General features: G+C 55.8%; 3 protein-coding genes across 11 annotated transcripts; all 3 read left to right on the top strand.

The window, feature by feature from the left end:
* The first annotated feature begins 1,633 nt into the window (after nt 1-1,633).
* On the top strand, nt 1,634-27,801 carry LOC140913642 (transforming growth factor beta-1-induced transcript 1 protein-like). 9 transcript variants are annotated; one of them, XM_073350374.1, is made up of 14 exons: nt 1,634-1,954; nt 2,839-2,946; nt 3,422-4,259; nt 4,500-5,941; nt 16,627-16,781; nt 17,068-17,135; nt 17,629-17,771; nt 18,162-18,258; nt 18,528-18,633; nt 21,727-21,966; nt 22,516-22,689; nt 24,802-24,883; nt 25,112-25,260; nt 26,651-27,801. In XM_073350374.1, exons 1-14 carry the CDS (start codon nt 1,648-1,650, stop codon nt 26,915-26,917), a joined length of 4,176 nt encoding a protein of 1,391 aa, XP_073206475.1. In that variant the 5' UTR covers nt 1,634-1,647; the 3' UTR covers nt 26,918-27,801. The 9 variants fall into 9 exon arrangements, 8 of the variants coding, with proteins under 8 accessions (XP_073206475.1, XP_073206478.1, XP_073206480.1 ...); XM_073350375.1 differs by having other exon boundaries at nt 1,905-1,990; XM_073350376.1 differs by lacking the exon at nt 1,634-1,954 and adding an exon at nt 2,423-2,516.
* Nucleotides 27,802-44,908: 17,107 nt separating this feature from the next.
* Nucleotides 44,909-67,247, top strand: LOC140912966 (uncharacterized). The gene is made up of 13 exons (XM_073348459.1): nt 44,909-45,035; nt 45,729-45,845; nt 46,319-46,468; nt 47,445-47,555; nt 47,851-47,970; nt 48,635-49,518; nt 54,119-54,202; nt 54,942-55,488; nt 56,276-56,393; nt 58,361-59,365; nt 62,486-62,753; nt 64,739-64,866; nt 65,228-67,247. The coding sequence occupies exons 2-13, from the start codon at nt 45,756-45,758 to the stop codon at nt 66,730-66,732; spliced, it is 5,010 nt and encodes a 1,669-aa protein (XP_073204560.1). The 5' UTR covers nt 44,909-45,035; nt 45,729-45,755; the 3' UTR covers nt 66,733-67,247.
* Nucleotides 67,248-68,606: 1,359 nt separating this feature from the next.
* Nucleotides 68,607-93,673, top strand: LOC140912962 (uncharacterized). Its single transcript, XM_073348442.1, has 14 exons — nt 68,607-68,878; nt 69,281-69,351; nt 69,533-69,659; nt 70,229-70,342; nt 71,375-71,980; nt 78,719-78,850; nt 81,821-81,934; nt 82,329-83,991; nt 84,081-84,144; nt 86,729-86,897; nt 87,122-87,204; nt 87,597-87,723; nt 88,091-88,207; nt 88,935-93,673. The coding sequence occupies exons 1-14, from the start codon at nt 68,749-68,751 to the stop codon at nt 90,344-90,346; spliced, it is 4,929 nt and encodes a 1,642-aa protein (XP_073204543.1). The 5' UTR covers nt 68,607-68,748; the 3' UTR covers nt 90,347-93,673.
* The last annotated feature ends 17,086 nt before the right edge of the window (nt 93,674-110,759 follow it).

Genomic DNA, 110,759 nt, shown 5'->3' with positions numbered 1-110,759 from the left:
CACCCCTGCCCCGACTGGTTCTCTAGCCTGGAGATGTGGAGTCGCTGGGACTCTCTGAAAACAGGGCAGGAGGATGAGGCCAGATAATTTTGGTGACATACCACGGCCCATACAAGGGTTTTAAATTCATGAGGTTGGCTGCTTCCCCACTGTGACCTGTACTGACCATGACAGTCATTAATGGGGGGCAGGGTCTAGTGGGTTAGTGTAGTGAGTGGGATGGGGGAGGGCTGGGAGTCAGAACTCCTGGGTTCTCCTCAGAGCTCTGGGAGGGGAGTGGGGTCCAATGAGTTAAACAAGGGGGGTCTGGACTCAGGACCAGTTTGGGGTTAGGGGGCTCAGATCACAAAGGCATGTGGGGACAGGGGACAGAGGACTCTCTCTTTGTCGGTAGCATCTACAAGTGTGACTGGGAACCAGTCTGGATAACTGGGCCAGCTTGTGGGAACTGGTCTGTGTTGTACCCAGAGGGAAGTGTCTTCCTCTCCTCGCTGGGAGCCTGTAAACAGGCAGCTGCTGACAGTGTAAACTCTGCTGTGCTTCACCCCAACAACTGATCTCCCCTCAGGCCTGGGGGTTGTGCAGACAGAGGTCATGTCATCCTTGCTTATAACCTCTGTCTCTCTCCAGAGGCCCAGCGCCCCTGAGGGGTTAGTGCTCTGCACAGCTAAAGCGCAGAGAAGAGATGGTAGGGATGGAGTCTATTGTTTTGGAGGGGGCATGGGAGCCAGGACTCCTGGGTTCTATCCCAGTTCTGGCAGGGGAGTGGGGTCTATTGGGCACCTGCAGGGGGTTAGGCCAGATGACTCCTGCAGTCCCTTCTAACCCTATGAATCTATGATCAGACCCTGGGGCGGTGGGTTCCCATCTTCTCTGCAGTTCCTCCGAACTCCCTGATGCAACGCTAGGTGAACTGGTACCAAACAGGAGCCTAGGGTGCAGCTGCCCCCTGCCAACCTGTGGGCCCCCCACCCAGTGCGTGTGTGCTGATGCCTGGCTGGGCTTTCAGCCCTGCCTATGGTAAGTTTGCGCCCCACTGCAGTCGGACATGTTCTCCTGGCCTGGCATGTGGGGAAAGTGAGGCACCAGCTGGGGAAGGGAGTCAGTGAGGCAGCCAATGACAGAACCCGAGTCCTGGCTCCCGCGCCCCCTCGAACCCACTCCCCTGCCAGAGCCGGGGACAGGACCCGGGAGCGGGCGCTAGGGTGGGTGACAGCAGCTGTCCAACAGTCTGACCCCGCCCACTGGTTCTCTGTGGCTCCTCCCCCTCCGTGTAGACCGCTCCCCGCTCGTCAGCGCCAGGGAGGTGGCAGACCCCCGGGCAGTGTGACAGCCCCCGCAGCCACGCCCCCAGCGGAGGTGAGAACCGCAGCCCCCGGCAGGCATTGCTCCCCGCCCGAGCAGAGCTCCCCGCGCTACGCCTTCTGGGAGCTGTAGTCCTTTCCCCGTCAGCTCCGGTAGGGAGAACTACAGCCCCCACAATGCATCGCGCTCTCCCCGCGTCTCATGGGAGGTGTAGTTCCACCGGCCGCCTTTAGCGTGGACCCTGTCCGGGCCCGAACTACAACTCCCACAAACCCCCGGGGCCGGACCCCTTTCAAGGGCCCCCCCTTCCCCCGTTGCTCTTGCCCTTGGGCCAGTCCCGCGATGGCCGCCGCAGCCGGGGGGAGCTGCCCCGCCGAGTCGCTGGGCTACTGCCTGGCCCAGCTGCGGGGCGGGGCCGAGCCCGGGCTGGGCCGGGCCCTGTTGGCCCTGCGGACCCGGCACATCAAGCAGCCCGGCGGGATCGAGCGGTTCCGGGCCCGCGGGGGGCTGGGGCCCCTGCTGGGGCTCCTGGCTGGGGCCCTCCGGCCCCGCCGCACCCTCGACCTGGCCCTCAGCATCCTGGGCAACTGCTGCACCGAGGGGGGGAGCCGGGCCCAGGTGCGGGAGCTGGGGGGGATCCCCTCGCTGGGTGAGTGACGCGGCGGGGAATCCCCGACGCGAAATGGTACGGTCCGGGGCCACCTGCCAGGCCTGGGGGTGCAGCCTGGGTGTCGTTCCCCCCCCCCCGAGCCAGAGTGGTACAGTCCAGGGTTACCCTATTCCTGCCAGGCCTGGGGGTGGAGCCTGGGTACTCCCCCCTCCCCGAGCCAGGGTGGCACAGTCTGGGGTTACCCTGCTCTGGGTCGCCCCCCCCCGAGCCAAAATGGTACTGTCTGTGGTCCCCTTGAGATGTAGTGGTATGATCTGGGGTTACCCTGCAATGGCCAGGCCAAATTGGTACAGTCTGCGGTCTCCTTGCACCTGTTAGCCTGGAGGTGCAGCTTAAATCCCACCAAGCTGAAATGGTACTGTCCAGGGCGCCCCGCAGCCGAAGTGGCATGTTTCTGGATTCTCACGGTCCAGGGTTGCCCTGCGCCTGCCTGCCCGCCCTGGGAGGTTGCATCTGGGGCCCCTGTGCTCTCACATTGTGGAACTTGGGCTCCCCCATTGGTGCCGCAATAGTGCTGTGCCTTGATTTCTCTTTTCCCTGGGTACGGCGTGGCTTGGCATTCGCCCCGTGCATGCATGGTACAATTTGGGGTCCCCACTGGTGGTACATGCCTGTGCCCCCTCCATCTCTCCTTGGGTCTCATGTCCACCTCAGAGGCGGCTACATCTCCGCACTGGACAAGGGATCGCTGTATAAACAGCCCCCGTGCCCCACCCCGGAGGTGGCTGCACCTCAGCGCTGGACGAGAAATCCCTGAATAAACAGCCCCTTTGACCCCCCCAGAGATGGCTGCATCTCAGCTCTGTGCGAGGGATAATGCACTCACCATGGTTCATAGATGATTTCTTTCTCTCTCCCCCCAGTGATGATCCTGAAATCGCTTGGAGTCGAAAGTATCCACAACCGGACAGCACGGGCCCTGGGCAACCTGGCCATTGACGTAGAGAACCTGCAGGCTATCCATGATGCTGGTGAGTGGGGTCATGCACCCCCCCTTGCCAACCTGCGAATGGAGGATGGGGGAAGACTAGGAACTGGGATTCTTGCCCCATATTGGGGAGCCCCTCGGATCCTGCTAGCTGAAGTGTAGTACTGAGGCTCACCCCGTACTGAGCATCCCCTGCTGACCTGGGCTGGGGTAATGGGAATTGTTCCATACAGGGAGCCCCTCTCTGCTTGCTTGCATGGGAGTAATAGGGGGGCTCACCCCCATACCGGGAGCGTCCTGCTGACCTGGGGGATAATGGGGTTCACGCTTATATTGGGGAGCACACTCTCTGATCCCTTGTGGGGGTAATATTGGCGTTCACCCCGTACCAGAGAGGAGCCATGTTGGGGTTCACCTGCATACTGAGGAGTCCCCTGCTGACCTGGGAGGGGGTAATTGGGGTTCATTCTCTGGATCTGGGGCTCACTAACCCCCTTTCTCTCTCCGCCCCCTCCCAGGCGCGGTGCCACCCCTGGTTCAAGTCCTTGCCAGCTCCCAGGACAGCGAGTGCCTACAGAGCATCATTCGGGCCCTGCGCAACCTGGCCGCCACCCCAGCATACCGCCTGGCGCTGGCCCAGCAGGGCGCAGTGCGGGCCATCGCCGAGCGCCTGGCTGCCAGCCCCGACGACCCCGCCCTGGCTGCCGCAGCTGCCCGGGCCCTGCTAGAGCTCACCAAGGGCTGCAGCCGGGACTGCGCCGAGCAGCTGAGCCTGGGGGGCGGGGTGGCCCCCCTGGTGGCATTAGCCGGCCACAGCAAGCGGGCAGTGCGGGAGGCGGCCGTCTCGGCGCTGTCCAATCTCTGCCTGCAAGGGATGCTGCGGCCGGCCGTGGGCAACGCTGGAGGCGTGGCGGTGCTGGTGGGGGAGATCCGGCGCCGACGAGGGGCAGGAGCCGCCGGCGCCGTCCTGCAGCCCCTGGTCAGGGCGCTCTGCCTGCTGTGCCGGGAGGCCATGAACCGCAGCCGGGTACGGGAGGCCGGCGGGCTGGAGCTGCTGCTGGCGCTGCTGCAGGATGGGCGCCAGCGAGGCTCCCACGCCCGGGTGGTCGTGGCCTTCGTGGCCTTCTTCTACGACCAGGAGGCGCTGGAGGTTCTGCAGGCCGGCGGGCTGGTGGCCCTGCTGGTGGGGCGGCTGGTGGCCCAGGGCCAGTGGGCTGCGCGCTGCGAGGAGGAGGACAAGGAGGAGGAGGGAGAAAGCGAGGACGAGCGGGACGCTGCCTCCTTTGACTTCCCCCCCGAGGGGCGACGGGAGAGCGGGGCACCGGAAGGGGAGTCACCCAGCTTCCAGAGACTCAGGTGAGCGTCTCTCCTGGTGTGCTTGAGGCTCGCTTGAGGGGTTCTCCTCCCCACTCCCTAGTGCTCCCTTCCCCCCCCGGCCCTCCTGGTTTCCCCACCCCCTGCTTGCTCCAGTGCTCCTGACTCACTAGCTCGTCTTCCTGCTCGCTTGCTCTGGGCTCCCTTGGTTCCCCCTTCCTCTCTGCACTTGGGGCTTCCTTGACCCCCACCCCAGCTCTCACTCCTTCCCTCTTGCCACAGGTCCTGGCTGCTCTCTGAGGGTTACATTGCCAGTCCCGGCGACCTCTCCCCACAGTGGTCCCCTGACGGCTCCTTCAGCCCCACCCTCGAGCTGCAGGACGACACGCCGGGGCCTGGCCGGCTGCCTGTGGGGCTGGGCTCGCCCACCTGCTTAGCTCCTCCGTCGCTGGAGCTGGCTGCCAGGGTGCAGTGCTTGGCACCCGGGGCAGAGCTGGACTCAACTGTGGCTGATGGGAGCCATGTGGCAGAGACGCCAGGTGCTGAGGCACCGGTCCTGGCACGTTCGGCTACAGCCGGAGCTGCCAGGCACCATCCAGCAGAGTTACTGCCAGCTGCGGCACCGGATTTAGCTGCCAGGCACCATACAGCATTGCCTAATCCAGCCAGGACAGGGGAGCACAGCGCAGCCCCCATGGTGCTGCTGGCTACACCAAAGTCCCCTGGGACCAAAAGAGAGAATCTGGCACAGATTGCCCCGGATGCTGCCGGCACCGCCCAGAACCTGCAGGCTCAGTTGCCACGGTCGGCGACCCCGAATGAGGAGCTCTCGCCAAACTGCGCTCGGACTGACTTGCAAAATCCAGCATGGTTTCCGGCTGCAGCAGCCACCAAAGAGTTGTGTCCAGGCACCCTGATGTCAGCCGGGCCTGGCTGGCACGTCACGGCACCATCAGACGAGCCAGGTCCAGCGCTGATGTCGCCAATTCCCACCGGGGCCAGCCGGTCCGATCGGGCACCAAGCCCTGTTCCCGAGCGCCTGCGTCCGGCGTCGCCAATTCCCACCGCGGCCAGCCGGTCCGATCGGGCACCAAGCCCTGTTCCCGAGCGTCTGCGTCCGGCATCACCAATTCCCGCTGGGGCCAGCCGGTCCGATCCAGCACCGAGCCCAATTCCCAAGGATATACGTCTGATTTCTCCGATTCCTACTGGGACTGAGCAGCGCCTCCTTGCCGATGACTTCCTGGAGCCCCAGCCCGCTGCTTTCTCCTCGCGGCGCCGTGGCAAATCACGTCCCCATCCAGACGTGGCCCCTTCCACGCCGGCTCTCTTCCATCCCCCAGGCGAGGCCCTGGCCCCACAGTTCTTGCTGTGGGGTGGGGAGGAGGAGCTATCGGCCCCCGAGGCACCTGCCCTGCTGCTGCTGTCCCGGTTCTCCCAGGCTGAGGACCCCAGCCGCAGCCTGGTGACGGGCCCGGTGCTGCGGGGGCTGCTGACCTATGTCACCGGAGCCCCCGTCCCGTTACCCCGCTGCCTGCGGCTGCTGCATCGGCTCACGTGCAACCCCATCTGCCTGGAGGCCTTTGTGCGCTGCTACGCCCCCTCCATGTTGCGGGCCTGGCTGGTGCTGGGCGTTCCCCCAGAGGAGGCTGCCGCTGTGGGACATGAGACCCCCAGAAGCCCAGGCTGTAGGCACCAGGCTGGCAGGAGGTTCAAGGAGTTGGGTGAGTCCTCTCCCCTGCTGAGCCCCGGTCCCAGGGTATGGGGATCCCCCGCTGTGCCCCAGGGGTAGGTGAGCGCCCCAGTCCTGGGCAATGGGGGTCACCTTGCTGCATTATGGGGCTCCCAGCATCCCAGTGTGAGAGCACTCTGTCCCCGAAGAACTTGAGTCCTCTCTCCGGTAGCCCCCCACTGAGGGAACTGGGGTTTGCTCTAGGTTAATGGGGGTCTCCTGCTCCCCAGCTCAGGGTGAGCCTCCTACTTCCGCTGTCAGGTTCACAGTGCCCCGGCGTGGTACTAGGGGGAGCTGTGTGGCAGGGCGCGGGGCTGGGCAGGGAATTCTGTGCGGTGGGGGCTGGGCACCCTGCTGGGGCGGGGGGGGGGGGTTTGGAGGGATGCTGTGTCACTGGAGCTGTGGTGCCGTGGGGCGTTGGGGGCGGGGGGCTCATGCTGCAGGGGCAGGGCAGGGGGATGGGAGATCTGCGCCGTTGGGGGAGGGGCTCTGACATGCTGCTCCCCTCCCCAGGCGAGACCCTGCTGTGCAATCTGTGCGTTCAGGCTGAGTCGGCCTTCGGGGCGGGCGTCCTCACCCACATGCTGCTCTCAGGCGCCGAGGCCGACCAAGTGGCCTGTGCCGTGGCCCTGCCCCTCATCTGCAGGTGGGTGGCACCGGGGGGGGGGTGCATGGGTGGGCAGGGGGCTGGTCATTGAGGGGCCTGGGCCCAGCTGGTGGAAGGAGGCCGTTCCGGGGGAGGTGGTGGGAATGGAGGCTGCGGGGGAGGTTGTGGGGCTGATCCAGGGAGATTCTGGGGCCATCTGGTGGGGGGGGAGGGGGAGGCTGGGGGCCGATCCGGGGACTGATCTATACCCCCCCCCGCCCCGCAGGAAGAAGTCCCTCTGCCGGAGGCTGCTCCTGGAGCACTCGGGCCTGCGCCTCCTGCTGGCTGCATTGACAAGTGGCGCCGACCCGCCCTTCACCTTCTATGCCGTGGACTCGCTCTCCCTGCTGCTGGGGGCCGCCGCCCCCCTCCCCGCCCCGCCCGCCCCCAAGCGCTCCCGGCTGGCAGCCTCCCCGCCGTGCCCCTACGAGCGGCTGGTGAGGGCGGGCGGGGCGGACCTGCAGTTCCGGCTGGACTCAGGCGCCCTGGTGCCGGCCTCGCGCCCGGCCGCGTGCGCCGGCTCCGACGTCCTGCGGGCCATGCTGGCGGGCGGGTTTGCTGAGGCCCGCCAGGCCCTGGTGCCCATCCGTGGGGCGGCACCCGCCCCCTTCCTGGTGCTGACCCACTTCCTGCATGGCTGCCGGGGCGAGCCGTGCCCGGCCCTCGGGGGCCTGTTCCCGCCCGGCGAGGGGGAGCTGGCCGAGCAGACGCTGGCGGTGGCCGAGCAGTTCCTGCTGCCCGAGCTGCAGGAGCTGGTGGAGGACGCGTTGTGCCGGGAGCACCTGCGCCCTGGCGCCGGCCCGGACCAGCTGTACCGGCTTGCGGAGCGGCTGGGCCGCGGTCAGCTGCTGCGCCGCTGTGCCCGCTACGTCCTGCTGGGGGCGGCGGAGGAGCCCGCCGGCCGGGCGGCCGCCCTGGGGCGGATCCTCCGAGTCACCGGAGACCCCCAGGGCCTGGCCCAGGAGCTGCTGGAGGTTGCCATGGAGACGCCATGGGGAATGGGCACTGATGGGACCTAGGCGAGGGGGCTGGCTGAGAGCACCGCCCATGCCCCTCTGGGTGGGGGGGAGGGGCTGGGCTTAGGGCACTCTCTGTACCCCTCGGGGGGAGGGGCTTGGGGAACAGAGGAGGTTGGGGGGTCAGGAAGCTGTGGGGAGGTTGATAGTGGGGGGGAACTGAGGGGGAGAAATGGGGTAATGGCAAGGTGAGGAATGGGTATAGGGGACCCATGCAGCAAGAGGTATCAGGGCAGTGGGGATGAGCCGCTGACCCCCAGGAAAATTTGGGATCCCTTCCCTCGGTCTATGGCACAGGGTGGGAGCCTGCCTGCAACCTTCCCTGAGGAAGGGATTGTGGTGTATTTGGGGGGGGTCCCTACTTTTGCAGCACAGGGCACCTCAATTCCCCACTTGAGGCCACAGCGAGCAGCGGGGGGGGGGGGGGGAGGCTTGACTGGAGGCTGGCGCAGGGCAGTGTGTGGGCTTTGTGTGCACAGAGATCTGCCCCCCCCCCTTGTTTCCTATGTTCCAGGTAGGGTAGGCCCGGGGGATGCTGCAGGGAATGGTGAGGGGCAGCCGGGGTTGCTGCTCTGTGCTGGCGAGGGGGTGGGTGTGTACAACGGGAGTGTATTGAATAAGCTACTGTACGTGGAGAAATACAGGGTGGGCTTCGCTACGCACATGTGTCTGTCTCCCTTCATTCTGCTGCGTCCCCCCCACCCCCGAACTGGGGAGAGAACCCAGGCTCCCAGCATCATCATCTCCCCCCCCCCCTCGAATGGGGGAGAGAACCCAGGAGTCCTGGCTCCCAGCATCATCATCTCCCCTCCACCCCCCTCGAATGGGGGAGAGAACCCAGGAGTCCTGGCTCCTACTCCCCAGCCTGCTAGACCTGATCCTGGACCCCCAGAGCTGGGGAGAGAACCCAGGAGTCCTGGCTCCTTGCCCCTGCTACTGTCTGTCCCCGTCCTCCCCAGCTGAGGCTAATCTCCCATCTCTGCACCTGGCTGGGGTGTGGCGGGGACAGTGGCAGTGTGGGATCTGCCCCCAGCCGGGGGGGGGGGGTGCCTGAGCCTGGAAGGGGCTGGGGCAGCACCTTTCCGAGCGGGCTGGGGACAAGGATGGGGGTGGTGGATCAGGGGTGGGGGGGAACCAGGCTGTGGACTCCCTGCTTGGCGCTGGCTGCTCTTCCAGCTGCCCCCCCCCTCCCCTCCCTGTGTCACAGGAAAGGCCTCCTGCTCAACTGCTTCCAGATGGGCTGGGGGGGGAAGGGAGGGCTGCTTCCTGAGTGTGGGGCCTGGGATGTGTCATTCCCCCCCCCCAGCCTCTCCTCTGTCCCCTGCCACTGGGAGCCCCCCCAGCCTCTCCTCTGTCCCCTGCCACTGGGAGCTGTCCCAGCCTCTTTCTCCCCCCCCCCCCAGCCTGTCCTCTTCCACTGGGAGCCCCCTCAGCCTGCCCTCCATCCCCTGCCACTGGGAGCCCCCCCAGCCTCTCTTCCTCACCCCCAGCTTCTCCTCTTCTCCCCCCCCAGTCTCTCCTCTACCACTGGGAGCCCCCCCAGCCTTTCCTCCATCCCCTGCCCCTGGGAGCCCTCCCCCAGCCTGCCCTGCCCCCACTATCACTGCCAGGGGTCCCTCCTGGCTCCCTCACCCACCTCCCTCGCTCCTGGGATCTGCCCTTCGCTCCCCCCTCTGGCTCTCCTGGCTGGGGGACCTCTCTTCTCCCTTTCTTGGCTCCGACCCCGGCTCCTCTCCCCACATCCTGTGAACAGTCAGCCAATTCTCTCATTTGGTGACAGTTTTTTTCCCAACGTCCCAGCCAGAAAAGCCCGAGCCGGAGCCCCCCCTGGCCCTGCGGCCTCCCCACTTCCCTTAGCGTCAGCAGCAAGAGGGGAATGGCACAAGAGAGAACCCAGGAGTCCGGGCTCCCAGCCCCTGCTCTAACCCACAAGCTGCACTCCCCTCCCAGGGCAGCGCTGGCCCACTGGGGGCCCTCAGCAGGAGTAGTTTTGCCCCCCCCCAAAGGAAGAGGGGACCCTAGGCAATGGCTTAGCCTGTTCATGCCTAGCTTGGGTGGCTGGGGGGGGGGGAGGGAGGGAAAGAGAAGAGGGGTCCAGGCTCCCAGCCCCACCAGTTGCTGGTCCCAGCTCCCCAACCCATGGGGATGGAACCCAGGAGTCCGGGCTCCCCATCCAGCCACCACCCACTCGTCCCCACTCCCCTCCCTTGAGGGATGGAACCCAGGAGTCCGGGCTCCCCATCCAGCCACCACCCACTCGTCCCCACTCCCCTCCCTTGGGGGATGGAACCCAGGAGTCCGGGCTCCCCATCCAGCCACCACCCACTCGTCCCCACTCCCCTCCCTTGAGGGATGGAACCCAGGAGTCCGGGCTCCCCATCCAGCCACCACCCACTCGTCCCCACTCCCCTCCCTTAGGGGATGGAACCCAGGAGTCCGGGCTCCCCATATAGCCATCACCCACTCGTCTCCACTCCCCTCCCTTGGGGGATGGAACCCAGGAGTCCGGGCTCCCCATCCAGCCACCACCCACTCGTCTCCACTCCCCTCCCTTGGGGGATGGAACCCAGGAGTCCGAGCTCCCCCGTCCCTGTCCTGACCCGCTGGCCCCTGGCCCCTCCCTCGGGGCTGGAACCCAGGAGTCCGGGCTCCCAGCCCCGCGCGCCGAGCGATGCCCCGTTGCCATACATGGTCAGCGCGCAGGGGCCGGAGCCGGGCTCCCTGGCTCTCCGGGAAGACGCGTCACGGGGCGGGAGGGGATCGGGGGGGGCTCTGCCTCCATCCGCCGCTGGGGCCGGGCCGCCATGGACGACCTGGGTAAGGGACCCGCTGCCAGGCTGGGACCCGCCGCGCCCAGCCCGGCCCCAGCCCCAGCCCCTCGCCCTACGCCCGCTGCCCCGCTCCCTGTTCCCCCTCCTTCCCTCCCTTCCTTCTCTCTCTCTCTTTTTCTCTCCCTTTTCCTCCCTCCTTCTTTCTTTTTTTCTTTCACTCCCTTCTTTCCCTCTCTCCCTCTTTTCTCTCTCCCCCTTTTCCTCATTCGCTCCCTTCTTTTTCTCTCCCCTTCTCTCTTTTTCTCTCCCTTTACCTCTCTTTCTCTCTCTTCTTTCTCTCTCTCCCTCTTTTCCCTCTCTCATTCACTTCCTTCTTTTTCTCTCTCCTCCTCTTTTCTCTCTCTCATTCGCTACCTTTTCCTCTCTCTCTCTCCCTCTTTTCTCTCTCCCATTCACTCCCTTCTTTCCCTCTCTTTCTCTCTCTTCTCTCCTTTTCACTCCTGTCTTTCTCTCTTTCTCTTCCCCTCAACTTTTCCTCTCTTGCAGGCTGCTTTTTGCTCCCATCCATCCTTCTCTCCCCCCCCCCCCCCGCCGTTCCCCAGAGCGGGCAGGGCATGGGGAAGGAGGATTTTTTTGAGGGGGGGTGCGTCCCCCCTCCCCAGCCTGTCTCCATCTGGAGGAGAAGGAATTTCTCACCACATTCCTGTGGCTTCGTGGGGCCTGGGGTGGGGCCCAAACTGCAGGGGGCGCTAATAACCAGGGACCTCCCCCCCCCAGCACCCTCCCTGCTGCCCCCCTCAGAAAGTTATACCCATGTGCTGCAGGGTTCCTTCTCTTTCACCCTTAACACGTGTGTGGGGGGGGGGGCTGTGCCTTAGGGGGCGGGGGCAGTGCTGAGGTGGGAAGAAATGGGGGGCTGTGTCCCGGGAATGTGTCCCAGGAATAGGGGTGGGGGTGGGCTGTGTTATTGGGCGATGGGTGGGTGTTTCACGCTGCGGGGAGGCTGTGTCCTAGGAAGAGTGTTTGGGGGCTGCACCCCAGGAAGGAGCCTGGGGGGGCAGGGCTGTGGGAGGGGGGTCCCAGGATATAGGATCTGGGTTGGGGGGGTCTGAGTCCTAAGAGCAGGGGCTGGATCCCAGGGGAGGGAGCTAAACTGGGGGGATGGGGTGCTGAGCTGTGGGGTGCTGAGGTTGTCCATCCCCAATCCAGGTAAGAGCCCCAGTGAGTCCTGCAGTGAAGACATGTCTGTGCCGGGGTACGGGTGTGGGGGGTCACTGAGCCCCCCACCCCAGGATTCCCCCCCTTGCCAGATTTCCCCAGCACCCCCTCCCAGCAGGAGTGTTGCTGCCCTCTCTTCCTGGCCCCAAACCAGCAGGGTGGGGCGGGCAGCCCACAGCAGGTGTGACCAGGACTGGGGGAACCACTGGGTGAGGAGGGGTTCTGGCTGCGGGGGGAGCCATGGAGGCTGGATGGTCAACCCTCACCCTGGGCTCACTAAACCTGAATCTCACTTTCCCCCTCTGTCCCCTGGTCTGGTTTGTTATTGTAGGGTCTCCTGTGACTGACAGAGGGACTGTATTCATTGTGGTTTGTTGTTGTAGGGTCTCCTGTGAGGGCTGTGACCACAAGCAGTGGTTTGCTAGTGTAGGGTCACTTGGGAGGGCTACCCATGCTGGGTTATTATTGTAGGGTCTCTTCCGGACCTCCAGGGCTTCTGACACTCCTTTGTTATTGTAGGGTTGTCCACAAGGACTCCTTTATTTTTATATGGTTGCTTGTGGGCCTTGAGGCTGAACACCTCTAATTGTTTGCTGCAGGGACATTTACGAGATTGCTTTGTTATCGTAGGGTCTCTTGTGAGCACAAGGCTCTATACACTGGTTTGTTATTGTAGGGTGGCTCGTGAGCAGCAGGAGCTGTTTGGTTGGGTGGGGCCTCGTGTGAGATATGGGTGGCATGTGCTGGTTTGTTATTATAGGGTCTCGTATTTACACACGGTTTGTCATTGTAGGGACTTAGATTTACGCATGATAGTTTGTTGTAGGGAGGTGAATTTACACACAATGGTTTGTTGTTGAAGAGTGCATGGAAGCACTGGGGTTACAAGCTCTGGTTTATTTTTATAGGGTCTCCCATAAGCAGTTGCTGAGAATACTGCTTTGTTGTTGTAGGGTGCCCATTATTGTAGGGCCTCCTGTGCATGCTGTGCAGGTTTGTTATGGTAGGGGGACAATGGGCACTCTGTGTTATCGTAGGGTCTCCTGTGAGCAGAGCAATGGGTTGTTATGGTAGGGGGGCAGTGGACACTCTGTGTTATCGTAGGGTCTCCTGTGAGCAGAGCAATGGGTTGTTATGGTAGGGGGACAGTGGACACTCTGTGTTATTGTAGGGTCTCCTGTGAGCAGAGCAATGGGTTGTTATGGTAGGGGGGCAGTGGACACTCTGTGTTATTGTAGGGTCTCCTGTGAGCACAGCAATGGGTTGTTATGGTCGGAGGGACAGTGGACACTCTGTGTTATCGTAGGGTCTCCTGTGAGCAGAGCAATGGGTTGTTATGGTAGGGGGACAGTGGACACTCTGTGTTATCGTAGGGTCTCCTGTGAGCACAGCAGTGGGTTGTTATGGTCGGAGGGACAGTGGACACTCTGTGTTATCGTAGGGTCTCCTGTGAGCAGAGCAATGGGTTGTTATGGTCGGAGGGACAGTGGACACACTGTGTTATCGTAGGGTCTCCTGTGAGCAGAGCAATGGGTTGTTATGGTAGGGGGACAGTGGACACTCTGTGTTATCGTAGGGTCTCCTGTGAGCAGAGCAATGGGTTGTTATGGTCAGGGGGACAGTGGACACTGTGTTATTGTAGGGTCTCCTGTGAGCACAGCAATGGGTTGTTATGGTCGGGGGGACAGTGGACACTCTGTGTTATCGTAGGGTCTCCTGTGAGCACAGCAGTGGGTTATTATGGTCGGAGGGACAGTGGACACTCTGTGTTATCGTAGGGTCTCCTGTGAGCAGAGCAATGGGTTGTTATGGTCGGGGGGACAGTGGACACTCTGTGTTATTGTAGGGTCTCCTGTGAGCAGAGCAATGGGTTGTTATGGTAGGGGGGCAGTGGACACTCTGTGTTATTGTAGGGTCTCCTGTGAGCACAGCAATGGGTTGTTATGGTCGGAGGGACAGTGGACACTCTGTGTTATCGTAGGGTCTCCTGTGAGCAGAGCAATGGGTTGTTATGGTAGGGGGACAGTGGACACTCTGTGTTATCGTAGGGTCTCCTGTGAGCACAGCAGTGGGTTGTTATGGTCGGAGGGACAGTGGACACTCTGTGTTATCGTAGGGTCTCCTGTGAGCAGAGCAATGGGTTGTTATGGTCAGGGGGACAGTGGACACTGTGTTATTGTAGGGTCTCCTGTGAGCACAGCAATGGGTTGTTATGGTCGGGGGGACAGTGGACACTCTGTGTTATCGTAGGGTCTCCTGTGAGCAGAGCAATGGGTTGTTATGGTCGGGGGGACAGTGGACACTCTGTGTTATCGTAGGGTCTCCTGTGAGCAGAGCAATGGGTTGTTATGGTAGGGGGACAGTGGACACTCTGTGTTGTCGTAGGGTCTCCTGTGAGCAGAGCAATGGGTTGTTATGGTCGGAGGGACAGTGGACACTCTGTGTTATTGTAGGGTCTCCTGTGAGCACAGCAGTGGGTTGTTATGGTCGGGGGGACAGTGGACACTCTGTGTTATCGTAGGGTCTCCTTTGAGCACAGCAATGGGTTGTTATGGTCGGGGGGACAGTGGACACTCTGTGTTATCGTAGGGTCTCCTGTGAGCACAGCAATGGGTTGTTATGGTAGGGGGACAGTGGACACTCTGTGTTATCGTAGGGTCTCCTGTGAGCACAGCAATGGGTTGTTCTGGTCGGGGGGTAGTGGGCACTCTGTGTTATCGTAGGGTCTCCTGTGAGCAGAGCAATGGGTTGTTATGGTCGGAGGGACAGTGGACACTCTGTGTTATTGTAGGGTCTCCTGTGAGCAGAGCAGTGGGTTGTTACGGTCGGAGGGACAGTGGACACTCTGTGTTATTGTAGGGTCTCCTGTGAGCAGAGCAGTGGGTTGTTATGGTCGGGGGGGACAGTGGACACTCTGTGTTATCGTAGGGTCTCCTGTGAGCAGAGCAATGGGTTATTATGGTCGGAGGGACAGTGGACACACTGTGTTATCGTAGGGTCTCCTGTGAGCAGAGCAATGGGTTGTTATGGTAGGGGGACAGTGGACACTCTGTGTTATCGTAGGGTCTCCTGTGAGCAGAGCAATGGGTTGTTATGGTCAGGGGGACAGTGGACACTGTGTTATTGTAGGGTCTCCTGTGAGCACAGCAATGGGTTGTTATGGTCGGGGGGACAGTGGACACTCTGTGTTATCGTAGGGTCTCCTGTGAGCAGAGCAATGGGTTGTTATGGTAGGGGGACAGTGGACACTCTGTGTTGTCGTAGGGTCTCCTGTGAGCAGAGCAATGGGTTGTTATGGTCGGAGGGACAGTGGACACTCTGTGTTATTGTAGGGTCTCCTGTGAGCACAGCAGTGGGTTGTTATGGTCGGGGGGACAGTGGACACTCTATGTTATCGTAGGGTCTCCTTTGAGCACAGCAATGGGTTGTTATGGTCGGGGGGACAGTGGACACTCTGTGTTATCGTAGGGTCTCCTGTGAGCACAGCAATGGGTTGTTATGGTAGGGGGACAGTGGACACTCTGTGTTATTGTAGGGTCTCCTGTGAGCAGAGCAGTGGGTTGTTATGGTCGGGGGGGACAGTGGACACTCTGTGTTATCGTAGGGTCTCCTGTGAGCAGAGCAATGGGTTGTTATGGTCGGAGGGACAGTGGACACTCTGTGTTATCGTAGGGTCTCCTGTGAGCACAGCAGTGGGTTATTATGGTCGGAGGGACAGTGGACACTCTGTGTTATCGTAGGGTCTCCTGTGAGCAGAGCAATGGGTTGTTATGGTCGGGGGGACAGTGGACACTCTGTGTTATCGTAGGGTCTCCTGTGAGCAGAGCAATGGGTTGTTATGGTCGGAGGGACAGTGGACACTCTGTGTTATCGTAGGGTCTCCTGTGAGCAGAGCAATGGGTTGTTATGGTCGGGGGGACAGTGGACACTCTGTGTTATCGTAGGGTCTCCTGTGAGCAGAGCAATGGGTTGTTATGGTAGGGGGACAGTGGACACTGTGTTATCATAGGGTCTCCTTTGACTGCGGTGCTGGGTTGCTTGCCCAGGGTTCTGGTGAGGGCTGAGTCGGGCTGGTGTGTGATCTGTGGTCTTGCCCCTCCCTGGCTTGGCTGCTCCTGGCTGCTGGGGAATGAAAAGGCCTCTGTGGGGCTCAGTCTGTGGTGGAGAATGTTCCCACAAAGGAGTGATTGTATGAGGGGGGGAGTTGGCTGGGGTGGGAGAGGGGCAGGGGCGCTCTCCCCGCATAGTCAGTGGTGGCCCCCCTGTGGTGCTAGGAGGTGCAGGGAGTGGATGGGGGGCTCAGCAGGGGTTGCCGTGCTGCAGGGAGTGGATGGGGGGGCTCAACGGGGGGCGCTGTGCTGCAGGGAGTGTGGCGGGGAACTGTCCCTTCACGGAATGTGCTAATTCCAGTGCCCCTCTGTCCCTCCTCCCCATCTGCCCCCCCATCTCCTTCTGTCCCGTCTCCTTTTCCAGGGGGCTCTGGCTCCCCTTCTTTCCTGCTTCGCCCCCGTATAGTGGTGTTTGGTACGTACTGTATGAGCTCCCCATGTTCACAGCACACGTGGCTACTCCTGGGGCACTGCCTCGGGGAATCATTTGTATTGCTAAAGGTTGAATCTGTTCTTGGGAGAGGAGTGGGGTCTAGTGGTCAGAGCATGGGGCTGGGAGTCAGGACTCCTGGGTTCTATCCCAGCTCTGAGAGGGCAGTGGAGTATTTTGGTAAGGGGAGGGGGGGGCTGGGAATCAGCAATCCTGGGTTCTATCCCAGCTCCGGGAGGGTAGTGGGGTCTAGTGGGGGATAGAGGATCAGGACTCCAGGGGCCTTCCCCCAGCTTTGGGAAACTACAGATCTTGATGCTAATTCCACAGCCCCGGGCCTGGGCATCCTCTCTTCCTTTTCTTGTCCCTTGTCTCTGCTTCCCCAAGCCCCTGCTCCCTCTCTGTGCCCCCTCCCCCCCCCAGCAGTCCACCCCAGATCCATCCTAGCCTCTCCCCAACCCCCCACCTCTCTCTGCTCCCCCGACAGATGCCCTGCTGGCTGATCTGGAGACCACCACCTCTCACATTTCCAAGCGCCCAGTACTGCTCACGGACTCTGGGGCAGCCCACGCTAACGGGCTGGGGCAGGATGGGACGCCTGAGGCCAGGCCCCCTCCTCCACCCTACAACCCTCAGCAGCAGGTAACACTAGGGGGGTACTGCAGGGAGTGGGGCGAGGGCTTAGTAGGGGGCGCTCTCCTCTGTCAGTGCTGGCCTGGCCCCAATCTGCCAGCGCAGTGCTAGGGGGCACTGAGCTGCAGGGAGCTGGGACGATCAATCCCTGTGCAGCTGTTCATCAGGCTCTGCACCCCACCCCAGAGGTGGCTGCATCTCCCTAGTTAGTCTGAGACCCAGCAATCTCATGTCACTGGTGAATAGAGGCCCATTCAGTGTCTCCTTGCACCCCCTCATGTCTCTCTCTTTGCAGGCCATGTCCATGGACCCTCTGCCTGTCTCTGCCCCGCCCAGCGGGGGCGATAAAGAGCATCTCTACAGGTGGGTCCCAAGCACGGCAGGGTTAGGTCTACAGGGGCGGTACTGGGAGGGAGTGAAGGGTATGAGTGTGGGTAAGGAGCTGGGGGGGAGCTCATTGGGGGAAGGGAGGGAGAGACTGGCAGGGGTGGGGTGTGTAGGGCGGGGGAGAAGTAGGTGGGAGTGGAGGGGTGGGGGCAGGGGAGAAGAAGCGGGCGGGGGTGGGGTTTCTGGAGCAGGGGAGGAGAAGTGTGCGGTGGGGAGTGTGGGGTGGGGAAGGAGAAGCGGGTGGGGATGGGGCAGGGGTGGCAGCAGGCAGGCCTCCCCTTGGCTTTGGCCCAGTCCCTGCTGGCCATGGTCCAGCTGCTCCATTAAGAGGCTCCCTATAAATAGCGTCTCCATCCCGCCCTGCCTCCCCACTGCTCCCTGGGCTGGGTGGGAGCTGGCTCCTCCCTGCGAGGTGGCTGGGGGAGGGGGGCTGCTCCCCGCACTCTACTCACCCTCTGCTCCCCCCCAGCACTGTCTGCAAGCCCCGCTCGCCCCGGCCCAAGGAGCCAGCCGCGCCACCCTTCTCCTCGTCCAGCGGGGTGCTGGGTGCCGGCCTCTGTGAGCTGGACCGGCTGCTGCAGGAGCTCAACGCCACACAGTTCAACATTACAGGTAGGGCGCTGCCAACCTCTCCCCGGGCACTGCTGCTTTGGCGCACCGCCGCCCCCCTGCTGGGCTGGGATCCGGGCTCCCCTCCGGGGCACCGCCACCCTCTGGGCCGGGATCCAGGCTCCCCTCCGGGGCACCGCCGTGCCCTGCTGGTCCGGGATCCGGGCTCCCCTCCGGGGCACTGCCTCCCCCTGCTGGTCCGGGATCCGGGCTCCCCTCCGGGGCACTGGCATGCTCTATTGGCCTGGGATTGGGGCCACTCTAGGCCTTAGCATCTCTCCCTATGGTTGTGAAATATTTTCCCCTGGTGGATATGCTTGGTCACTGCAGGCAACTAATGGAAACACTGTGTATGTATGTGTGCGTTTGTCTGTCTGTCTGTCTTTTCCCCAGACGAAATCATGTCCCAGTTCCCATCCAACAAGGGCCCTGATGGGGAGAAGCGGAAGGAGAAACCAGAGGATGCCGGGGAAGGGGGGTCCCCAAGCCAGTGAGTGACCCTCCCATTTCTGGCCGTTGGTCCTTGGGGTTAAATATCCCACTGGTTGGGAGTCCAGACTCAGTACTGAATGGGCAACACCCCAGAGGTGGCTGCATCTCAGTGCCAGGTGAAGAATCCCTGTATAATCAGCCCCTGCACGCCCCCCCCCCGAAGAATATGCATTTCAGGCGCGGTGAGGGATTCCTGTATAAACAGCACTGGGAGCCTTTGGTGGGAAGTTGTGGGGCCCAATGACCATGCTGTCGTTTCCCTCCTAGCTCGGCTGGCTCCACCCCCCCTCCTGTGAAGCCATCAGCCACATCTGCTACCCTGGAGCTGGACAAACTCATGGCCTCATTGTCGGACTTCAGAGTCCAGAGCAACGTGAGTCTGGTACAGAGGCACTACAGGGGACAAGGCTCAGTCTGGGGGTGGGGGCTAATGGGATTCGGACTCTTCCTGTCCCGCAATGGGATCCAGTAAGTGTGGGAGTAAAAGAAGCAATGGGGGGAGGGGGCACGTGTGTGCAAGAGGAGGGACTTGTGTGTGTGTGTGTGTGTGTGAGAGAGCAAGAGCGAGCAAAGGCTGGTATGTGGACAAGGGAGAATGTGTAGAAAAGCATGTGTGAGAAGTGGTGTTTGCAAATGTATGCACAAATGAGGGTTCAATGGCGTGTCTGAGTGAGCCTCTAAATGATCATGGAAGAGCAAGTGTGCTAATGAGCAAATGCACATGAGTGTGCAAGATGCAGTGCATGCAAATGAGCATGGGAGAGTGTGTGCACAAGGGGCAGTGTGTGCAAATGAGTGAGCAAGGGGCAGTCTGTGCACATAAGTGTGCACAATAATTAGTGTGAGAGTCAGTGTGCAAGGGACCCTGGGTCTGTGTGGATGTGGAAATGAACGTGCAAGAAAGAACATGTGGGAATAAGTTCATGAGCCCACAGGCGTGCACTCAGTATATGTGTGCAAGCAAGTGCAAAGGTTGGTTTGTGTGTGTGTAAATGGGGGTGCAAGAAAGAGCGACCCAGCAGGTGGGCAAGGGAGTGTGGAAGTGGCTGTGGCAAGTATCTGGGCGTGGGTGAGAAGCCACAGGTGTTGGTGCCAACATGGGTGATGGGGGCTGTGATTGTGAGTATGAAAAAGGACAAGGTGGTGCACAAGCGCGTGCCCTCTCACAGGGGAGCCAGGAGGGGTGAGTCTGGGGGACAGCTGGCAGCTGCCTGGGATCAGACGTGGCCTGGTGAGATCACCCGTGTGGCGGGCAGCTGACTCTGACTGTCCCCTGCCTACAGCCGCCCTGCGGGAGCCCAGGCACCGGGCACATTCCTGCCCTGGCACCAGCCTTCTGGCAGCCCACACTCTGGTATGTGGCTCAGCCTGGCCTGCTGCTGTGTGCCGTGTGGTGCTGTTTGGCACTGGACAGTGCTGAGGACAGTGCTGAGTGCTGTCCGTGGGACAGGGCAGGGTGGCATTCTTCTGGGTGTGGTGATGCACAGGGCAGCATCAGGCTCTGTAGCTTGCTGGGATGGTGCTGCATGGCATTGGGTATTGTATAGCATGGCATGGTGCAGCCCAGTGCTGCCGGTTTGGCCTGGTGAACAGGTGAACACAGCGAGTGCCTGGTGTGGGATTCTCTGTCTAACCGGAATGGGTGTGGCACCGAATGCCAAGGTAGGTAACAGATGACTTGGCGTCGTGCCCCATATCCCAGCAGCAGGGTACAGCGTAGTGCAGAAACCTGTATTAGTCTGGCATGGCACTGTGACGTTCCCCTGGTGTTATCTGGACTGGTGATCTGCTAGGTCACTCCAATCCTCAACTCTGGGAGCCAGCCTTACCCTGCTCTGCTGTGAGAACCCCCACTCCTGGGCTGTTCATGCACAGCCACTGGCATGTAAGATGCTCCCTGCTACGTGAGTGAGCACTTTTGGCCAGCTGCTGCTTGGATTGTGCAACCGAGTGACACTAGCCAATAGCTCCGGTCCCAGGTACAACCCTAGGAACCTCCGTCTGGCAGTGTCCAGTTATGCCCACTAGACTCTGCAAGCTCATATGAGTTTGTCAATTTAACAAAGCAATTGCTATGTACCAGGCTTGTTATCCCAAGGGGAGACTCTGACACACTGCAAACCAAACGCACTGCTTCAGGTAGAATAAACAAAAAGATTTATTAACTACAAAATATAGATTTTAAGTTATTGTAAGTCAAAGCACAAGTCAGATTTGGTCAAATGAAATAAAAGCAAAACGCATTCTAAGCTGATCTTAACACTTTCAGTGTCCTTACAAACATAAATGCTTCTCACCATAGGCTGGCTGGTTGCCCTTCAACCAGGCTCTCCCCTTTGATCAGCGCTTCAGTCACTTGGTGGTGGTGGTGTCTGTAGATGGAGGTGGAAGAGAGAGAGCATGGCAAAATGTCTCTCCCTTTTATCATGTCCTTTCCTCCCTCTTGGCTTTGCCCCTCACACCCCTTCAGAGTCAGGTGAGCATTACCTCATCGTAGTCCCTGACTGACCAAGGGAAGGGGGATGACTCACTCGAGAGCCCAGCAGATCCTTTGTTGCTGCCTAGGCCAGTGTCCTTTGTTCCTGTGAGGCTGGGCTGGGTTTGTCCCATACATGCCCTGATGAGGTGTGAACTGCCCCTCTGCTCCTGGAGAGATTTTGCCTGGGCTTGTTTTAAGCCGTGAGGACACATTTTCAGCCTCATAACTACATACATGAAATCACACACCTATTACAACATGTTTACAACATCACTATAACAACAATTTCTATAACATCACTACAACAACAATGCTCAGTTCCATCATGAGCCTTCTGAAGACACCCGACATGACAAACTTTGCAATGGCTACCACGCAATCATGATAAGGATGAACATGGGGATGCAGGGTGTTCCCCCGAGGTACAGAGCATCACCTGGCGTGGAATGGTGGCTGGCATGGCCTGTGGCATGGAATGGATTGGGGTGGCATGCTCTGATCTGCCCTGGCATGGGTAAGGGGGTGCTGTGGTACAGACTGGCCAGCACACACCATGGCTGGGTGGCAGAGGCTGTGGCCAGGTTTGGGGTGGCTGGTTGGCGTAACGCCTGGCACAGTGAGTTGGGGGCAGGGAGTTAGGGTGCTGTTTGTGGCCATGGGGCACGGGGCGTTGTGGTGCTTCAGAGGCTGTGTGGCAGGGATGGGCACAATTTGGTGTCCTGTGTCATTCCTTGGAGGGGTGGGGGGGAAGATGGGGGCAATGAATGGGATGCGATCGGTGCTTTGTGGAACAGTTTGGTGTCATTTGTGGTTACGGCTCCTGCAGGGCCATATTCAGCCCTGCCTCGTGCCAATATGGGCAGCTTGGTTTGGCACCGTGTGGTGTGCCCTGCATTGCTCTCCGTTGGGACACAGCGTGGTGCTGTATCACCCGGGCGCCTTTTGGTTCATGTCTCAGCACTCATATCACAGCCGGTTCCCTTCCAGCTCCCAGGGGTCTCGGCCGCGCCGCCCCCGGCCCCCGCCCGAGTCTCCCTGGCGCAGCAGCCGGTGATGTCATCCGTCTGCCCCAGCCCCTCTGGGCCGCCTCCCCCAGGAGCGCCGGCCCCGCAGGGTGGCAACTTGGACAGCATGCTGGTGATGCTGCAGTCAGACCTGAGCCGCCAGGGGATCTCCACCAGCACCAAGGGGCTGTGTGCCTCCTGCCAGAAACCCATCGCTGGACAGGTGAGGACAGGACTGGGGGCACCTGGGGGGGAAGGGGGAGGGGAAATCAGGGAGGTGGGTACAGGACTCAGGGGCTGGGGGCGCGCAGAGGAGCAGGGCACTTGGGAGCAATCAGGGGTAGGACTGGGAAGTGGATTAGGGGAGGACAGATTGGGGAGGGGGCGGGGTCAGTTTTGGAAGGGGAGGGACAGATTGGAAGAGCGGGTGGGAGATGCGGAGGATGTGGTAGGGCACTGAGTGGACGGCGGATGGGACCATGCAGCACTGGGGAGGGGGAGGGTGGGGGAAAAGGAGGAGCACCAGGTGGGGTGTGAGGGGGAGGGGAGGCAGGTCAGGGGAGGGGCTATCTGGCGGACGAGGAGGGGTTGGGGGAAATGGGGGGAGGGAGGAAGGGGCCTGTGGAGGTGGGAGTCCAGGACTAGCGAGGGGAAAGGGAGGGGCCAGTGTGGGAAGTTGGAGAAGGGAGGAGCTGAGTCTTTTGTCCTCTTGGTAGTGGGTGTGCATCCGTCTATCTATCTATCTGTCTGCCCTCCCACCCGCCCTTGCCAGGTGGTGACGGCGCTGGGCAACACCTGGCACCCCGAGCACTTCGTCTGCACCCACTGCCAGAAGGAGATGGGGGGCAGCAACTTCTTCGAGAAGGATGGCGCCCCCTACTGTGAGAGGGACTACTTCCAGCTTTTCTCGCCCCGCTGCGGCCTCTGCAATGAGCCCATCCTGGATGTGAGTTGGCCACGCAGCACCCTGCTGGTGCCATTCCCTCAGAGCACAGTGCAGTGCAGGAGAATGCAGTGCTGCACAGTGCTGTGTGAGAGCGCACAGTGCCGTGCAGTGTTATGAAGTGTGAGAGCACAGTGCCAATGAATGCAGTGCAGTGTGAGAGCGCACAGTGCCATGCAGTGTTATGAAGTGTGAGAGCACAGTGCCAGACAATGCAGTGCAGTGTGAGCGTGCTGTGCAGTACCTTGTAGTGTGACAGCGTTAGAGCATGCAGTGACATTCGGTGTGAGAGCACAGTTCAACACAATTCAGCGCAGTGTTAGTGTAGTGCCACACAAGGCAGCACATTGCAAAAGTGTGAGACAGACACCGTGTAGTGCATGCAGTGATACACAGTGTGACAGAGCAGTGTGCCACATGGTGCAGTGAAGCACTGTAGAATGCAGTGCTATATACTGTGGTATAGTGCTATAGAGTGTAGTGCGAGCAATGCAGTGACTGAGTGCAGTTAAACACAATGCAATGCAGTACTGTATGTAGTGACTGCATGCAGTGAGACCCAACAGCATGTGTGGTGAGGCTATAGAATGCAGTGCACTGACTGCACTGTTATGACATGGAATGTAGGGCTGCAGATTGCAGTGTGATAGGATACAGTGCACTGACATAGAACAGACCAGTACAGATTGCCAGTGCAGTGCTAGAGAAGGCAGGGTAATGCCTCAGAAAGCAGTGAGAATCTATGGGATGCAGTGTGCCATGATGCAGGGTGACACAACAGTACACGGAACACTGCAGGGCAATGCAGTGTAACATAAGGCAGTGGGTGTGGATGGGGAATTGGCCATGCAGCGCCAGAGTGTAGTGTGGTGCAGTGGACTCTAGGGTGGTAGCTTCCCCTTCAGGCAAGTGGGGTCATCTCACCCTGTGTGATGAGACACCCCCCGGGGAACAACCTGAAACTGAGACCACTGTGCCTCCTTAACTCTCCAGCCTGGGCTGTCTCTCACAAAGCTATGCCAGTGACAAGCAGCAAACCCCTCCAGGTGCTGTGATCACTCAGCCATCAGCATGGGGAGCCCCACACCCAGCAAAATTGCATGAAGGCTCTCTCAGCCAGGCATGAAATATAAAGAGAGAGGCACCAGCCAATCACCCCAGTCCCCAGCCTTGCACCCCAGAAATATACCGTCTTACACTGCTCAAGACTCTCTTGGACAGTGAAAGCTCATTAATTAGTTTGCCACGCCAACAAAGGGTAGTGGACATGCGATGCCCCTTGTTAACCTGAGCTGAGATTCCCCAAGCACTTCAACCAAAACTGCACTGTTTTAGGCGAAATTTAAACAGATTTATTAACTACAGAAAGATCGATTTTAAGTGATTATAAGTAGCTGGCATAGAGCTCAAAGTTGGTTACAGAAGAAATAAGAATAAATTTGCACTCTAAAGTCTACAGACTAAGCAAGATTTGAGTCAAGCAGTTTCTCACCCTAATAGATGGTACCGGCAGCTCACAGTTCTCAATACACAGGCTGGATTCCCTTCCCAGCCTGGGACCAATCTCCCTAGTTCAAAGTCTTTGTCTTCCAGATGCTCTTGCAGGTGTTGAGATGGGGGAGAAGAGAGGCCAAGTGATGATGTCACTCTCCCTCTTTTATACTTTCCTCCAGCTGCCAGAATGATCCTTGCTGTGATGTGGGTTAGGCGGCTTTCACTGGGTACGTGCCCTCTCTGAGGGGTCTCTGGGATGGCCACTGGAAGAGTCAATTCCCCTTAATGGGCCATCAACACATGTCTGGTTGGTCCTGATGTAAATCTGTCTTACTAGGCGCTCCTTTGTTGCCTCTCAAAGGCTCGCTGTGGGCGATTCCCAACCTCACCACCTATTTCAGTAACACACACATAGCAAAATTTCATAACATCAGATACAATGATCACATGTCCAATCCAACGGGATAGCAATGTTCAATGGCTCAAGACTTCTGAAATGATACCTCACAAGCCATACGTTGTACGAAACACTTCATAATCATACTGCAGTGGTGAATGTGGGGGGGCCCAGGGTGCTATTTTGAGGCACAGAGTGTCACACCCTGACTCTGTCCCTTCCAGAAAATGGTGACAGCTCTGGACAAGAACTGGCACCCGGAGCATTTCTGCTGTGTGAAGTGCGGGAGGCCCTTCGGGGAGGAAGGTGAGTGAGCACCCCTGCCCCACTGTATCCCACATCTCAGGGGACCTAGGCTGCGCCCCAGTAACCCCTCCAAGAGGCAGACCAGTCCCCCAACTAGCATTGCCCTCCACTGCAACCTCTCTGTGGGAGCACCCAGACCCCTCACTTGCAGTGACCCTCCCCAGCCTGCTGCAGTGCGGCCAGTCACTGAGGAGCGCACTGCACCCTGCTCTCTGTCTCCCCCCACAGGCTTCCATGAGAAGGACGGCCAGCAGTACTGCCGCCAGGACTTCTACGAGCTCTTCTCCACGCGCTGCCAGGGCTGTGGCCAGGCCATCCTGGAGAACTACATCTCGGCCCTCAGCGCTCTCTGGCACCCTGAGTGCTTTGTCTGCAGGGTGAGCCCCCCCGTCCCCGCCCGGGCACAGCGCTGTGGGGCTGGAGGGGAGGGGGCAGTGGGGGAGGAGGTGGGGGAAGAGGGCAGTGCAATGTTGGGGTAGGAGGGACCATGGAGGGAATAGGGGAGGGGCACTCTGGGGGATGGGGGAGTGCTGGGAGTATGGGGAATGTGCAGTGCTGGGGGGGGAGGAGATGGGGAAGCACAGGGGAAGTGGGGGGATGGGGCAGTGGAGAGGGAAGGTGCAATGCAGGGGGAGGTGGGGGGATGGGGAGAGGGCAGTGTGGGAGGAGGCCAGGGAGGGAATGCAGGGGATGGGGAATGGGAGGGGAAGATGCAGTGCGAGCAGTGGTGGGGGAGGGGGCAATGTGGGGGATGAGGGGACGGGGCAGTGCAGGGGGCTGTGGGAGTGTGGGGAAGTGGGGGAGGGGCTGTGGGGGATGGGGCAGTGCAGAGGGAAGGTGAAATGTGGGGGGAGGTGGGGGAGGGAGTGCAGGGGGATGGGGAGTGGGAGGGGAAGATGCAGTGTGAGCAGCGGCGGGGGAGGGGGCAATGTGGGGGATGAGGGGACGGGGCAGTGCAGGGGGCTGTGGGAGTCTGGGGAAGGTGGGGGAGGGGCCGTGGGGGATGGGGCAGTGCAGAGGGAGGTGAAATGTGGGGGGAGGCAGGGGGAATGGGGAGAGGGCAGTGTGGGGGGAGGTGGGGGAGGGAGTGCAGGGGGATGGGGAGTGGGAGGGGAAGATGCAGTGCGAGCAGTGGTGGGGGAGGGGGCAATGTGGGGGATGAGGGGACGGGGCAGTGCAGGGGGCTGTGGGAGTGTGGGGAAGTGGGGGAGGGGCTGTGGGGGATGGGGCAGTGCAGAGGGAAGGTGAAATGTGGGGGGAGGTGGGGGAGGGAGTGCAGGGGGATGGGGAGTGGGAGGGGAAGATGCAGTGTGAGCAGCGGCGGGGGAGGGGGCAATGTGGGGGATGAGGGGACGGGGCAGTGCAGGGGGCTGTGGGAGTCTGGGGAAGGTGGGGGAGGGGCCGTGGGGGATGGGGCAGTGCAGAGGGAGGTGAAATGTGGGGGGAGGCAGGGGGAATGGGGAGAGGGCAGTGTGGGGGGAGGTGGGGGAGGGAGTGCAGGGGGATGGGGAGTGGGAGGGGAAGATGCAGTGCGAGCAGTGGCGGGGGAGGGGGCAATGTGGGGGATGAGGGGACGGGGCAGTGCAGGGGGCTGTGGGAGTCTGGGGAAGGTGGCGGAGGGGCCGTGGGGGATGGGGCAGTGCAGGGGGTGGAGGCGGGGGGACGCGGAGGGGCCCAGGCAGGGAGAGGCGAGGGGAGGGAAGCCGGGGCAGCGTGTGGGAGGGGCGGGGCGTGCACTCACCCCTCCTGCCCCTTCCCCCCCCCCAGGAGTGCTACGCGCCATTCCTGCAGGGCAGTTTTTTCGAGCATGACGGGCGGCCCTTCTGCGAGACACACTACCACAAGCAGCGGGGCTCGCTGTGCTGGGGCTGCGAGAAGCCCATCGCCGGGCGCTGCATCACCGCCATGGCCCGCAAGTTCCACCCCGAGCACTTCGTCTGCGCCTTCTGCCTCAAGCAGCTCAACAAGGGCACCTTCAAGGAGCAGAACGACAAGCCCTACTGCCACCCCTGCTTCCTCAAGCTCTTCGGCTGAGCCCCGCCCTTCTCCAGGCAGGCCCCGCCCCTGGGCCCAGCCACACCCCAGCAGGCCCCTCCCCCTGTCCTAGCCACACCCCCAACCGGCCCCGGCCCCTGGCCCAGCCACACCCCATCATACCCCGCCTCCTGGCCCAGCCACACCCCAGCAGGCCCCTCCCCCTGTCCTAGCCACACCCCCAACCGGCCCCGGCCCCTGGCCCAGCCACACCCCATCATACCCCGCCTCCTGGCCCAGCCACACCCCAGCAGGCCCCGCCCCTGGCCCAGCCATGTTGGGCAAGCCACGCCCCACCCCACAGCCATGCTTCAGCAGGCCATGCCCTGGGCACATTCACGCCCCGGCAGGGGGCACCTCACAGCAAGGCCACGCCCTGGCAGGCCCCTGAGCTGGCATAGCCACGCCCACCGTCTCTGAGTGGGGGAAGGAAAGGCCATGGTCCCCAGCACAGGCATGTCAATCATTGCCAAAGGCTGGGTAAGCCACGCCTCCCAAGACACCCTGGGAAGCACCGCCTCTTTCAGAGCCACACCACAACCGGCCGGGGCCAGCACATCTGCCATTCCTCCCATGCTGCTGATAGGTCTTGCCCCCCACAAGCCACCTGGAGGCCCCGCCCCCGTGCTAAGCAGAATTCGAACCCCAGGCCCACAGGGGATGGGCACTGGCCATGGATCACCTTGTCCAACAAGAAGGCATGGTCATTGGGGGCAGAGAGGAAGGGCCACCAGCCTAAGGCCTGCCTTCAATGGGGTGTGCTGTCTGGGCTAAGCCCCAGCCCCTGGGCACAGCAAAGTAGGGGGAACGTGGCTTATTTTTTCCAAAACTCACGTTGAAATGTCATAGGATCACAAAGTGTCTTCAGCTCTGGGCTGGGGGGGTGTGGGTGGGGAATGTGGGGGGGGGGGGGCGTAAAATGGGGTAGGTGGGAGATAATTCAGGGGAAGGGGAGAAAGGGGTTTATTACAAGCACAAATAAGGGAGGTATTTTATACTCATGCTGATGTGTTGCTGTTCAAACACAGTGGGGGTCTCTCCAGACCGGCACCAACAATCCTCACCCCCAACGCTATGTGGCTGTTAAACAGCCGCTGCGCCCTTCCCCAGAGGTGGCTGCATCTCAGTGCAGGGTGAGGGATTCCTGTATAAACAGCCCCTGTGCCCCACCTTAGAGGTGGCTGCTTTGCAGTGCCGGGTGAGGGCTCCCTGTATAAACAGCCCCTGTATGCCACCACAGAGACAATGGGGTGGGGAATAGGATTGGAGGCCTTTCCCCTCTAGGGGGTGCTGGTGTGTGGAGGGGTGATTGCCTGCGTATGGGGATCCTACTGTGTTCCACAATGTGTCTTGTCTTTTATTTTGCTTTTTATACACTCAGTTACGCTGACGCTTTAAATATTTATTGTAATTTTGTGGCTCTTTTAAGGAGCGTTCATGACAGCACTCTGGGCTCTGTTCCAGCTTGGAGACAGGATCGGGAAGAGCCAGAGAGCCTGGGGGCCGAGCGTAATGCGTCCTGTGGGGGGAGCGGGATTGTAGGCAGAGAGCGTTCTGATCTGAAAGAGGGCAGCGGGAATGCTGACGAGACAGAAGAGATCAGGGAATGAGACACGGGGCCTTTTCCCTCTAAGGGGCACCAGCTCTGATCCATCCCAAGCACTGGCTGGCTCAAACTGTGGGCAATAGGCCAGGGGCCTTTCCCTTCTAGGGGGCGCTGGTCCCAGGTTACTTGCTGGGGGAGTAGGCAGGATTGTATCAGGGTCACATTTCTTCTTTTCTTTTACTGTATAAGCCCAAAATGCTTCTTCACTCTCACTGCTGTCAGGTGCCCAGTGGGCGTCGGCACGCATGGGTCATTTCTACCCGGCGTGCACTCACTGCTGTATCCATGGGTATTACAGAATAAAAGCCACGTTTGAATAAAACGCTGTGTGTGTGTGTGTGTAAGCGAGAGAGCACAGTGCTGCCCCCTGCTGGAGGGTATCAGGGCCCCCTGCGTGTGTATCCTGGGCGTAGGATCATCATGCGCGTGTATCAGTGTTCGGGGGGGGGGGAGTGTCAGAGATTCTGGCTCTGGGAGAGAGCTGGGGGTTGGGGTGTGGGCTCCCGCCGGACGGCACTTACCTCGGGCAGCTCCCGGTCGGCGGTGCAGCGGGGCTAAGGCAGGCTCCCTGCCTGCCCCGGCCCCATGCAGTTCCCTGAAGGGGCCAACAAGCCCCTGTGGCCCCAAGTGTGTGAGTGCAATAACGAGCCTGATCTTAACGGCCTTACCGGTCACGTTCCCCTTATTACTTGGTTCAGCTCCTTCGTCTTCCATGGAGCCACGCAGGACAATGCTCCCCACCAGGGCAATAAATGGGGTTAGATGCAGAGTCAGTAGCCAGAAGAGACTCTGACTGCCTGTACAGAGCAGGCCAGAATTGCCCCCAAATAATTCCTAGAGCAGAGCTTTCAGAATGGGGCTGCCTTGATAGACAGAGGGCTATCTGTGGGGAATGCACAGATAAGGGGCTATGGGGCTAGACAGGGGGGTCTGTATGGCACTGTGTGGATAGAGGGAGAAGGACAGAACTCCAAGCTCACGCCGCTCATCATTGGCTTGTAACTGGGGTTCCCAAGGCCACGAGGCCGAGGAAAGGGAAACCAGCAGTCACAAGGGGACTAGAGGAGATAGACTCTGACCAGCCCTAGGTCTGGATCTGAGCCAGCACCCTCCAGAGGGGACAGACTCCATACTCCATTCCCCACCCCTCAAGGCAGCCAGTCCCCTACTCCAGGGCCCGATTGGAGCCAGCCCCGCCTAGAGGGGAAAGGCCCCATTCCCCTGACCCAGCCAGTTCCCCACTGTGGTGTTAGGTGGACAGAGAAGTTTCTTTCACTTCCTCCCCTTAACTGTTGGGCAGTGTTGCCCTGTGTCTCCCATGTCCCACCCCAGAGGTGGCTGCATTTCAGCACTGGGTGAGGGATCTCTGTGAACTGAAATGCACATATTGGGGGGGAAAGCTCCCAAAGTGACTAAGTGATCCTGGCCCCTAAGGGCCTAAATCCCTGAACATGGGGCTCAGGGCATTTCTACACACCAAAGTTATTTCGGATTAACCAGAGTTTTGGGGGCTAAACTGCCCTGAGTTCCCACGGACGTTTTTTTCCTAGCGAGCTGGCACAAGCCACCAGATTGAACTCAAATTCCCAGACTGCGCTGGCCAGGCCCATTAAAGTCACTGAACATCCTCTAGGTGGGATAGTGGTTGTCCTAGAAACATACACCCCTGCTCCAGCCATTGGAAAGTGCAGTCAGGGCAGCCAACATACAATTCTGCTCCTCGCAGCGCCCCTTGCTGGGGGAAGCTGCAGCGTGGGGAATAGAAAGAGAGACAGGACGTCTTATCACTCGATCTTGGTTTTTTATGAGGTAGGACGATTTGGTTTTCTAGTGCCAGTTTGGGGATTAAAGTGCACAAAATGTGGGGGGGGGTCAGCCCCCCCCCAGCCCCCTTGTGGTGGTTCTGCCTCTGTTTCCCTCTTAGTCCCAAGAATAGGGACAGGCCTAACTTCCCTCAGGGCAGTGATGGCAAGTCACCATCTCTAGTCCAAAGAGCTCTGCCACCCCCCGGGCTACCCTTCCTCCACTCCCTCACAGTGCGCTGGCCGCCGGGGCTATCTCCATGGGGGCAGAATTGTTGCTTCCATCATGGGACTCAATGGGCCGGGCGGGGTGGGGGGGGAGATTCTGGCAATGTCGGGAATATCTGGCAAAGAACCAGGCCAATGAATAAAGAAGAAATGATCTCTGGTGGGACAGACAATGAATAAAGAAGAAATGATCTCTGGTGGGACAGACGTTTGTCGGAGGCCATTGATAACCCCAGGGCAGGTAGACGAGATTGGGTGGGGGAGGGGGAGTTGCACACTGCATGCCACTAATACCAAGGCTCAGATCCCACCTCGCTCTTCTCTCCCAGGGAGCCCGAAGGCACTTTACAAAGGACGGCAAGTGTCCTTGTAGCCCCTTTCACCATACGGGGAAAGTGAGGTACAAAAATGTGACCGTCCCAGACCTTTAAAGGTATTTAGGAGCCTAACTTCCACGGAGAGAGGTGCCTAACTGGGCAGAGCTGGGAATAGAACCCAGGAATCCAGACTCTTATGTAAGGGGCTGATGGCCCATTTGTGAAACTCAGTGATTGGCCCCCTTCCGACCCTGGAGAAAGGGGAAGGGCCAAAGAGGAGTCAGGATCCTGAGACTGACAGTCCCCAGGGCAAATGGGGAGCAGCTAACTTCCAAGTCAGCCGGATTGACAGGGCAGGCAGGCCAATGAAGGAGTCAACAGCATAGTTTAGGAAAAAAAACCCTCTCACTCCTGCCCGGGGCATGGGCTGCTGGAAGTTCGCCTTGTTGTGCGTTCTCTGTGGCCTCTAGCCTAGTGGCTGTGCTAACCAGGAGGCGTGGCTCTTGTCTAGAGAGCAGATATTCAAAAGGCCTTGACAAATCGGAAAATTGGTCTGAAATCAACAAGATGAAATTCAGTCAAGAGAACTGGAAAGGACCATACCTGGGAAGGAAAAAACCCCAGCGCACGGCTACACATGGGGGAATAACTGGCTAGGCGGCAGTACTGCTGAAAAGAATCGGAGGGTTATAGTGGATTGGAAATTGAATACGAGCCATCAGTGTGATGCAGCTGCACAAAAGGCTAATATCATTCTGGGGTGCATTAACAGGAGTGTCGCATGCAAGACACGGGGAGTAATTAGTCCTGCTGCGCTCAGCACTGGCGAGGCCCGAGCTGGAGAACTGTGTCCAGTTCTGGGCACCACAGAAAGAGGTGACTAAACTGGAGAGAGGCCAGAGAAGAGCAACAAAAATGATACAAGGTTTAGAATGTTAAAGAAACTGGCATGTTTAGTCCTGAGAGAAGAAGTCTGGGGGCGGGGGGCTGATAACGATCTTCCAAAATGTTAGGGGCTGTTATAACGAAGATGAAGATCAGTTGTTCTTCATGTTCACAGAAGGCCGGACAAGAAGCAACGGGCTTAATCTGCAGCAAGGGAGCTTTAGGTTAGATATTAGGGAAAACTTTCTAACTCTAAGATTGGTTAAGCTCAGGTTACTGAGGGAGGTTGTGGAACCCCCCAGGACTAGAGCGGTAGATATGCCCAATGGCCTGGGATGGGATGTTAGATGGGGTGGGATCCGAGTTCCTACAGAGAATTCTTCCAGGGTGTCTGGCTGGTGAGTCTTGCCCACATGCTCAGGGTTTAGCTGATCGCCGTATTTGGGGCTGGGAAGAAATTTTCCTCAAGGGCAGATTGGCAGAGGCCATGGGGGTTTTTCGCCTTCCTCTGCAGCGTGGGGCACGGGTCACTTGCTGAAGGATTCTCTGCACCTTGAAGTCTTTAAACCACGATTAGAGGACTTCAACAGCTCAAACATAAGTTAGGGGTTTGTTACAGGAGCTGGTGGGTGAGATTCTGTGGCCTGCGTTGTGCAGGAGGTCAGACTAGACGATCATAATGGTCCCTTCTGACCTTAAAATCTATGATTCTAGAGTTTTTTAAGAACAGGTTGGACAAACACCTGTGAGGGAGGGTCTAGGTTTCCTTGGTCCTGCCTCAGTGCAGAGGGGGTGGACTATGACCACTCAAGGTCCCTACAGGTCCATGATTCTATAATAATTAACATGATGTTAAACACAACTTTGCAGCATGATAATAATTCCAGGCTCTTACCATCTGGAGATCTCAAAGTGCTTCACAAAGGAGGTCAGTAGCATTATCCCCACTTTACAGGTGGGGAAACGGAGGCACAGACAGGTGATGTGACTAGTCCAGCAAAGCTGGGAACAGAACCCAGGAGTCCTGTATCCTAGGTCAGTGCTCTGCTCACTTTACCATGCTGCACCCTCCCAGTGTAGCTGTAAGGGCCAAAATCTCCAAAAGCTAAGTGTTCCAACAAACATAATGCTTCAAAGCCCATGGGAAGGAATCCAGCCTCTATTTTATTGTGGGAGAGGAGTGCTGACATGAATAGACTAAAATCTTCTCCAGAGCCAAACTCACCCACGAGTGCCTCTGCTGGGCTTTTCCTTCAGTTGATTTTAATCGCAAGCCTCTGAGGGCTAAATGGTCTGTACTGGTTTGAAGATGTGCAGATGCTCTGGTTGTCTGTCAAGAAAGGAGCGTGCCGTTCTCTCCCCGGGGGGTGCCTTCCCTGCCACACAGATCTTTGACTTCCAAGTTTTCTGCAAAGCATTCAGTCTGCTGGGACCGTTTGAACATCGGCGTGTTGCCTTGCCATGGTATTGAGTTCGGCCCTGCACTCCCACGGTGGGAGAGGTGAATGCCTAAAACTCAAATGCTGGCAGACTTGTGAAGGTGGCAGGTACAGTCAGACACACACAACGGTAACTGTGCCCCAGGCTCTGTGACTGGAGTGTTGAGCAAGGTAACACAGGGAGTGTATGGTGGGGAAAGGGAGAGAACCCAGGAGTCCCAGCCCCCTGCTGTAACCACTATATCCTAATCCTTTCTGAGCTGGGGAGAGACCCCAGGATTCCTAGCGGGGAGGCCAGCTCCCCCTCAATCCAGCAACATTAATTTTGTAGCTTTCCTAGGCTTTTTGTGTGGAGGGCTACATCTCCCATAAGGTTCCCCCCCCAGCACCGGGGAAAACCCTCTTTTCCACATGCCCTTGCAAGGGGGATGTGCAGAGCCAGAGAGCTGAGGTGGAAGCAGGGATGGGTACTGCTGCCCTATCTGTGCCTGTCTCTCCCACGAGAGCTGGCTGCTACAGCCCCTGTGCCCCACATGGGCTTCTCCATGCGGCTCCACCATCTCCCCCCATGCAGCTGTCTACCTGCTGCTTCCTCTCTGCATTGAGGCAGGCAGCCCCCCCAGGTAGGTGCTGGAGTGGGGGCTCCTCCATAGGATCCCCGAGGGGGTTTGCTAGAGATAACCCTCTCCCCTCCCAGAGCTGGGGATAGAACCCAGGAGTCCTGACTCCCAGCCACCCCTGCTCTAACCCTCTAGACCCCACTCTCCTCTGGGAGTGGGAGTCCCTATAGTCCCCACCCAGGGAGGTGGAGGGAACCCCAGAGGGAAAGGAGCTGGTGGCTTTTCCCAGGATTCCAAGGAGACCTGGGGGGATGCACCCCTAAAGTGTCTGTGGAGGTGGGGAGCCCGGGCTGGGTATTGGTGCCCCTGGATGGGCCGGGGCCAAAGCCCTGGAATGAATTATTCTTTACAGGGGTGGGGGTGGTTTGAGAAGGGGGCTGGCTGTGACACAGGGGAGTTAATCATGGATCTGTCAGTGGGCAGCAGGGATCACCCCCTGGCTGAGATCCGTGTCGGGAGCAGGCTGGAGGGTTTAGCTGGATGATCCCCTATGGGTCCCCTATGGAGATTCCCAGCTAGGGTGGCTGTGCTTGGATGTGGGGGAGGAGGAAGCTGGACTTCAGCTCTCACTGAGGGCAGGGAGCTTGGACGTCTGCAGGCAGATCAGGCTGGGACAGGCTCTGGCCAGCAGCTCAGGGGATTGGGGAAGGGATGGGGCCGCTGGAGGGAGGTCTACCTTGCATTTTCGCATCTACAGACCCACCCATCTCCCTAGGCTTCAGAGGCCGAGCCGCAACATCTACACGGCAGCTTTTAAGCACTGGAACACAAGCCCAAGTCTGGAGACACCAATTCTTGGACTCATGGCGTTGGGTTTTAAAACACAGGGTAGACATACCCTGAGTGACTCTGAGCCGGGTCATGGTGGGTTGTGAGTAGGGCTTGGCCGAATTTGAGTTTTGTTTTTCAGGATATTGAGGGATCAGATCAATGCTCCTGTTTTGTTTTAAAAAAATTTGCGTGGATTTACATTTTCACAGTTGCAGCCAGTGTGGGGAGGGTCAGGCTAATTATCTAATGGCAGCAAACACCGAGATGCACCGAGTTATGGCTTTATACCCGTTGAAACACCAACTGTCGCCATCGCGTGTCAAAATATGCAAAGGCAATCGCCTTAACTCAGGCTCTGTCGAAACAGGTCTCAGGCTGCATTTTTCTTCTGTTGCCTGTAAATTCTCATTATTGTGGGTGGAAACATGTTTTCGTCAGTTTGCGAGTGCGCGTGGTGCGATCGACATTTACTGACGCTTACTGAGAAAAATCTATGGCTCCCAAACCTAGCTTTGTGACTTTCTCTGCTCGGGTGGAGCCGCTGCAGATCCCTTACCCTGCTGGCTAAAGCATTGGACTGGGAGCTAGGACTCCTGGGTTCTATCCCCAGCTCTGGGAGGGGAAAGGGGTCTATTGGGTTGGAGCAGGAGCCATCCCCTCCCTCAGCCTTTCTCTGGGGGCTCAGCTGGGCCGATAGGGCAGACCCAACCCCTCGTCCCCCCACTGGGGAAGGGTTTGGGGGATTTGCTTCCTGACCAGCAGGTTTTCTGCTCCCTTTGCCCCTGCCTCTCCCTGGTGCAGGGAACGAGACCAGGCTGACTTCTCTCTCCCGGCAGGTGCCTGGATGGAGAAAGAGAATCTCCAGTGGGAAGGGCCTGTGGGAGCAGAGCCACATGGGACATCCTGGAGCAGGGAGATGCTGGTGGGGGGCAGGGTGGAGACCCCTCAGGGAAAAGACCCACTGGAGAGGAGGTAGATTTAATGTTTGCCTCTGGGCAACAGAGACCCAGCAAAGGGGAGAGAACTCACTGCTGCCCAGCGTGTGGGAAGAGCCATGGCTGGAGCACACACCTTGTCCGGCACCGGAGATCCCACACTGGGGAGCGGCCCTACAAATGCCCCATCTGTGAGAAACGCTTTGCCCAGAGCTCCAGCACCAACCAGCAAGAGCAGATCCATGGTTGCAGAGAGGTCCCAAATTCCCCAACAGTGCAGGAGGCTTCAGCCACAGCTTGGACCTTCCTGACCACCAGAGATCCCACACAGCATGAAATCTGGGCTGCTACCCCACCCCCAAGTATGTGGGACCCCTCCCCACTAAGTCACAATATCTGGGGTCAGAGGAAGGAGAGTGCCAGGGCTGTGGGTTTGGAAGGCTCTGGAGGTGGTGGAATAAGGGTTTGTCTGCACTGGGGAAAGCCAACTAGCATAGCTGTCCCGGTGTAACTACCCCACTCTAGCTATTCCCATGTAACTATCCCACTCTAACTGTCCTGGTGTAACTACCCCACTCTGGCTAGTCCTGATGTAGCATAGCTATTCCCACATAACTACCCTGCTTTAGCTGTTACACTGGAACAGCTACAGGACAGTGGAATTACCCCGCTCTAACTTTTTTTGCGTACCTATCCTGCTCGAGCCGTTCTGGTGTGCTGTAGCTGTTCCAATGTAACTAACCCACTCTACCTCGCCTGGTGTAATGTCAGCTATTCCGGTATAACCCTCCCACTCTAGCTATAATGTAGGTGTAGCTATGCCCCAGTAGTAATTCCCCTCTACCTATTCCCGTGTGTAACATGCCTATTGCATCTGACCATCACAGCTATTGCAGTACACTTTCCCCCTGCATGAGCTAAGCCCTTGGCTACACCTGGGGATGCGGGTGGCACATGGGCCAAGTGGAGTCCAGAATGCTGGAGGGCCAAGGGGCAGGTGTGGGAGGGGAGGGCTGGCATCGGCGCAGTATTCTCGGGGAGGGATTAGTTATGGGTGGTGAGGGGGCAGAGATGTGGCATCAGTGGGGAGTCCATTGGTGCTTGATTATTAAAAAGAGAAGAGGTTGTGGTGACCCAGATTCTGCTGGTTGGTTCTGTAGCAGGAATCCCCTGTCCCCCCATGCTGGAGCTGTGGGGCAAAGTGTGCCACATCAGGACCATCTCCCTGTTTGGGATAAATCACTAACCCTCCCAAAGCCCATCCCATCATCTCCCTTGATCTCTGTGCCCATCCTGAAAATGGGATCTGGCTACTACCAGCCTAACTGGTTATAACCATCACTAGTGGGTTTCTTTAACTGCTTACAAACAGGTACAAAACCTACATATTATACAGGGATCCTTTGCCCTTGCAGCTGCCTCTGGGGTGGGTACAGGGGCTGTTTAATTGGCTCACAGCAATGCCACATGCTGAAGACACAGAGGGAAGAAAACAAAGCACAGAGGTGCTAGTTTAAGGAAGGAGAATCAAATGGCCCAAGATTGTTACTCCCCAAATCACATTCTAGCACCTCACCATGGCCCGCCTAGATCAGTAACTCACTTGTCAATTTGTAGGTGAAAGGGGGTGGCCTGCCCTAGGGGAATTGCCAGGGTTTTCCCTCTGACCTTTGGAAAACTCCACAGGACAGACTAACTCTGTTGACCCTTGGGGAGAGGGGGCATGGATACAGCCTTCTGATTGAAAGATTTGACATTCAGGAAGTAAGTCTTGAAAAACAAAACAATCTTTCTTCAATATTTTCTGGTACAATAAACTTTAAAAGCATATATCAAGAAACAAAACCCAAATCCCTTTAACACAAGTATGCATATCAAAGTCCCCAATACTTCAATACCAGAAATATAAAGGAAATAACCTTTAAGTGGTTACACTCTGCATTGGGTGATCAATCACATGTTGAACGCTAACAGCAAGTTCTTACTAAAACATTAAAACTGTATACATAGTTAAAAACACACATACACAGACATCCAACTTTATTATCCCAGGCCTACACATTCATACATTCTAATTATTCCTTATGTGAGGGTCATCATGCTTACTTCTTCAGTTCCTCTGATTTAGGTCCATCTGCTATCCTTCAAACTGCTTTGCCTTCCTTTTCTTTCTTCAATGATTTCAGTTCTTATTTTTCACCTTCAGACAGTTCTCCTGATGTTCACTCATTCCAGTGTCTTCCACTCAGGCTAGTTAAAGCTTCCTCAGCTCTCTGCCTTATATACAGATTCTAGTTCTTTCTGATTGGTGGGAATGCATGGGATTGTAAAAAAATAACCAATCAGGTTTAAGCCCTTTATCTGTCAATCAAAGTGCACCTGGTTGAAGACCTGAGAGGTAGATGCTGGACCTGATTGAAGTCCTGTGTTATACTTAACTGACCCCTTCCTTCAAGTTTTTGGAGTGACCTTTATTTCATCTCAGCCTGCTGATTGGCTATTGGCCAAATCTCTCCTCCATTTTGGATTTCTCTGACTGTGACTGTTTGTGACCACTGTCTTGTTATCCTGTAACCACCTAAAATTATCTTTATTAATTATCAAAACTCTATAACGATGAACTATCCATATCTAAGCATACCCTAACACTACCGTTCACTGTCACCACTCTATTTTTATTATTTTAAACAAGTTTAATTTGGATCTCTCCCTGCTTCAGCTAGTGGCCAATGCTGGGTGCTTCAGAGGGAATGAACAGAATAGGGTTATTATTGAGTAATCCACTCCCTATCACCGAGTCCCATCTTCTGGCAGTTGTAGGTTTAGGGACACCCAGAGCATGGGATTGCATCTCTGACCATCTTGGCTAATGGCAATTGATGGACCTATCCTTCGTGAGCTGAACTAATTCTTTTTTAACCTGGTTATACTTTTAGCCTTCACAACATCTCCTGGCAATGAGTTCCACAGGTTGACGGTGTGCTGTATGCAGTACTTCCTTATGTTTGTTTTAAACCTGCTGCCTATTAATTTCATCGGGTGGCCACTGATTCTTGCATTATGTGAAGGGGTAAATAACACTTCCCTATTCACTTTCTCCACACCCGTCATGATTTTATAGCATTCTGTCATATCCCACTTTAGTCATTTCATTTCCAAGCTGAAAATGTCCCAGTCTTATTAATCTCTCCTCATATGGAAGCTGTTCCATCCCCCTCATCATTTTTGCCCTGTTCTGTACTTTTTCTAATTCTAATATATCGTTTTTTAGATGGGCAGACCAGAACTGGGCGCACTATTTAAGGTGTGGGCGTACCCTGCATTTATGTGGTAGCATAATATTTTTCTGCCTTATTATCGATCCCTTTCCTAATTGTTCCTAACAGTCTGTTCATTTTTTTTTTTTTTGACTGCTGCTGCACATGGAGTGAATGTTTTCAGGGAACTATCCACGATGACTCCAAGGTCTCTTTTCTGAGTGGGAACAGCTCATTTAGACCCCGCCATTTTGGGTATATGTAGAGTTGGGATTATGTTTTCCAATGTGCGTTACTTTGCACTTATCAACACTGAATTTCATCTGCCATTTTGTTGCCCAGTCACCCAGTTTTGGGAGAAACTATGTAACTTATTCACAGTCTGCTTTGGACTTAACTATCTTAAGTAATTTTGTATCATCTGCAGATTGTGCCACCTCACTGTTCACCCCCTTTTCCCAGATCATTTGTAATATGTTGAACAGCACTGGTCTCAGTACGGGTCCTTGTGGGACCCCACTATTTACCTCTCTCCACTGTGCAAACTGACCATTTATTCATGTCCTTTGTTTCCTGTCTTTTAACCAGTTACTGATCCATGAGAAGACCTTCTCTCTTATCCCATGACAGTTACTTTTCTTAGGAGCCTTTGGTGAAAGACCTTGTCAAAGGTTTTCTGAAAGTCCAAGTACACTAGATCCACTGGATCACCCTTGTCCACATGCTCATTGAACCCCTTCAAAGAATTCTAATAGACTGATGAGGTATGATTGCCCTTTACGAAAACCGTGTTTACTCTTTTCCAACTCATCTTGTTCATCTCTGCCTGATAATTCTGTTCTTTACTATAGTTTCAACCAGTTTGCCTGATACTGAAGTTAGGCTTACCAGCCTGCAATTGCCGGGGTCACCTCTAGAGCCTTTTTTAAAAATCAGCGTAACATTAGCTATCCTCCTGTCATCTGGTACAAGGGCTGATTTAAGGAACATAAGAACGGCCATACTGGGTCAGACCAAGGTCTATCTAGCCCAGTATCCTGTCTTCCGACAGTGGCCAATGCCAGGTGCCCCAGGGGGAATGAACAGAACAGGTAATCAACAAGTGATCCATCCCGTCACCCATTCTCAGCTTCTGGCAAACAGAGGCTAGGAACACCATCCCTGCCCATCCTGGCTAATAGCCATTGATGGACCTATCCTCCATGAATTTATCTAGTTATTTTTTGAATCCTGTTATAGTCTTGGCCTTCACAACATCCTCTGGCAAGGAGTTCCACAGATTGACTGTGCTTGTGTGAAAAAATACATCCTTTTGTTTGTTTTAAACCTGTTGCCTACTAAGTTCATTTGGTGACCCCAGTTCTTGTGTTATGAGAAGGAGTAAATAACACTTCCTTATGTACTGTCTCCACACCCGTCATGATTTTATAGACCTCTATCAAACCCCCGCTTAGTCATCTCTTTTCCAAGCTGAAAAGTCCCAGTCTTATTAATCTCTCTTCATATGGCAGACGCTCCATGCCCCTCATCATTTTTGTTGCACTTTTCTGAACCTTTTCCAATTCCAATATATCTTTTTTGAGATGAGGCGACCACATCTGCATGGAGTATTCAAGATGTGGGTGTACTATGGATATATATGTGGGCGTACCAAGGCATATGTTACATACCACAGTTAACAGTTAATATTTGAATTTCTTCAGAAATCTTGAGTGAATACCATCTGATCCTGGTGACTTATTACTGTTTAATTTATTGACTTCTTCCAAAACCTCCTCTATTGACTCCTCAATCTGGGACAGTTCCTCAGATTTGTCACCTATCTTCTTTGAGTGCTCCTTTAGCCAATATCTCACTCCTGAGGTTAAGCAAGGGTGCAAGGTGTATCTCTTGCACGTATGCAGCTTCAGACCTGGTCCCTGTGCTGCTCTCCTCTCTGCCACTTTGGTCCCTGCACAAGTGATTGCTGATTGGCACGGGAAAGTTTCCTACAATGGGGGAATGAACAAAGCAGCACTGCCAAGGAATCTTCAGTGGAGGATTGGCGAGTACCTCCAGGAAAGTTTCCTAGTGATCTCTCTGAAGAATTACCATGAAATCTCTCCTACACAGGGCCGTCCTTACCGATATGCAAAGTATGCAGCTGCGTGCTGCGCCAGCCCTGCTCCGTCTCTTCCCCATGGCCCCTGCCCCGCCCCAGTGCCGCCCCCACTCCACCCCTTCCCCAAAGCTCCCGCCCCTGCTCCACCCCACCTCTTCCTGCCCCTGCTCTGCCCCAGCCCCACCCCCACTCCATCCCTCCCCCTGAGGACTGTAGCAGGGGTCGGACCTGCCCTGCATTCACCGGGCCGGCAGTAAGTGGAGCGACCCGGCCCCAGCCCCAGCCCGCTCCGCACTGCCGGCTCCCAGCCGTGCCACTGGTGAATGCTGGGAGGCGGTTCCCTCCTTCTGCCCAGTCTCAAGGCTGGGAGCCAGGGGAGCAGAGCAGAGTGGGCTGTGGCCAGGTCACCCCACTTCCCACCGCCCCATGAGTGCAGGGTCAGGCCTGCCCTGCACTTACTGGGCGGCAGGAAGTGGAGTGACCCAGGCCCAACCCGCTCCGCTCCACTCCACTGGCTCATGCTGGGGGGCAGTTTTCCTCCTGCCCCCCAAGCCTGCACCTGCTCCCCTGCAGAGCCCGGGGGCTGCCCCTCCCCACGGGGGGGCTGCGTAGGGCACCAAAATGGCTAGGGACGGCCCTGCTCTTACATCATTTATTTGGGGGAAAACATTGGGTCTGTTTTTTTTGTTTTAAAAGCCCCAAAGATTCTATTTCCCTCCTTCTCTCTCTGATCTCGGCCTACACTGGGGATATTTGATGTTTTCACTTTTAGCGCCAGCTACTGGAGTCAGGTGATGAGTTAAGAATCACAGCGTTCATTAGAAACTCAAATTTTTTTTAACTCTTTGCTTGTGGAGAAAAGTTTAAAGATCTAGAGTTAAAAAAAAAAGTACCACACAATTTTTTTAACAAGAAGTCTTGTGCTTTTTTGAAGCTAATCTTGTGATTTTGCGGGGATCTGAGTGGTGATTTTTCAAGACTTGGATTTGGAGACAGGTTTCACTGTTTTGGGATGCTTTACTGGGATGAAATAAATCTAAACAAATAATCCCCACCAGGAGTTACCAGGGCTGGTTGCAGGAAGTGGGTGAGACTTTCTGGCCTGGTCTTGCCTGGCAGAATTTGATTTTTATTTTTTATAATTTCAACAGATAATATTGATGTTTCTTAAGTATTTTTTTAAATTCTTTTCAAATGTAAATGTTCACAGTTCCAGGAAATTAGGGGGCAAGGCTAGACAATAGTTATTTAATGACAGTAGACACTGAGATTCAGAAAGTTAAAGTTTTATAATGGTTAAAACACAAACTGTCACCAGCACTCATCAAAACTATGGAAAGTAGAATACCCTTAAATCCATGTGTAACAAGCCTCATTCAGAAGTCGAAATCACTGCATAATGAGTTCTCAAGCAGGATTTTTCTACTTTTCCTGTCTGTAAATTGCAATGAGTATCGATGGAAATATTTTTTCACTGGTTAGTGTGGGGATGGTGAAAGTAACGTTTACCGATAAAAATCAAACCCTTCCAAGCCTAGTTATGCTGGAGGCCAGACAGGATGGGCACAAGGGGCCCCTTCTGGCCTTGAAATCTGTATATATCCCCTCCCACTGCACCCAGGGGCCTTGTGACCATGCAGACTTCCAGAGATCCCCCATAACTATGCCTCAGTGCAGAAGAGTCAATATTATGTGCTTTGCAGCAACAATACCCCAGCTGAGATCGTGGGGCCCTAACTGTGCCGGGTGCTGCCCAGATCCATTGCCCTTACCCCAAAGATCTCAGCCTGTACATTCAAAAACAAACCCAGGGGTGGGAGTTAGGCTTATTAAGCTACTGGAAACTCCCCCGGTGTCCAAAGTGAAGCAGTGCAATGTAATCAGTGGTCCCCCAGAGTTCTTTAGTGGCTTACAGACAGTAAATTAACATCCTTTCCCCTAGGGGGAGCCACTGTGTCACTAGCTGGCTGTAGACTAGTTATTCTGCAATTCACAAATTCAGGGCTCTCCATCCTGGCGCTTAAGCATCCAAGCCACAGTGATGCTTCCATCCAACCTCTCGTTACACCCATGCCCCCCTGCTGGAGCAGGGATGTTCAGCCTTCTGCTAAAATACACTTGGGGAAAAGGAAAGGGACATTTGTCAAGTTAAACAAAAAAATGCAACCAATGGGCCCATCTAGCCCGATATCCCCACTCCCTGCGGTTCCAGATCAGACCCCTGCATCCATCTGCCAAGATCAGAACCATGGGCCCATCTAGCCTGGTATCCTGTTTCCAGCAGCGGCTTCAGAGGAGCCTGTAAGGAGGCCCCTAGTGGACAGTTCCAGAACAGCCTGCCTGCTGGGAAAGCTTCCTCCAAACAACTGTTACTTCCTCACTCTTGTCCTTTCAGCTCCTTCTGATGACAAAAATGGAAAACATTCGAGGCTGAGCTTTTCCCAGCTCCCCGCTGGGTTTGGATCCCCACCACAAAGGCAGCTGCAAAAGCCCCATTCTTTAAAATAAAAATTTCCCTGACTCACTGATTTTTGCCAAGTGTTTTGACCTTCTCCCAGCTAGGACAATGGAGATCGGATGGCTCAGGCATTACAATCCTAACTTAGGATGTGGGGGACGTGAATTCATTCCCCATTCCACCACAGACTCTCTGGGGGGCCTTGAGTAAAGCACATATGTGCTCATCACACATGCAGCTCTACATTATGACAATAAATAAAATCTAATCTCATGCTTCAGAGCTTCATCCCTGCAGCTGTCAGGAAGGCCTTTTCCCCCTGATGCACAGTTGGCCAGGTTCATTCTGAGAGGTTTATTTCCTCCCTTCCTCTGAAACACAGAGCTTAGCAGCTGGAGGCAGGACACTGGACAGGGTGAGCCAGTGCTTTGAGCTGGTCCAGAGAATACTTTCTCTGTGCCTGACTGATGGGTCTTGTTCACGTGGTTAGGGTTGCCAGATTTGGGGTCAGGAAGCAATTTCCCCCCAGGTCAGATTATCTGAGGCTTTGTTGTTGTTTTGCCTTCCTCTGCAGTGTAGGGCGTCGGTCACCTGACAGCATCATCTGGGCATATCTCATCTAATCAATTCCTTGAGGAGCTGAGCCAGAAGCTCTTCCCGCATGCAGTGCATTTGTAGGGTCGATCCACCATGTGGGCATCAGTGGTGGGCTGGGTTGGGATCTTCTCCTCCCTACTCAGGGTGGCCCTGCATGGCTCTGCTCCTGCAGGCCCTTCCTGGTGGGGAGTCACTTCCGCCCCAGGAGAGAGGGTTTGTCTACACTGCCCACTAAATCTAGGGCTGTGGGCTCCATGTGTGTGAGCATCCACACTGCATTGTGAACAGACTCTCATGGGGCACAAAGGGGCTATTGTGTCTCTACTTCTCTCTCTGTGGACAGGTTTACACACAGCCCCTTTATTCAGTTTCTCTCTGCTGTAACCCAGGCTCTCGGACATTCAATTCCCAGAACAACCTCGGGGTTATAAATTTGCTCAGCAAACACAGTTACTATGTGAGCAGAGGGTAAATTAGGAGGCAGGGTCTATTTCGGCTGAACTCACACATAGGGCTCAAGGCCACCTGGGTTCTAATGGTTAAAGCACCAGTGGCTGGGAGCCAGGACTCCTGGGATCCATTCCCAGCTGGGGCTAGGGAGTGGCCTCTAAGGCAGCAGTGGCTAGTGGCCAGGACTCCTGGGTTCTATTCTTGGCTGCGGCGGCGGCGGGGAGTGAGGTCTAGTGGGTTAAAAGCAGCAGTTGGGGGCGGGGAGTGAGGTCTAGCGGATTAGAGCAGCATGTGGGGGCGGGGAGCCAGGACTCCTGGGTTCCCCTCCCAGGTGGGGGAGAGCAGTGCGGTGAGGCGCTGGAGGGGTCTCTCTCCACTCCCAATCCACTCGGTCTGCGGCTGCTCTCCCGGCCAATGGTAGCCGGGCTGAAGTGGGGGGGTGGCCTGTCCCAGCCAATCACTATGGAGATTCTCCCGGGTTCCCCCCCCCATCCTCTCCACCCCCGCTCCCTCCGCCCCATAACGTTGTCTCCGCTCCCGAGTCCCTCCCCTGGTCCCCTCCCCGGCGGGGACCGCAGCGCTGGGCGAGCTGGAGCCGGGGGCGCACCCGAGGGCGGGGAGCCCAGCTGGGCAGCCCGCTCCTGCCCCCGCGGTGAGTGGGAGGCGGTGGCTGGGGAGGGGGGGCACAGGAAGCAGTCAGCACCGGCCCCAACTTCCTCCGGAGTCCCTGGGAGGGGGAGTCCCCCAGAGCCAGCGGGGTAACGTGGCGGGGGGGGCTGGCAGCAGCATGTGTGGGGGGATCGGCGGGGGAACAGCTGATGGCTGGGGGCAGGGTTCCGGAGGGTGGGGAGGGGACGATCCTGGCCAGGGTGGGGATGGGCCCGGATGGGGCGGCCCCAGCGCTGCTGGGGGACAGAGGTGGGAACTGTCCGGGGCTCAGTGAGCAAGGCGTGTCCCTGCCCTGGGGAAGAGGGGCTTAGATGTCAGGACACCTTGGCTCTCTTGGAGGGGTGGGGGGGTCAGGACTCCTGGGTTCTATCCCTGGCTCTGGGAGTGGAGTCTAGTGGGTTGGGGCTGGGGGTCAGGTTCTACCCCTGGCTCTGGGAGGGGGTCTAGTGGGTGGGGCTGGGGGTCAGGACTCCTGGGTTCTACCCCTGGCTCTGGGAGGGGGTCTAGTGGGTGGGGCTGGGGGTCAGGACTCCTGGCTCTGGGAGGCAAATGGGGTCTAGTGGGTTGTGGAGGGGCTGGGGGTCAGGACTCTTGGGTTCTACCCCAGGCCCTGGGAGTGGGGTCTGGACCTTGGTGCATGCTGCCGTTTTTGACTGTGTATTTTCCTCTCCCACAGCTGCACTTGGCCCCGTCTCCAGACCCGATGGAGGAGGAGGAAGAGGAGATGGAGGAGCGGGAGGGGAGCTCTCAGTCTGAGGGACACAGGCTGGTGATCTCCATGGATGGGGATTCAGTGAGTGACTGGTGGGCAGGGACTGTGTCCTTGGGGATTCCCCTTCTGCTCTCTGCGGAAGTGTCTAGGCTGACTTGCCTCCAGCGGGCCCCATGTGGGAAGATGAGGCAGCAGCACTGGGCTGTGGGGCTGATCTGGGGGAGGAATGGTGGCTGGCTGACTGGCCCCAAGGGCTAGTCCAGGGTGAGAAATGGGGGTGGCTCATTGGGTCCAGGGAGGAGATGTGGGCTGTGTGTGGCCAGGTCTAGGGGGAAGGGAGCTGGCTGGCTGGGCCGAGACCTGTCCTAACCTTGTTCCCATCCCTTGTACATATGCAGCCAGGTCTGGGGTGCAGCCTGCCGCCCTACCGGCAGTGCTGGTTGAATACGTGCAATGGATCCTGGGCCCTGCCACATCCGGAAGGGATTTGGTGTGGGTCTAGAGTGGGAGCTTGTCTTGCTGAGTCCCCCTTCCCCTCTGACGCTCCCCTTTAGTCGCAGTCCCCTTCTCAGCCAAAGTGGGGCTCTCCCATGCCTCCGGACGGGCAGCCCGAGCTGCAGCAGGAGGAAGAGGAACCAGAGGATGAGGAGGAGGACCAGGAGTTCCAGGTGCGGACGTTGAGGATCCCAGCGGATGGGGACTTGGTGAGTAACTAACATGCTGATAAATGCCCCTCTCCATGTGATGCTAGGGGGTGCTGTGCTGCAGGGCGGTGAGCCTCTCACAGTGCTGACCCCTGTGCATTGCTAAAGGGTGCTGTGCAGCAGGCAGGGGAGCTCAGTAGGGGGCGCTCTCCCCTCTCAGTCAGTGCTGACCCCAGTGCCCCCATGTGTGCTCAGGGGTGCTGTGCTGCGTGGAGCAGGGTGGGGAGGCCCAGTGGGTGGTACTCTTACCTTCGCCCTAGAGACAAGGTCTTACATAGGTGCGTGGAACAGTCCACACCCACTGTGCTTCATACATCCTCCTGTGGTTTCAGCTAGATTTCACTTCCCGTCTTAAACTGCTTTGTGACTGATAACCAGCCTCTGTGTCGTAACCCGCAGGTGGCTGCATCACAGCACCCGGTGAGGGACCCCTATATAAACAGCCCCTCTGTGCCGCCCCAGAGCAAGTAAAGCTTTTGGGCCTGTGAAAAGATTGGGGTGCATGTTAACCCGGCAATAGCTGAGTGGTTTCTGTACTGTGGGGGAAAATGCCCCAAGAGCAGGGGAAATTACTGCTGAGTATTAAAGAGGAGCTAGCAGAGCTCAGATGGCTTACCCCATGGGGTAAAGGTTCAAGACTCCTGGGTTCTATCCCTGGTTCTGGGAGGGCAGTGGGGTCTAGTGGGTTAGAGCCGGGGGGACTGGAAGTCAGGACTCCTGGGTTCTGTCCCCAGAACTGGAACCTTAAGTAATTCATTCTCCCTATCTTGTGCCTCAGTTTCCCCCTTAGGGCTAAACACTTATCTGCCTGTCAGTGAGAGGAGTCTCAGCCTCTCCCCCAGTCCAGCCCTGTCTGAGACCAGGAAGCGGGGGGTTTAAACTGTGCCTAGGGGCTGGATCCAGTTTGTGCTGAGGGACCAGGCTGGGGTGACCCTCCCATGCTGTTTAACAATCTGCCCCCTTGCCTTTCCCTTAGCTGGACTCTGCAGCTTTCCCGGAGGAGCTGTCTGAGGAGGGAGATGAGGAGGAAGAGGAGCTAGTAATCAGAAGGGTGAAGGCAGAGGAGGAAGAGGACCAAGAGTTTGAGGTACAGAAGCTGAGGGTTTCCATGGATGGAAATTCAGGGATTGGGGCGGACGGGGGAGGTGGCTGGGTCGATGCAGAGGGGAGGTTTGCTGGGCTGAATTGGGGGGCAGGATGTCTATAGGCCGAGGGGTCACGGGGCCAACCCAGGGGCGTGAGAGAGGTGGGGGGTTGGGCTGGCTGGGCTGATCTAGGTGGAGAATGGCTGGCCCAGGGGCCAATCTGAGGGGAGGCAGGGGGCTAGGCTGGCTGGGCCAATGTGGGGCAGCAGTTCCTTTGCTCTGACCCTGTCCCACCAGCTGGAGTCGGTGGCACGCCGGGGCTCGCGGCCTGTGAAGGAGCCAGTGGTGGATTCGGAAGTGCACGTGGAGCCCAAAGTCGAGGGGCAGAAGCTGAGGATCCCAGTGGAGGGGAATTCTGTGAGTAACCAATGGAGAGTGGTGGTGGGGAACAGCTCCTTCCTCACCACCTGAGCCCCCGTGAGGGACCATGGCGAGGGGACTGGATGTGGGTGGGGGCTGGTGCCTTAGAGAGTGTTTGCTCAGCTGTTGGGGAGTGAGGGGTTAAACTGAGGCTCCCGGGGACAGGGCAGGGCTGGACGGGGAGGGGGGAATCCTGTGGTTACAGGGATGGGGGAATTCTGGGGATTCCCTTATCAAGATAACCCCCCTTAGTGGCACTAGCTTACCCCCAACCCGCCACCGTAAATGAGGGGCGGAATGTTGGGGGGGACCGAGGGTTCCGAGGGCGGAATGTTGGGGGGGACCGAGGGTTCCGGGGGCGGAATGTTGGGATTGCGGTTAGTGAGGGAGAAAAGGAGAACTAGTAGAATGGGGGAGGCCCGGGGTGGGGCAGCAGTGCCGGGAGAGGGTTCATGGTCTCTGACTCTCTCCTGAGGGGTGCTATCCCTGAATCTGGAAAGGCAATAGGGGTTAGTGAGTTCAAGTGGGGTCGGAGTTGGGGGCTGGGAGTCAGGATGCCTGGGTCCCATCCCCAGCTCTGGGGTGGGGGTAGGAGACGGGGGCTCTATTCTTAGCTCCGTGGAATTGAATTAATGCCTTGGTGCCTCTTTCCCGCCCCCAGCCTGTCCTGCAACTGATGGCATCCCCAGGGGGTGGGGGCAGGACGAGGGCACCGATGCCGGAGCGCTCCAACACCTGTGTGGAGTGCGGCAAGAGCTTCAGCCGTCGCTCCAATCTGGTGAAGCACCAGATCATCCACACCGGCGAGAAGCCCTTCTCGTGTGGGGAGTGTGGACGCAGCTTCACCCAGAGCTCGGCCCTTACCAAGCACCAGCGCACCCACACCGGGGAGCGCCCCTACGTCTGCGGGGAGTGCGGCAAGGCCTTCACCGCCAGCTCCAACCTGCTGCAGCACCAGCGTTTCCACACCGGGGAGCGCCCCTACGTCTGCGGCGAGTGCGGCAAGGCCTTCAGCCAGAGCTCCAACTACAACCTGCACCGGCGTACCCACACCGGAGTCACCCCCTACCAGTGTGGCGTCTGCGGCAAGCGCTTCACGGGCAGCTCCTGCCTGGCTCGCCACCGGCGCACCCACACCGGCGAAAAGCCCTACCAGTGCTCCGAGTGCGGCAAGCGCTTCTCCGGCAGCTCCACCCTGGTCAACCACCGGCGCACCCACACCGGCGAAAAGCCCTACGGCTGTGCGGAGTGTGGCAAGGCTTTCACCCACCATTCCAACCTGGTGGACCACTGGCGCGTCCACACTGGCGAGAAGCCCTACATCTGTGCTGAGTGCGGCAAGAGCTTCCGGCTCAGCTCCCACATCATCCGGCACCGGCGCACCCACGCCAACACCGGCGCTGCCAACGCCAACGGGGCTGACCGCCTGTACATCTGCAGCCAGTGTGGCAAGGGCTTCCAGGTCGGACCCAGCCACCTGCAGCAGCAAGCCCACCGGGAAGAGGGACCCTATAGCTGTACCGAGTGTGGCAATAGTTGCTGGACGTAGAGGGGCGGAGCCTGTTGCAGGGGCGGGGCTTGTCAGTCCTGTCCCCCGCCCCTCCACTCCAGGCACTTTGTACACCCACAGATGGTGGGATCGGTTCCTTGGCGGGGGGGGAATTGGATCCTGCCAGGGGCAGGGCTTGGAGCGCAGCTAGCTGCCATGCCCCCAGTTCCAGGGTCCACCTGTGGGATCAGTTCCCCCAGGAGTGGGGCCTGGTTCCCTCAGGGGGTGGAGCTCTGCCAGCAGCAGTAGAAGGACCTTCAGAGCGTTATGTGGCAGTGTTGGCCGGATGCAGAGAGGGAGCAGGGTCCTTCCGAGTAGGAGGAACGTGGATCCTGAGGGGGGCAGAGCCCAGCCCCTCTCCCCCATGGCAGTGAGTCCCCAGGCTCCCTCGCTTTCTGTGGTATTGCTCCTGCTAGGGTGAGGGAACACAGCCATGGAGAGAATTTGGTGGGGGTGGGGTGAGTGGCAGAGTCTCCCCCTACCCCCCCACAGAGGGCTGAGTTGTAAGGTGGGGTCCCCTGTGGTCCATCTTCCCATCTCTACTGGAAGAAGTAAACTTGGAGGGCGGGAAGCTGCATTATGAGGGTGAGGAGTGGGTTGGGGCTAGTGGAGGGTGCCTCGAAGTGTGGGGGGGGACAGATCCCCCGCCCTTCTGAACCCGACCCCCACTCCGGTGGGGCTATGCCACGTTGGTGGAGAATCAGTGGAAGGGGCTGACTCGGAGGCAGGGACCTTGGATCTGCTGGTGAGCAGGTGCTGTGGACTTCAACCCTGTTTCCCTGCCCTCGTGCTGTGGGCTGAGTGCAGAGGGGCTGCTATTTTAGGGGAATCCATAGACTGGGGCACAGTTTGGATCTCCAGGGGGTGACCCACCAGGGATCTGATTCCCCTGCGCTGGGGGTCACAAGGGAGCCCAGAAATTGATGCCCGGTGGATTTCGCAGCAGGACAATTCCCACAAGGCTGGGTCTGTGGCTGGAGAGCAGCGCGGGGAATGGAGGGATGATGTTGCCCATACGGCCGTGTGGGTATGAAGCTGCCCCCTGGCTGGCCTGTTGGGGGATCACGGTGCTGTGCGGAGAACAGGCTGTACTTCTCTTGTTTTGAGTGGGCAAAAAAATCATAGCCAGACCCTGCTTTGTCTGAGTTGTCTCTGCAGCGCTGAGCCCGGGAATGCGCTCTGTGCTGGAGCGGGAGCAAACTGTCCTGGGATCCGCCGTCTCCCCCTCCACCCAGCAGCCATCATTAACCCCTGCAGGCCCCACCCCAGGTGTCAGCCCGTCCCTTTGTTCGCCTGGGAGGTTGCTGGTTCTGGACCTCGCTTTCTGCTCCTGGGAGCCGGGTGGGGGTGTGTGAGGCTGCTGTGAACTGGAGGGGCTGCTTCTCAACAGCTTGCAAAGACATGCTTTCACACAGGGAGGGGCCACCTGGCTCCACCACCAGGCTCCTGTCTCTGTGGCACACACAGCTGCTGGCTCGGGAGCCCGGTGCCAGCCAGGGAATGTCCCCTCCTGGGCCCGGAGCAGCCAGTGAAGATTCCTGGAGCCCAGTTAGTCCTGCCCCATTCCCAGCTGGCACCTGGCCATGCTCTAGTTCTGGGCTGCATGATCAGTGTCATCCCCTATAGGATAAACCCTCTTCTCCTTCCCTGACCACTCTGCACTTGCCCAACTCCATCCCCAGAGCCTTCACTGCAGTGAGCAATAACAGCCCCATCTGGCCTGTGTCCAAAGGATTTGAGGTAATAGCAGAGAGTTAGGGTTATTATTATTGTTAGGTATATTACAGTGGCAGCTGAAGGTCTGCCTCTGTGCTGGGAGTTGTACAGTATGCATGCCAGGTGCTGGGCAGGTCCAGGGTGAGGGACAGCCCCTGTCCCAGAGAGCTCCTAGTCTAGACAAAGGGTGGGTGGGGAAACTGAGGCACAAAGAGGGACGTGACTTACCCAAGGTCACACAGCAGGTGAGTGGTAGAGCTGAGGATAGAGGAATCCTGAGTCCCAGCTTCCCTGCCTCCACAACCCATTGGGCCAAATTCAGCTCTTTCTGAGGTGGCAGAAGATTGAGGAGCGGGGAGGAGAGGAAGCCCTTGTGTGGTAGAAGGGGATAACAGAGAAGTGGGAGCTAAGCTTGGTACCATCTCGTGAAACTCAGATCACCTGGGCTCTTTCTGCCAGTAGAGGGCTTCCTGGGTCAGGGTCTTCCTGTGTTGGTTGCCTGTACAGCTCCTGGCACGCTGTGGTCCCAGTACTTGATCCAGGCTAGCAGGAACTGCCTCAGTACAGATAATCAATAGTAATTAGTGAGATGGTTGGGGCATGAGTCATGACAGATTATACTGGCCTCATAAACAATTTCTGTTGCACGCGCAGAGCCGCACACACAGATGGGGAGTAAGGAAGCTGCCTGTTCCCGGCAGTTCCAAACTCTCGGAAAAAACTGGTTTTGGGTTGAACCAAACCCCCAATGTTTTGATGTTTTCAGCAAATCAAAAAGTTAGGAGGGTGGAAAAAACATTTTGGATCAAATAAAATGGTTTGTTTTAATTTTAAGCATTTTAAAGCATTCTTGATTTTATTTTAAAAGTAGAATTAAAGGAAACTTTGAAACAAAAAGCCATTTTGAACCCACACCTTGAAACATTTAAAATTTTTTCCTAACAGTTTAATTTTTTTCTACCCAACCAATTGAGTGAAACTGGTGTGAAATGTTTCTGAGTTGCTGCATTGGCATATTTCTCTTGGAAGAAAAGTAGTGCCTTTGAAAAACTTCTAGCTCTGCACACACACAGTATGACACATTCATACTGAATCCTGGGGCAATCACCGGTTGCAGATGTTCCCTGTCTGTTTCTGGATTTTCAGGCACCCCATATTGCAATATCTATGGCCCCTGTTGCCTACAGTCAGAATTGCCCCAGGACCCTGCACTGGTTGGTGCGGGATAGGAACTTGTGAGGGAATTAGTCTGTTTCCAGCGCTGGGAAGGGCCTAGTGAACCTTTTGGGGGGCTGATGCCTGGGTTCTGGGACAGGCTCTGTCACAGTCTTATTTGTACTCTACTGCAGGTGCTGGGGATTAAAAGGGAAACAGCCTATTTTGCTCCTTTCATGCACATGACCCTGGTGCAGTGTGTGGCATGAATGAACGCCTCTGATCTCACCCAGGGTCTGTCCAGCACAAGGGCCCTGATTCCAGCTAAAGGATTTGCGTTATCGGGTAGAACCAATCCCTAGTCCAGATGCAACTCCAAAGATACAGCAAAAGAAGGAAGAGCAGTGAAAGCATTTGAAATGGAAGGTGTGAAGTCAGGCTTTCATTTTAACAATACTCCTATCCCTTTGACTGGCAATGGTCAGTACAAAGGAAAAAGCCCTTGTCTGACAGTCGCTGAGCTGGTGTCAAACCATCCACAGGAGGGGAAAGAGAAGTTAGTGGCGATGGGCTGGAGCTGGTGTTGAAGTCCAAGCCTGTGTCCTAAGAAAACAGAACAAACCCCAGAGGGAAGAGAAGAAAAGAGCAAAGAGAAAATGCAGCATCTGTCTCTAGTGTTGATTCTCACGTGCAACCTCCCTGCTAGAGAAACACGGACCCAGCCCAGGGTCTGAGCAGTCGCTTTGAGACCTGGCAAACTCATGCCAGTGTTGGGCTGTTGAGGGATTATGTTAGCTTCCTTTCCGGTCACAGGCCTTGGCTATAGCCTGCTAGACCCCACTCCTCCCGTAGAGCCAGGGATAGAATCATAGAAGATTAGGGTTGGAAGAGACCAAAGGAGGTCATCCCTGCTCAAAGCAGGACCAACCCCAACTAAATCATCCCAGCCAGGGCTTTGTGAAGCCGGGCCTTAAAAACCTCTAAGGAGGGAGATTCCACCACCTTCCTAGGTAACCCCTTCCAGTGCTTCACCACCCTCCTTGTGAAATCATGTTTCCTAATATCCAACCTAGACCTCCCCCACTGCAATTTGAGACCATTGCTCCTTGTTCTGTCATCTGCCACCACTGAGAACAGCTGAGCTCCATCCTCTTTGGAACCCCCCTTCAGGTAGTTGAAGGCTGCTAACAAATCCCCCCTCACTCTTCTCTTCTGCAGACTAAATGACCTCAGTTCCCTCAGCCTCTCCTCATAAGTCGTGTGCCCCAGCCCCCTAATCATTTCCGTTGCCCTCCTCGGGACTCGCTCCAATTTGTCCACATCCCCTCTCTTGGGGGGGGGGGGGGACGGACCGAAACTGGACACAATAGAAGGGACTCCCAGCCCCCGCCCCTCCTTTAACTCACTGGAGTTAGGACTCTATCCCCACTTTGGGGAGGGGAATCTAGTGGGTTGGGGGAGGGGGCTGACTGCAGGACTCCTGGGTTCTATCCCTGACTCTGGAGGGCGTGGGGGCTATGGGTTAGTTGGGCTCTCAGGAGTGGGGGCTCCAGTGGGACTAGGGTGAGGCTGGCATCACCCCCCCCCCTCCAATTTGGAGCTCAAGAAGAGTGGCCTGGCTCCCGGGCCAGCGCCAATGAGCGCGGGTCGGGGGCCGGGCGCAGCCGGGCTGTGCCTTTGATGGACATGCAGCTGCGCCAATGGCAGCAGCCCCGCCCCGCCCTGAGTGGCAGGCGGCTGGGCCACTCCCGGACCCTCTGGCCCTGCTGCGCCGGAGCCAGGCGCTCCCTGGCTCGGCCCCCCGGGGAGGTGAGCGAGGGAGCGAGCCGCGCTGCCGGACGGGGGGGGTGCCCGGACCCCGGCTGAGCCGTGACACCCTCTGGGTGGGGCACCCATTGTCCAAAGAGCCAGGACTCCTGGGTTCCCTCTCTGGAACTGGGAGCCAGGACTCCTGGGTTCTATCCTCTAACGCTGGGAGGGGAGTGGGGGCTGGGAGCCAGGACTCCTGGGTTCTATCCTCTAGCACTGGGAGGGGAGTGGGGGCTGGAGGGTTAGAGCAGGGGGGGCTGGGAGCCAGGACTCCTGGGTTCTATCCTCTAACGCTGGGAGGGGAGTGGGGGCTGGGAGCCAGGACTCCTGGGTTCTATCCTCTAGCACTGGGAGGGGAGTGGGGGCTGGAGGGTTAGAGCAGGGGGGGCTGGGAGCCAGGACTCCTGGGTTCTATCCTCTAGCACTGGGAGGGGAGTGGGGGCTGGAGGGTTAGAGCAGGGGGGGGCTGGGAGCCAGGACTCCTGGGATCTATCCCCAGCGCTGGGAAGGGAGTGGGGTCTGGGAGGTTAGAGTGGGGAGGGATGCGGTGGGGGTTGGATCTGTGAGTCAGGAGTCCTGGATTCATTAAGTGGGTAGAAATTCCTAGAAGTTCTAAGAGACACCAACCTTGGGGTCACCCGCGCTGGGTCTGCCTCTCTCCCCACAACACTGGGGCTGGGAGGGGTGGTTCCTGTGTGTCTCATTCCTTCTGTGGCTCTAATTTCTCTTCACTCTCCAGAGAGGTGGTCATCCTCTGGGCTGATCTCACCCCCCGCTTGGACGTGCCCCACCTGTACAGAGGGTGCTGCAGAGGGTCCATTGCTGATGCCAGGTGCTCCCCAGGGAGATACGGCTGTGCCCTGGCTCAGAGACGGGCCATGGCTGCCCAGGTGGCTCCCCCAGCTGCTCTCAGGCTCCAGTTCCAGCCCCCACCGGGATGTGGCCTGGTTCCCAAAGAAGAAGTGGAGGAGCCGGATGCCCACGGACCCATCGACATGGAGATGCATCGTCTGCGCTTCAGGGGTTTCCGCTACCAGGAGGCTGAGGGGCCCCGGGAGGCGTACGGCCACCTCTGCCTCCTCTCCCGGGCGTGGCTGAGGCCGGAGCAGTGCTCCAAGGAGCAGATGCTGGAGCTGCTGGTGCTGGAGCAGTTCCTGAGTATCCTGCCCCAGGAGATCCAGAGCTGGGTGGGGGGGTGTCACCCCCAGACCGGGGAGCAGGCTGTGGCCTTGGCGGAGGGTTTCCAGTTAGCCAAGCAAGAGCCCGGAATATGGCCACAGCAGGAGGTAATTTACGGATGTAAAATCATTAGAGAGTGGGACATGGGGCCTTTCCCCTCTAGGGGCTGCCAGCTCTGATCCAGTTCCAGTGGGGTACTGGCTGGCTCACGGGGAGGGGAATGGGTACACGGGACCTTTCCTCTCTGTTAGTAGAGCTACTGGGAAAAAATATTTTGTGGAGATGATTTTTCTCATGAAAAATGCCCGTTTTGCCCAACCAAAATTGTCCCTGGGGAAAAATTTCAGTTTCGTGGGAAAATTTTTTTTTTTTTTTTTTCTGTTGGGAAAAATCTCAATGTAGGCTTCTCGCCCCCCTGCCTGCAAGTCTCTCCTCACAGTCACTTTCTGCTGGTGAAATTGACAAAAAACTTTCTGGGAGGGCTGCCTGGGTGAAAGCCGCCTCTCCCCACACGCCTCACCTGGGACCGGAGAGGAAGAGAACCCAGGTGATCAATCCTCTGCTTCCTGGAGCGAAGGGGGAGGCGGAGAGTCATGGCTCTCGTCTTCTCCAGCCCCGGAGCTGTGGGCAGAGGCTGTGAGGTGGTCTGTCTGGTGGCTGGGAAGCTGAAAAACTTCCTCTGAGTTCTCCCCGAATAGACTTTTCTGTTAAAAACCCTTCCCCAGAAAAAAGCTGCTTTAAAAAACCCCCAACCCCAATTGGGGGTAAAAACGTTAAAAAACAGTAACATTTTTGACAGGCAGGGATTTCCCTTGTCTGGCCAGCTCTGTTTGCTGATGGGGAGTGAGGGGTATGTTGCTGCCAGCGCTGATGCGGGCGCCTTCGTTGTTCCAGGAGCTGGTGACATGGGAGAAGGAGGCTGCGTGTTCCTCTGGGGCAGGGCTGGCCCCAGAACATGGCCAGGTCTGCAGGGAGATTAAGGAGGAGGAGGAGGAGACTCTGATCTCGCCAGGTGAGGAGCTGCTTCCCCTCAGGGATCAGGAGCTGGGGGGCTCTAATGCACCTGGGGCTTTCGGTCAGGGCTCTTTCTGGGGGATCAGCCCCTGGAGCCCTCAGACCCTGCAGCACAGAGATTGTCACCCGTACAATACAGCTCCCACTGGGAAGCATGGGTGCTTCCGATCTTGCACCAGCCACACAACTCCAACCCCTTTTCTTTCTCCAGCAGAATTTCCATTTCCCAGTTTGACATGACACCCCTGATGGGAAACCGTGACATTGGCTGTGACGGTTCCTGGGGCACCCAGAGCTGGGAGTCGCTCTGCTACCCCCTGCTTCCAATGCGAGGGATTCTTGCCCGTGGTGACTGGGGGTTAACTCCTGTCAGCCATTCAAGTGTTCCCCTCCAGGCTATGCCAGCCCTGTATCTGCCTTGCAGGTTAACAAGAGGTGCACCCCAGTCCCTTTGGGTTGTTCTCCCATGATATCCAACCCCTGACACTGGCTACTGACAGAAATCCCAGACCCTCTGCCCCAAAGGAGCAGGGTACCCTATGTTACTAGTTTTACCTTATATCGCTGCTCCTCTAAAGTCACCCAGTACTTGTGAGTGCTTCTAATAAAACAAAAATAGGATTATTTAAGAAAGGGTAAAGATTGAACTAGAAATGAGAGAGTGGGATGGAAACAGGTGGATACAACACACAACAAAATCAGAAAATGTGACCCTGGGTGCACACTTGAGGGTGCCCCCCTCCCCCTGTTAAGTCTGTTGCAGAGCTGGCTTGTTTCACAAGAACCAGGATCCAAATGTTCATGAAAATACGCCAGCTGCACAAGGGGTTTCCTCAGTAAATGGATCCAGGGGACCTCTCCCTCCTCTGTGTTAGGCTGAAACAGTCTTTTGTTTCTGTTCGTAGGCAGGGCGAACCCCTGTCATGTTGTAATGTTCCTTTGTTTACCTCCAGGGGCTTTTGATTGTTTACAGTTGCTTCTGATGGTTTTCCATGGATGGTCTTAGGCCTGGTCTACACTAGAAGATTAGGTTAGCTTAAGTATGTCAGAGATGGATGTGAAAAATCCACACCCCTGAACGACATAGTTCAGCCGACCTAAATCCCTGTGTAGCCTGCGCTAGGTTGACAAAAGAATTCTTCCATTGACCCAGCTACCACCCGGAGAACCTCTCCCACCAGCGTAGGGAGTGTCTACACTGAAGCGCAGCTATGCCGCTGCAGCATTTGAAGTGTAGACAAGACCTCAGTGTTGCACAAGAGTAAACAATTGAGCCTTGAACTGTATCACTGGCTAGACAGGGCAGGGTGGCAACACCCTCTCGCCTGAACGGGCCATCCCCGAGACTTATCCCCTGGTGACTAATTTCTATTCAAAGTCCTATAGTGTCCTGTCAGTAGAAATGTATTATTGCTTAAATATTACCTGCATGTACATCTCATAATGATTATGACTCGTGACACGTTACAAGCTTTCTGTAGATACCTTACATATTACCCCTTGTGGACGATTACCACGCCAGGCAATGCCTTTGGTACTGTGAGTTTGACAGGTCTCAGGTGAGATTTGTTCGCAAAGAACCCTTTGCCAAGGGGTCAGTGTGTCACACTGGCTCAGAGACTGTCCAGGAGTGAAGGAACAGCTGGGATCTCAGCAAAGCCGTTGGGAGCCCCCCAGTTCTGTCTTGTCTCACTCAGTGTCATCCCCAGCAGGTGCCCTGTCCTCATGGCAGGTGTCATTCCTGGCTCCCACTGCGGCAGGAGCCCTCCCCTCCCCCAGCCTTTCTCTGCGGGCTCAGCTGGGCTGTTGGGGCAGCTCCGGTCCCTCCTCTCCCCTCAGGGAAGGGTTTGAGGGGATTCATTTCCTGCCCATCGGGTTTTCTGCTCAGCAACAAACCCCTTTGCTGCCCCTTCCCTCCCCAGCGCAGGGAATGAGCCCCACCTGGATTCTCTCTCTCTCTCCCAGCAGATTTCAGGGCAGAGGAGGGGAATCCCCAGCAGGAGGGGTCTGTGGGATCGAAGACACGTGGGACATCACTGAGCCCCAAGCAGGGAGACCCCCTGGGTAATGGACTGAACTCATCCGCCAAGCATGAAATGAGTTCCTCTGGCCTCGAGACCCCAACGGAGGGGAGAGTCAATCGGTCCGACTGTGGAGGTGAGAACCAGGGCGGGGCGTGCAGGCCGCGGGGGGAGCCCCTGGCTAAGAGCCCCAAGGCCAGGAGCCCCAACGCCTGCGCTGTGTGCGGCAAGACCTTCAGCAACAGCTCCAACCTGAAGAAGCACCAGACCACCCACACCGGGGAGAAGCCCCACGGGTGCCCCCAGTGCGGCAAGCGCTTCAGCCACAGCTCCAACCTGCGCAAGCATGAGCGCACCCACACCGGCGAGCGCCCCTTCCGCTGCCCCGAGTGCGGCAAGAGCTTCCGCGAGAGCTCCAAGCTGCTCCGCCACCAGAACACCCACGGCCGCGAGCGCCCCTTCCGCTGCGCCGAGTGCGGCAAGGCCTTTGGCGACGTGGCCCGCTGTCTGCGGCACCAGGCCCGGCACACGGCGCGGGCCTACGCCTGCGGGGAGTGCGGCAAGAGCTTCCGCCAGAGCTCCACCCTGCTGCTGCACCAGCGGGTCCACACCGGCGAGAAGCCCTTCACCTGCCCCGACTGCGGCAAGAGCTTCAGCGTCAACGCCAACCTGGCGCAGCACCGGCGTACCCACACCGGCGAGCGCCCCTTCCCCTGCGCCCAGTGCGGGAAGCGCTTCACCCAGAAAGCCACCCTGGTCAAGCATCACCGCACCCACCGGCGCGGCGAGGGGGCTGGCGACGCCGCAGGGCCCAGGCTGGTGCAGCACCTGCGGTTCTTCCCGGAGCAGGGCCCTTCGCCTGGCCAGATGTGGGAGATGCTGCGGCTGCAGCTGGGCGCCCGCTCGCCTGCCCCGGGGCCGCAGTGGAGGGCTGGGGACGTGCCTATGGGCTGAGAAAGGAGGGGGACCTTGGCATGGGGCGGGAACAGAGACCCCCCTCCCCCGCCAGGAGAGAGCCTTACAGGACTTCCGGGGGGGCTACCGTCCCTGAGAAATGTCAAGACCTCAGGGGGAGGCCATGTGTGGGAGAGCGACGTTGATCTTTGCCAGGAAGACGCTCGCCTGAGAGAGAAACTGGGGAGAGTCTGCAGGCTCTGTTTCTCTCTGACTGGTATTATTTGTACTACGGTGGCACTTAGAGACTCAAGGCTGGAGCATGGGCTGCCTCAGGGGGCAGGGCTTTTCCCTTCTAGGGGGCGCCAGCTCTGAGCCAGCCACAGGATGGAGGGACTGGCTGGCTCAGAGGCTGGAGAATGGGACATGGGGCCTGGCCACTTAAAATGTCCTTGGTCGTCTTCACAAACATTAGAGAGACCTTCCATGCCTGCCTAACCCCACCCCAGGGACTGGTTCCTTAATAGCCTTTATGGCCAGACAGATAGACGCTTCCAGGCAGGGGGGAGAGCCCATCTCCTTCTCCCCAGCGGTGTCTCCAGCACCCGGCTCCTCTCTCCACGAAGCATGGAGCTCAGTGGCAGCCGGGGGTGGCCCATCCTGGCTCCCAAGCAGCCGGAGAAGCTCCCAGGCTTCGGGCCAGCCCATCCCTAGGCTCTCGGCTCCAGTCTTGGCTCTCTGCTTTCTCACTGGGTGATCAGGGTCTATTGTTCCTATGCAATAAAGAAACTGTCCTAACTCTCTGTGTCCTTTGTGTTGCCCCCCTGGGCTTTGCCCCTTCACCCCCCTCACTGTTCTGTGCTCACCCAACCTCGTTCCTTGAGAACAACCTGGCCTTGGGGTGCAGGGTTCCCAGGTGTTGCACAGATAAAACTACACAGGATCGTTTGAGGGGACAAGACCAGATGTCATGTTTATTATAAAAACACAATTTGATTTAAGACTAATAACTAATATCACACACACACACACGTGCGTGTGTTCTGTAGCTGCTTCATAGTTACCAGGCCTGAACGTACCTTGGGTTTGTAGTTTGTGGCAGCTAACTGGCCAGGAAAGCCGGGCACAAGGAAGAGCTAGGTCTCTGTTGGGCATGCACCCATACCCTTCCATGTTGGCAGCAGAATGTTACCCTCCAAAGCCTTCTGTCTTCTCCATGCTTTTTGTAGGCTTGAGTTTGAATCCAGAGTCTATAGGTCTTGCTGTGTCATGCTGCTTCTGGGTTCGGTGTGATTGATCACCGTCGATTGCAGACATGAATTTCAGCCTGGGACCTGGCTTTGATGTTCCTTCAATTGTACTTCTGTTCTTTTTAGGGTGGACTCTTCTTGCTTGGTCAGGGCTGTCTTCAGCCATTGGTGTTTACACTTTATTTCATCAGGATGGGCTGGGGCTGGAGGTTGAGTCCATCATCCATCCATACCTCATTCACACATCTAAACTAATAAGAATACAGCAGGGTTTAGCAAAAATGACGTGAGCATTTAAAAATGGAGTTTGGGAGAAGTTAAAATGGAGTTTGGGTTACAACATGGACAAGTGTAAGGAATGGCAGACAGTGAACAGAAGTTACAATATAGACAAGTATAATGAATGGCAAACAGTGAGCAGAAGTTACAATGTGGAAGCAGTGCAAGTTTCAGTGATTTAAGCAGCAATTGGATTGAAAGGGAAACTCAATTAGCCAGTTATTGGGGTACCTGGTTTTATGAATGAATGTAGTTTCATTCATAAAACTTTACTTATGTTTATATTAATAAAGTGAACAATTAAAAACAATTGCATTGATCTGTTCTACACAGGGGTGTCACTCATTGGGAACTGGGGTGCGGAATCCACCTGTCTACCTGCAGCTGGGGGTGATTCTGGGTTTCCCCATCTGGTTGCCCCAGATCCCCCACTGGCCCGAGTGCTGCTCCTCATTTTCCCATGTAAACAAAGTGCCCCTAACCCTGGATCTCCCTGTACCCCAGACTAGCCCCCTGGGGCTTTCTGCCCCGCTCTAGGGCCTGGGCCCTGCAGGAGTCTGCTGCTGTCTCTGCCCTCATTGCCCGCCTTTAGCTCAGGTACTAGAGCAGTGGTTCTCAACCCACAGCCCAGTCAGCACACAGCTGCGGCCCGTGTGACATTCTCAGGGCCATACGGGTAGTATATAGATTGTGTGGATGTGACCACGTGACCTCTAGAGAGCTGCATACGGTAAATAGGTTGAGAACCAGTGAGCGAGAGGCCGGTGTCGTAAGACCCAACTCCAGTCTGATCCTCACATGACACTCATCCAGGGACTTGCGCTCTTTCTGTCTCTTTCCACACAAACCTTTATCTCCCTTGAGTTTTTAACACACCCCACCCCCTGCCCCATCCTGGCCTGGGAAGGAGCTGGATGGGATGGGAAGGCAATGGCTTCCCTCTGCAATGAGTTTGTTGGGTCTCAGCCCTACTGGGCCCCACAAATTTGCTCATGTGCGCTGACCAGCCTGTGCCCTGGCAGCTCGGACAGGGAGGACAAGGACTGGACAGGCCAAGGGAGAGGTCTCCAGCATCCCCCTCTCATATGAAGGGGAAAGACTCAGTACTCCACCCCCCAGGCTAGCCAGGCCCCTGCCCTGGGGGCTGTAGGACAGTGATTCTCAACCAGGGGTACGCAGAGGTTTGCAGGGGGTACAGCAACTCATCTAGTTATTTTCCTAGTTTTACAGCAAGCTACAGGCTTCCCTTGGGGGAAGGGATAGCTCAGTGGTTTGAGCATTGGCCTGCTACACCCAGGGTTGTGAGTTCAAACCTTGAGGGGGCCATTTAGGGGCAAAAATTGGGGACTGGTCCTGTTTTGAGCAGGGGTTGGTCTAGATGACCTCCTGAGGTCCCTTCTAACCCTGATATTCTAGGATTATACATAAAAAGCACGAGCAAAGTCCATACAAACAAAACCTGTGACCTCGGGATCAAACGGCGTGAGGGTCAGGTGTAGCCGTTGCCAACCCTTCCGGATTGGCCTGGAGTCTCCAGCATGTAAAATCTTGAGTTAAAGATGATGCCATGTGAGGCAAGCTCCGGGAATACATGCCGCCCCGCCTGGCCCACTCCTGCGCCCAAGCTCCCCGCGTGACCTCATCAGCCGCTGGGGGGCGCCACCGAGCCACGCTGGGGGCACAAGTCCAAGTCACCCCTGGAGTTTCCCCAAAGACCCCTCACCCCGAAAGGGACCCTTCGCTCCCCGCTGCCTTCTGGAGGCGGGCGCGAGACAACGGGGGACCGGCGGCCGCTCCGCCCGTGGAAGGGCGCGGCAGTGCCCAGCCGGCGCTGACCCGTGCAGCCGCCTCTGGGGCGCGGCGCAGCGGCTGTTCATCGGGGGGTCCCTCCAGGCCCCCGGGGGAAGCGCTGGGGTCGGATCTAGCGGGTTAAAACCATAGAGCTGCCAGCCGGGCCGGGGGAGGGGATGGGGAGGAGGCAGCGAAGGGAGCCACTTCCTGCTGCAAAAGCCAGCGGCTGCGGATCCGCTCGGCAGCGGCGGGGCTGAGCGCCCCGGGCAGGCACGTGGGTCCCCGGGCGCCGGATCCGGGTCTGTGAAGAGCCCGCCCCGGCCGGGCAGCCCCGATCCGGCCCCCCGCGGCCCGGTCCAGGCGCAGGGGAGACGCAGAGTCCCAGCGAGACGCGGCCCCGGGATTGAGAGAAACAGAGGCAGCAAATCGCTGCTTGGAGCAAGCGGCCACGGCAAGGAGGCTGGGCTGGCGGGGGCTGCGGGTCGGGATTGAGGGGCGCCGGCAGGGCTGTGTGGGGGGAGCCCAGGGCTGGGCTAGCAGGGGCTGTGGGTCGGGATTGAGGGGCGCCGGCAGGGCTGTGTGGGGGGAGCCCAGGGCTGGGCTAGCAGGGGCTGTGGGTCGGGATTGAGGGGCGCCGGCAGGGCGGTGTGTGGGGGGAGCCCAGGGCTGGGCTAGCAGGGGCTGTGGGTCGGGATTGAGGGGCGCCGGCAGGGCTGTGTGGGGGGAGCCCAGGGCTGGGCTGGCGGGGGCTGCGGGTCGGGATTGAGGGGCGCCGGCAGGGCTGTGTGGGGGGAGCCCAGGGCTGGGCTAGCAGGGGCTGTGGGTCGGGATTGAGGGGCGCCGGCAGGGCTGTGTGGGGGGAGCCCAGGGCTGGGCTAGCAGGGGCTGTGGGTCGGGATTGAGGGGCGCCGGCAGGGCGGTGTGTGGGGGGAGCCCAGGGCTGGGCTAGCAGGGGCTGTGGGTCGGGATTGAGGGGCGCCGGCAGGGCGGTGTGTGGGGGGAGCCCAGGGCTGGGCTAGCAGGGGCTGTGGGTCGGGATTGAGGGGCGCCGGCAGGGCTGTGTGGGGGGAGCCCAGGGCTGGGCTAGCAGGGGCTGTGGGTCGGGATTGAGGGGCGCCGGCAGGGCTGTGTGGGGGGAGCCCAGGGCTGGGCTAGCAGGGGCTGTGGGTCGGGATTGAGGGGCGCCGGCAGGGCGGTGTGTGGGGGGAGCCCAGGGCTGGGCTAGCAGGGGCTGTGGGTCGGGATTGAGGGGCGCCGGCAGGGCTGTGTGGGGGGAGCCCAGGGCTGGGCTGGCGGGGGCTGCGGGTCGGGATTGAGGGGCGCCGGCAGGGCTGTGTGGGGGGAGCCCAGGGCTGGGCTAGCAGGGGCTGTGGGTCGGGATTGAGGGGCGCCGGCAGGGCTGTGTGGGGGGAGCCCAGGGCTGGGCTAGCAGGGGCTGTGGGTCGGGATTGAGGGGCGCCGGCAGGGCGGTGTGTGGGGGGAGCCCAGGGCTGGGCTAGCAGGGGCTGTGGGTCGGGATTGAGGGGCGCCGGCAGGGCTGTGTGGGGGGAGCCCAGGGCTGGGCTAGCAGGGGCTGTGGGTCGGGATTGAGGGGCGCCGGCAGGGCTGTGTGGGGGGAGCCCAGGGCTGGGCTAGCAGGGGCTGTGGGTCGGGATTGAGGGGCGCCGGCAGGGCTGTGTGGGGGGAGCCCAGGGCTGGGCTAGCAGGGGCTGTGGGTCGGGATTGAGGGGCGCCGGCAGGGCGGTGTGTGGGGGGAGCCCAGGGCTGGGCTAGCAGGGGCTGTGGGTCGGGATTGAGGGGCGCCGGCAGGGCGGTGTGTGTGGGGGGAGCCCAGGGCTGGCATAGCAGGGGCTGCGGGTTGCGATTGAGGGGCGCTGGCAGGGCTGTACTGGGGGGCAGTGTGCAGCCAGCCTGCTGTATTCACTTCTAACCCCAGTCTGCTGGCTCCTGAGAGCCGGGTCCTTCCAGCCAGCCGGGTCTCCCTGGTGGGCAGGGGGCTGAATATTTCTTCATGGTGCTTGGTTATTTGTGCCTCTCCACGAAGACTCCTCTCCCCAGTTCCTCTCGGTCCTGGCTCTGTGGTGACTGGTGTCTTTGGGTGTTTCCAGGGCCCGAGATTCGATGGCGCAGCCGGGCAGCCTGTCCCAGGAGGAGATGGAGCAAAATACACCCCTGGCAGCAGAGAACCAACTGCTTGCTGAGCATCCAGAGGATCCCGAAGCACAGCAGGGAACGGGTAACCAGTGGGGGCTGGGCAGTGCATGCACCAGATTGCGGGACCATGACGCCAGAGCTCGGGTCACCCACGGGGGCTGAGCGGTAGCTCTCACTCGTAGAGCCTGAGCTAAGGGAGAAGCTTCGCGGGCTGGCAGGTGGCCGCCCGTTCCTTTCTGTGGTGGAAGGATGCAGTGAGCTGCTCGGGGTTATGCTGGGCTATTGAGGCAGACCTGGCTCCTCCTCTCCCCTCTGGGGTAGGATTTGGTGGGGTGGTGGTGTGTGTTTGCTTCCTGTCCAGCAGGTTTTCCACTCCCTTTGCTGCCCGTTCTCTCTCCGGCGCAGGGAATGAGCCCTGGCTGGATTCTCTCTCTCTCTCCCAGCAGGTACCGGGACGGAGGAGGAAATTCCCCTGTGGGAAGGGCCAGTGGAACCGGAGCCGCACGGGCCGTCCCGGAGCCCCAAGGCGGGGGAGGCCAGCGAATTGGGCCGGCAGAGGCGGGCGAAGCGGGATGGTGAAGTGGCCCTGCCAGGCCGCTCCTCCCGCGAGGGGCCCATCATCTGCGGGGACTGCGGGAAGAGCTTCGCCAAGGAGTCGGAGTTCGTCAAGCACGAACGCACCCACACGGGGGAGCGGCCCTACCAGTGCCCCGACTGCGGGAAGGGCTTCACCAACAGCTCCAACCTCCTCCGCCACCAGCGTATCCACAGCGGTGCCAGGCCGTACCCCTGCGCCGAGTGCGGGAAGAGCTTCCGCCACAAGGAGCACCTGACCCGCCACGCCCACGTCCACGCCACGGAGAAGCCCCATGTCTGCGCCCACTGCGGGGAGGCCTACAGCACCCGCACCAACCTCCTGCGCCACCAGAGCGGCCACACGGGGGAGCTGCCCTACAAGTGCCCCGAGTGTGGCCGGCGCTTCGGGGAGGCGGCGGCGCTGGCGGGCCACGCGGTGATCCACAGCGGGAAGCCCCACGTCTGCCCCGAGTGTGGGAAGGGCTTCCGGCGCGGCTCGTCGCTGCGGGAGCACCAGCGGGTCCACACTGGGGAGCGGCCCTACGGCTGCCCGCAGTGTGGGAAGGGCTTCAGCCAGCGCTCCTCCCTGGTGCTGCACCGGCGCACCCACACTGGCGAGCGCCCCTACGTCTGCGGCGACTGCGGGCGCAGCTTCAGCGTGAGCTCTGCCCTCATCACCCACCAGAGGCTGCACACCGGGGAGCGCCCGTTCCCGTGCCCGGAGTGCCAGAAGCGCTTCAGCGACCGCAAGGCCCTCAAACGGCACCAGCGGGTCCACACCGGGGAGCGGCCCTACCGCTGCACCGACTGCGGCAAAGGCTTCAGCCAAAGCTCGGCGCTGGCCACCCACCAGCGCATCCACACCGGGGAGACCCCCTATGGCTGCGGGGCCTGTGGCAAGCGCTTCGGAGACCTCTCGGCCCTCAAGCGGCACGAGCGCATCCACACCGGGGAGCGGCCCTACCGCTGCGGCCAGTGCGGGAAAGCGTTCAAGCACAGCTCGGCCCTGGCCCAGCACGGCCGCACCCACACTGGAGAGAAACCCTATGTCTGTTCCCAGTGCGGCAAAGCCTTCTCCCAGGGCTCCACCCTCATCCAGCACCAGCGGGTGCACACCGGCGAGCGCCCCTACCCTTGCCCCCAGTGCGGGCGAAGCTTCTCCCAGGGCTCTGCCCTCACCCAGCACCAGCGCACCCACACCAAGGAGAGCGACCCTCTGACGGGGCCCGGCGGGGCCCGGATCTACCGGGACCCCTTTGTCCAGCCGCGGGATGAGGACGACGAGGAGGACGGGGTGGGGGAGGTGCTGGTGCTGCCTCCCGGGACGTGGGACGCAGAGCTGGACGTACAGATCAAAGAGGAGCCGGAGTGATGGAGGCGGGTGGGAGCCGCCTGCCGTCTCCTGATTCAGCATGGCTGGATTTGGGTGTCATGGGGAATAGTCATCTCTGCACCAGGAATCCCCTCTGTACTGGAACTGGGGGCAAATTACCTGGGGTGGGGGCATCTCCCCCTTCACCACCCTCCACTCAGCAGGGATTATTAACCCCCATAGGCCCAGCCTATCGCTACCTGGATCTCACCTTCTCTGGGCCTTATTCTCTGCTCCTTCCCCTCTCCCAGGGCCGGCGAGGGGTGCAGGGGCTGGGAGCTCTAGGGGCTGCTCCCCACAAGGCCAGAGAGATGGATGCTCCCAGGTGGAGGGCAGCCCATCTCCTTCCCGATGCCAGTAGCCACCCCCTGAGCTAGTCCCCAAGGACTGATGTGTATGGCCTTTGCCCCCAAGGCTCCCGGGCCTGTCTGGTGTGACGGGCACAAGTACGTTTTTTATCCATTGTCTCTGTTTCTACTTCATCTTAAAACAATAAACCCCCAGTACCTCCCTCACACACAGTCCATGGCGGCTCTGCAGGGCCAGCGGCTGGCTCATGCTGTAGACATGCAAAGGGCTGCGAATGAGAGTGGTTAGATCAGTGAGGTGGTGGAACTTGGTGTGTATTTAGTGAGCCAGGTCTCCTGGGTTCTACCCCTGGCTCTGGGAGGGGAGGGGGTTTGAGTGGGGGGAGGGGCCAAACCAGGGAGTTAGGACTCCTGGGTTCTAAGCTCCGCTGCTGACTTGCTGTGGGATCTCAGGCAAGTCACTTCCCCCTCTATGCCTTGGTTTCCCATCTGCACGGCCAGGATGAAGCTAATTAGCTCTGTTGTATGGCACCCAGATCTAGGGATGAATGATGCTCTGTAAGAGCCAGGAGCTGTTACTCTTTGTATTACAGTAGCACCTACAGGCCTCAGTCAGGGAGCAGGACCCCATGGTGCTGGGTGCGGCCAACACATCTCCTCGCACAGATTCAGGGCTGAGAGAGGGCTGAAAACTCGTGCGGTTTTCCCCTACAGACTACCTTGGAACCTTTGGGTCCCAACATTCCACCCGCAGCTGCCACGGAACCCTCAGGCCCCCAGCATTCTGCTCCTAGCTGCCACGGAATCCTCAGGCCCCCAGCATTCCACTCTGAGTGCCATTTTCAACCACCACGGAACCCTTCATCCCTGCCACCCCCATCCTGCTGCTGCAGCCAGGTTGGCACTACCAAGCTCACTGCAAAGCTCTGTCTCCGATGCCTACGCTCTGGCTGCTGCCACCCAGGGGGAGGGGTCCTTGGCAGCAGCCATTTTACTATCCATTGGGCCTTTTCTCCTTGAATGGGGGAGGGAATTTGGAACAGGAAGAGGAGGGGCATCCGTGAGCAAGGAAAACCTTGGGGGGGAGGCCAGCAAGGGGTGTTCACCAGAGTTGGGGTTTGGCCCGAGGGTCCAGGTCCAGACTCTTGGGATAAGTCACGCAACATGGGTAAATGGACGCAAGGGGCGTGGCCTTGGGGTTAGATGCCAGCTGAATCCCAGGAGCTCACTACTGAGTGTCTAGATTGTAACCCCACTAGAGTGCTGGGGCATCGACTTAAACTACTGACCCACAGGGGAGAGGGCCCCTACTGAGCCCCCTCCTGCCCCCTACAGCACAGCACCCCCTAGCACCACGCTGGGGCCAGCACGGACTGTGGGGGGGAGAGTGCCCCCTGATAAGCCCCCCCAGCACTACATTCCCTACCACCGCATTGGGGTCAGCACTGCCTTACAGGGGAGAGCGCCCCCTGCAGCACAGCAACCGGTAGCACAGGGCTGTGATTATGGGGAGAGATGGGGCAAGCCCAGGGGCGGCGGGCTGCGATTGACGAGGGAGGGGGAGGCCCAGGGCTGGCATAGCAGGGGCTGCAGGTCGGGAGTGAGGGGCACGGGCAGGGCCCATTCATTTCCCTGGTCTAAGCGGATTGGCTCCGGGTGACACACGTGGGGACGTGACGCCGGCAGACGGGACAGGATCTCAGGCCCGATGGATCCCCCGCGCTCCCAGCTGGAGCCCGGTCCCTGCCCCGGTTCCCAGCCGGGGGGCGGAGGCCGGCGGCTCCCCCGGGGCTCCCCGGACCAGCCGCTGCCGGAGCCCCGCGGGCGGCAGGACGTGGGTAGGGCGGGGCTGGGCGCAGGGGCGGCGGGGCGCGAACCGGGTGCGGCAGGGCTGAAATCGGGAGTCGCTGGAGCTGCAGAGCTGGGCTCCGTGTGTGCGGCTGGAAGAGACTCGGCGAGTGTTTGTGTCTCGTGCCCCCGGGGCTGCCCGCAGGGTTCACGTGCCCCAGATCATGGGGGAGCAGCAGAGAGATGGCTCCATGGGGCTGGGAGCTGTGCCAAGGGGGCTGGCGATCCCAGCAGCCGCCCATGTGCCCCAGGATGAGCATGACCCCAGCAGGGCCCCCTGGATGTTGTGCCAGCCACGGGTCTCCAGCAGAGCGGTTTGCTCCATAGGGGGCCATGCACACGTCCCCGTGGGGCTGTGCCCTGGCCTCTGACCCCCCGTGTCCTCCCCACAGATCGGCCTGCCCTGGGCGAGGAGGGGAGCGGCCTGGCACAGGAGCTGGTGGTCGCTGCGGCTGGCTACCAGGTGAGATGCGCAGCGGGATGTGCTATCGGACAGTGAGCACTGCACCTTCCCCCTGGATCCTGCTCCACAGACTCCCCCTTTGGGCTCTCCCAGCTGTGCCCCTCGCTGCCCGCCCTCCGATCCAGCGCTGGGGGCCGTGGCTGGAGCGTCAGGTGCTGAGCGGGGTCCCTTCTGGTTCCAGGCGCCGGTGGGGTTCGAGGAGGTGGCCGTGTATTTCTCCCGGGAGGAGTGGGGCCTCCTGGACGAAGGGCAGAGGCAGCTCTACAGGGACGTCATGCAGGAGAACTACCAGACTCTCATCTCGCTGGGTGAGGTGCTGTTGCCCCTCGGGGATCAGGAGCTGATGTAGCGGGGAGCCCCGGATAGCTTCGTCTCAGGGCTCTTCCCTGGCCCTGTAGATTTCTGGGGGATTGGCCCCTGCCCCCAACCCCACAGGAGAGACTGTCACCCCCACAGCCCCTCATTGGAAGGGGATTCACATGGGGTAGTTTGATCCCCTCCCCCAGGGCTCTCCAGGGCACAGGTGGCTGCATGTCCTTGCTCCAGTTCACACAGGCACTGAATCCCTGTATCCCCCTCCCAAGGCAGCTCCGTGCCCAGCAGGGGTTCTGCTCTCTCTGCCGGGCTAGGAATGGCCCAGCGACTCCCTGAGCCATTCGGGCCTCTCACTGTGTGTTGAGATCCCTGACTCCCTTATGGGGGGCACAGCCCATTTCCCCCAGGCATCACCCTGCCCCAAGGGTCCCTGTGAACATATCCACCCCCACACCCCAGCAGAAAACAGGGTCGGGATTAAAACGAGGGCGCCTTCTTTGCACTGAGCCCTCCAGGGAGACTTCACGAAGCATCATCTTGCCTGTTTCCTTCCCCCGAGCAGGATTCCCCGTCCCTGACCTGGCCGTGATCTCCTGGATGGAGCGAGGGGAAGAACCGAGGGTCCTGGATCTCCAGGGCTCCCAGGAAAGGGAGATCCCAATAGGCGCCCACATAGGTGAGGAATGAGTTACTCTGGCTCATAGAGCATCCGGGAGTAAAGGGAAAAGCTGGGATCCCAGCAAAGCCACTAGGAGCCCTCCAGTTCTGTTTGGTCTCGCTTAGTATTGTCCCCAGCAGGCACCTGTCCTCACGGCAGGCGTCACTCCTGGATCCCAGCAAAGCCACCGTGAGCGGCCCCCAAGTTCTGAACAGCAGCTCCCAGCCCCCAGGATTTAGAAGAGTCTGTCATGTCTTTTGCTCTTTGCACAACAGCAATAATCTGAAGAACCAATTCAGGCCCAGCTGCCCTGGTGTAACCACCAGGACTAATTACACACAGACGGTAAAGCCTAGCTAGGGGCATATTACACCTCTAGTGGCTTCTAAAACACAGTGAACACCACTAGAGGGCTCGCATGCTATTTAAAGGAATACTATGCAGTTCCTATACACCACAGAGATAACTTGAATCTCTAAGCAGCCAGGTGGGACACATTGGGGTCAGTACAGATTGTGAGGGGAGAGAGCCCCTCACTGAGCCCCCACTTTGCTCCTGGCAACACGGTGCCCCCTGTCGCTGCATTGGGCCAGCACTGACTGTGAGTTGAGGGCGCCCCCTACTGAGCTCCCAATCCTGCTCCCTGCAGCTCAGCGCCCCTAGTGTGGCACTGGGGCCAGCCCTCACTCAGCTGGTTGTTCCCTCAGTAGAACGGGTGGCTGATGTTACAGGACAGGTTTGTTCCTAGAGTTGGGGGACAGGACCCCAATGCCAGCTAGCAGTGCTTGAGAGACTGGCATGGGGAGAGGCCAAGACCCCCTAAGCCAACCAGTCATTCCCCCCATCCTGGTCAATTTTAAAACCAAGTTTGGATGTTTTTCTAAAAGATCTGTGCTACTTCAAAGAGGAAGTAATTCGGGGATGTTCTCTAGCCTGTGCTCGATAGGAGGTTGGACTAGATGATCTCTTCTAGCCTTGGAATCTATGAAGCTATGCATTTTGGACCTTGGTAAAATTATGATTCCCGCCTGGATTCTCTCTCCCTCCCAGCAGGTGCCGGGATAGAGAAGGAGAATTTCCAGCAGGAAGGGCCTGCGGGAGCGGAGCCGAATGGGACGTCCCAGAGCCCTGAGAGGGGAGATGGCAGCAGAACAGGACGACAGCGGGCAGAGAAGGAGCCAGGGCACAGGCGCAGGAGGGCAGGGCCCATCAGCTGCGGGGATTGTGGGAAAAGCTTCACAAAGAACTCGGAGTTAATCAAACACCAGCGCACGCACACGGGTGAGAGGCCCTACCAGTGCCCTGATTGCGGGAGGTGCTTCGCCATCCGCTCCAGCTTGGATCGCCACCAGCGGGTCCACACCGGCGAGCGGCCCTTCCCCTGCACCCGCTGCGGGAAAAGCTTCAAGCTTAGCTCGGCCCTGAGCCGGCACCGGCGCGTCCATGCTCAGGAGGGGCCCTGTTTCTGCGCTGAATGCGGCAGGGGCTTCAGGCACAGTGCTGCACTGACCCAGCACCAGACTGAGCACCTGAACCATGGAGACCCCACCAATGGACCTGTGGGGACACGGGTCTACAAGGACCCCTTCGTCCAGGCACAGGACCTCGAGGGGGAGGCTGGTGGGATGTGGTATACTGAGCCTGTGAAAGAGGAGAGTGGGTGATGGGATCTGCACTTGGGTTGTTGGTCTGGGGAGTGAGAAGAGAGCAGCTATAACGAATACAGGGACTGAACCTGTGATCTCTTGATCCAAAATCTGGAGCTGGGCTGTGAGGCAGTGTGGTCTAGTGCAGTGGTTCTCAACCAGGGGTAAACGTATCCTTGGGGGTACGCAGATGTCATCCAGGGGATACATCAGCTCATCTAGTTATTTGCCTAGTTTTACAGCAGGCTACATAAAAAGCACTAGCGAAGTCAGTAAAACTAAAATTTCATACAGAATGAGAAAGTGAGCAGTTTTTTAGTACTAGTGTGCCGTGACATATTTGTATTTTTATGTCTGATTTTGTAAGCAAGTCGTTTTTAAGTGGAGGTGAAACTTGGCAGTACGCAAGACAAGCCAGAAAGGGGTTCAGTAGTCTGGGAAGGTTGAGAAGCACTGGTCTAGTGGACAGAGCACTACATAAGGACTTTTGGGTTCTCTTCCTGGCTCAGCCTCGGGCTTGCTGGGTGGTCTTAGGCAACTCACGGCCACCTCTATGCCTCAGTTTCCCCATCTGCAAAATGGGGACAATGATACTGTAAAGTTCTTTGAGATCTTCTAATGGAAATCACTAGATAAGAGCCAGGCATAATTATAATGGCTGAAAAAATTTCATTTAAACTTTATTTTGATGAAATATTGGATTTTTGATTAAATGAAGTTTTTCCATGAAAAGTGTTCGCATTCCATGGAAAATGTTGAATTTTTTTGTTAAAGAAACAGATGCCCGAAAATAGAAAAATTTAAGTCGGAAACTGAAATGTTTCAATTTGTGTATGTGCCCTAATGCTTCCTGAGAGTTGTGGTTTGGTTGTACTCTATGGACTACATCTCCCATGATGCACTACCTCCCATCTCCTGGGGGAGACCAGAGTACATCATGGGAGATGTAGTCCAACCAGGTAGGCCACTGCCAGCCTATGGAAGAGAATGGGAGCATGAGGCACAAAAACTACAACTCCCATGAAGCATTTCCAAATTTACACTTTCTGTTTTGTCTGAAATTTTCCAATTTTTGCTGGAAAAAACAAAATTTTCCTTGAAAAATTTAGGCAAGTGATTTTTCCTCCTTTTCTCATCAAAAACTTTGGGGGAGGGGGGAAAGGGGAGAGGAGAAAACCCCCAGAAACATTTTCCATCGAGCTCCACCCTCAGTCCCCTTTGGCTTAAGTTAATTGACCAGACCCGTTAGTTGGGAGGCAGTAGCGTAACCCACTGGTGATGTGTCATAGCTCCCCTTCTGTCCCTGATCCACAAAGGATGTGAGTCTGTTATAGCCCTGGTTAAAGAGGGTTTGGTCTTTGCTGTAACAGCTTATACTTTTATATTTTGAAGTCACTGGTGCAATCCTGGATGGTCTGACTGCCATTAGCAGCTGTGTTATGTGAATAAGCCACAAAGCAGTTGATGGAGGAAAAAGTGAGGCTGATTGTTTTGCTTCACAACAAACACCTCCAGGAATTAGTGCAGCCCTCAAGGTGCAAACTGCTCCAGAATGGGGTTAAGTTCCCCCTGCTCTGCCCCTTGCTCAGCAGGAATCATTAACCGTCTCACACACTGATTCCTGGCTCTGCCACCAACTTGCTATGTGACCTTCAGCCAGTCATTTTGCCATTGTCTCCCCTCCTATTCCTTGTCTTATTTAAATGGTGAGCTTCTGGGGTCAGGGACTGTCTCTCACTGTGTCTATGCAGCACCTGGCACTATGGGGGTCCTGATCTCAGTCAGGCCTATGCAGTGCCTGGCATGATGGGGACCTGATCTCAGTTGGGGTCTGTGCAGTGCCTGGCACAATAGGGCTGTGATCTCAACCAGGTTTGTGCAGTGCCTGACACGATGGGGGCCTGATATCAGTGGGGGACTGTGCAGCGCCTGGCACATTGGGGGACTCAATCTCAGTTGGGGTCTGTGCAGCACTTAATACCACCGGGGCCATGATCTCGGATGGGGTCTGTGCAGCCCGGGCACACTGGGGGCCCTGATCTCAGTGATGACCCTTTGCATTAGTAATATAAATAATAAATTACAAATCCATCCTGATCCCTAATCTTAGGGCGTTCATGATTCACATCCCCAGCTTGGCTTTGCATTGTCTGTATCTAGAGGGGAAGCTTGCCCTCGCTCCTCCCTCTTCCCCTCCAGAGCCTCCTGCACGCTGTGAAACAGCTGATTGTGGTGGGCAGGAGGCACGGTGAGGGAGTGGGAGGCGCTGATCGGTGGGACTGCTGGCGGGCAAGAGGCGGGGACCTGATGGCGGGGCTGCTGACATATTACTCTGGCTCTTTGGCAATGTACATTGGTAAATTCTGGCTCCTCAGGCTCAGGCTGGCCACCCCTGATCTGGGTCAGTTGGAGCTTGGCTCAGGATTTGACGGATCTGGAGAGGAGTGGTTACTGACTCTCTGGCTTGAGAGATGTGAATTTCCTACCTTGTTACAGAGACAAAAAGGGTGGAATATGTTAAGTCTGGAAGGCACTGGAGAGATCAGGACTCCTGGGTTCTATCCCCAGCTCTCGCAAGGGAGCATAGTCTCGTTGGTTAGAGCAGGAGGACAGGGAGTCAGGACTTATAGGCATTCTGGCTGTGACATGCTGTGTTAAACTTTAAAAGTCACTTCTACCAGTACCTCACTTTCCTCATCTGTAAACCGAGGGTGATAAGACCTCCCTTCCTCCATGCAGAAGTTTGAGAGCTATGGCTGAAATGTTCTATATCTGTGTAAAATAAATGCTCTGTATGTAAGTTTTACGTGGTCCTAGGTTTAAAACACCATGGCTCTTCAGTGTGTGTCTAACACACGTGTTGGTGATGAATGCAATAGAACTATTAACGTTATATAAATTAAATCTACTCCCCCTGTTTGTCAGATCTAGCTTACTGTTATCTGTAGAGGACTAGAGGTGGTTAGAAATATGTTGATAAAATGTTTCCATCAAAAATGCCAATTTGCCAAAACGAAAACTATTTGTGGGAAATTCTTGACAAATTTCTTGACTGGAAAAAACCCCAACCCAACAGGTTTCAGATTGTTCAAATGACTTATTTTGACGTTTTTTAAATTAAAATTTTAATTTTTCCATTTCAACGCAGCTTTTCGTTTGGAAATGTAAGCTAATTATAGGGGGGAAATGACAAAAAAAGGTCAAAATTAAAGTGAAATATCATGAAATTATAATAATGAAATCTGAACCTGCTTTTTCTTTCTTTTTTTTTTTCCAGATTTTCAGCTCACTAAAGATGTCAAAATTTTAATTTGCATCCCAATTCAGGACGGGAAAAATTTCCAAAAATTTGAAAATTTTAATGGGACAGAAAACGATTTCCTGTCCTGCTCTGTGTAGGATCTCCTTTTGGATTTTCTCCTCCTCCTTTCTGATCACTACTCTTGTGTGCCCACCCCATAGCATGGGTAGGCAGGCCGAAGCTGGGATCTTTAGCCACTAAAGACGGTATAGGCCTCTGTCCCTATGAACTAAAAGATGGACTTATTTAGCAGGTAGCAGTAGTAGGTTATTCTCCATGCAGCTCCATGTCCCGGGGACAGATGGCACATTCTTGGCTAGTGGACACATTCCCCCTGTCAGTTCCTGAGCATCTCCATTCAAGTCCTTGCTCAGGGTCTACAAAGTGCAAGGCCAGGTGGCCCCATAGCTAGAGCTGCTCTCTCTAGTGTGTCTGGCCTTTCTGTCACACCCCGCTTGTATTTCTAGGGGCAGCTGCTACCACCCTAAAGGAGGCATGTGAAGTCCTGTCAATATGGATGCCTGGTATGGCTCTTTCCCTGCTGACTTTGAGCATGCCCAGGAGAAGCCCATCTGACCTTCCCAAGACAGCTGTGGCATCTGGCCTAATCCGGAGCCCGCTCGCCCTACTGTGGGCTGATCTGGTACCTGTCTAGTAACACTGGGTTCCTACAACAAGTCTTAACTGGTTCTAATTTAGCAATAACTAAGGATCTCTTCCACAACAGCCCATCAAGGAAAGGGGGTCACACTGGCACAGCAAATGTCTCCTTCAACTGCCATGGAACCTTCAGGCCCCAACATTCTGTCCTCCCGCCATTTCCAACTGCCACGGAAAGCCACTCCATATGGGTATCCTGCATTGTCTCCTCCTCTTGGACGAGGTCTGCCAGCTGCTGCTACCAGCAGCTGTGGAAGGGGCAGGAATGTTTTTTAGGTTTAGCTTTGGTCTTTTTATTAAGACCAAAGTTTAGATATTTAAGTCAAACCAGACTGCGAAGAGTTACAAAGGGATCTCACAAACCTGGGGGATTGGTTGGACAACCAAGCAGCAGATGAAATTCAATGTTGATACATGCAAAGTAGTGGATATTGGGAAACATAATTCCAACTATACATATGAAATGATGGGGTCTAAATTAACTGTTACCACTCAAGAAAGAAATCTTGGAGTCACTGTGGATAGTTCTCTGAAAACATCCACTCAATGTGCAGCAGCAGTCAAAAAAGCTAACAATGTTAGGAACCATTAGCAAAGGGATAGAGAACAAGATATACTTCCTCTATATAAATCCATGGTACACGCACACCTTGAATACTGCGTGCAGATCTGGTCGCCCCAACTCAAAAACATATATTGGAATTGGGAAAGGTACAGAAAAGGGCAACAAAAAATGATGAAGGATATTGAACAGCTTCCTTAGGGGGAGAGATTGAAAAGATTGGGACTTTTCAGCTTGGAAAAGAGATGACTAAGGGGGGGATATGATACAGGCCTATAAAACCATTATAGGTGTGGAGAAAGTAAATAAGGAAATGTTATTTACTCCTTCACATAACACAAGAACTAGGGATCACCCAATGAAATTAATAGGCAGCAGGTTTAAAACAAACAAAAGGAACTATTTCTTCACACAATGCACAGTCAACCTGTGGAACTCATTGCCAGAGGATGTTGTGAAGTCCAAAAGTATAACTGGGTTCAAAAAAGAACTGGATAAGTTCATGGAGGATTGCTCCATCAATGACTATTAGCCAGGATGGGCACGGATGTAAAACCATGCTCTGAAGTGTCCCTAGACCAGGGTGGGCAAACTTTTTAGCTCGAGGGCCACATCTGGGTATGGAAATTGTATGGTGGGCCATGAATGCTCATGAAATTGGGGGTTGGGGTGCGGGAGGGGGTGAGGGCTCCAGCTGGGGGTGCAGGCTCTGGGGTGGGGCCAGAAATGAGGAGTTCAGGGTGCAGGAGGGGGCTCTGGGCTGGGGCAGTGGGTTGGGGTGTGTGGGGAGGGTAGGGGCTCCAGCTGGGGGTGCTGGCTCTGGGGTAGGGCTGGGGATGAGGGGTTGGGGATGCAGGAGACTGCTCTGGACTGGGACCAAGGAGTTCAGAGAGTGGGAGGGGGTAGGGTGACCAGACAGCAAATGCGAAAAATCAGGACCGGGGTGGGTAATAGGTGCCTCCAAAATAGGGGTAATAGGTGCCTCCAAAAGACAAAGCCCCATATATCAGGACTGTCCCTATAAAATCAGGACGTGGTCACCCTAGGAGGAGGATCAAGGTTGGGGTGCGGGAGGGGGTCAGGGGTGCAGGCTCCAGGCTGTGCTTACCTCAAGCAGCTCCCAGAAACAGTGGCATGTCCCCCCTCTGGCTGCTAAGTGGCTCTGCATGCTGCCCCTGCCTCAAATGCCACCCCTGCAGCTCCCATTGGCCGTGGTTCCCGGCCAATGGGAGCTGCGGAGGCGGCACTTGGGGTGGGGGCAACATGCGGAACCCCTGGCTGCCCCTACGTGTAGAAGCCGGAGTTTGCCCACCCCGGCCCTCGACTCTGTTTGCCAGAAGCTGCCAATTGGAACCACGGCCAATGGGAGCTGCAGGGGCAGTGCCTGCGGACGGGGCAGTGCGCAGAGCCGCCTGCCCATGCCTCCGCGTAGGAGCTGGAGGGGGGACATGCCGCTGCTTCCGGGAGCTGCTTGAGGTAAGCGCTGCCGGAGCCTGCACCCCTGACCCCCTCCCATGCCCCAGCCCTGATCCCCAACCTGCTCTCCGAATCCCTCGGTCCCAGCCTGGAGCACCCTCCTACACCCCAAACCCCTCATCCCCAGCCCCCCCCGACTCCGCACCCCCAGCCGGAGACCCCAACCCCCTGCCTCAGCCCAGAGCCCCCTCCCACACTCCGAACCCCTCAGCGCCAGCCCAGAGCCTTCTCCTACACCCCAAACCCCTCATCCCCAGCCCCCTCCAAGTCTGCACCTCCAGCCGGAGCCCGCAGCCCAGCCCCCTCCTGCACCCCAACCCCCTGAGCCAGTTGGGTGAAAATGAGCTAGTGAGGGTGGGGAGAGTGAGCACCCCCACAGGGGATGGAATGAGTGGGGTGGGCGGGGCCTCCGACAAGGGGCGGGGCAGGGGGCGGGGCAAGGGTGTTTGTCTCAGCAGGAAATGCTCCTTTGGGGCATGGGGGCCAGCCCTGACTGCGAGGGGAGAGCGCCCCCTGCTGAGCCCCCCACGCCAGCCGGGTTCCTCTGCCAGCGGCCGGCAGGCAACCCCAGAGCGCAGCGTGTGCATTTAACGTCCTGCAGTGTCCCTTCCCAGACTGGGGGTGAGGGCCCCCCCAGAAATGCTCATGACGCGCAAACAACACGGGGGGGAAATGCAGGGTTAAGGCCACTGAGTTCCCAAGCCGGAGAGAGAGGCGCAGGAAGTGATCTGAAATGGGGACGCAATAACCCACGGACCTTCCTGGGCCAGCCCCCATCACCCGGGCTCGCTTCGGAGTCACTCCCTGCAACCTGTGTGCAAAGGGGCTGAATCCCCGTCTGCAGCCCCAGGGCCCCGGAGGGAATCGCCCTGGCCGGAGCGGTGAGAGGGGCGGGGAGTCCCAGCGAGAGGGGCAGGCAATGGGTGCAAGCAGCCAAGAAGAGCAAATGAGAACAGGGCTGTGGGTTGGGATTGAGGGGTACCGGCAGGGCTGTGGGGCAGCACGGAGCCCAGGGCTGGGATAGCAGGGCCTGTGGGTCAGGATGAAGGGGCACCAGCAGAGCTGTGGGGGAGCTGCCAGCTGTACAGTGACTAGACTGTTTCCCAGACCCAGTTCAGGTTGTCCCAGGGTGGGGATGCGCCTCCTCAACAGAGGAGCTCCAGAACGAGGAGGGGGAGCTGCTCCCCAAGTGGCTGGAGCTTGGGGGCTGCTAATGTGGCTGATTGTGTTTCCAGCAGGGCCTGCTCCTCGTGAGAGTGGCCCTGGGCTCTAGCAGAGGGGTTTGATCCCTAAGGTACCTGGGCCAGAGTGGGTCTGGTCCCTGACCCTGTTTCCCTTCCAGATTAGCACCGGCTGTCCGGTCCGCATGAGGAGGGGAGTGATGGAGGGCAGGAGCCCCTGCCCTGGCTTCTTATGCCTGGCTTCTAGGTGAGCTTCTGCCGAGCCACCTGGGTTATCTGGCCTACCAAAGTCTCCCCTCCCTTCTCCTCCATTTCTCCCCCATCTATCCCCTTTATGCCCTATCCGCAGGGTTTCCCACCCCCAGGGGATGGTGGCGACTTGGCAGACCCTTCTCATGGGCGCAGGGGCCACTGATTCCCCCCTCCCACCCCACCGAGAAGCAGTTGTTGCCCATTGGTGATTGTATGCCACAGATCTCCCCTCAGTGCCTGACCCACAGAGGATAGGAGTCGGTTTCAGCCCCCTTTGCAGAGCCTTGGTTCTTCAGCTCAAGCTGCAGCAGCGTGCTCTTAGTTCTGCAGGTCCCTGGTGTGTTGGCTGAGATGGTGGCCATCACAGCATCTTGCGTGGAGATGAGGCCTCTCTGCTCAGCAGCACAGCCCAAGTCAGAGGCAGGAATCCCAGCTCCCTCCACCTGCCAGGGAACATGCTGGCTTCTCCACGGGCCTCGGTGTGAAGTTGTGGGGAGGATGTGGGGTGGCGCAGTTGGTTCAGAGGAGCAGAGGTAGTGGAGTGAAAGGCGAGAGAGACCATCTCATGGAGAGAGGGGTATCCTGGAGGAGACAGAGTTCAGGGGTGGACAGACAGACGTGTTTCGCCCAATTCCCACAATGCTTTGTGCTCTCAGAGGATCATGAGGCGGGAGGAGAGTTTAGCCATTTTATGACATGTGGACCAAAATGGAGGCTGAGAAGCAGCGAGGCATTGTGGAGGAGCAGAGCTGTTGTCAGGTGGCTATCAGCTTCTCCGTTCCGGGCCAGCCGAAGCGCTTGTGAGATCACAACTCGAGGCTACAAGTGAAGAGTTGTAGCAATCTCCAGAGGCTGAGCATGTGCATGAATCATCCCGGCTGGCCGGGTCTACAGGGCGGCAGCCTCCGTCTTGGCCACTCGCAGACAGGAGACTGTTTGGAAGCCGTAGCCAATCTGAGTGCGAAGCCCAGAAGGCTGTAGAGGGGAGGTACTTTGGTTGGGGTCAGCTCTTCAAAATCTCTCCCTTTGCCAGCCAACATGATCTCCCTAACTGGGAAGGGTCCAGAAGGTGTAGCTGGAGTTGTCTATTTCTTTATCTTCCTCGCTTAGAGAGGGCAGGTTTGGTACCAGGAGCCAGTTAGCAAGGACCAGAGGATTTAGAGAGATACAGGGTGCCCCGGAGTCTCCCACCACTTCCTCTCAGGTTTCACTCTAACTTCCACATGTTGGAAAGGGTAATCCACCATGTTCCCACAGAGCAGCCCTGGCTCTCTAACAAGATTGATTTAGCTCACTGAAGAGAAGGTGAAAAGGTAACTTGATCACAGTCTATAACCACCTTTTGTAGGGAGGAGATTCTTGAGGGCAGAGGACTCCGTTAACCTAGTAGGCAAAGTAGGAGCAAGATCCAAAGGCTTGAAGTGGAAGCTAGATTACTTCATCCTGGAAATAAGGCACACATTTTAAACAGGGAGTGTGATTAACCAGCTTCTCAAAGGAGGGAGTCTTGAAATCCAGATGGGACCTCTCCTTCTAAAACTTATGCTCTAGTTCAACCACAAGTTATTGGGCTGGATACAGGAATTGCTGAGTGAAATCCTCTCACCTGAGTTATCCAGGGAGTTGGACGAGATGGTCAGAACAGTCCCTTTTGGCTTCAATATATGGATCTTTTGATTCTGTTGTAGGAGCATATCCCTTCTCTTCCTTTCCTGCCCCAGCCCACTTCTTAGTAATCTCTCTCTTCCAAAACCGACACCAAGGAAACCTCTCGCTGCTTCCTTGCTCTCTTGGGGTTTCGCCATAAGCTTTCTGTGGTGCATCTTGTGGCTCATGCACTGATTTTGTGGAGGGAAGGGAATTGGTGCAGTGGGTTGTGATGGGGGTCCCTTGTGGTTCCAGGTGTCAGTGACTTTCAAGGAGGTGGTCGTGTGCTTCTTCAAGGAAGAGTGGGGTGACCTGGACGAAGGGCAGAGGCAGCTCTACGGGGCGTCTTCCATGAGCATTATGAGACACTGATTTCGCTGGGTGAGGAGTTGCTTCTCCTTGAGGATTAGGAGCTGGGAGAAGCATGTGCCCACTGAACTGCCCAGGGCAACTGCTGGGGTCATCTGCATTCTTGGAAGAGACTCGAGTCAGTTAGCAAGTTTTAAAATGGCTTAATAGTTTCCATTTGCATGAGCCCCCCCAGCCTCTTTGTGTTTGCATCCTTGACTCCCCTATAGGGGAGCAGCCCATCTCTCCCCACTGGCATCTTACTGCCCCAGTGCGTCCCCATGAACTTTCCCCCTCTGGGATACTGTGTTTCTCCCAGCAGAGAACATGGTCAAGGTTAAAATCTGGGAGCGTTCCCTGTATCAAGCCCCCATGGGAGATTTCACCAAGGGCCATCTTGCCTGTTTCCTTCCCTGTCAGCAGGATTCCCCATCCTTGACCTGGCCATGACCTCCCGGGTGGAGCAAGGGGAAGAGCCGAGGGTCCCGGATCTCCAGGGCTCCGAGGAAGGGGAGATCCCCAGAGGTGACCACACAGGTGAGGAATGAGCGACACTGGCTCGGAGACCGTCCGGGAGTGAAGGGAAAAGCCAGGATCCCAGCAAAGCCACAGGAGGCCCCCCAGTTCTGTCTTCACTTGCTCTGTATTGTCCCAACAGGAACCCTGTCCTCATGGCAGGTGTCACGCCTGGATCCCATCTGCCCTGCCTAACTCCGGTAGGAGTCCTCACCTTCCCCAGCCTTTCTCTGAGGACTCAGCTGGGCTGTTGGGGCAGAACCTCTGCTCCCCTGCCCTCAGGGAAGGGTTTGGGGGATTCGCTTCCTGCCCATCAGGTTTTCTGCTCAGTGACAAACCCCTTTGCTACCCCCTCTCTACTCAGCGCCGGGAACAAGCCCCAGCTGGATTCTCTCTCTCTCTCTCTCTCTCCCAGCAGGTGCCGGGACGGCGAGTGAGAACGAGGAGGAGAATCACCAGCGGGAAGGGCCCGTGGGAGCAAAGCCACATGGGACATCTCAGAGCCTCAAGCGGGGAGAGGCCGTCGAGAGCCAGGGTGGGGTGGGGCTGGGACAGGGGAAGGCCCAGGCTAAATCCGCACACCAGGCACGGCACAGGCGGGTGGGCCGTGTCATCTGTGGCGACTGCGGGAAGAGCTTTGTGAAGAACTATGACCTCTTCAAGCACCAGCGGGTCCACACAGGAGAGAAACCTTACAGCTGCCCTGACTGCGGGAGGAGCTTCGCCTTCCACTCCACCCTCAGCAAACACCAGCACATCCACACCGGCGCCAGGCCCTTCCAGTGCGCCGAGTGCGGGAAGAGCTTCCGGCAGAAAGGCCACCTGACCCGCCATGGCCGTGTCCACGCCGGGTTAAAGCCCTACGTCTGCGCTCACTGCGGGGCGGCCTACAGCACCCGCACCAACCTGCTGCGTCACCAGAGCGGCCACACGGGGGAGCTGCCCTACAAGTGCACGGAGTGCGGCCGGCGCTTCGGGGAGATCGCCGCCCTGGTGGCGCATCTGGTGGCGCACACCGGGGAGCGGGCCCACAAGTGCCCCGAGTGCGGGAAGAGCTTCCGGCGCGGCTCATCGCTGACGGAGCACCGGCGGGTGCACACCGGGGAGAAGCCCCACGTCTGCCCCCAGTGCGGGGAGAGCTTCATGCGCCGTGCCACCTTCAACGACCACGTGCGGGGCCACTCAGGGGAGCGGCCCAACGTCTGCGACGTCTGCGGGAAGAGCTTCACCAAGCGGCACTCGCTGCTGCAGCACCAGCGGTCCCACACCGGAGAGAAGCCTCACCAGTGCCCCGACTGCCCCAAGAGCTTCATTGCTAGCTCCGCTCTGGTGCAGCACCGCCGGATCCACACCGGCGAGACGCCCTATCGCTGCGAGGAGTGTGGGCGCAGCTTCAGCCAGCGCTCGGTGCTGACCACGCACCGGCGGCTGCACACCGGCGAGCGGCCCTACAAGTGTGGCCAGTGCGGCAAAGGCTTCAGCCAGAGCTCGGCGCTGACCCAGCACCGCCGCACCCACACGGGGGAGTCGCCCTATGGCTGCGCCCAGTGCGGGCGGAACTTCAGCGGTATGTCGGCCCTCAAGCGGCACCACCGGACCCACACCGGCGAACGGCCCTTCCGCTGCAGCCAGTGTGGGAAGGGCTTCAAGCAGAGCTCCACGCTGGTCCAGCACACCAGGATCCATACGCAGGAGAAGCCCTTCTCCTGCACCCATTGCGGCAAGAGCTTCAGCCAGCGGTCGGCTCTCGCCAAGCACCAGCGGACTCATGCCAAGGAGAGCGGCGGCTCCCACGAGGCCGTGGGGACGCGGTTCTACAAGGACCCCTTCATTCAGCCGGGGGAGGGTGGCAGCGAGCCCGAGGAGGTGGTGGTGGTGCTCCCGCCGGGGACGTGGGATTGTGAGATGACCCCACGGGTGAAGGAGGAGCCGGGGACACCCCTGCAGGTGAAGGAGGAACCGGAGCCGCCTCAGCATATTCAAGATGGGCCCTATCAGGTTAAACAGGAGCAGCCGGAACTGCCACGGGAAATTAAAGAGGAGCCGGCACCCTCCCTGCAGATTAAAGAGGAGCCTGAGTGAAGGGAAGATTTTTGGGAGGGGCTGGATTGAGGGTTTGGGCATCGGATGGTGCAACAGGAATTAAACGTGGTGGGGCTCTTTCCAGGGACACTGAGCCACCCGCCTACCCAGACAGCCGGGGACAAGATGGAGGGGTCAGAGCCCGGGAGGTCGGAATAAAAAATGAAACACAAACTTTATGAAGGAAAAATGTAAAGGGCAGTTATGTTCTGCTTCTCAGGGGTCCCGGGCATCTCTTCGGTGGAGGTGGCCAACAAAGTGCCCCAAGTTGGGGTAGTTTTCCCCCTTCCCCACTTGGCAGGGATCATTAACCCCTCCCAGGCCCAGCATGGTCCCTAATGGTAGAGCTGTAGCATTTTTAGCCTTGGTAATGGAGACCCCTGGCTCTGTGCCACCCATGCCTAGATGAGAGTGAAAAAATGCTTTTCATCAGGAGTTTTTGCTGGTGGTTTTCTTTTTCTTATTTCTCCCCGGTCAATAAACAGTATCTTAGTGAAGATGAACTCTTCTCTGTAGTGTGGTAGCCCCTAGGAACCCCACTCATGGACCAGGACCCCACTGTGCTCGGCGCTGTACAAACACACACCGAAAAAGCAGTTACCAGAGCGCAGATTTGACTGTGGAGATGGAGGGGGGCGATTGCCAACGTGCTGGCAGGGGAGACAGGGTGTTGGGGGGAAGAAAATAAAAATGCCATCCTCCACGGTACTCCGAGTCACGAATGGCCTTGGAGAGGCTACAAGGATTATCTTCGTAATAGATCTGTGGAGGGCACGGTATGCCTGCCTATAAAGTACATAGATTCTCTTCGCTGTGATGTCTGAGACTCTTTCTCCACAGCTGCAGGAGATTACTGATCTTGGAGATTTCCGATTACTGATCTTGGCATAGAGCTTCCTTCAGCTGTCATGGAGCCTTCCTGGCCGCAGCATACACATTTCCCGCCATTTCCAACAGCCACAGCCACCTCCCCACCCACCAGGCCCTTTTCCCTCCATTTCCAACACCACGGGCCCCAGTGTTTGAACCTCCCACTATTTGCAACTGCCACAGACCCGTCAGGCCTGAGGTCCTCCCCAGAGTCTGCTGAGGGGAATTGGGGTGGGCTTTGCAATGGCTGGGCTCCATAGCTGATCTTTCACCTCAAATTATTGCACAAACTGTGAGGCGGGAAAGGGAAGAGACTCCTGTACCCCGTGACGCTGTGTGGGATGGGGAGGGGGTGAGGAAGTGACTAGGAACATCCAGGGGTGGATTGAGCCGGGACACCAGAGTTCAAGCCCCAGCCCTTCGGAAGAGATGTGTGATCGGTACCGAACCAGGCACCATCTCAGCCCAGCACTCCCTGTACAACATTGGGGTCAGCACTGGCTGAGAGGGGAGAGCACCCCGCACTGTTTAAACTGACAGGGGTCAATAGTGGGCCAACAATGGAAAGCAGAATCGTATTCCCCCAAAGAAGGCCATGCATCCATCAGTGTGACCATAGAGGGACATAGGCGTGGGGCGTAGGCTTGCGGGGAGCGCTGCAGCACCCCTAGGTTTTGCATCCCCAGCTTGCGCCCCTGCCGCCCAGGGTCCCTGCTGCTGGCCCTGCACCCCTCTGCCCCCTGAGGTTCCAGCTACAGGCTCCGCTGCTGCCCGGGGGCTTCGCTGCCAGCCCTGCACGTGGGGTGCTGGCCCTGTGCCCGAGGGCTTCACTGGTGGCCCCAGGGTCCTGGCCACCGGCCACAGGCTGCTGGCCACCAGCCCTGCATGCGAGGTTCCGGCGACTGGCCTCATGGCCAGGACTCCACACTTGGCCCGAGCTGTGGCTCCAGCCTCTGCCGTCTTACCCCGTCCACGTCCCCCAGTCCCAGAGCCAAGGCCCTGCTCCTGGCCCCAGCTCTAGGGGGCGGTAAGGGGCACGGACAGGGGTTAGAGGGGTGCAGCTTAGCACTCCCCACTCCAAAAACTGCTCTAGCACCACTGTGCAGGGAGGGCTGGCGAAGGGCAATTTCCAGTGGAGTTGCAGGCTTCCCTGGGGGAGCCTATATCCCAGATCCTCAAAGATATTTAGCCTCCTAACGTCCATTGAAATCTCCCCCTTACAACCAGTGCCCCAAATCACTGGAAGTTAGGAGCCTAAATACCTTGGAGGGCCTGGTCTGTGGTGCACAGAGCCAGCAGGGATGGGCTCACTCATCAGAAAAGCAGTGTTTTCCGATCTGGGAAGTTAATGGGTTAAAACCAACAATCTCCCAAACCTGCCTGTGGAGAAGCGGGGACTGTAATAGCACTGGGACCTTCCTGTCCAGCCCCCTGCATCCTGGACTCAGAGTCAGTCTTGTGCATCCCTGCAGCATCCTCAGGCCAGGGCTCAGGGGAATCACCCCAGCTGGCTGGGCAGTTAGCTGGGGGCACCAGGTGCTGGGCAGTTAGCTGGGTGCTAACCAGGTGCTGGGGGCACAGAGAGCAGCAGCCATAGGTGGCTCCAGGGGAGGGAGAGAAACAGCAGCAGAGGCAGGAAATCGCTGCCTGGAGGCTGGAAAGAAGCAGCCAGGATTGAGGAGCAGAGGTGGGGGAGTTTGCAGGGCCCACGGCAGCTCCAAGCCAGAGCTCTTAGCCTGGAAACCCCAGAAGCCTTGAGGGTTGCACCACGGTGAGGCCTGAGCTCTCAGCTGTGCTTGCCCTTTGTGGCTAGGATGCAAGCACCCCTCCACGTAATGCTCCCCTGTTATCTCTTTCTCCCAGGCTCTGTTCAAGTCCTGTTTGCAGTTCAATGAAGCTGGGCAGGAAGTGGTCTCAGACAAGATGGATTCCCCGAGCCTCCAGCTGTTGCAACTGAAGTGTGTATCCCAGGAGGAACTTTCAGGATCCTGGAGCGCGCCGTCCCAGGAGCCCCGAGAGCGATGGGAAAGGGGTACTGAGCAGGGTGCTCGGGATGGGGTGGGAGAGCAGCTGAGGGGGCACTGGAGGGCTAAGACCTGTGCCAAGGGGGCGGCCCTGCAAGGGGTGAGTGGGTGCCAGGGGCTCAGCACGACCCCAGCACGTGGGAGCAGAAGGGTTTGTCTTGAAGGGGGAGATACCCGCATTGGGACCCCCACATAATACATTCTTCACATTCCCCTCCCTGGCCCTTCCCAGATCAGCTTCTGCCCCAGATATCTGAGGAGGAGAGCGATGATGAGCAGGAGTCCGTGTCATCAACCCCCATGGTCGGCTTCCAGGTGAGCTGCGTGGTCAGCCCATCCTCGCTGTCGAAGGATGGAGCTCAGCGTCTTTCCTACGGGACATTAACTGGTTCCTCTCTGAGGCTTGGAGGGATCATTCAAAAGCCCTCTGGGCACCAATCCCGCTCTGTCTGCGACTTTATTTTGAACAGCAGTAGGGTGCTGGATCCTGAGGCACTGAAATCTGTTGCACAAGCCCATTGGCTACAGCAAGGGAGGGATTCAGTCCTATTTTGGGAGTAGGGAGAATTTTTTCCCTTGTGAATATCATCCCATCCCCTTTCTGCCCCACTCTCCCTCTTCCTCCCTCCCTCCCTCCCTGACACTCCTTCCTCATTCCTGCTTCCCGCTGCTGTCAGATGGGACTGTTGGGTCTCTTGTGGTTCCAGGTGCCAGTGTCATTCGAGGAGGTGGCCGTGTTTTTCTCCCAGGAAGAGTGGGGGCTCCTGGACGAAGGCCAGAGGCAGCTCTACAGGGACGTCATGCAGGAGAATTACCAGGCTCTGATCTCGCTGGGTGAGGAGCCGCTGCCCCTTGAGGATCAGGAGGTGGTGGGCAGGGTGGTTCAGAGGTGGCCAAGGTGGTTTTGGCCCATCAGATAAGTTATCTATGTGGGGTTAGATCTGGGTTTTATTTTTGTCGTCTGCCTGCATCCAGCTCACCTGTGCGTGGGAATCCCTGACTCCCCTACGGGGTACAGCCCGTCTGCCCCCAGGCGTCTCATTGCTCCAAAGGGTCCCTGTAAACATTCCCCCCCTGCTTGGATCCTGCGCTCTACCCAACAGAGAGCGGGGCCGGGGTTAAAACCAGGGCATGTTCTCTGTACTGAGCCCTTGGATGAGATTTCACCACGTGCCGTCTCACCTGTTTCCTTCCCCGCCAGCAGGAGTCCCCATCCCCGACCCGGCTGCGATCTCCTGGATGGAGCGAGGGGAAGAGCCGAGGGTGCCGGATCTCCCGGGCTCCCAGGAAAGGGAGATCATGAGAGACGCCGGCACAGGTGGGGAATGAGCGACACCGGCTTGGAGACTGTCCGGGAGAGAAGGGAAAAGCTGGGAACGCCCGCCCAGATCTGTCTCAGTTACTATGGCAACGCCCACAGGCCCTGTTCAGGATCTGAGCCCCACTGAGCCAGGGCTGCACAAACACAAAGATAGACATGGTGCCTGCCCCAAGGGGATTACCCTCTTGAACGACAAAGGATGGGCGAAGGGGAGACAAAGGATGGGCGAACAGGGTCTGGTTGGTATCTCTAGACATGTTAGACCCTAACAAGGCAGGGCCAGATCCTCAGCTGGTGTAAACGAGTGTTACTGCATTGGTGTGTATGCAGTGATGCTAATTTATACCAGCTGAAAATCTGGACCCATTGACTCCAGTGGAATTACAGCCAGTATATACTGGCTGGGGATTTGGCCCATTCTCTTCACTGCATTGGGGTCAGCACTGACTACATGAAGAGAATGCCCCTTATTGAGCCCCTTTCCTTCCCCCACTCCCTGCAGCACAGCGCCCCCTACTGATCAATGCTGAGGCGAACTACTGGATGCTCTCTCTCTACTTACGATGTGAGCCATTAGATCCATGTCACCGTCGTGGTTCTGCCGAGCTGTGGTAATGTCCAGCTTCTTGAATGAGGGGTTCCCGTGAGATGAGCCTGTTTCTGATCCCAGTGGAGATATGGAAGCACATGGTCAGACCCTGGCTGGATTCTTTCTCTCTCCCAGCAGGTGCCAGGAGGGAAAACCCCCAGCAGGAAGGGTCTGCAGGGGTGGAGCTGCACAGGAAGTCCCAGAGCCCAGAGTGGGGAGAGGCATCTGGTGGCGTGGGATGGCAGAGGGGGAAGCTGTCTCAGCAGGAAAGACCCAAGGCCAGTGGTCACCCGCGGCCAAGAGAGGGGCCCATCATCTGCGGGGATTGTGGGAAAAGCTTTGGGAAGAGCTCGGAGTTCATCAAACACCAGCGCACCCACACGGGCGAGAGGCCCTACCAGTGCCCTGACTGCGGGAGGAGCTTTGCCATCCGCTCCAACCTCCTCCGCCACCAGCGCATCCACAGCGGTGCCAGGCCGTACCCCTGCGCCGAGTGCGGGAAGAGCTTCCGCCACAAGGAGCACCTGACCCGCCACGCCCACGTCCACGCCGGGTTAAAGCCCTACGTCTGCGCTCACTGCGGGGCGGCCTACAGCACCCGCACCAACCTGCTGCGGCACCAGAGCGGCCACACGGGGGAGCTGCCCTACAAGTGCACGGAGTGCGGCCGGCGCTTCGGGGAGATCGCCGCCCTGGTGGCGCATCTGGTGGCGCACACCGGGGAGCGGGCCCACAAGTGCCCCGAGTGCGGGAAGAGCTTCCGGCGCGGCTCGTCGCTGACGGAGCACCGGCGGGTGCACACCGGGGAGAAGCCCCACGTCTGCCCCCAGTGCGGAAAGGGGTTCATGCGGCGCTCCATCCTCAATGGGCACCGGCGCACCCACACCGGCGAGCGGCCCAACGCCTGCGGGGAGTGTGGCAAAGGGTTCACCCAGCGCTCATCCCTGCTGCAACATCAGCGCACCCACCGGGGCGAAAGACCCTACCCCTGTCCCCAGTGTGGGAAGAGCTTCAGCCAGAGATCGGCGCTGACCACCCACCGGCGGCTGCACACCGGGGAGCGGCCCTTCCGCTGCGTCCAGTGCGGGAAGAGCTTCAGCCAGAGCTCGGCGCTGATCCAGCACCAGCGGACCCACACCGGCGAGACCCCCCACTGCTGTGGGGACTGTGGGAAGGGCTTTGGGGACCGCTCGGCCCTTAAGAGGCACCAGCGCACCCACACGGGCGAGCGGCCCTACCGCTGCACCCAGTGCAGCAAGAGCTTCAAGCAGAGCTCGGCGTTGACACAGCACGTTCGGATCCACACTGGAGAGCGGCCCTATGTCTGCCCCCACTGTGGGAGGGGATTCTCTCAGGGCTCGGCTCTGGCCCAGCACCAGAGGACTCATGCCAAGGAGAGGGGCCTGTCAGACGTGCCCACTGCCAGCCGCCTGTACAGGGATCCCTTCATCCGGCCAGGGGATGTGGAGGAGGGGCAGCAGGGCTGCCCCTGGGGACACAGTGCACCCAGCCAGGCTGAAAGAGAAGCCGCAGTGATAGAATCATAGAAATGTAGGACTCGAAGAGACCTCAAGAGGTCATCAATTTCAGCCCCCTGTGCTGAGACAGGGCCAAATAACCTTATCCCTGGCAGGTGTTTGTCCCACCTTTTTCTTAAAAACCTCCAATGACGGGGGTTCCACAGTCTCTCTCGGGAGCCTATTGCAGAGGTTAACTACCCTTAAAATTAGAAAGTTTTCCCTAATATCTAACCTAAATCTCCCTTGCTGCGGATAAAGGCCGTTGCTTTGTGTCCTTCCTTCAGTGGACAGGGAGAACAATTGATCTTCATCCTCTTGATAACAACCCTTGACATATTTAACGGCTGTTCTCAGGTCCCCCCACAGCCTTTTCTTTGCTCTAGACTAAATGTGCCCAGCTTTTTAAGAGTTCTGCTAGGTCAGGTTTCCTAAACCTTATATCATTTTTGTTGCTGTTCTCTGGACTCTATAATTTATTCACATCTTTCTGTGGTGCCCAGGATTTGACACAGTTCTCCAGCTAAGGCCTCACCAGCGCAGAATAGACCAGGACAATTACCTCCTGTGTCTTACGTAAGACACTCCTGTTAATCCACCCCAGAATGATACTAACCATTTTTGGTCATCTTTATTGGTTCTCACTCATCTTTATTGAATTTTATTGATGCAGGTGGGCAGGGTGAGAGGCTGGATTTGGGCATCATGGGGAACAGGAGGAGGCGTTTTAAGTCATATCTATCAGAAATCCCGTTCTTTCTGGGGGCACGTCCCCCTCCCATACTCCTCTCCCAGCAAGGATCATTAACCCCACAGGCTCAGCCTGTCCCCTAATGTCTGTGCCCATCCCATGGGGGCCCCATCTCTTCACTCTCCAGGATCTCACCAGATCTAGCCATCCTTCTCTGCTCCTTCCCCTCTCCTGGAGCCAAGGTCAGGGGTTCACAGACTGATCCAAAGCCCGTTGAAGTCAGTGGGAAGACTCCCATGGGCTTTAGTTCAGCTTATTAATTTCTCTGAGTCTCTGTTCTCAAAGTGTAAAATGGGGCTAATCAAAATTCAGATGATGAGCTCTTTGGGGCAGGAACTGTCTCTCACTGTGTGTCTGTGCACGGCCTGGCACAACTCATTTATTTATCGATTCATTGATGCCAATGCCAGAAAGGACCACTGTGATCATCTAGTCTGACCTCCCGTGTAACACAGGCCAGAGAGCTTCTTCAAAATAATTCCTAGAGCAGAGCTTTTCGAAAAACATACAATCTTTATAAAAACTAATTCCCCCCTACTGTTACTCACACCTTCTTGTCAACTGTTTGAAATAGGCCACTCTCACTACCACTACAAAAGTGATTTTTCCTCTCTTGGTATTCTACTGTTAATTGAATTGTCTCGTTAGCACTGACCCCCCACTTGGTAAGGCAACTCCCATCTTTTCATGTACTGTATATTTATACCTGCTACTGTATTTTCCACTCCATGTATCTGATGAAGTGGGTTTTAGCCCACGAAAGCTTTTGCCCAAATAAATGTGTTAGTCTCTAAGGTGCCACAAGGACTCCTCGTTGTTTATGCTGATACAGACTAACACAGCTACCCCTCTGAATCTTGATTTAAAAATTGCCAGTGATGGAGAATCCACTGCAACCCTTGGTAAATTGTTCCAGTGGTTAATTCCTCTCACTCTTCAAAATTTATGCCTTATTTCCAGTCTGAATTTGTCTAGCTTAAAATTCCAGCCGTTGGATCATGTTATACCTTTGTCTGCTAGACTGAAGAGCCCATTATCAAATTTCTGTTTCCCAAGTAGGTTCTTATGGCGTGTAATCATGCCTTCCCTTAACCTTCTCCTTGTTAAGCTAAATAGCTTGAGCTCCTTGAATTTGTCACTGTAAAGCAGATTTTCTAATCCTTTAATCATTCTTGTGGCTCTTCTCTGACTTCTTTCCAATTTATCCATACCCTTCTTGAATTGTGAGCACCAGAACTGGACACAGGATTTCAGCAATGACCGCACCAGTGCCAAATACAGAGTTAAAATAACGTCTTTACTCCTCCTTGAGATTCCCCTGTTCATGCATCCTAGGATCGCATTAGCCCTTTTGGTCACAACATCACACTGGGAGCTCATGGTCAGCTGATTATGCACAACAGCACCCAAATCTTTTTCAGTCATTGCTTCCTAGGAGAGAGTCCCCCATCCAGTAAGTATTTTGAGGTGGAGGCCATCCAAACTATACAGCCCCCCTTGCCCCACAGAAGATGGGCAAATGTTCTACAAAACCAAAGCCCTACATCCTACACCACTTACCAAGCCAGGGGTTCACTTCCAGAATCTTTTGTCTTCCTTTGTGCCAGGGACAGGAAGGATCTCAGAGAAGATCACTTAGGCCGTGATTTTCAACCTGTGGTCCGTGGACCCACTGGGGTCGGTAGACTATGGCTAAGGAGTCTGTGAAAGGTGACTATGAAAATAAAGTTTCAGATCCCAGAAAAGGCATTCTATTTTTATGATCAATCAAAAGTATGTGAATACTACAGGTTGAAACCGAGAATTGTTGTCGTTACCGTAGAAGCCCACAGTTTAGCCCCCTTTCTTGCGCTGTGTCAAATGCCGTGCTGAGCACGTGCAATATTTATAGTTGAATTCTGTTCAGCCAGTTTTCAGTCTAAGACTTCTGTGGAAGGGGTCCACGGACCACAGGCTGAATTTTGAAAGGGGCCCACATAGCCATTCGAAATTTTTTAGGGGTCTGCAAATGAAAAGAGGTTGAAAACCACTGACTTAGGCATTCTCCTTCTTCAGCACATTTCCCAGTCCTGTGGTGTCATCTACAATCTGCAAGATATCCCATGAGAGATCTGCAAAATATCCCACAGCACAGTGGGGACCCCAAGCTCGGTTGGGAGTCTATGCAGTGCCTGGCACAATGGGGCCGTAATTTCAGTTAGGACCAGTTAGCTCTATTGCAATACACTCAGTAATAAATTTGGAGATCTCTCCACTAGAAATCAGACCAAGATCTATTCTGTCTTTTCTTAGCTTGCTTTGGTTCCGGTGGTTTCATATTTCCCATGGATGCCCCCTCCTCCTCATATAGTTATGCATCTAATCCATACATCCATCCGTTCCCACCTACCTATCCAACCAATTTATATTAGACCCATCTCCATACATACTGTCTAAGACCCTCCTAACTGGTTATGTGTAATTTCTTGACACTCTCGTTGGTACAATTTTGTGCATTCTAATTTTAGTCTCACCACTAATTTAAGAGGAATCTTGTGTGTACAGAGCACATCAGCAAGTTTTTTTGATTTGTGCATAACTTTTATTCTGGAAAATTCAATAAACAAGATGTCAATTTAAAAAGAAAAATCATCTTCCTGGGTTTTTTTGCTTGTATTTTTGTCCTCAGATTGTTCCAGATGTCTTGATTTTGTATCCAACTACCTTGAAATTTGTCCAGGTTCTGGGCAGTAGGGCAGTACTCCTCCCAGTAGGAGTAGTGGCGGGGCAAACATCCTGATGAGCTTGAAGATGGAGCTTGATAAATTTATGAATGGAATTACTTGACAGGTTTGTCTATGCTAGTGGAGGACTGGAGTCAATGGCACAGGAGGTCCCTTCCTCTCCTAGGTTCCTATGAGCCTCACTGACTGGGAAAAAATAAAAATATAGCTCTCTGTGATAAATCTGAGAATGCTCTTTAATAATTACCTCTATGCTGTCTGGAGCTGTCAATAGAGCCATATGTCTATACCATATAATGAAGTAGATATTTCACGCTAGGGGTGTGAAGGAGGGCAGACACTTTTTCTACTAGTTGCCTAGCAGCTTAAAATGTATAGATTCTAGTCTGACCTGTATAGCACAGGCCATTAATGCCACCCAGTTATCCCTGTAACAAGCTCAATGTGTTTGATTGAAGCATCTTCCAGAAAGGCGTCCCATCTGGATTTGAAGAGATGGAGAATGCACCAGTCCCATTGAGAGTTTATTAACCTTTGCATCACTTATTCCCAGTGGCTATAGCTAGAGTTGAGGGGGGCAGAGTTAAGGTTGCATTGTGTGTGTCGGGGGTGATGTATATATACCTTAACTCTTTCCAGGTTTTCGGTGGGTTAAGTTTAGCCACTCTCCACACTCTGGAAAGGTCTAAGACAGCAGTGGACAACCTACATTCTGCCTTAACAAAGTTTTTGGTTTAGCCTGAAGAGCAGCTAGTCTTTATGAAGGCCAGCAAGAGCTCAGCTGGGTTAGAGAGCTGGAGCAAGGCTTCTGTGGTAGAGGAAAGAACTGAGTTATTAGTGTCCATCACAGCTCCGCAGCCAATACAGAACAGCTTTCCATGCCTTTCCCAAGCTCTTCCCACACATTCCTTGCAATCTCCCGGAACGTCTCCATACCCCGTTCACTCCACCGCTTCAGGCAGCTTCCAAAATGATAGCTGGACTTACACACAGCTATGACACCCTACACTGCCCTGCACTCTTATCTCCCTTCTCACCAAGCTTTCTGTGTGTTGTTAATTGGTATTTAATGCGCTGAAAGATAGCCAATCTTTATCTGTCTCCTACGTGTGGTGGTTGCTGTTGGTAATAATACATAGTGTTTGATCATTTGCTTGCAAATCCCAGTCAGGAATCATCACAATTTTCACGCAAGGTGACAAGTTAACAAAGCATGGCAGAGTGCTGTATAGAAAAACACATCACTGGTGCTCATTGACAAAATGTTGCCTCAAAGCCTCCCTGATTCGAATAGCCTCCCATAATGCCCCTCTAATAGTCCTGGTTCTGGTTGCTCAAATTCAGAAGACAGGTGATCCACCTCCACGCTCCACCCCGGGGGGAAACTTTTCACCCTTAGCCTCACAAATATTATGGAGTGTGCAGCAGGCTGCTATGACCACGGGAATATTTTCTTCATTTAGGTCTAACCTGTCGTAAAGTCAGTGCCAGCATGCTTTTAATCTGTCAAAGACACATTCTACGGTCATTCTGCACCTGCTTAACCTATTGTTGAAGTGCTCCTTGCTGCTATCTGGGTTTCCCATGTAAGGCTTCATGAACCATGAAAGCAAGGAGTACATTGGGTCTCCCAGGATCACTATGGGCATGTCAACATCCTCTCCTGGACTTTTCTGGTCTGGAATGAAAATCCCTGCTTTCAGCTTTCTGTACAGGCCAGTGTTCCTGAAGATTTATGTGTCATGCACCTTCCCGAACCACCCCACACTGATGGCAGTGAAACACCCACGATGATCCACAAGTACCTGGAATACCATAGACAAGTACCCCCTTTCTGTTGATGTACTGTCACAAGATGGTCCAGGGCCAAAATTGGAATATGTGTGCCATCTATTGCCCCGTCACAGTTAGGGAATCCCATTGCTGCAAAGCCATCCACTATTTCATGCACATTGCCAAGAGTCACAATCCTTCATAGCACGATTAGCTGCTGCCCGAACAGTTGACTTCCTGACTCCAAACTCATTCGCGACTGACCAGTAGCAGTCTGGAGTCGCCAGCTTCCACACAACGATTGCCACATGCTTCTTCACTGAGAGGGCAGCTCTCATTTTGGTGTTCTTGTGCTGCAGTGCTGAGATGAGCTTCACACACAGTTCCAGAAAGGTGGCTTTCCGCATCTGAAAGTTTCTGCTCCTACTCGAGATTCCCCTGGTCACGCATCCAAGACTTGCCGTAGCTCTTTGGGCCACAGCACTGCACTGGGAGCTTGTTTCAGCTGATTGTCCACAATGACCCTTAAGTCCTTTTCAGAGTCACACCATGCCCAGAACATGTGGTGAACTTGACTTGACTAATCTTAAGGAAACCCAGAGAGCAGAGTGATTTCTTTATAGAACTGCTTTAATTTTTACAGTTAGGTGGTCCCTAGCTTCTAGATGGTCACTACAGAAAGTCCATTCTTGGATGACAGTTCCTTCACAAAATCCGCCGTGGTAGCCACATTGTGGATGGTCTCCAAAAATACAAAAACAGGAAATGTGTGAGGCCCATGATGGAAAAACTGGTACCATCCTTCCATGTAACTAATGGCTCATCAGCACCTACGCTCCCTCACCATTCTCTCATTAACACATGGCAGTTTCTGGATTCTTGCATCATGAAAAAATAGGGAAGCAGCTGTGAGGGCCTAATCAAGGTAAAAGTTTATGACCCACTCCAGAGATGGTTAACCTAGAAATACAGAGCTACTTTTAGAGTTTCATTAGAATAAATCCCATTCACAATATAACAATGAAAGTTTTCTCAGGCCCAATTTGAATATGTGATATTTCCCACCCAGAAGCAAATGTCCTAATCTGGAGGCGGGGTGGGGGGTGGGGGTGGGAAGCAGCCTTTCGATCTTTACTGCCCACAGTAGCTGACAGGGGATTGATTTGTCTGGAAGATCCAGTAACCACCTGGAGTATCTTGCTATTTCAGATATGATGCTCAGATCAGAAAGCCATCCCTTCCAGCACTGTGTCAGTGAGCCAGCAGTTCAGGGAGATGGTCAGTGACTGGGGTAACCAAGGATTCCTGTTACCCATAATTCCAGGCACTTGATGAGCTACTGCTCAGCAGATGCTGATCAGCAGCTACCTGACCCTCGCTAAAGTGTGTGCGTGAAAGGTTTTGAGGCAGCTGGAAATGGTGGGAGGATGGAATGTTAAGGGGATGAAGGTTCTTTAGTGGAAGCTGGAAAATGGCGGGAAAATGGAGTGTTGAGGGGATGAACGTTCTTCAGTGGCAGCAGGAAAATGGCGGGAGGATGGAGTGTTGAGAGAATGAAGGCTCTTGGGTGGCAGTTAGCAATGGCAGGAGGATGGAACGTTGGTCCCAAAGGTTCTGTGGCAATGGGTCGAAACATTAGAACGGGGGCCAAATGGAGAAAATCGGGAAGACTTTCCCTTTCAGGGCAGCTGAGGAGGAGGAAATTTCAGTAGGCAACATATCCCCTATCCAACCCAAACCTACCAGAGGCAGAGGAATTTTCTTCCCTCTTCCCCGCAGCTTCCCTGGAGGGCAAATATTTAGGGGAAAGATGTAGGGTCTTGGCCTTGCTTCCGCTTCATCCAATATTCCACCCCTGTGCAATAAAGTACTGTGTGACCAAAGTTCTGTTGCACAATCCTTCTGGTAAAGGAATGGAGTCCCCCCTTGAATGTTAGTTGCTGATGCGGAGTTGCGATGCTCAGACCTATGTAATATGGATGTGGCAGGAAAGCTTTGGCTCTGTGCTGAATAGATTTGTATAAGGGAGTGAGGAGATAAATCCTGGAGAGATCGGGCATGTCTGGATTCCCTGTGGTTTTCTACAAACACTCATAACCATTATGAGCTCCTTCTCTCTCTTTGAATATTGCTAAAAAGCACCCAAATCTGGGAGCACCCATCTGTCCAGCTTGTTTGGGAGGAGTCCCTCAGGTTCCCAGCGGGCTGTTGAGCTCACCCTGACTGCTCCCAAGCCTTGAGGCTGTGAATCCCCTCAGACAAAGCCTCTGGGAGAAGGGAAGGGGCAGAGAGAAAAGCCCAGAGTCAGCAAGATACAGGGGAGCGACGGAACGGGGTTCCTCCTGGGATGGGTACAGACGTTAAGGAGTGAGATGGGCCTGCAGGGGTTCATGATCCCTGCTGAACATGGCAGATAGAACACTTTGGCCCCAGCTCCAGCATGGAGGGGGCGTGACGTTATATGATTACAATATAACCATATAGAACATTGTTGCAACCACTGTTATATATTTTCAGCAAACCTTGTACAAAGGTTGTCAAGTGAGGTATCTACGAAAAAGTTATGATTTGCTGGTTATGATTATGCTATCTGTATGCATGTATCATTTTTGTATGTGAAGTTATAAGTATTGGCTCTATACTTGGATTTCAAATGTTGGCGCCTGGGGTAACATCCACAAGGCAGCTAGCCAGCACATCTTGGAGGGACTGTTCAAATTAAGTGGTTCATCAAGAAACACTTGGTTAACAATGGGCCATGGGAGACACCCAACTAAACTGAGTGGACTGTCATGTAAACGTGCTGTCTGGAGTGCAGGTAATGGTGTCCGGCAATGACTGAGGGAAATTGGGCATGAACATGTGACTTAGAATCATAGATGATTAGGGTTGAAAGAGGGTCATCTAGTCCAACCTACTGCTCAAAGCAGGACCAACACCAGCTAAATCATGCCAGCCAGGGTTTTGCCAAGCCGGGCCTTAAAAACCTCTAAGGATGGAGATTCCACCACCTTCCTAGGTAACCCATTCCAGTGCTTCACCACCCTCCTAGTGAAATAGTGTTTCCTAATATCCAACCTAGACCTCCCCCACTGCAACTTGAGACCATTGCTCCTTGGTCTGTCATCTGCCACCACTGAGAACAGCTGAGCTCCATCCTCTTTGGAACCCCCCTGCAGGTAGTTGAAGGCTGCTAACAAATCCCCCCCGCCCCACTCCTCTCTTCTGCAGACTAAACAAGTCCAGTTCCCTCAGCCTTTCCTCACAAGTCATGTGCTCCAGCCTCCTGATCATTTTCGTTTCCCTCTGCTGGACTCTCTCCAATTTGTCCACATCCTTTCTCTAGTGGGGGGCCCAAAACTGGACGCAGTACTCCAGATGTGGCCTCACCAGTGCCCAATAGAGGGGAATAATCATTTCCCTCGATCTGCTGGCAATGCTCCTACTAATGCAGCCCAGTATGCCATTAGCCTTCTTGGCAACAAGGGCACACTGCTGACTCATATCCAGCTTCTCATCCACTGCAATCCCCAGGTCCTTTTCTGAAGAACTGCCGCTTAGCCAGTCAGTCCCCAGCCTGTAGTAATGCATGGGATTTTTCCGTCCTAAGTGTAGGACTCTGCACTTGTCCTTGTTGAACCTCATCAGATTTATTTTGGCCCAATCCTTCAATTTGTCTAGGTCACTCTGGACCCTATCCCTACCCGCTAGCGTATCTACCTCTCCCCCCAGGTTAGTATCATCTGCAAACTTGCTGAGGGTGCAATCCACACCATCCTCCAGATAATTAATAAAGATGTTGAACAAAGCCGGCCCCAGGACCGACCCCTGGGGACTCCACTTGATACCAGGTGCCAACTAGACATCGAGCTGTTGATCACTACCTGTTGAGCCTGACAATCTAGCCAGCTTTCTATCCACCTTATAGTCCATTCTTGCCCATGTGACTCCAAACTCCATCTTGTTGCTGTGATTTTCCACAGTAAGAACAATGGGATGCCCTCCATATTGCAAAAGTTATAAAAGGCCCTGGAAACACCTCCATTTTGTCTTCAATCCTGCTTCTTACCTCTGGAGGAGCTTTGCTACAAACTGAAGCTCTGAACAAAGGACTGAATGACCCATCCAAGCTGTGGATGTACTCCAGAAACTTGACCTAAGCCAGCAGTTTATTCCATCACTGCTACAAGCCTGAACCAAAAACTTTGCCATTACTGTATGTAATTGATTTCTTTAACCAATTTTAACTTTCTTTCTTTCTTTCTTTCTTTCTTTCTTTCTTTCTTTCTTTTGATGAATAAACCTTTAGCTCGTAGATACTACAGGATTGGGTGATTTTTGGGTAAGATCTAAATTATATATCAACCTGGGTGTGTGGCTGGTCCTTTGGGATCAGAAGAACCTATTATTTGGTGAGACTGGTTGTAAAGAACCACTCATCTCTGAATCCACTGTTTTTGGTGGTGACATAAGAACTGGAATGCCTGAGGAAACTGCCTTTATATTTTCTTGTTAGCCAATGTGGTGAAACTGGAGTTTACTTTTGTGGCTGGTTTGGTATATCTTATAAAAGAATAACCACCAGTTTTGGGTTGTGTTTGCCCTATTTCTTGGCAGTTAGTCCTGAATTTGGCATCCCCATTTGTGACCCACTAAGGCCCAATTACAAGGGGTTCCCAGTGTCCACGTGTTTAAAACAATGTTAAAATACTGGAAAGGGTGGAGAGAAGATAACACACATTTAAACCTTTTAACACTGGGAAATATACAGGTAAGATAGGTGCTATAGCCCAGCCCTACCGCCTAATATTTCACACACTCACATATCTGCCTTTTCCAACTGCCATGGAACCTTCATTCCCCAACATTCCATCTTCTTGCAATTTTCAGGTCCCTCAACATTCCATCCTCCTGCCATTTCTAATTGCCTTGGAACCATCTGCCTCTTAGAAATGCTTCTCCAGCTCCACAAAAAGTCATTACTTGGTGGGGAAAGACACGTCGTCATTTGGCCCACACACACTTTAGAGAGGGGCTGCCTGCTTCTGGTCAGCATCTCCTGAGCAGTAGCTCACCAAGTGCCTGGAATTGTGGGTAACAGGAAGCCTTGGTTACCCTGGGCACTGAACGTCACCCTGAACAGCTGGCTCACTGACACAATGCTAGAAGGAATGGCTTTCAGGTCTGAACATCATGCCTGAAATAGCTAGGCACCCCGGACGGCGTCTGGAGTTTTCAGATAACTCTATCTCCTGTCTGCTGTCATGGACGGTAAAGATTGAAAGGCCATTTTTGCCAGAATGGGAGGTTTGCTTCGGTGTGATGGCTCACATATTCCTCCCTGCCCCCAAGACGCACACCTCTGTTGTGTATTGGAAAGGAAGGATGGTCCAGTGGCCAGGGCACTACCCAGAGACCTGGGTTCAATTCTCTGCTCCACCACAGCCTCCCTATATGGCCCTGGCCAAGTCACTTAGCCACTCTGTGCCTCAGTTTCCCATCCGGACATTGGGAGTAGTAGCCCTGCCTGGCTTCACAGGGGTACTCTAAGGATAAATATACTGCAGTTTGTGAGGTATTCACTTATTGCAGTGTTGGAGGCCAGATAAGAACCTTAGTGTGTGGTGGGCCAGCTGCATTTCAGTGGTACTAACCCTGAGAAATTCAGCCAGATGCTTGTGTCCCAGCGTAGGTCTACTCTACAAAGAAAGGCGCGCTCTTAACCGGAGTTAACTTGGGTTAAGACAGCTGTAAACACATGGTAGCTTGAGTTAAAGTCTAGATGGGTCTGAGCAGACTTCAATAGGGGAACAACACTGCCATTAAAAACCCACAGCTGGCCTGTGCCAGCTGACTCTGGCTCACAGGTCTGGTTACTTGCAGTACACCTCCGGGCTCAGGCTGGGCCGAGGTGGGAAGTCTACACTGCATTTAAACACCCCTGCAACTGGAGTCACCTGGCACAGGCCAGCCGCGGGTTTTTAATTGCAGTGTAGACGTACCCGGAGTGACTCCTGCATCGTGTTTGTGCAGGGGTGAGTCTCCGTCTTCAGCCCCGAGCCCCAGAGAGAATTGCTCCAGCCGGGTGGCGAGTAGGGGCACTGGGCACAGGGGAGATGCAGCGAGAGTTGCAGCAAGCGGAAGCCCCAGGGAGGGAGAGAAACAGCAGCAGGGGCAGGAAATCGTTGCCCGGAGAAAGTGGCTGCAGTAATGAGGGGATCAGAGCCTGAACTGCAGCTGGGCCTGGAGAGACACATTACCTCCCGCCCCCTCAGCCAGCTCCAGGACAGGGTGTCTGTGCAGCTGAGCCCAGCAGGGTGTAATCCATGGGGCCAGATCACCAGCTGGTGTAAATGCCATAGCTCGTCTCCAGTTCACACTGGCTGTGGATCTGGCCTTGGGTGTGTCCGTCTCCACAACGGTGCTTTGCTCTGTAGCTCCCGTGTCTGCCCCTGGGGTCCCACTCTCGCCCCAGGGCATGTGACAGCATCTTTGTTCCTCACAGCTCTGCCCCTGCCCTGATGGCCATCTCCGGCAAAGAGGAGAGGAGGGAAGGGAGGATGATGGACTTGCTCCATGCGCTCCACTCTCAGGTGAGCTGGCTAGTGCTTTGCCCTCCTGGGGTCCCAGCTTCGCCTCCTCTGGGTGGTACCCCCGTCCCAGTGCCAGCCCTGCAGCAATGGCTGTGCCCAACACACCTGCCCAGGCCCTTCGTCCTTGGGGAGAGGCTGTGCCAGGCCCTGGCAGCTGCCTGGTCTGTCATGGCACTTCCCGCAGGAGTCCAGCTTCCCTCACCTGGCTCATTCGCTCCTGTGGCCCCTCGCTGGAGGAGGAGAATGGTGTTCAGCCAGGCCAGGCCGCTGTGGCTGTGGTCAAAGCACTGGGCTGGGGCTTGAGAAAGCTGTGTTCAGTGCCTGTCTCTGCCACAGGCCTCTTGCATGGCCTTGGGGCAGTCACTTTGTCTCTCTGGGCCTCCATTCCCCCTGTATAGAATGGGTATAACAACCCTTCCTTGGTCTTTCTTGCCTCTTTAGACTGTGAGCTCTCCAGTGTAGTGTCTCACACTGCAAATGTGTGCAGCTCCCAGCACAATGGGGGCCCCGATCTCGGTTGGGGTCTGTGCGGCACCTGGCACAATGGGGTCTTGATCTCTAACCCTTTCTCCCTTGGCCTTCTCTCTCCTCTGTTTCATCTTGCATCTTCCAGCTGCCCATTTCCCTGTCCCCAACACTGATCCACCTCCCATCTCTCCACCACATCAGAGTAGTAACACATTCTAGGCAGGAGCCTGGTGCTAGTACCTCCCCTCACCTGGATCGAGCCCACCGCAATGGTACCCATGTCATGACTCTCCTGATGTGGCTGGTCCCCTTGCAGCCTGAGCTCTCAGATTGTGGCTAGAGCGGCAGGTGCTGAATAGGGTTCCTTGTGGTTCCAGGTACCAGCGGTGTTCGAGGAGGTGGCCGTGTATTTCTCCCGGGAGGAGTGGGGGCTGCTGGACGAAGGGCAGAGGCAGCTCTACAGGGACGTCATGCAGGAGAATTACCAGATTCTGATCTCGCTGGGTGAGGAATCTACTAAAGATTTCCCTTCGGAGTGGGTGTGTGTGTGTGTGTGGGGGGGGGCATGACTTAATTGCCCGGTTGGGCTCTCTGACTCCAGGCTGTGTCCACTCACTTTCATTCCTGGGGGAACATTCCCAAAGGCTCCAAAGTGTTCGTAACAGGTGCTATGTCTGAATCATATATGTGTGTGGGGATCCCTGACTCCCCTACAAGAGGTGCTGTCCACCTCCTCCAAGTGTCTCCCTGCTCCAAAAGGTCCCCGTGAACAATTCCCCCTCTATTCACATCACACGTCCCCTGCCAACTTCAAGTCATGAGCCGAAGGCTGCAGCGAGTCCAGTCTCTGACACAAACTTAAATTATTGTATTTGCTGTTTCCTTCCCCACCATCAGGATTCCCTGTCCCTGCTGTGGTCTCCCAGATGGAGTGAGGGGAAGAGCCACACATCCTGGATCTCCAGGGCTCTGAGGAAAGGGAGACCCCAAGAGGCTCCGGCACAGGTGAGGAATGAGCGATAGCAGCTTAGAGACAGTCTGGGGGTGAAGGGAAAAACTGGGATCCCAGCAAAGCCACTAGAAGCCCCCCAGTTCTGTATTGTCTTGCTCAGTATCATCCCCAGCAGGGCCTGTCTTCATGGCAGGTATCACTCCTGATTCCCACCCTGCCCGCAGCTTTTCCCTGAGGGCTAAGATGGGTCACTGAGGCAGAACTGGCCCTCCTCTCCCATTTGGAGAAGAGTTTGGAGTGATATAATTAATGCTTATGAGCATCAGTTTATGGAAAATAGATCCTGGCAAACAAACATTTTTTTTTTGGGCAAGACTTCAAGTTTGGTTGATAAAGGTAACAGCATTTATGTAATATATTTAGGCTTCTTTATGGCATTTGGCTTTGTACTGCACAACATTTTGATTACACAACTAGGACATTAAAAAATGAACATGGTACACATTAAATGGATTCAAAACTGGCTAACTGATAGGCCTCAAAATGTAACTATAAATGGAGACTCATCATCAGGGAGGTGTATTTGTAGTGTGGTCCAACAGGGATCAGTTCTTGGCCTTAAGCTATTGAACATTTTTATCAATGGTTTGGACATAAAATAATCACTGCTAAAGTTCACAAGTGACACAAATATTGGGGGAGTTGTAAACAATGAAGAGGACAGGTTATTGATACAGAGCGATCTGGCAGCATGTGTGTTTCTAGTACTCCTGGGGGAATTCTGTGCCTAAAAATTCTGCAACAGAAAATTAAAAATTCTGCACACAATATTTTCAAATTCTGTAAAATTCTGCATATTTTATTTGTTAAAATAACAAGACAATATAATCACACCAGTTTCATTTATTTTTGGTCATTTATTTCAAAATGCCTGTCAACAAATATGTCTGTAACAATACAGACAACAAAAAAGATTCAGAAAATGTTGTTTGACAAATAGATTCCTTATTAGGCATATTAATACAGAACTCTGAGTAATAATTCATTTAAACTATAATACAGAACCGTATTTCCCGTACCCTTAGAAGCAGTGCAAAGGCTTGGGGGAGACAGGGGTAATGGAGGAGCTGAGGGAGAAGGAAGTAATTGCTCAGAAGGAGCCTGGATGTGAACTTGGAGGGTTGTTGGATATGGGTGGGAAAAGTATGGAACAAGCGGGAAGGGACATGCAAATCCTGGCTGACCCCTAGCCTCTCCCATTCAGTCAGACACATCTGCCCTGTCCTCATGTGTCCCTGCACCCCCATGTGTCCTTGCACCCCCTGTCCACATGTGTCCCTCCACCTAAGTTCCCTGTAAGCTGTGTGGCTGGGCAGAGTTGGGGGGGGAGAGGGAGGAAGAGAGGGGAGAGGGGTGCTGATGTCAGGGTGTCCCCCTCCCCCTGCCCCTGTACCCCATCTCCACAGAGTATGTGTGGGGGACACACGGCAGGGCTCAGGATGGAGGGAGCTTGCTGGCAGCTGCTGCTGTGTCTGAATTTGCTGATCTACTTAAAAGGGCAGCATACTTAAAGTGGGGTCAGCATATTTAAAGAGACAATGCGTGTCTCTGTCACACACACACAGTGTGTGTCTCTGTCATGCACCCACACACACCTGGTGTGTGTCTCTGTCACACACACACACACTGTCTTTCACACTCACCTCCCAACACATACTTGTATTTTTGTTGTTGTTGTTGTTGTTACTTCTTGATACTTCTTTCAAAGTGTGTAATTTTAGTTTTTTGGCTGCTCTATGCATTTCATAATTTTTATTTCTCTCTTAAATTTAAATTTAATTGTTTGAGTTCTAAAATGCCTAACCTGTCCTGGCTGGAGTAATTATCCCTATGGCAACTTTTAAAAAATATATATTATATCTAGGTTTTTGGTTTCTACTGGTGGTGCACATCCACACATTACCTCGATATGGTGCACATAACAAAATTCATTCTGCACATCGATGGAAAAAATTAGAAGGAACACTGCCCTCCACCCCCACTCAGACACCCTCTCCCCCCTCCCCCTGTCCCCATATGTCTCTGTGTCCCACTCAGCAACTCCCCTGTCCCTATGTGGCCCTGTACCTCCCTCCTCCCTGTGACCATGCACCTCCACTCCCATTCAGCCCCTTCCCCAATATGTCCTCCCACAGTAGCTGTTATGAGCCCCTGTCTGACCCGCCCCCGCCCCTCCCCCTCCCCCAGGACCGCACGGTGTCTACCCATAGCCTCTGTCTCCTGACCCACTGTGAAGAAGGCTCTGCAGGCTCTTTCTCTTCCCTAGCTGGCTGGAAGTGACTGCTGTGTTCTAGCGCCACAGTGCCCTCTGGTGGGCAAAAGGTGAAACTGCAGAAGTTATTTTCTGCTGGGAGCTGCTGCCTTGTTCTAGAGCCACAGTGCCCTCTGGTGGGCAAAAGATGAAACTGCAGCAACATTCCAGCAGAAGCTTTTTCCTACCCAAAAAATTAAAAAGTTGTGTGGCTCATTAATTATGAGCGCACGCAGTAGCGCAGAATTCCCCCAGGAGCTGTGTTCCCTGCGTGCTTGGGCGGCCACGCAGGAGAGATTTAAGTGCCGCCCAGCTGATAGCAGAGCACGCACAGCTGGCAGCATGTGTTCAGGTGCCCTTCCCCCCACAAAAAGAAAAGGACTAACACGGCTGTTACTCTGAAACCTCCCCCCACGTTGCTCCATCCTGCAGCTGCTTCTAGGACCCTCCTGTTGGCTCTGCAGAGCAGGGGTGGGGGTGGGTTAGGGGAGGGAGCTGATGTCAGGGTGTGCCCCTCCCCCTGCCCCTGCCTGCACCCCATCTCTGCAGAGCAGGCCAGAGGGGACAGCCTGGCTCAGAAGGACTCAGAGCTGCTGAGCTCTGAATGGTGAGTGTTCAAGTGCCTTTCTTAAAGAGACAGGTTTCAGAGTAGCAGCCATGTTCTGTGTGTATATAAATCTCCTCACTGTATTTTCCACGGTATGCATCCGATGAAGTGAGCTGTAGCTCACGAAAGCTCATGCTCAAATAAATTGGTTAGTCTCTAAGGTGCCACAAGTCCTCCTTTACTTTAAAGAGACAGTGCACTTGTCAAGGTTCCTCCCCCACTCTGAACTCTAGGGTACAGATGTGGGGACCTGCATGAAAAACCTCCTAAGCTTATCTTTACCAGCTTAGGTCAAAACTTCCCCAAGGTACAAAATATTCCACCCGTTGTCCTTGGACTGGCCACTACCACCACCAAACTAATACTGGTTACTGGGGAAGAGCTGTTTGGACGCGTCTTTCCCCAAAAAATACTTCCCAAAACCTTGCACCCCACTTCCTGGACAAGGTTTGGTAAAAAGCCTCACCAATTTGCCTAGGTGACTACAGACCCAGACCCTTGGATCTGAGAACAATGAAAAAGCATTCAGTTTTCTTACAAGAAGACTTTTAATAAAAATAGAAGTAAATAGAAATAAAGAAATCCCCCCTGTAAAATCAGGATGGTAGATATCTTACAGGGTAATTAGATTCAAAAACATAGAGAACCCCTCTAGGCAAAACCTTAAGTTACAAAAAAGATACACAGACAGAAATAGTTATTCTATTCAGCACAATTCTTTTCTCAGCCATTTAAAGAAATCATAATCTAACACATACCTAGCTAGATTACTTACTAAAAGTTCTAAGACTCCATTCCTGGTCTATCCCTGGTAAAGACCAGCATATAGACAGACACACAGACCCTTTGTTTCTCTCCCTCCTCCCAGCTTTTGAAAGTATCTTGTCTCCTCATTGGTCATTTTGGTCGGGTGCCAGCGAGGTTACCTTTAGCTTCTTAACCCTTTACAGGTGAGAGGAGCTTTCCCCTGGCCAGGAGGGATTTCAAAGGGGTTTACCCTTCCCTTTATATTTATGACAGCACTGTTTCTGAGATTTCCCCAGGAGCCAGCTCACACAGTCTCAGTCTCTGTCTCTCTCTCTCTCTCTCACACACACACATACACACTCCCCCCTCCCTGCTCATGTACCCCATCTCCACAGAGCAGGGGAGAGGAGACAACAGGGCTCAGGAAAGAGCAGGAGAGCTTTCAGTGAGTGTCTTAAAGAGACAGGTTTCAGAGTAGCAGCCGTGTTAGTCTGTATTGGCAAAAAGAAAAGGAGTACAAATAAATTGGTTAGTCTCTAAGGTGCCACAAGTACTCCTTTTCTTTTTTTAAAGAGACAGTGCATGGCTTTCCTCAGCAGCCAGCACACACACTGTCTGTGTCACACACACACACTGTATCAAATACACACACACACAGCATCTCTGTGTCTCAAACACACACACTGTCTATGTGTCACACACACACATACTCTGTCTCTTGCACACTCAGCTCCCAACACATACTTGTATTATTGTTGCTGTTGCTCCTTGGTACTTCCTGCAATGCACGTATATTCGCTGTAATTTTATTCTTTCAAAGCATTATTTTAGTCTTTTAACTAGTCTATGCATTTCATGATTTTTATTTCTCTTACACTTAAATTTAATTCTTTGAGTAGTGAGTTCTAAAGTGCCTAACCAGTCCTGGCTGGACTAATTATTCCTATGGTAACTTTTAAAACATATATATTCTATCTAGGTTTTTTGTTTCTACTGGTGTCGCACATAGGCACATACCTCGGTGCACATAACAAAATTTATTCTTTACATGGATGGAAAAAATTAGAGGGAACATTGCCCAGGAGTAGTCTAGGCCCTGAGCTGTGGGATGAACTATGTTCCAGGCATGCTGTCTCTAACTACATATTTTCTCTTCTCAGGTCTGCCCTGGTGGTTGGCCCTTTGGGAGGAGCAGAGTGATGGCTGTTGGGAGGCTGAGGTTTTGCATGGCAGGTTCAGCCTTCAGGTAAGCAGCACAGCGGATATAACTGCTCCCCCCCACCATCACCCATGGTTCCTTCTCACCTCCTGTCTGCTCCGTTGCAGCTTTTTCCACCTTCCCACTGACTACCAGCCCCAGGTTCTCTCTGGGGCAGGGTTTGGGGAACATTTTAAGCAAGGACCCTTTGCACGTTTAAGTGTTATGAGTTCTCTTAGAGTGAGGCACTAACCACAGACCTTGGGGACAAGCCCACAGCCTGCTAAGCCCTTTCTAGGTCTGGCCAGGAGCATTGCCCTGAAAAAGAGCCAAGAGATGCTGCCATTTGTTCCAAGTTACTCCAGCACTCTCACTTCAGGGCAATGTGTGTTTCAATAAAGCCAAATATAAAGTCACATAGTGAGGAACAAAGAACTCAGACCATACTTACAGGATGGGGGACTTCATCCTGGGAAGCAGGGATGCTAGACAAGGACTTGGGGCTCCTGGGGGATAATTTGTGGAACAGGAGCTCCCAGCAAAACAGAGCGAATGTGATCCATGGATGTATAAACAGGGGAATCTGGAGTAGCAGAGACTTTACTTTATCTCTGTATTCGGCACTGGTGCGACCACTCATTGAATACTGTCTTCAGTTCTGGTGCCCACAATTCAAGAAGGATGTTGATAAATTGGAGAGGGTTCAGAGAAGAGCCATGAGAATGATTAAAGGATAGGAACACCGGCTTTATAGTGATAGACTCACGGTGCTCAATCTCTTTAGCTTAACAAAGAGAAGGTTAAGGGGCAACTTGATCACAATCCCTGAGTACCCACAAGAGAACCCTTCCACACCACGCCTTTCAAGATCCATGGGTCCTACCCATGCCTATCAAAATAAGTGGCGTACCTCATCCAGTGCACTACATGCTCCAGTAACAACGATGTGGGTGAAACCAGACAATCACTACACTCTTCAATGAAGTCACACAGGAAAATGATGAAAGACAAAACCACCCTGTCACCTCTGGGTGAACACTTTTCACAAAGTGATCACTCCACATCTGACCTCTCAGTCCTCATCCTCAAAGGAAACCTGCACACTTTCAAAAGGTTTCAGAGGAGCAGCCGTGTTGGTCTGTATTCACAAAAAGAAAAGGAGGACTTGTCGCACCTTAAAAACTAGCCAATTTATTTGAGCATAAGCTTTCGTGAGCTACAGCTCACTTAATTGGCTGCAATCAAAAGCTGACCCTGGGTGCTTAAATTCATACCTTTGAGATACACTAAAAAGCATGGGCTACGTCTACACTACAGACCTATATTGGTATAACTATGTAACTCAGGGGCATGAAAAATCCACAAGCTAAGGTTGTGTCTACACTAGCACTTTTGTTGGCAAAACTTTTGTCCGTCAAGGGTGTGAAAAAACACCCTTGGACCAACATAAGTTTCATCAACAAAAGCACCGGTGTTGATGAAATAGCACTATGTCGGCAGGAGAGCGTCTCCCACTGACGTAGTTACTGCAGCTCGTTGGGGGTGGTTTAATTATGCTGGCAGGAGAGCTTTCTCCCGCTGGCATTGGGCGGCTACGCAGGAGGCTTTACAGTGGGGCAGCTGCATCGGAACAGGGTGCTGCTGCAAGGTCCGTAGTGTAGACGTAGCCTAGCCCCCTGTGTAGACAGCACTATGTCGATGGGAGAAGTTCTCCCATCAGCGCAGGAGCCTCTTCACTTAAGCGCTACAGCGGCCTTGTGAAAGTAGAATGAATTATATTGAAATTATAATTCATTAAAGAAATGCTACTTGAAGGGTTTGTTGAAATATAGTTGTCAGGAAGAGAAACATTAAGGAGTGTGAGACAATGGGTCCTCAAACTAATTAACTTAGAGCTCCTACTGAGCTAGGAGATTGGTAAACGTTAGTATGGAAATAAGATATGTATGTATATTTGTCAGTTTCTGCTTCCTTTTGTCTCTTATGTTAGATTGGCTTTGGCTTATTTGTATAAATAAGTTAGCTTGAGCCTCAGAGAGGGACTCACATATCTGGGTGCATTGGCAAAGCGCTTTGCTAATAAACAGAGTGGTCTGACAAATTATCTGAGTCCTGAATCTGACTTTGACAACCTGCACGTGGTCTTAATACAGAGACTGGATTTATGGCTTATTACAACAATCTATAACCCACTAACCTCCCTTTTCCTCTTATGACTATAGTGGTATTAACGGGCCACTTCACCTGGAATGGTCCCTGTGACAGGATCCCCAGGGTGCAGTCTGGGACTATGGGACTGCTGTGCCCCCTAAACTCTCCA

Source organism: Lepidochelys kempii, chromosome 6 (genome assembly GCF_965140265.1).
Source record: "Lepidochelys kempii isolate rLepKem1 chromosome 6, rLepKem1.hap2, whole genome shotgun sequence".
In the NCBI taxonomy this organism is placed as follows: Eukaryota; Metazoa; Chordata; order Testudines; family Cheloniidae; genus Lepidochelys; species Lepidochelys kempii.
The sequence above is the reverse complement of the archived record's forward strand: the minus strand, read 5'-3'. Positions and strand labels throughout refer to the sequence as shown.

Coding starts and splice junctions, on each gene's coding strand:
- LOC140913642 (XM_073350374.1), top strand. CDS start 1,648: ATGGCCGCCGCAGCCGGGGGGAGCTGCCCCGCCGAGTCGCTGGGCTAC. Junction 21,967..22,515: donor AGAAACCCATCGCTGGACAG/GTGAGGACAGGA, acceptor CGCCCTTGCCAG/GTGGTGACGGCGCTGGGCAA. Junction 22,690..24,801: donor GCAATGAGCCCATCCTGGAT/GTGAGTTGGCCA, acceptor TGTCCCTTCCAG/AAAATGGTGACAGCTCTGGA.
- LOC140912966 (XM_073348459.1), top strand. CDS start 45,756: ATGGAGGAGGAGGAAGAGGAGATGGAGGAGCGGGAGGGGAGCTCTCAG. Junction 46,469..47,444: donor TCCCAGCGGATGGGGACTTG/GTGAGTAACTAA, acceptor CCTTTCCCTTAG/CTGGACTCTGCAGCTTTCCC. Junction 62,754..64,738: donor CCCCCGGGGGAAGCGCTGGG/GTCGGATCTAGC, acceptor GGGTGTTTCCAG/GGCCCGAGATTCGATGGCGC.
- LOC140912962 (XM_073348442.1), top strand. CDS start 68,749: ATGGATCCCCCGCGCTCCCAGCTGGAGCCCGGTCCCTGCCCCGGTTCC. Junction 69,352..69,532: donor TCGCTGCGGCTGGCTACCAG/GTGAGATGCGCA, acceptor TTCTGGTTCCAG/GCGCCGGTGGGGTTCGAGGA. Junction 83,992..84,080: donor CAGATTAAAGAGGAGCCTGA/GTGAAGGGAAGA, acceptor GGCTCTTTCCAG/GGACACTGAGCCACCCGCCT.